The 143,216-nt window shown below is 46.0% G+C and overlaps 3 protein-coding genes and 2 long non-coding RNA genes across 17 annotated transcripts in view; 3 read left to right on the top strand and 2 right to left on the bottom strand.

Annotated features, from left to right (window-relative positions):
- The window catches only part of LOC119240625 (long-chain-fatty-acid--CoA ligase ACSBG2-like), a 15,224-nt gene extending 11,971 nt beyond the window's left edge, over positions 1-3,253 (bottom strand). For all 3 annotated transcript variants that reach the window (XM_037505192.2, XM_037505193.2, XM_037505194.2), the window contains exons 1-3: positions 3,053-3,253; positions 2,649-2,768; positions 1,679-1,905 (exon numbers count right to left, since the gene is read on the bottom strand). In XM_037505192.2, the coding sequence (XP_037361089.1) occupies positions 1,679-1,905; positions 2,649-2,661 (240 nt within the window). In that variant the 5' untranslated portion in view covers positions 2,662-2,768; positions 3,053-3,253. The remainder of the gene's footprint in view (positions 1-1,678; positions 1,906-2,648; positions 2,769-3,052) is intronic.
- Positions 3,254-7,418: 4,165 nt separating this feature from the next.
- Positions 7,419-35,756, bottom strand: LOC119240623 (long-chain-fatty-acid--CoA ligase ACSBG2-like). Of its 5 annotated transcripts, XM_037505188.2 has the most exons (16): positions 35,379-35,471; positions 33,458-33,527; positions 31,137-31,236; positions 30,148-30,377; positions 28,641-28,729; positions 27,369-27,489; positions 26,880-26,966; positions 23,521-23,670; positions 18,644-18,820; positions 16,913-17,094; positions 16,545-16,778; positions 13,295-13,512; positions 11,359-11,498; positions 10,975-11,218; positions 9,496-9,604; positions 7,419-7,551 (listed from the first exon to the last, which is right to left on the bottom strand). In XM_037505188.2, exons 3-15 carry the CDS (start codon positions 31,150-31,152, stop codon positions 9,531-9,533), a joined length of 1,962 nt encoding a protein of 653 aa, XP_037361085.1. In that variant the 5' UTR covers positions 31,153-31,236; positions 33,458-33,527; positions 35,379-35,471; the 3' UTR covers positions 7,419-7,551; positions 9,496-9,530. The 5 variants fall into 5 exon arrangements, with proteins under 5 accessions (XP_037361085.1, XP_037361083.1, XP_037361084.1 ...); XM_037505186.2 differs by lacking the exons at positions 33,458-33,527; positions 35,379-35,471 and adding an exon at positions 35,501-35,756; XM_037505187.2 differs by lacking the exons at positions 33,458-33,527; positions 35,379-35,471 and adding an exon at positions 35,638-35,756.
- A 16-nt stretch (positions 35,757-35,772) lies between these two features.
- Positions 35,773-39,237, top strand: LOC119240624 (uncharacterized). Its single transcript, XR_005124152.2, has 3 exons — positions 35,773-35,941; positions 36,766-36,862; positions 38,983-39,237. It is a non-coding gene; the product is annotated as an uncharacterized LOC119240624 (long non-coding RNA).
- A 9,317-nt stretch (positions 39,238-48,554) lies between these two features.
- LOC129145458 (uncharacterized) lies at positions 48,555-49,505 on the top strand. Its single transcript, XR_008551012.1, has 3 exons — positions 48,555-48,579; positions 48,778-48,833; positions 49,414-49,505. It is a non-coding gene; the product is annotated as an uncharacterized LOC129145458 (long non-coding RNA).
- A 4,852-nt stretch (positions 49,506-54,357) lies between these two features.
- On the top strand, positions 54,358-138,164 carry RFX2 (regulatory factor X2). Of its 7 annotated transcripts, XM_054693076.1 has the most exons (19): positions 54,445-54,529; positions 89,636-89,694; positions 101,427-101,539; positions 103,314-103,403; positions 105,008-105,087; positions 107,084-107,345; positions 116,790-116,864; positions 122,954-123,135; positions 124,811-124,930; positions 126,848-126,963; positions 127,938-128,056; positions 128,434-128,546; positions 129,042-129,196; positions 130,593-130,690; positions 131,516-131,665; positions 132,345-132,553; positions 134,573-134,726; positions 135,777-135,819; positions 136,351-138,164. In XM_054693076.1, exons 2-19 carry the CDS (start codon positions 89,649-89,651, stop codon positions 136,461-136,463), a joined length of 2,238 nt encoding a protein of 745 aa, XP_054549051.1. In that variant the 5' UTR covers positions 54,445-54,529; positions 89,636-89,648; the 3' UTR covers positions 136,464-138,164. The 7 variants fall into 7 exon arrangements, with proteins under 7 accessions (XP_037361078.1, XP_037361081.1, XP_054549051.1 ...); XM_037505181.2 differs by lacking the exon at positions 89,636-89,694 and having other exon boundaries at positions 54,358-54,529; XM_054693073.1 differs by lacking the exons at positions 54,445-54,529; positions 89,636-89,694 and adding an exon at positions 87,543-87,569.
- Positions 138,165-143,216: the final 5,052 nt, after the last annotated feature.

The raw sequence follows: 143,216 nt of genomic DNA, 5'->3' as shown, positions 1-143,216 counted from the left end.
AAAAAAAAAGAAAAAGAAAAAAGAAATTCACTTCTCTTCCCCTCCCCTGCTAGCACAAGGTTAATCATCTCAGCCTCAACTGTTGTTTCAACTCGGCTTGTTCTCACCAGCAGCAGCCAGAGGGCACCGGTGAGCACCTGAGGCAGGTGGGGCCACCTTACTCTTGGTAAAAGCTCAAGTCCTCCGCAGCCCCCAGGTCCCTGAATGACCTGCTCTTACCTCCTCTTTCTCTCCTCGTGGCTCATTCTGCTCCAGTCACACTGGCCTCCTCACTGTTCCTCTAACATAGCCGCTGTATTTCTGCCCCAGGGCCTTTGCACTGGCTGTTCCCGCTGCTTGGAACATCTTCCCCCCAGATAGAGGTCTCAGCCCATCCTCACTCCCAGTCTTTAGTTGAAATATCAGTCTTTACTGAGGCATGTGCACATATGGAGATGTGAAATTTAACCCCCAAAATTATAGTTATGTAAATGATTGATGAAGCAATACATTTTAAGAAGAAAAAAAAAAAAGAACACTTTCAGAGAGGCTTTCCCTGACATCATATGTTTAAAAAAAAAAAAAAAAAAAAAGCCCTGGTTCATTTTCCCTCTTCCCTTCTTCCATGCTTTAGTTGTCTCTGAAATACTGTTTCTACCTGTGGCATCATTTCCTTGTTTATTGCATTGACTGGGAGAGTTCTCTGAGGCCTCTGGTTGTCTTTCCTAATCTGAAAAATGCGCATTCATCCATTGAACACATAGAGAGGGGCTGGTGCTGTTCCAAATTCTGGGGCCTGCACTGAACAAGGCAGCGGGGTTCTCACCTTTATGAAACGGACCCAGTAAAAATACAACACAACCACGGAATCAGGTGGGCAAGAGAACTGGGCAGAAAAATTTAAAAGCAGCTGTGACAGAGCCGGGAGCCACGGTGGTCAGAGAGGACCTAGCTGAGGAAATGCCACCCAGTGGAGAAAAGACACAGTAAGTTAATAACCCTAGGAACATGAGCTACTGTCAGCGCTGCTTGAGGGTTAGCCGGAGCGATGGGATGCACGTGCGCGTGCTGCATCCTTGTGCAAACCAATGGGCTAGGCGCTATCCTATTTCATTATGTATTTAATTTTAATATAAAACGATACATTTTACAGCAAATTTAATTACTCAACGTGAAAATTATAAGCTCATGCAGAAATTATATATCTTAATAATGTATATTTTAATACACATATTTATATACAAAGCCCTCATCATACAGATGGGGCGATTAAGGCACAGGGGGGCTAAAAACTTTTTTTTTTTTAATCACACGTCTTTAATGTATCCTTCTTGATTAGCGAAACTAATTAATTTGAGCAAGAACAAGCGGCTAATGGCGGCTCTGGGATTCGAACCCACACTCAGGCATCCTCAAAGAAATAAAACACTAGACCACAGAGACCAGGCCGACCCGAACCGAGGGCAGGCGCAGGACGTGACCCGGTGGTGCCCAGATGCAGAAGGAAGACCTCGAGCAGGTGGACAGAGCGCACGGGCAGGAGAGGAGGGGCACGGACAGGAGTGGAGGAGCCGGGCAGGAGTGGAGGAGCACAGGCAGGAGTGGAGGAGCCGGGCAGGAGTGGAGGAGCACAGGCAGGAGTGGAGGAGCACAGGCAGGAGTGGAGGAGCGGGGCAGGAGGGGTGGGCTGCGCGCCTACCTTGAGGAAGGCCTTGGCCGCGCGCCGGCACTGCTCGTAGTACTCGATGTAGGTGAGTATGTGCCAGGTGTCCCCGTGCTTGGAGCCGAGCGCGGTGTAGTTGGCGTACTGTATGGCCGTGCTACTGAACATGTCGTGCACGGTGATGGGCATGTTGTTGGCGAAGGAGGTCGTCTCTTGGTGCAGACGCACCTCGCCGTCGCGCTGCGCGGTCCAGTACTTGTGGCCTGCAGGCCGGTGGGACAATTGAGGCAAGGGAGACGCCTGGTAGGCGGGCCAGGGAGGGCGGGATGACTGGAGGGAAGGGCTTGGCGGTGGGGAGGGGGAGACTCGGCGGATGTTGACCAGAGATGGGTCACACATCTCAGGGCACAGCACCAGCAATGGCACTAGTGGGGGCACAGGTGGGGCTACAGGGCGGCCTAGGCCACAGGTACGTGAGGTTGGGGGAGTAAGGAGAGGGAACCCCACGGCAGAGAGAGAGGGGCGAGGGCTGTGGAAGAGGTGGAACACAGCCAGGGCTTGGCACTAAGGGGGCCAGAAGTAAGTTGGGAGAAGACAGGAGAGCCGTGGAGACAGTCAGAAAGAGTCAGGCTTTAGAAGGGAGAAAGTACACAGGTGAACAGGGACGCAGGAAGGACAGAGGGACAGCTGGACAGACAGATGCGCGGCCCCCAGAGAGTACAATGGCAAACCAAGCAGGCAACTCAGCAACAGGACTGTGTCCCGCCCGTGGAACCCCAGGACCCGCCACGGCTCACCATCGGAGCCACCTGATCGCACTCACTCCCAGTTCAGCATCTGGCAGAGGGACAGCCCCCCCAAAGCCAACAGCAAACCAGTCTTGACTGGGCCTCAAGACTCCCAACCTGGTGCAGCCTCCCTTGGCAGTTCCGGAGGGCCCAGGCCCCCACCCTCAAACTGGCCTGAGGACCACCCCATCACACCCAGGACCCAAGGGTCCCCCAACCTCCAGCTTTCATTTCTGGTCAGTGGGTGCTCTCCTCCCGTGGACTCAGTATCTTCTCTGAAGACAGGGGTCCAGAGTTCCTTCGCCTCTGTTCTCACTGTCTGGGGTGAGTCTGGCCTCCTGGTAGTGGACAGATTTCATACAGTGACAGCTGAGTGGAGGACAGGTGGGCCCATCCATGGCAGGCACAACCAAGGGAGCATCCAGGAAGGTGTCTGAAGGAGTAGGAGCTGACCAAGCACAGGGAGGGGGAAGCATCTAAGAGGACATTGTGACTTGGCGAAGGCCTTTGGGGCTTGAGGATAAGGTAAAGTGGGGAATACAGAGGAATAGAACCAAACAGGTGGCGAGAGCCAGGTCCTGTGGGGTCTTGACTGTGTTGGTAAAGAAATATGTTCTGGTACCTCTGTGGCCATCCTGCACCCTGTGTGCAGACTGTTTTGTCCCTGGGAAGAGCTGAAATATCTGGCTCCCTGCCCCTTCCACCTCCTCTGTGGTCAGAAAGGTGGGGCCACACTTGCCTCCAGCTTCTTTTTATCAGCTTTGGTCACCCCTGCTCTAGCCACACAGAGGCAGTACTCTCCAGACTGGATGCCTGGAATGTTCTTGCTGTGGCCAATCCTTATGACATCACTGTAGATTCTGCAGCCTGGAGCCATGAGGACTGAGTGGAGGGGCAGGAATCTACCCAAGAAGACCTTTCTCCGGCCTCCCTAGCCGGTCATCACCAAGATGACAGTCCCTGGGGAGGAGGTGGCAGGAAAATCTTGGATTCAGGTTCTCAAGGGACTCCAGACTCACTGCTCAGCATTGTTGGCTCGTAATGCGACAGTTTACAAGGGACCCTAAAAAAGTAGTAATGGGATGGAAGAGGCAGGCACAGAAGGCTGACGACGATGGCACGGAGGCCAAGGAAGCAGCGTTTCAGAAAGCAAGGTTAGGTCCGCAGAACCTGGGCAGCCAGGACATCAGAAAGGCCTCTGAGTCACTGCGCCTGGGAGTTGGTTATTCCTTTGCTGTCCTCCATCATCTGTAGAGAAGATAGTCCCCGGGTGTGGTTACAGCTGCGTTTTCAAATACTGGATGCTGTTGAGATTATAAACTAATCATTAAAATCCTCTCCGATTCCTCAAATTAAAAATAGAATTACCACATGAGCCAGAAATTCTGTTTCCGGGTACACAGCCAAAATAGTTGAAATGCGGTCACAAACAGATACTCACACCAGTGTCCCTAGCAGCGTTGTTCCCAGCAGCCAAAAGGAAGCAACCCAAGTGTCCACCAGTGGATGAAAGGGTGAAAAAAAAATGCAGTCCATCTGCACCGTGGAATGCTCTTCAGCCTTTCAAAGGAAAGTCTGACATAAGTTACAACATGGAGGTGAAGCAGGACCCTTGAATTTTTTAAACCCGGCCCTGCTCAAGGGCATTGGTGCAGTTTGCTGCCGGCCCCTCTGAGCCTCTGGCTGTGGTTCTTGGAGCCCTCCAGCCCGCAGCCTGCCCTGACCTCAGCATGGGTCCAGGCCGGGCGGGGGCGGGATTTTTCCTTTCATATCAGGACCCAGGATATTGGAAATGGACTTGAAAATGGACCATCTTATGGACCATCTTATTGGAACGTGGCCAGCACCAATCAACAGCTGGGATTCAGTTCTGAAGTCCACCTGCCCTTCCTTTGGCACTTGTGCAAATTTATGATCATAGCCTCCCAACCTGATTGAACTCTCATGGGTGCCAAATGAAAGGACCAATCTGTGTGTGTGTGTGTGTGTGTGTGTGTGTGTGTGTGTGTGTCGCGTGGAAGGGGGCTTGAAGAGGTAGTTGGAGAGGCAGGCAGATTCATCTGGAAGACCTTTGTTGAGCTGTAACACGGACCCCTGTCCTCTAGCACCGCGTCTGTGCAGACCTGACCTCCAACGTTGCCTGCTGGTGACACCGTTGGCCTGTGCCTGGTGACCCGAAAGGTGCTGGTTGGTTTTGGCTTAATGACCAGCATCTCTGAAAGCGTCTCTGCCTCTGCCACGCCTGGCGCCACCCTGGTGCTGTTGCCTTTGGTGCCGTTGTTTTGTGTGGGGTGCTGCCCATTCCAGGTCTCGCATTACTGTTGCTGAGACTTTGGTGACCTTTAACCCTTGCTATGGCCTCTTTCCTCTCTCATGTCGTTGAACCTGGGCCTGAATTGTTCTGCAGTTGCGGTAGTAAGCGGGTGAGAACCCACCGGCTGTGACGTTTGGCTCCCCCACGCTTTGCATGGTGGCAGGTGAACCTTGAGGACATTGCACACAGTGAACTAAGACACAGAGAAATAGTGTAAGTTTCCATTTTTAATATAGTCAAGTCCATAGAAACAGACAACAGAACAGCAGTTGCCAGGCGCTCTTCCTGTGTCTGCTTTCAGTTGTGCAGTACACAGCAGTGTAACACCCTGGATACCACCAAGGTGTTTTTAAAGGATTAAATGGCACATTTTTGGTTTATCACAATTTAAAAAATTCAATAAACCTCCCTGAGGCCAGGGTGAGAATCACAGTAGAAAATACATCACTGAGTTGGAGCATTTTTGACCATCAGCTAGTTGTGTTTCCTTGGTGAGAAATATTGTGAAAAGGTGAAAAAAAATTTGCCAAAGCTACATTCACGTAGAAAACCTGCACATTTATGTATTTTCATATGTGAAAGTGAATTCTCACCACCCCACACGTGCACGTTGCCCGGTAGCGACATGTGTGTGCAGTGGTTCCTGTTATTTGTGGTAGTTACGCCGCTAGCGTTGCTGGATTAGCAAACCCTGGACCACTGTGCTTGGAAGAAATAAAGTTAGGTTTCTCCCAGCCTCTGCTCACACTCTTCCAGCCAGTCAGTTCATAACCTTGTATTACATGTGCTTTCTACTCAAGGACAGCTTCGTAACACATGTCCATTTGTTAACACTGAAGTCAGCTCTGTACTGCACACCGGACAGAAACATCTAACACAAACCCCACCCCCCCATAAGTCACATCACAGCCTTGCATTCAGGAACTCTAGAGAATACTCAGCTCTAGTCTTGGGGGCTGTTTTCACCAGCAGAATTACCAAAAAATGCCCAAACATGGCATGACCTCCAAAAGAATGTGCACTTGCAAGGTGAGGGCACCCCCTTCCAGCTCAGCTGGGAATGTGGCCATTAAAAATTTTCACTGTTCTGTGCATGGCCACAAATGGCCACAAAAGCACCAGATCTATTGATTTTGGGGGTACACGTTTCATTGAGCAGGCAAAGTTGCAAAGGTAGAATCTGCAAACACAGAGAATTGACTGTACTTACACATTTCAAAAATAAACCTATCAACTAGACGGAGAGTCATCCAATGACTGCCGCCTTCCTGCATTGCATTAAATCTTTTGCAAGGAGAATGTCTTTACACATTTCTATTTAAGCTCTTATGTTTTAAAAAGGGGGAAACTGTGGAGGTTCCTCAAAACATTAAGAATAGAAATGCCATATGACAACTATTCTACTTCTGGGTATTTAAGAATACTAAACAGTAATTTGAAAAAGCTGTGCACCCCATGTTCATTGTGGCATGATTCACGGTAGCCAAGCACGGGAAATACCCTGTGTGCCCACCGACGGACTAGTGAATAAAGAGGAGAGGGTAGATTCACATAATAAAGCACTACTCAGCTATAAAGAATGAAGTCCTACCATTTGAACAATATGGATGAATCTAGAGGCTATTAGGTTTGTGAAATAAATCAGAAAGAAAAATATTTTATTCACATGGAAGATAAAAATAAATGAACATACCAAAAAAACCCAAAACAAAACAGACTAAGAATTGTCAGTTGTGGGGCCTCCCCTGGTGGTGCAGCGGGTTGGGCGCTGCTCTGTGAAGCTGTCCGCAGCTTCTGCAGCACCGGTTCGATTCCCTGCCGGCCAGGGGGGTTCCCACATGGCGTGGCAGACCTCTCCTGTCGCACCCGCTGCTCCCCTCAGCAGTGTATTTTGTTCTGTCTGCCTGTTCTGCTCCCCACTCTGTCTCTGGTGAATCCTCTCACCCTCCAGTGCCGCTGGCCTGTACCCCAGCTCTTGTATATAAAAAAAATCTTTAAAAAAAAAAAAAGAATTGTCAATTGTATGGTGATGGATGGAAGCTGGACTTTTGGTGGCTGGTGTCCTGTAATGTAGATGGATGTTGATTTATAGGCTGTAACCCCTGAAACCTGTGTAGTGTCCAATTTTTTTCAAAGGCGGAAAGGAAAGGGGTCCAGGGCTGCACGTGGGTATTCAAGGGACACTGGGAGTTCTCGCTTCTCCAGTCCTGAGAGATTGTCCCTCTCTGAGTGGGGAGATACTCCCCCCGCTCCCCCCATCCCACGGATACCCTTTGAGGGCCTGGTGTGCTGGTCAGGAGACATCTGCTGTGGCCTCCCTACACCCGCCTGTGGATGAGAGAGTTGCTGGGCACCCCATGTTCATTGTAGCTGTTCACGAGAGAGCTGCTGTTAGTTCTAACTATGATAACAGCAAAACGCATCCCTAAAGTTGCAGTGAGATGACTAAGGTTGACAAGGTACTTGGATGACAACTGTCACTACCTACTGAGGCTTTGTCACCTCCCCCTTCTCAGCCACCCTGTGAGATGGTAGGGGGGTGTCTATTTTTTTTTATAGATAATCTCTCACACACACGACTCAAAGGTTGAACTCACACACAATAGCTCAGTTTGACCTAAAAACTGATTTCAGAGTCTGAGTTTCTCAACAAGGAAGAAACTGTATGTGTCTCGCCAAGAACCAGCACACAGGAGGCTGAAGGGCTTTATTATCAGAACTTATTGGAAGGATGTCCAAGTTGCTTCCTGGAAGGGGATCCAGTTCTTCAAACTTGCAAAGGCTTTTCTTATGTCCGAGTCAGTCCTCTGGGGAGGAAAAAATCCAGTTGGAACCAACAAGGTCAGGTCTTTCCTCTAAAATGGACAGTTCTTCATCGATCTCCCCATATGCTTCCCAGGATCATGCCTCAAAGGTTCATAGGAAACCAGAGGCTTAGGATGATCCTATCGCCTCCGAAGGCTATTGCAGGTCCAAATGGGGGCACTTTCTCAACAGGTGAATAATGAGGAGACCTACCCATAAGGATTAGGCTGCTTAAAAAGAGAAGAGAAAGAGCCTACCCAGAGCAGGTAAATTGTGTGTGTCACAATGGGGCCTTCCTGTTGGAGGCTGAGGGGCGGGGGAGGGATGGAGGGGGTGGGGTAACGGGGGGGGGGTGGAGAGAGAGAGAGATTGCTACGTTAAGGCATGGAGATCCTTGCAGTTTGTGTTCTTTCTCCAAGACCCCAGAGTTATCTGAAGATGGAAATATTCCCAAATGAATGGGATACTGATCCTTGGAATGGGAATGGAATAAATGATCCACAGATTTATTGATAAATAACAAAAAATGAATCTCTTCAATGAACTTTAGAGCAGCACAGTCCAAGAGAAATATCACATGAACCCTTAGATGTTTGAAAATTATGAGTAGCCATAAAAAAGGAACTGGAGCAATTGATTTAAATATTTTATGTAATCCAGTTTGCCAAAATATTAATCATATCTACAGGTATTCTCTATTTTAAAAATATTAATGATAGTTCAGGGTCTCCCTTTGATACCAGGCATTTGAAACCTAGAGTGTATTCTGCTCATTTCAGACAGGTCTCGTGGTGGCCAGTGGCTGCCATATTGGGCAGCACAGCCACCTCCCACGCGCTCATCAACGTCAAGTGGCCTCTTGACGTTGTAAACCCAATGTAAAGTGAAACTGGACATTTTTCAAATAAAGTGATGTCTTTAACTTCTGGGCCCATCCAGAAGACTGACAAGTGAAGGTGTGGAGGAGTAAATCAGTTAAAGATGGGGAAACAGAAAATGGATGCGGTGGTGTTAGGTGCCGAATTATGCCTCCCCTGCCCCTCCCCGTTCGTATGTTGAAATCCTGACCCTCTGCATCTCGGAATGTAACTTTATTTGTGGATGGGGACTTTATAGAGGTAATCAAATTAAAATGAGGTCATTAGAGTGGGCCCTATTCCATATGACGGGTGTCCTATTAAAACGGGAAATTTGGGCACAGAGACTTGGCGGGGGCGGGGGGCGGGGAACAGCATTTACAAGTCATGGGGAGCAGAAAAAACCCAGCCAGAAACCTTGATCTTAAAGTTCCAGCCTCCAGGGTCAGGAGAAAATCAGTCTCTGCTGTTTAAGTGCCCTGGTCTACAGAACTTTGTTATAACAGTCCTGGCAAACTCGGTGTGTGGTCTGGGGGCATCATAGGGTAACAATTTAACCATGAAAGGGTTAAACAGGAGGCCCTTGGGGTGCCGCAGATGCATTCTTCTCTACCTGCAACACGCAGCTAGCTGCCATCTCAAAAATCTATCAGTGACTCAATGTCATGGAAGCTTCCTGTGGACAAGACTTGGGAGGAAGGACAGGAAAAGGGCTAGACAGGAGCACATGTCTCCATCCCTTAACATCTGTGATGGGCCAACACGCCTCATTCTTGGGTTCCTGGCAAGTTTCTCCTGCACCAAACTTTCTGACCAAAGGCCTCCCCCAAATAAACTACAATGAAGCATGTGAGTTTAGTGAAAAACTCTGGTCCTGGCTGGGACAATTAATCTACTCCCTCTTTGGGACAGGTAGAAAAGTTCAGAAGGACAGCTAACAACGTTGCTGGCTGACTGGAAAGGAGTTTGCAGCCCTCAAGACCTTGCAGAGAGCATGAGCTCAGTGAGACACTACCCAGAAGCCACGCGGCCGCAGGGACCGTCTCTGCTGGACTCGTTCACAGGACAGACCCGCAAGGCCAATCTTACCATGGGGACAGGTGAGAGCAGCGCCAGCAAAGAGGTCACTGGTACATGGCGTCAATTTGCTTTTTGTATTTCTGGGTTATGAAATATCGCCTAAACTTTAATGTTGGACCTATCAAGAAAGGAGAAACCAGTTCAGTCGTGGGGATGAATTAAAAATCCATACGCCCCTTGCAGGACCAAGGCCACAGGTCTCCTGGTTGAGGCTGGGTTGCTGGTCAGCTCTGCCTTCAACATCCCGGGCAACCACCTTTGCCAGCGCGGTGGGCTTAACTCCCACTTGGTGCTGTGGTAGGAATCCCATCAGCTGGTAGGTGGGGCGCGCCCTGACAATGCACCCAATGAACAAGAAACACATTCAATTTACAGGTGAGGAAACAGGTTCAGACAGGGCCAGTCACCCTGAGGTCAATCAGCAAGTCCATGGCCAGGTAAAGACTTGAACTCCAGGATTATCTGATCCCAAGACCAAGATGGCCCTTGGCTCTAGACAACCAAGGGGTGGGGGCTTCCCTCAAGATGTCCTCACCAGCCCCATGAGGATTACACTTCCACCTGGCAGATGAAAAGACTGACTTCCTAATGTGGAGGTCACAGATTTGAACCCAGGCGGTTCAGGCTACATGCTTGAATAATCCCTGCATCCACGCCCAGATGACAGCGGTGTGCCAAGAGCAAGCCCTCCCCGGGGGACATCAGTAGAAAGCAGAACCCCACATCTGCAGTGAACCCTCCCCCTCACAGGGGAGATGGACAAAAATAATTTGTAGACTGACTGAGACTGTGATGTGGTTAGAGAGGCAAGAATACAGGATGATGCAGGGGGTGTGAGGTGACTCGAGTTGATATAAAGGGCAGTGGTGACCCACTTTCCCCAGAGGGCCAGGGAAATGCCCTTCACAACGAGGAGGAGCCATCTAGGCAAAGAACAGACGAGAAAGGCATTCTCGGCAGAAGAGCAGTAGGTGCGAAGGCCCTGAGGCAGGACCGTGCCTGAGGAGTTGGGGGACCTTCAGGAAGGCCAATGCAGTTGTCGTAGAATGAGTGATGAGAGGTCAGCAGGGGGATTATGTGGGGCTACAGAAAATTTAGATTTTTTATTTTCGGGGCGGGGTGTGTGTGTGGCTGCCCTGTAGAAAAGGGACCCTGCGTACAGGCATGTGTGAGTTTATGCACATGTGTGAGTGAATGTTGTGCAAGCGTGAGGATGAGTGGGTGGGAGTGACTGAGCGTGAGTGTGTGTGATTATGTTTGAGTGTGTGAGTGAATGTATGAGTAAGTGTGCGTGCGTGTGGTGTATGTGTATGGTTCGGGGAGCGGGGCACGAGTTGCTGGAAGAGCAGCATGCCTCTGCTGTGCCCGGCTGGTGACACAGCCCCTTGACTCCCGGAAAAGGGCACATCTCCGCGCCCACGTGGCCCTGGACACCAGCGAAGGACCAGCCTCCAAGCGCCATGGCTGCCGGCTCCCCGGGCTGCTCACCTAGCTCCCCGCCGAGGACGGAGAAGTCCTTTGCCAAGATGGCCCACCTCTGAATCTTGTGCGCATTGGAGATGGCTTCCTCGTTCACGGCATTTATGCCTTGTTGGATGGCCTTGTAGACCAGGGGGTCCCGCTTCTGCAGGATCTCCGTCACCGTGCAGGACGGGCTGCCCAGTTTCCGGCAGAACTTCATGACTTCCGAGGTCAGCCTGTCCAGCGGCTCTCCGCTCTCGTCTACTTCGCACTGCCCCGTGACACCCCGTCACCACACCCAGCACCCACACACATTCCCCCGCCAGCCCCCGGGACCAAGTAGCAGGTCCCAAATCTGCAGGGGTGCCCCCTCCCTGGGGTGGAGACCCCGGTGCGCGACACCCATGTTACCTTCAGTGTCAGCAAGACGCCCAGGAACTTCAGCTTGTCTCCGACTAACATGGCGTTGCTGACGATGGGGATCTTCTCCTTCACCTTGTTCTCGATGGGGACTGGGGGCACGTTCTCACCACTAGCAGTGATGAGGATTTCTGGAACGAAGGATGGCTTCTTGGAGGTTCAACCAAGACATCAGAACTCATGCTCCCTCGAAGACCAGAGGGGACGGGTATTGGCGTAGACAATCACTTACCTGGACAATCACAGAGGGAGAGGCCCCTGCTCGGGCTGGGACTCTCGCCAAGCCACGGACTCAAAGTCACTTGGCCTCTCCTGCCATATCTTTGAGTCCCCATCAAGCACCCAAGTCCTGTATGTTCCCCTCGGTCAGAGCCTTATTAACTCATTTCCTGTTTCTCCGTCCCCCACACCCTGTGTTCCAGGCCCCGCGATATGTCTTGCTTGGAAGACTGTGAACTGCTCCTGGCCATGTCCTCTCCAGCTCCTGCTTTACCCATCTCTTGGCAAGCCCCAGAGAACCAAAGTCCAGTCTCAACACAGGTGTGTGCGTGGCATCCCTCATTCTGGCAACCTTCAGAAAAATTGTGTCACTTGCTCCCCCAGTCTCGAAAATTCTTCAAGACCTCCTCCCCCTGCCCAGCTATTCTTCCCTTATCTTTCATCCTGGGGTGCTTGCTAGGTCCTGCCCCATCCACCCTAACTCCCTCCCCCACCCCAGGATTCTGCAGTCACCTCTACTGAGGTTGTCATGCAATGGTGATAATCACTACAGTCATGTAACAGGCATCCATGCTGTTGCCTACATGGTGGCTGTTCCTTTGGGCAAGCACATCCTGCTCTTTCTTTGAGGGACTATTCTCCATCCTACACACCTGAGTCCGCCTGGCGTGGACTGCAAGGCTGGGCATGTGCCCAGGTGGGATAAATCAACATATTCCACCCAATGATCCCTTCTGAGATGGAGCCAAGAGGAGTCAGTGAGAGTCAGGACTAAAACTTTCCCTGAAGTTATTGGGATACTTTCTTCTCACTTGGAGGCCAGGATGAACCTAGACTGTCGGCAGATACCTTGTCACCAAATGGGGAGACCTCTTCTAGAATGACCCCGAAACAGAGAGCATTTCGCTAACAGGAGGATCAAGGGACTCCTTGTGACAGCACTTTGGCACCTGGATTCAGCCATACCTGACAGACTTTTCTGGTTTTGAGTGAGCAGCTTCCCTGAAACCCATTTAAGAAGGGCTTTCTCTTACTTATCATTCAAGCAATGCTCATGCAGCCCGCTTGTTAGTTAACTGCCTTTGGGAGGCTTCGTGCCAAACGCCATCAGAATCAGACAAACCACAGCCCGTGAGCCAAATCCGGCCTTTTGCCTATCTTCGTATGGCTGTGCCCTAAAGATGGCTTTTACATTTTTAAATGGTTGGAAGGAAATGCAAAGAAGAATAATTGTGATACAGGAAAAGTGGGTGCCATTCGTATGGGCACGTGACCACGTCGCCCGTCCATGTGTTGCCTCTGTTGTTCTGTTAACGGCTGAGCTGAGCAGCTATGAAAGGAACCATATGCCCTGACATCCCCAGATATTTGTGATTGGCCCTTGATGGGCAAAGTTGGCTCATCCCTGTTCTACCTCATTTTGCTAAATCTTTATCAATCTGTCGTTATGCTCATGCTCAGATTACAGGGGAAGAAACAGGTTTCAGAGCTGGCATGGGCATCTCCTGCAGGTGCATCCTGCTGAGAGCCTGAGGCTGGGCACAAGGACAGCGCCAGGATGTGCAGACAGTGGTGTCCCTGTACATCTGTGTGGGAGCCCCCAGGGGAGATGGGTGCCTGGGAGCCTTCGTTTGCACTGGTACACCAAGCCCTCGATGTTCAGGGTGAGCCCACTTGCAGGGCACCCTGCAGAGCCAGACCTGTATACCTTTGATGCGACCAGTGATGTAGAGGAAACCCTCTTGGTCCAGTTTCCCCAAGTCCCCAGAGTGTAACCAGCCTTCCTCGTCGATGGCCTCCGTGGTCATTTCCTCCTTTCCTAGGTAGCCCATGAAGACATGCCGGCCCCAGAGGCAGATTTCCCCGGTGCCATCCTGCGTCTGCTGGTGCAGTATGCTCTTACACCCACTCAGGGTTTTGCCGCAGCTGAGAGGTAACGGGAGAGGAGAAACAGGCTCAGGCAGATGCGGTCACCCACCCCGGGTGGCTGGGGTCTGCAGCGCAGGCTCTCAGCACTGATCGGCTGACCTGGGCCAGGTGAGCAGGAGGAGGTGTTTGCCAAATGTAGGACAGAGGTGCTGTTCTATCAAGTGAGTCAAATTCCCAGTCTGTTTGGGAAATCCAGCAAAGTCATGGGTTGTTTCTATCTCCACATATATAGGAAAAAGACAAAATGCTTCTGGTTTAAGAATAGCAACCCAAACCTTCATCCCTCAGGAAGCAGATATGTCGACCTGTACGCAAGACCAGGGCAGCTGATTTTAAGAAAACCAACTAGAACGTCCTTAGAAGTTAAAGTGACTGCCACAAAACAGAACAGCACTTTCGGGAATCTGGATTCTTCTAAGACTCTTTTTTCTAGAGCGAACCCTTGGAAGGGTGGCTTTAGGATGCAGAAAAGGAAACTTTTTCTTATTCACTTGATGATTGGTTTCATTGGCAGTTAGAAGCATCAGAAGTTTTTAGGGTTATGTGTAGCTAGTAAGAGAGCTCAAAATTTGCAGAGCCCCCTTACGATTTCCCATGGAAGTACTTTCTAGAATGTAAAAAAAAAAAAAAAAAGGAATGAAAGATTGATAAATTCAAGCATGGAAATATAAAATATTGCTGCACAGCGGAAAAAAAAAAAAAACCACTTTAAAACCAAACTACCAAGGGCAAACCTAGGGGTAAAATATTTGGAACTCATATCAAAGCAAGAGGACTGATTTTCCTTATATGTAAAGAGTGCCAACAGATCAGTAATAAAGTGTTTGATAATTCATTTTAAAAATAGGCAGATAGGGCCTCACTGGTGGCACAGCAGTTGAGCACTGGGTTGCGAAGCTGCCTGCAGCCTCTGCAGTGCCGGTTTGATCCCTGGCCAAGAGCAAGGGTCCCACATGGCGCGCAGACCTCTCCTGCCGCCTGCTACTCCCCTCAGCAGTGTACTTCGTCAGTCTGCCTGCTCTGCTCCCTGCTCTGGCTCTGGTGAATTCTCTCACCCTCCCACGCTTCTGACTGTACCCAGTGCTTGTTATAAATAAATAAATCTTAAAAAAAAAGTTAAAAAAAAATAAAAATGGGCAGATAGTTCAGAGAAAAATAAAAACAAATGTATTTTAAATATATGAAAGAATTTTTTCAACTTTAGTCATAAAGAAAGGAATATAAATGGAAGTTGTATTGATATATCATTTTTTACCAATTGAACTGGTTTAGCAAAATATATGGTATATATACAAGGCATTCACATTAGCATCATGTTAGCACCTGTTAGCATCAGATGCACATGTTAGCCTCACTTCTGGTGACAACAGATGGGGGAAAATGTCCTAAATATCCACCAGTGAGGAGATTAATTAAATAATTATGGAACCTCTACCCAATGGAATACTATGCAGCTATTAAAAATGAGACAGCTGTTTGCACTGGTATGGAAAATTCTCTATAAGATAAGGATCCCTTACTAGCCAAACCCATTTGATTTCTGAGCTTGGATGGGATGAATCAAGATTAAGTGGAAGTTTGTATAACAAATCCAGATACTGTGGGGATACCATGTTATCTGAGCTGGTTTGGATCCTGAGCTCCAGATACGATGGAAAATGTTTCCATTTGGGATAAAAGTATAGATGCCAAAACATTGCTTTTGCCAGGTTAACTCAAGAGCATGGTGTGATTATTCTTCCTCTGGGAGAGTGTTGTGAGTTGAATTGTTCCCTCCTCCATTCACATATTGAACTCCTAACCCCGGGGACCTTAGAATATGAATTTGTTGAAGATTTCATTGAAGATACAATTAGTTCTATTAAGAAGTACTCTCCCTGGAGTAGGGTGGCTCCAGTATGACTGATATCCTTAAAAAAGGGGGAAGTCTGGACACAGATCGCACGCAGGGAAAACGCCCTGTGAAGAGGAAGGCAGAGAGTCAGCTGCTGCTCCTATGAGCCAAGGAATGCCAAAGATGGCCAGCAAACTCCCAGAAGTGGAGAGAGGGAGGCCTGAATAGACTCTTCCTCCCAGGTTCCAGAAAGAACAAGTCCTGCTGACACCTTGATCTCAAGCTTCTAGTCTTCATGCATGCGAGAAAACTAATTTCTGTATTTAAGTTTGTGGAACCTTGTTACAGCAGCCCTAACAAACCCACCCAGAATGAACCAGAGGTTGGGGTAGGACAGAGGGAGATTTTCACTCTATCGTTTTATACCTTCTGATTTTTTTTTTTGAAATGTGCATGTATTTCTTGTTAAAAAAAATAAGAGTAAAAACACAGACTGGACTTTGTACCCTTCCCCTCGATAGGAACAGTGTATCCCTTCTCTTTGGTTTTGGAAAAACACTACTGGGCATTTGGGGTTCTGCAGGAAACAGACCCGGATGCGATCATGTTGTGGAGACAGGGAGATAACTGAAGTACAGAACTCTCCTTGCAAGGTGAAGTCAAAGGCGGGGGATGGTTTGGCTAGAGCGGGAAGATGAAGCTGAGTCTTTGCTAAGTTTAAAGGCACTTGGAATCTGGCCAAGGCTGCGAGGGCAGCTGGACCTGCACTGTGGCGGGCGGGAAGGGGTCAGAGAGAGACACAGCAGACGGTTCTGTGAAGGAACCTGTCCTTTGTCTTCTTACTGCTTCAGTCACTGCAGCCTGCAGAGTCACTGCAGTGTCATGCAGCCTCAAGCTCAAGCTGAGCTTGAGGAAAAGCCAGAGGCTTGTGGATGTTGCATCATCGAGATGATGGATCCCAGGTCCCAGGAGGCAAACCTAGCACCTGGGATGTCTGGAGACAGAGCTCTCAAGTGACAATCGGGGGAGACCATGAAATACACTGAGCCCTTCCCCTGGAAGGCCAGAGAACAGGAGTCAATCTGGAGATGCCAAGTCTGGATGCATCTTCATCTGCAGACTTGCCCACCCTCCCATATTCACCCCTGCGAGCCCACATTGTTTAGGAACAGGGGACCACCCAGGGGGCTGGTACCTTAGAATCTTGTAGTTTTCTGGGGTGCCTATGGTGTGGGGTCCCGAGCTTTCTGTCATCCCGTACATCTCACGGACAGGTATGTCCAGGCTTAGAAAGAACTCGGCGGTCTCTTGGCTGAGGGGTGCTGCCCCACTGATGCAAGAGTGGCAGTGGTCGAGGCCGAGGACACTCCTGATTCTGCTAAACACAAGGGCCTTAGCCATGCGGTAGTTCATAGACATCTCTTGTCTCCTGTGAACGAGAATGCCAAGGAGGCAGGGGTCCATGACCAGGGGGCCAAAGGGGCTGAGGGGAACCAGCTGGTGAAGGCTGAGCAACCTTGCTCACTGTTTCCCCCACTCTGACCCCCTGGACCCTCCACATACCCCAACATCCTTTTTATGTTGGTCCTTAAGCCAATAGCTCTTGCCCATGAAAACACTTTCTTCTTCAATTTTGATGACTTGGCATTACTTTCCTTTACCTTCTCTTCCATCTTCTCCCAAACTCGTGGCACCCCCAGGAAGACAGTAGGCTTTACCTCCTGCAGAGTCCTGAGCAGCGTACCCTGGAGGGGACAGAGCCACACAGGCACCTTCCATGGACCCCAGGTAACCATCCCCTCCCCAGCTTCCTTGCTCCGTCCAGGAGAACCTCCTCTTGGTTCTGATTGGACCAGCCTGCGCCTATGACTGTGGGAACTAACCCGCTGGCTACTCAGAGGGCAGGCAGATTTTCACACATTGTTTAGGGCTTTGGTGGGGAGCACTTGCTGATAAAATATTCTTGGAAGACAATATCAAGATACTATGGACATTTTAAATGCCACTTGGCAACTTCATTTCTGTGGCTGAAGGAATTTAGCTGAATGAGACTTGGGTGGATAGAGAAGCACACACAAGGTGTCCTTTACAGCTAAGTTTCATGACAGAATGGAAACCAGCTACATGGTCAATGATAGGTGATCAGCTAAGAAATTGGCCCAAACATGCTGTGGAATATTACACACTTTTACCCCCTAAGTCACAAGATTCCTCCCTCCCAAATGATCTATAGATTCTCTTCAAGAATGACACCAACAGAGAGAGCATGTCAGTAACAGGAAGATAAAGAGGGTCCTTGTGACATCACTTTGGCACCTGGATTCAGCCATACCTGAAGGACTTTTCTGGTTTTGAGTGAGCAGTTTCCCTGAAACCCATTTTAAGAAGGGCTTTCTCTTACTTATCATCGAAGTAATGCAGAAACCTCACCAAATTGGAAAACAAAAGCAACTATTAATTTTGGATAAAAACAAAAAGTAATACCACACAGAAAATATATCGTAAACTGCTTAGCCCAGTTAACTAAGAATTATTTATATTGAAAAAAGTGGAAGCAGTGGAAATGGGGGTATAAGAGAGTTAAATTCTCATCCCCTACAATAGAAAGGTAATAGATAATATTTTTAAAGTGGATAAATTAAGAAAAATGGTATTGTGTATTCAAAAAAAATTGGAAATGCCAAAAGAAATCTCTGAAGATTTTGAGAAAATTTGCCTCTGAAGGGTAAGTCAGGACACAACTGTTCTTCAAAAAAGGTCCAAAATCCCTTATCTCAAGCTCTTGGAACAGATGTATTTTGGAATTTAGAATTCTCTAAATTTCCTCTGGAATTTTGAATTCAGAATGCTTATACAGTGCATATTTCATCAGCTACAGAGTGGTGCTTGGGTAAACATGCTGAAACCCATCACATCAATAGATGAATATTCCCGTAAATGGGATAAAATGAAGACTACAAATAGCTTCGTGTTCGTTAAGGTCCTATTTATTGCCAAAAAAATGTTGGGGTTTGGAAGCTTTTGGAATTGGAAATAATGGCTTTTGAAAAGACAATACCAGATACACATTCTGTTTTTAATACCATGCACATCTTCGGCCTTGGGTTGTTCAGTGTACAACCTACACAACCATACACGGATGCCCTGACTTGGATAGAGTTAAAAACTAAAAGAATGTGGTCAACTGTTTCTAACACCGCTAACTGGGTGCAAAACATGAGGACAGAGAAGGAAGCCCCTAAGATCTGGGTTTTAACAAAACTGTCCCTTCACGGGGACTGCCCTTGGTGTTACCTTGAGAGCATCTGGTTGAGCAAAGTAGATGAGAGCCCCAGTCTTCATGGGGATCCAAACATCCATCATCTGAGATGCAATGTGGCTCAGGGGAAGGTAGCTGACCACCAACTCCTGCCTTTCTGAGGCATAACTCATGCCACAGTCCTTAGCTGCCGCCCCAGCCATCCATGTGATCTAGAACAGAAGTCAGCATGATCCAGGGTGCCTGTCCTTTCTAGAGGGTCATTTAAGTGCAACTGTAGTCATACCTTGCTCAGTGGTGGAATGCGTTGTTAGAGAAATGCATCATCAGGTGATCTCATCAATGTGTGAACATCATAGAGTGTAATTATACAAACCTATATGGGCTAGCACACCCCCCACCCGGACTCTATATAGAAACCACCATATGAGTCCGCCATTGACCGGAATATTGATAGGCAGCTCATGAGTTTATTTAGCAAACATTAGGAAGGGAAGGGATGTGCTAGGCATTGCTCTGGTCGGTTGCAAACACGGAGTACTTTATTCCTCATCATAATACTCTGGGGGCCCATCACTCTGGTTCTCCTTATTCTGTAGATGGAGAAACACGGAGTAGTGAACTGACTTGCCCAAGGCGAGGGGGAGCTGTAAAACTCGGCAAACTGCAGAAAACAGACTCTAGCATTAGAATGTCTACGGTGAAGGATTCACTAAGTGGCCAGAATTAAATTCTGGTTCCATTATTTGATAACTGGGTGATTGCAAGGAAAATGGAGTAGCTCAGGCTTTTTCGCCTCCTGCCAACATCTACTGTCACCACCTGCAGCTTTGTTTGCCACCCAGGTTTCATTACCCACACGTGATGTGGTGTTACTGCAAAAAGCCTTGGGAGCTCAACACCGGGCACGCGCACCTATAAATACCAACACCTGGGCCAAGAAATGGGCTCTTGGGGCGCTCACAGGCCGGGAGGCTTGGCTGCTACCTGCCTGCCCTCCTGCCTGCTGCTCTGCCTGAATACCTGGTTCTCTGCTTCAGTATTAAAGGCCTGTCAGATCTATAAAAGGTTCCAGTATTCTTTTCCCATTTGCCCCAATCACCCATGAACCTGCCTGGCCTGGGATGGTTGCATGGCAGCGATGCTGGGAGGTATTTGCTTAAACTCCCTTGCAGCTTCCATTTATTCATCTGTAAAATGGGTACAGAGGCTTCGCTACTATGGAAGTAGAACTATGGAACCAATATTGTCCAACAAGGAAAGGTAAAATACATGAACACCCCCAAAATTAGCAAGTTCTTTTTCTTCCTCCAATGCATACCTTGATGTTTTAATGTATCTGGAATTTTGTGATCTATGTTTATAACTGGTATCACGAATCTTGGGTGAACAGTTACCTCCTTAATCCAGTCACACAGACTCCACACTGTTCCTCCAACACACCAACCATGGTCCTGCCGCAGGGCCTTTGCACTGACCCCTCTACCTGAAATGTTCACCTCCTCTTTTCCCCACAACGACTCCTCAAATGTTAAATTTCCATTTAAATGTCCCCTCCTATCATGCCACTTAAACTGAAGTTTCTTTTGTCTATTTCTCTAGTGATTTTATTTGTTAATTTCCTGGCTGCCCCCCATAAGCACTGCTATAGCCTGTAGTTCAAGGAGCCTGGTTCCTAGCACCCAAGGGGTGTGGCATGTGTAGACAGTGATGCACAGTGGTTTACACACTCCTGGGTTCAGATCCTGGCTCATGCCTCCCTTTGGTCTGTCACCTTGAGCAAATCAGTTCCCCTCCCCGAGCTTCAGTTTCCTAAGAGGTTAGTGTATGCATCACCGTGGACACACAGCACCCTACTCGGGAGAAACTCTGAGCTGTTGATGTATGTTGGGAAGTTTGGTCTAGTTTTAACTTCTTGCAGTGAAGATGATGACATGGATTTGAACTTCAGGGGTCCAGTTATAAGAGCATTTTGTTTTCTATCCTCAGCTTCCACATACATGGATTCAGCCAACCAGCGATGCTGAATTCAAGAATCAGGAGGGTTGACAGTAAGTTCTATGTGGATTTTCAATTGTGTGGGGTGGCAGGTGCCCGGAAGTTACCGTGTTAACTAGCGCAGGGCCAGTTGCGTGACAGGACACACAATACCAGGCATATAAATGTGGTGGTTCGAAGACAGTTGCTGATTCTCTGCCTGCTCTCCTATTTGGAGCTGGAGTTTCTTTCTCTTCAAAGGGCTGGTCCATTTTAACCAGCAAAATAGAGCAGAAGTTTCAGAGCAGCTGCCTGACTTTGAACCTTGGTAGACTGCAACTTCTGCTTTCATCTTCGAGAAGGCTTGCTCTGGGGCTAGCCAGGCACTGTTTAGAGGGTCAGCCTTGATGTTGTCATGCTGGGTGGAAGCCAAGACATGGAGACGGGAGTAAAATCCTTCTAGGACCTTCCAGGGTAACCCAAGCACTGACTGAACATGGCTGAGTGATCCCAGCTGACACCACATGGGCAGAAGAAACACCTGGCAGAGCCATGCCCAATTTGCAGACCCAGAAATTACACACTCTTGGTGTTTTAAATTACTATGTTCAAGAAAGGTTTGTCAGGAGCAACAGCTAATGGATACAGTATGTTGAATAATTTAACCTTTTACCTAAGAGGTAGAAACCACTCTTGTCTCCATTCTGCAGACGGGGGAACACCAGGGAATGGAAGAACTTGTTTCAGGAGACACAATTAGCAAGTAGGAGATCCAAAGTCAAACCCAGGCAGTCTCACTCCAGGGTTTATGTTTGTCACCCCTATTCTGGGAGAGTTAATATCTCACCACACATGAAGCCACTAGGAATATAATAAGCACCAGGGTCAGGTGGAGGTCTAATCAGATTACTTTCATTCATTCATTCCACAAAAGTGGATTGAACCATCCTATGCTAGAAGACACAACAGACAAGTTCTGCCCTCAAGGAGCCGATGTTTATTTAAACAAGTGACTATATATGTCAGTATAAGAAAAAAGCAGCCAAAGGGGGACTAAGGTGCAAATGGGTGGCTTACTTATGTTTGCTATTGTAAACAACAAAGTCAGGGAGGGCTTCATGGAAGAGGTGATATTTGAACAGGGATTGAAAGAAGACAAAGGATCAAGCCGCACAGCATTCTGGGAAAGAGAACCCCATGCAGAGGGAACAGCCAGTGCAAAGGCCAGGGTCTGCTGGCAAGGATTAAGCCAGGCTGTCAGGGAAAAACTCGTACAAGGTAGAAACGCATCACTTAAGAACTAGTGATCTTTCTATAGGGGAGGTACCCTTGTCAATTGGGTGTGTAACCTGCCAGATATTTTTCTCTAAAATGATAACATATGCCCATCACTCACTACCATTTTAAAATTTTTGCAAAAACCACAGTGTCCTTTGCATACTGTTCCACAACCAGCTTTAAATTTTTATATTGTATCTTTGGGCATCTGCACACCTTAGCCACATAGAGCTACAATGTAGCTAAAATGGAACTGTGGGGTCAGTATGTCCAGTCCAAGTCCTGCCCCTACCAGGTTGTTTGCTGTGTGATCTGGGCCAAGTGATCTAACCTCTCTGGCCTTGGATTTTCCCACCTGTGAAAATAACACCTGCCTTATAAAATCAAAAGAATCGCTGTGAGGATTTACTGCGTGTAAAACTTTTAGAACAGTGTGAAATGAGGTGTAAGGAGCCTGCAGCAAAAGTTAACTAACACTTCTTTCTCATTCCTTTTTAAAACAGTTTCATTGAGGTGTAATTGACATACAATACACCACACATATTTAAGGCCTGGTCATGCCCCCAGTTAACCATTCTGATCAGCTGTGAGCTACATACATGGCAGGGGTCCCAGTAGGCTATGCCATCGAGCCCAGGCGTGGAGTGGGCTGGGTTTGTACAATGACACTCTATGACATTTTTCACAAGTGTGTATCCCCATCATGAAGTGGTATGTGATGGTATATAATTTGTTAAATATCCATACGTGTCTGCATTCGTGAAGCCATCATCATCCTCGCATTTCTATCTCCCCTAGAAGTTTCCTTGTTTCCCTTGGCAAGCCATGCAATGTTAGCTAGTACAGCTGATCCTTGAACACAGGGGTTGGGGGCCCTGATCACCAAAACAGTCGAAAATCCACATATAACTTTTACTTGGCCCTGGGTTCCAAATCTGGGGATTCAATCAAGTGACATCGGTGATTAGCTGAGTCCATAAACACGGAACCGGCAGCTGGAAAGCTATCCATGCAAGTGGAGCTTCTTGCTGCTTCATAGGCAACCACCCATCTGCTTTCTGTCTCTGTTGCTAAGTCTGCATTTTTCTGGGGCTGGAATGGAATCTTTTAGCATCTGTTCCTCCTATATAAGAGTGACCTAAATTACCATTAGTGGGGGACTCCACCCAGACATACATACATTTTCCCCATGCACCCTGCTTTTCTTGAGTGACCAAAACATCAAGTTCTGCTTTACCTCCTGAACACAGAATGCATCTACTGCTCCTCAATGTATTTATTTTTATGATCAAATGCAGTTCTAAGTTCTCTGCAAATATTAACCCATCCAACCTCCAAGCCAGTCTTTGTGGCAGGGACTATTACATCACACCCATTTTACAGATGAAGAAACTGAGACTTGGGGATAACCTGGCCAAGATCACAGAGTTGGGACTTGGACCGAGGTTGGCTCCAAAGTCCTTGATCTCAAACCTGCACTATGCTTCCCCCTTTGAAGAGGTTGTGGGACTTAAGCCCACGTTAAGGACCTGGCTGTGGCTAGATCCCTAAATGCCACCCGGCCCCAGGGGGTCAAAACTAAAACAGCCTGAACATCAGTGTCCCAGAGTAAAGGGATCTGGTTACTACAAAGTTCACCACCAGAAACTGTGCTTACGTTGTCATGGCTAAGCATCACTCCCTTGGGGTAGTCCCCAGTGCCGGAGGTGTAGATGACCACAGCACACTGGTTGGCTTTCTGGCTCTCCATGATCTGGTCCAGCTGGATATCAGGAATGCTGTTGCCGAGTTCCATAAACTCTTCCCACTATGGAAAGAAAAGACAGAGGCTGGGGGCCCATCCTCTGCTTGGCAGGAGCTGCCTGGCTCCACCCAGGTCTGGTTCCATCGGCTACTCCTGAGGCCTGATCCCCAGCGCAAGGAGAGGTTTAGGCTGTGCCAGTCCCGGTGCCTCTTACGAACGCCCTGAGATGTCTGCTTCTGCCCCTCCGCTTCCTGGGCAGGCTACTGTGGCTGCTTGCACTTCCCTTTCTCGTTTGTTAGACAGGAATGATATCAGGACCCAGCTCCTTGGGTGGTTCTAAGCAGTAAATGAGTTTATATATTTAAGGTGCTTAGAACAGTGGAGTTGGGTATCGTTTGTTCTCTGCACTCCCAGATTCCTCTCCACACTCCAAATGTCTTAACAGATTGATGGGGCAGTCTCCAACCCCAGTTTCAGAGTCAACCCCGATGGGTTTAAGTCAGAGAAATCCATCTATTTGGGTCACAGGGATTGTATCATGTCTGGGTATGTGACCTAAGGTGTCCAAGCACCGTGGAGTTCAGGGCATCTGCTGGAAGTGCAGGGATAGGAATGGGTCATCTGGCCATGAATGAGTCAAGCTGTAGTCCCATGAAATGCTCGACCATTTCAGAACTTTGGGGGAAACAAGGCTGAAGTGGAATCACGAGAGCAAAATGGAGTCTGGGTCATATTAATTGAACCCCTGGTTCCAGCTATGCCTGAATGCCATGCCCTGGGTTGTGGTTACATGAATCAACAAATTATCTTTTTCTCTTAAGCCATTTGGGATCAGGCTTTTGTCACTTGCGACCAAAGACATCCTTACAGATAACAGGCACATGAGTCTCCCTATGACAGATGAAGGAACTGAGGCTGAGGTGCTAAAGTAACACAGCAAGTAAAGAGAAGAACCGAAGAAGGTGCCATTCCAGGACCTGTGCCCTTAACTACCATCGAAATTTGTTGCCTAAACGGCTGGGTTGTGGGAACTGAGTATGGCACTGGACCTGCAAAAATTCTACTACAGAGCCCTCAAAGTTCTGGATGAGGGTGATGCCCTGTGTTCAATTTGGAGGGCACCTGAAGTCCTCCAGAACTGGCCAGTGTGTTGCAACACCCAAACATTTTGGGGTCCCTGTCCTTTGTCTGAGAGATGCCCAAGCCCCCCGCCCCCCAAAGGTGTCCTCTAATGGCTTGTCCAGGACCCGGTCCTTGCAGGGTCACAGATTATTAGATTGGGAGACACTGGACCCAAGTTGGTCTCCTCCAGTCCTCTCTGTGGAACCCTGATGTTGGCCCCAAGTCCCATTCCAAGTATCACAATCTGCTCAGTTAATTGCCTGAGTCGGCCACACCCCACCTGTCCAGTTTCTCAGACTCTTGTTCTCTCAGATCTAACAATCGTATTCCTAAACGGAATCACAGGCGCTCCTCCCCGCTGCAGAGAAGTAGATACTATTTGATGTCACAAAACTGTCCCCTCTAAATCACCCTCCTCAACCAGGAGTGACTTTGCCCCCAGGAGACTTAGCAATGCCTGACGACATTTCTGGCTATTTCATCTGGGAGGCTGCTAGTGGCAGCCAGTGGGTGGAGACTGGGGACGGGGTCCACACCCGCCATGAGGTCGGGTCCCTGACGACAAAGAATTATCCGAGCCGAAGGTCCAGAAGGTCCGTAGCAACAAGGAGAGCAAGGCTGCCCGAAGCACTTTTCTCAGTTGCACACACTGCCATTAAGGCAAACGTGGAAATGCCACCTTTCCTCAACAGCAACCAGTATAACTTATCTGCAAAGTAATTCAGTAGAAAACAGGCCTGTTTCATTACTTTTTAAAAAAGAAAAAACTTTACATGAGTTTTAAATTCTACGTTAAATCATAAAAGATGCAAACCCGGCTTTGGCTGTGAGCCAGCCTGCCAGCCTTCAGGCAGGGAGCTCGCCCAGCGGCAGGGTCTGCTCCTGCATTTCAGGTCTGACAGCAGCGGTTTCCACCTGTCTCCACCAGGCACCATCCCCAAAGCCGCTGTCAAAAGGTCCCGGGAGATACGTGCTGTGAGGCCACTTTTAACTTTTTAAAAGCCTGTAGCTCTGCTCCATTGTCTTTCGCAGTGAGCCATCTTCCTGGTCTAGTGCAGTGGTTAGGCCAGAAGGCACCACCTACAACTCCCACTGGCACGGAGGGCAAACCAAATAAACTCCAGGACTTTGTAGGGTTTCTGATTTGATTCATGCGTTTGCGGGTCTAATTCCATGGCAATTAACATGAACTTGTCCTGGTCCCTCTCGAGCTGCCTGCCCTGGCTTCTGAGAAAAAAAATAATCCTAGACACAAACCCAAAAATTTCCTTTGGCCTAAGTGTGCCTCTGTTGCTTACATGCGAACATTCTCCGCCGCCCCCCCCCATTATAAAAGACCCCCAGGCAGAGTGTATTTTCAAAACACGACTGCAACATTTATGGCTTCTGGCTCTCCCCAGGAGTTCCTCCTTCAATAACAGGCGAAGCCTGCTCCCATCTACCCCTATTCTTTGTGTCTTAGGGCCACCCCCTTAGACAGGTTTCTCCATCACAGAGATGAGGAGGCCAGAGGAGCCCCAGCTGCAGGGTGGGGACCAGAATGAGGACTAGGGACTACACCTCTGTGCCAGATTGAAAGGCATGCAAAAACAAAGCAAATGCGATCAAGACGAAGAAAAAATCCATGATGAATGAAATATCACAATTTTAAATAAAGACTGGTTCCAATAGTCCTTCCAAGTCATAACAGAAATGTGCACCTTTATATATATCTATATTTATATATATTAAAATCATCAATAGTCTTAATCAAAAGTAAGATAATACATTTTGGTTTGGATATACATAAAATACTTCTAAAATGTGAGTTTTAATACGCCTAATTTTCAATGATGCAGTATTTTTTCCTGATTACTTTAATGTTCTGAAAAAATGGATAGATTATTGTTATAACATTGATTTTGGAGGTGATTTGTTACACAGCAATAAATAACCAGAACACATACATTTCCAGATCATCTAAAAAATGCCTTCCAAAAGCCCCAGCTCACTCTCCTTGCCAAGCTCCACCCACCCTTTCAAGGCCCCACCCACTTCCCTGTGAGGCCCCTCCCCCCTGCTCACCTGCCACTTTCTGTGGGAGTCCCCGCCTAGTTCCCTTTGGAGGCTGTGTCCCCACCCTTTGCTCACTGCCCCCCTCCCACGCTTACGTTGTACAAGTTCAGGATGTTTTCCGTCAACGGGTTCTTGTACTGGACGATTGCTTTGAGCGGGGTCTGCATCATGTGCCGCGCATTCTGAAACAAAGTGTTGCGTGGTCGACATAGCACCTCAGCCCTGGGAAATACGAAAGCTGGATGCACGTCCTGAACTCCCTCCTACAGCAACCGGCCTCTTTTCTCTTCCCTGCCCAGTGAAAAACCTTGCTAGTGACCTTGACTGATGTGAAACCACCGGATTTTAGGACTCCAGGGTTCTTTGCAGTGAGTCTCTGAGCCTCCACCAGCTAAGGCAGGTGAAGACAGCCACCACCTGGCCGGACTCTGCTCTGCTGGACAATTCTCAACCTGCGCCTGGGGCAAGCTCCATCACCCCAGCTTATCATTAGCATCTACCTGGGAGCAAAAAGACACCTTGTCAGAGCCCAGAAGTCGCCCTGGGTGGTTGGAGGGAAGCCCTGGGTCTGGGTCGGGATTTACCGAAAGGATTTTCTTTAGCTGTAGGTCGTTTTCAACCAGCAGGATGTCCACCTTGGCTTGAGCAATGACGTACTGACAAGCATCTGCAGAGTTGGTGGCATAAATGCCAACACTGATTCCCCTGGGAAAAGAAAACACACACCTTAAGGTTAGCGTGTTCTGGAAGGTGGGGGAGGGGAATGGGCTGCAGGCAAGCCTAGGTGACAACTGCCTCCCTTCACAGCTTAACACATACAACAGCAGGGAAAAAAAGAAACAAAAAAACCCCGATAGTGACAAGAAAAAGGTGTCCCAGCCACGATGTCACTGAGATGCTGAATTGTGGGGCCCTCACATGGCCCCACTTACAGGTGGCAGAAATGGGGCTCAGTGTAGGGAGCTCACTCATTCAGGTCCCAAAGCCAGTAAATGACAGCGGGGGTTTGGATCCCCCCCAAGCTCCTGTGCCCTCCATCCACAGCGTGTTGCCTTCTTTTAACCTTTCTATCTTGGCTGCATTTTGCATTTCCCGGATGCATAGTGACAAATAGCATCTTTTCAAGGGCTTATTGGCTGCTTCCTTGGCGACTGTTCTGTTTGAGCTTTTTACCCATTTAAACTCTGCCTGTCTTGTTATTACCAGGTTATAGAAGCACCTCACAGACACTAGTCCTTATGGCTTATACTGAAGTTGTTAGGGGGAAAGGCTGTCCTAAAGCTAATTCCACACAGGCTTTGTGGACTCCACCCCCACCCCAGGCCAAAGCCAAAGACACTGGGAACTCCACATCCCATCACCACCCAAGGGAAGGAGGCTGGGACCTGAGAGTGGGGTTAAGCAGCCAGGTTGGGTATAAAACTATAAAACAGACACCTGGGCTTTGGGGGGGAAATCCCTCATTTTGGCTCCCCGCCAGCTTGCAGCGTCCGGCCAGCTCGGAGAGTGCCTTTGGGTTTCCAGGTTGGTGGATCGGGTAGGACGCATTAAAGACTTTATTTCCCTATTTTTTTCCTTGAGTTGTACATTTCCTTAATTCCCTTTCCCTTGTAAATAAACCTTTTATTAACCTTTTGTGTATGCCTGTAGTGGAGTATTCATAAGTCCCTTTTAAGCTCCTGGGTGAGGACCCACAGCCAGGCAACCCATGTTTATATCAGGGATGCTCTGTAACAACGTTGCTAGTCCTTTGTTTGTGCTCTATGCAGCCTGCTAACCTGAGGCCTCTTCTGAAACCCCCCGTGGGAGCCAGCCCAAGTTGCCCACCTCCCCAGCAAACCCCAGCGTGGTCTTACCCTGCAAGGATGGCACCAAGATAGGCAATAAACCACTCCTTGGAGTTAAAGCCCAGGATGCCGACTCCGTGGAAGCGCCTCAAGCCCAGCTGGGAAGGCAAAAAACAAACAGATAAACTGAAAAGAAAAATAAGGAGATATTTTGTTTCCAGCTGAGGCCTGAACCTTGGGCTGTGTGAGAGCGGACACCAAAGCCCAATGAAGTCACATGGGAAAACGCCGGTATTGAGACCGACATCTGGGGCGTGATCTTTTTTGGATTATTGGGAGACTGGTTTGCTTTTCTCTATACAACACCCCTTTTGTTTATTGCTTATTGTGGTGAACTCTAGATAGTTCAGTTGTACCATTTTAACCAATTTTAAGTGTGCAGTTCAGTGTCGTTAAGTACAAACTTTCTAAGATTCCTAAACTGAAACTCTGTCCCATTAAACACTAACTCCCCTCTCCCAGCCCAGGGCACCCACCATCTAGTTCCTGTCTCTATGGATGTGACTCCTCTCAGGCCCTCCTGTAAGTGGAATCAACAGTATTTGTCCTTTTGTGTCTGACTTCATTCATGGAGCGTAAAGTCCCCCAGGTTCACCTATGGTGTAGTATGTATAAGAATTCCCTTCCTCTTTATGGCTGCATAATATTCCGTTGTCTCGGTGGACCACATTGTGTTTATCCACTAACCCATCAATAGGCACTTGGATTACTCCCACCTATTGGCATAAAGAAATGCTGCTGTGAACTTGGGTTTATGTACAAATAGCTGTTTGCGTTCTTGCTGTCAATTATTCTTAGCATATACACAGAAGTAGAATGGCAGGATCACATGATCCATGAGGTAATAAGTGTTGGTCATTTTGAATGACCACGTTGGAGCGTGGGATAAATATGATGCCACAGTAGCTAACTAATACATCACGATAGTATGCTAAGGGGAAAAGCCAGACGCCGAACTGTGAGTGTGGTATGTTAACGCACGTGTAAAAATAAGCACATGTAGGACCTCCCTGGTGGCGCAGTGGTTGAGCACTGGGTTGCGAAGCTGCCCGCAGCCTCTGCAGCACCGGTTCGGTCCCCAGCCATCAGTGAGGGTCCCACATAGCGCACAGACCTCTCCTGCCACCCGCTGCTCCCCTCAGCAGTGTGTTTTGTCAGACTGCCTGTTCTGTTCCCCGCTCTGGCTCTGGTGAATTCTCTCACCCTCCCGCACCTCTGACTGTACCCAGTGCTTGTATAAATAAATAAATAAATCTTTTTAAAAAAGAAAAAGAAAAAGAAGCACATGTAGAAATGATAGCCTATGCACACGTAATTATTTTCCAAATAGACACGACTTCCCCCATAAGAGAGGGATTAAAGATTGGAGGGAAAATGTTCACCAATTAACCTTTGTATCTCGTGGTGCCTTATATATGTTGTATCACATGCATGTATATGTTGCATCACATGCATGTATGTGTAGAATGAAAGAGGGAAGGAGAGGACAGAAGGGAGGGAGGGAAGAATCTTTTACCTTAATCAAAGCTCTTGCAGCCTTCCGACAAGCCTCATAGTATTGGCTGAAACTCAGAAGATCCCACTTTCCTTTCTTCTTTGATGCAAGGGCTGGATAAGCCCCAAATCGTTTCACTGACTGTTGGAAAAATTCAGGCACGGTCATCGGGACCTCGTGGCCTGGACCGTGTTTTGACAGCCTCAGAAGAACTTCCCTGTCTTGATGAACGGTCCACAGCCGGGGAGTAACTGCAAACAGTCAGCAAGGTTGGGTGGCAAATGTTTTTATTCGCTGCATTACTTGGGGGGGGGGGGTATCTTTTTGGACCTAAAGTGCTGAAAGTTGAGCGCCTCCCATTCTTGGGTGAAATCACATGATCCACACGCCTCTATTCCAGCTTCCTTTTCTTATTTTTCTCTCACCCCTTTCTCAACTATTTTATTATGAGAAAAAAATTTCAAGCGTACAAAACAGTTGAACAGACTGATTAGAAAATACCCTCTTACCACCTAGATTCCACACCTTCTAGCATTTCGCTGTATTTACTTTAGCACATCTCTGCCACCCTCCTCCATCCATCCATCACTCCATCTGATTTCTTGATGCATTTCAAAGTAAGCTGCTTCTGTCTGTCCCTTTCAACCTTGAAATTAGATCTGCACTGTGTTTATATGTGGTTCCGGGGCACGTAACCCACACATGTTTACCATCCTAGTGGAGAAGGGCTGATATCGATTCCTACGTGTTTCAAATAATACAAATGGATCTTTGAAGGAGCAAGTGGCTTGGCCAATGTCACGTAGCTAACAGATTTCAGTTCTCAGTTAGATAACCTGTCAACTGCTCACCTGTGACACCTCCATGCCTTAGCAGGTGTAGAAACACCCCCTCACCACCCACCCCCTCAGGTTCCAGCCCCTCAGCTAAGGAATGACCGAGTAATGACTCTTTAAGTCCAGATTATGAAAAACCTTGGCCAATTCAGTGTTCTCTTGCCCATAACCTACCATCTGTATCACTCATATCTACTTCAAGTTCCTCAGCCACCTCTTCTTGAGTTGTTGGGGATCAACCCTTCCAGGTCTGCAGAGATCATTCTTCACAGCACTGCAAGGCACAAAGCATGGACTTAGCAGGCCTGGCAAAAATGTCTCAGGACTGAGGTCAACTCCCACTCACTGGTCATGTCTGTCTACCATCTTGGGATCAATGAATCACTCTTGTCCTGGGCCTCAGAGTAGAGGAGAGTGATTCATAGGCCAGGCCATAAAGTCCAGTGGCCTTTCAGTCTGTGAGTTTCCAAGAGACTCTTAAATGGATAGAACGTAGGGACCAGGCCTTTATGTTCTCCTGTGGTTGAGAAAATATTTTGAAGTCTCCCAAGTAAAAGAAACTCTCAGAGGAGATTTCTCATCTGGCTTATTTGCCTTAAAGATACTAAGACAGGAAAATGCAAAAAAGAGAGTAAATCTTGCTATATTATTTCCCACATGGCAAAGCATACTAAAAACAGCAAAGCATACTAAAAACAAAACATCAATTACAAAGAAAATATGAGAAAACCCATCTAATAAAAATAGGGGAAACTCATCTGATAGATTGAGGTCTGATTTCCTTAATATGTAAAGAACTCTGATGAGTCAATAAAAAGACCAGTAACCCTGTGGGAAAATGGGCAAGGCATGAATAGACAGTTCTCTGAAAAGAAAAATTTTAATGACTTATAAAAGCAGGAAAACATGCCCCATCTCAGTCATGACAGAAATGCAATAGAAAATATTATGATGCAGTTTTTACTTATCAGATTAAGATAAGGGCGACTTTAAAATACATATGTCTGTGGGGAACCATTCTCATATCTTGTAATAAAAACAAATGCAGCCCCTTTGGAGGACATTTGTCAGTATGTACTCAGATGCAATATCACATTGTCATGAGCCCATCCACAGGGGCTTAACTTAGTTTGATTTCCAGTGTGTTAATTCTTAAGTAACATCCCTCTAAAAATTAACATAAATTAATAGTAATCATCATGGACTAAGTTGTTTCTCCCCCCCATTGATATGTTGAAGCCCTGACATACAATATGACAGTATTTGGAGTTGGGGTCCCTAGGAAGGTGATTAAGGTTAAATGAGGCATAAGGGTGAGGCCCTAAGTCAATAGGGCTAGTGAACTTATAGGAGGAGGAAAAGAAGCAGCGTCCTGCTTTCCCTCCGCCCTGTGAGGACACAGCAGGAAGGCAGACATCTGCAAACGAAAAAAGAGTCACCAGACTCCAACCCTGCTGATAACCTTGATCTTCGACTTCCAGTCTCTAGAACCAAGAGAAAATTAATTTCTATTAAGTCATCCTTTGTGTGATATTTTGCTATGGCAACCCTAAGCAGATTAATACAGTTATATAAATATTTAGAAGAATGTTGCTTAATAAGTTTTTAAATTTAAAAAATCCATCTTCCCAAACATTTAAACATTAGTCATTCACGTTTCCTTAATCAAATTCTCCTATCAAATTTGTGTAACTAAAAGCACAAATCCAAGTTCATTCCAATCAAAGATGTCGCCAGACATTTTCAGCTGTTCCTCTGGGGGCAAAATTGCTGTTTGACATTGATTAAAAGTGCTTCAGGGCCTCCCCTGGTGGCGCAGGCGGTTGAGAACTGTGCCGTTAAGCTGTCCACAGTCTCTGCAGCGCTGGATCGATCCTGGCCGACCCTCCAGGGTCTCACAAGGCGCAGCAGACCTCTCCTGTCTCACCCGCTGCTCCCCTCAACAGTGTATTTCGTCAGTCTCCCTGTTCTGTTCCCTGCTCTGTCTCTGGTGAATCCTCTCATCCTCCCGCACATCTGGCCTGTACCCCAGTTCTTGTATAAATAAATAAATAAATAAATCTTTAAAAAGAAAGAAAAAAAAGTGCTTCAGTGGTTTTCATAGAGGAAAATTGAATTTGTTCCTTCCAATGAACAATGTACATGATACAAGAAGTCAACGATTGCTCTAAATTCTAGATTTGCAGTAATGTTCTACAACACCAAATGTTTCTGTCAGAATCTGGCATGCAGCAGAGAAACCCTGATGATAATACTCTGGTGAATGAAACTCTACAATATTTACCCAGTTCTATACTAGCAGACGCTGGTTTTACATTTTAGTGAATACGGGTAGCTAGGATGGCACATTTGAAAATGAATTTGAATGAGTCTCAATGGAATTTATATATACAGAGTGTATCAGTCAGTAGAACAAAACAAGCCATCAAATACAACTTATCTAGATGAAGCTATAAACACAAAAGAAATATTCACCAATTATTTAAACTACATACAAAGGAAGGCCACCGCAGCTCTGTTTGAATAGCAGGAACTGGAGCAGATGTCAATATGCAGCAGTAGAGACTGGTAATTTAAGTTATGGAACGTCTATAGGGTGAAATATTCTAGAAAACACCAGAAATATTCTAGAAAAACACCAGAAATGTACACCCATGCTCAGCGCATCATTATTTACAATAGCAAAAAGGTGGAAACATCCAAACCTCCACCAGCGGATGAATGGTAAACACAATGTGTTCCATCCATACAATGGAATATTATTCGGCCATAAAAAGGGATGAAGCATCGATGTCTGCTACAACATGGATGAGTCTGGAACACATGATGCTGAGTGAAAGCAGCCAGACACGAAAGGTCACAGAGTGTATGATTCTGTTTATGTGAAATATCCAGAACAGGTGAATCCATGTAGCTCAAGAGCATGTTGAAGGTTTCCAGGGAGGGGGTAGTGGACAGTGACAATAATGAGAATAGGGTTTCCTTTTAAGCTGATAAAATGTTTTGTAGCTAAATAGAGGTGATGGTTGCACAAGATTGTAAATGTACTAAATGCTACCAAGTTGCTCACTTTAAAATGGTTAATTTTGGGCCTCCATGATGGTGCAGGGGTTAAAGTCTCAGCTACCAGGCCAGCAACAGCCACTGCAGCATGATTTCTTTCCCCGGTGAGGGTGCTGGCACATATGGCACAGCAGACCTCTCCTGTCTCCCCCACTGCTCCCCTCTCTCCAGTGTATTTCAGGGATTAGATCCACCTGTTCTGCTCCCTACTCTGTCTCTGTCTCTCACCCCCAACCCCCTGCACCTCTGGCCTACACCCCAGTTCTTCTATGCAAAAATAAATACATCTTTTTCAAAAATGGTTAATTTTATGTTTTATGAATCTTATCTCCATTAGGAAAAAGAATACCTGGAAGTTTACAGTTTCAAGGTAATGTATGCTCAAGGTTAGGGAATGTTCTCTAAGCCATAATGCTTAATTGAAAAAGCGAGGTGCAGGCTAACATATAAAAAAGGTGACCATTTGTGAGGGTGAATGGATATGTGGACAGATTTATGATTCAAAAAAAATTTCTGGTCTAAGCGCTTGTTTGAGGTCATTACCTCATTGGGAATAATAAAGCAAAATGCAAGCACTCTGGTCCCAAAGTTGACCACTGATGCCTGAGAATAGAAAGATGGATTGAGAGGTGAGATGTCTCAGATCATGATGTCCCCAGCACCTGTGGCCATTGGGAACCTGCCCTGGTCTCTTTCAAGCTGAACCGCCACCAGGAATCTTTCTTACATACTCATTGATGGGGGTAAGATTCATATAACACAAAATCAACCATTTTAAAGTGAGCAACTCAGTAGCATTTAGTACATTTACAATCTTGTGCAATCATCACTTCTATTTAGCTCCAAAACATTTCTACCACCTCAAAATGAAAGCCTGTTCTCAGTTTTGGGTCTCAGCCTTTCTCTTGGTGTTTCTTGAGCACCTGCTATAATTTCCTCTTTCAGTGAAAATCTTTAGCAAATAAGAAATGGAAGACATTTCCTTAACTCAGTCAAGTCTATCTACCACAAATATACAACAAATATCATAATAGCAGCAAACGCAGTGAACACTTCCCCATGAAGTCAGGAATAAGAGATATCAGCTCTCACTGCTGCTAGTCAGCATTGATCCAGAGGTTCTTAGCCAATGAAATAAGATAAGAAAAAAGAGAGCAAAAAGACTGGAAGAGACAACATTGTCATTTTGCAAATGACATGATTGATGACCCAAATTATCCAAATCAACTGAAAAGCTATTGGAAATAAAAATAGTTGCATAAAGTGACTAGATTAATGATTCATATTCAAAAAACCAATAACTTTCTTGTACCACAGCAGTCGCCAAATAGAAAATGCAACAGAAAAAGATACAGAGGGTCTAGTCCAAGTCCAAGATGTATGTCTGTGGTGAGTCCAACTCTTGGTGGAAGATGCTGCTGAATGAGAGAGGCTGAACCCTAAAGGACCCCACACCCCCTCCCCTATACTGGCACCTGCCTACTCTCCAGACGCTGTGGTTCTGCCCATCACAGCGAGGCTTTGGGAGCTGAGTCATCTGGTTGCTCAAGATGTTTTGTTCTTCCACAAAGATGACAAACAATTGACCCCTCCTGGAAAACTGAGCACTCACTGCTCCTTGTCACGGTCTGCCTGGATGGTGGGGGTGATGGAAGGCAGGAGGATGAGCTGTTTCCCTCCCGGACAGGCCTAATATCCCATTCGACCTTCCAGAACCTTCTGTCCCTGTCACCTCTTATGACATCACTAGCTCTCCCAGCCCCACCCCCCACCCCTGGAGTAAGCTGCTCCCAGGGCAGGAAAGTTACTTGTGTCTCTCCTTCTTTCATGGCGCATAAGCAGACATTCTCTCCTGCACGTGCTCCTGAAATTTATGTGTCGCCACAAACACTATGTTAGATGTCGGGGAAATAAAGGTGAGCAAAACCAGAGGAGGGGTCTGCTTAGGGAGACAGAGCAAAAGCTCCAATCATGCAAACAATTGGCAAATAATTATGCAGAAGGACCCCAGGTGTGTCGGGAGGGTTTGATCGCTGCGATCAGGAGGCTCCTTCATGTACATGGATGTGAAGGGCTCAGAAGAAACAAACAGAACAAATGAAAAATGGGCAGAGGAATTGAATATTTTCCCAAAAATGACATACAGATGGCCAGCGGGTCTGTGAAAGGCCCTCAATGTCACTGGCCTTCAGGGAAAGGCAAATCCAAACCACAGTGGCCACTGTCACTGGGTAAAGTCTCTAAAAACTGTCACTGGGTGAGAACTTCTCACAGGTTCTGGGTCTGGCCACCCAGGGCCTTTGGTGCAGCACAAAACAAGACAAAAACCAATTTATTCTAAGAACTAGCGGGATAGAGGTAGAGGTAGGGGTAGAGGGAGGAGGTCCACATAGCCAGAGATGGTGTTTAGGAGTTTCAGTCACAGAAGCTGGAAGGGGGTGGCAGAGGCCTGCTGCTGCTAAGGGCTTGCCCCTGGGGTGGCGTGGGTGGGACCGGGAGGGGAGGGGAGATGCGGGGAGGGCAGGAGTAGGAAGGAGTGGGGGGAAGGAATAGGGAGGGGTCGAGAGGGGATGTTGAGGTTAGGTGTGCTGGGGAAGGCGAGGGTGGGGCGGGTGGGGGAGGGGAGGAGAGGGTTGGGGAAGGGAAGGGTGTGAGGTCCTCCACCGGGGCCTGCGGGGCAGCCCTCCACAGCAGCTCTGATGAAAAAGAGCAAATCCACCTGCCTCTCTCCCTTTGAAAGGCTCTCTTCAAAAATGGCCCCTCAGCTCCACGCCCTTCCCAGCAGCCCCTCACTGAGGATGGCAGGGGCCGGGCTCAGACCTCAGCACTGCGCAGGGGTAAGTAAAATGGGTAAGTTGGTCAAAAGGTACAAACTTCCAGTTATAAAATAAGTCAGTCCTGGGAACATCATGCGAGAGGTGGTGACTATAGTTAATAACACTGTACCTCATAATTCTAAAAAAAATGAAGAAGGGTTTGAATCTCAGCTTTCGCACCAACCTGGGGCATTTGAAGCCACCCCTTCAAGTTCCTTTCCTGGGAATGGAATGATTCCACTCGAGGTTGTTAGAACAATCAGAAACCACACAAAAGCACTTGGGAGCTGATAGGCATTTGCGATTCGTAGTGCAGCCATGTGGGGCAGAGCTGTATCTTTCCAGGTGTCTACGAGAGATCTCAGAAGTTCTTATCACAAGAAAAAAATGTAACTACGTGTAGTGATAGCTATTAACTATATTTGATGTGGAGATGGTTGTGCAATGTATACAAAGATTGAATCACGCTGCACACCGGAAACTAATGTTATGGCCATTATAATCTCAATTATAATCTCATTGAAAAACATAACAAAGCAAGAAACAAATGCGCAAAGACAATACAGGCAGAAGGCTAGATTGGCTCACGGGGAGCTGATTTCGCGGTTCCCACTGCAGGCCAGTGAGGGGGTTTCCATTTTTTTGAATTTCTGCGAATCTATACCTTTTCTCGCAGCGCCCCCTGGTGGGACCTTCCCTCTCCCACAGGGGCCGTGAGCTCACGGCCAGCACCTTCTGGGGTCTCTGCACCTCCGGGCAGCAAAGATGGAGGCTATGACAGCAATGGGTTTTGTTTTTTTAGTTTATCCTTTTTTATTAAGGCAATATATACACATTGTTACTGGGTTGTTGCCTGAGTAGTAAAAAGATCAGAAAGGCTTGTAAGAACCTAACGATCTTCTGTCCCATGTCTACTAAGAATATCCTTCCCACAGAGCCAGCCATTACCAACACTACTTCCTCTGGTATAGCCTCAGTTTCACACATTATCTTTTGGCTTCCTGCTATGGCTTTGCTCTCTGATGGTTTCCTATGTGCGTTAATATTTTTCCCATTACGTTTGCCATAGTCCTACCAATACTTTTCCTCCACATCTGCTCAAACATAGAGGGCAAGGGATGGCAAACTACACCCGATCTGGCGCTCGCCAGGTGCTTTTATAAAGTGTCTTTGGCTTTCTCCACACTATATGGAATTTGCTTTGGGCTAACACATACTTTTCCTCCACATCTGCTCAAACATAGAGGGCAAGGGATGTCAAACTACACCCGATCTGGCCCTCCCCAGGTGCTTTTATAAAGTCTCACTGGCGCACACATACCCTCCTGTGCTGTTGCTCTGGCTGCTTATATGCTGTAACTGCTGCACTGCTTAGTCGGGACAGACAGCATATGAAACCATGGATCCAAATCTCTCTGCCCTACACCAGAAAGTTTGCCAACCTCTGACACAGAGAATCTTGATCTCTGAGCCTTCTGTCTTCCCAGTTCAAATCTTTCAACCTGGTTGTTCTTTATATCAGGACCGTAGCTGCATCCAAAGAGTCAGCATTCTCTCCTTGTCTGTTTCATTCTCCTAACATGTAGTGCTCCAGGGTTTGCAAAGATACTGTGCTAGGTTGAATAGCTTCCTCCCCAATAGTCACATCCACTTACAATCTCACAATATGACCTCATTTGGAAATAAAATCTGTGTAGTTGGAATTAGATAAGTTAAGATGAGGTCACACTGGCTATGGGTGGGCCCTAAATTGGGGAGAGACAAACTCACAGGGAACCAGTAGGGGGTTCCTGCTGGGGACAGCTGCAAAGATGCCCAAGTCCCCATCTTTATGTATCAGATTCTTCTGTCAATATGCAGCTGGTGTGCCCTTTTGGTGGAGACCGTGCCAACAGCTGAGTGACAACTCAAACAATACAAGCACATCCTGAAAATGAAGGCATCGTGATGATTTGAAATGCCTGGTAAAATGTTTAACTGGATATGAAATCCATTCACATTATTTTCAAGCTTATCTTTGTCAATGAACAAAAAGAAAGAGAGTGAAATGTAACTTCACTCAGATTGGGGAAGGGTCTATAAAAAGTGATTTTTAATTTCCTATCACCTGTCAAATACCATCTTGCCTGCTGTAATTTTAGGATGATGTGCAAAAATGCCTATCAGAATTTTGAGGAAATTGAAAACAAGCCAAATGCCCATCAACAAGAGAAGGGATAGATAGGCACAGTACTCAACAGCTAAAATAAAGAATGAAGAAATGCTGCACTCCGTGATATGAATCACCTCACAGAATAATATTATACAAAAGAAGTTAGACACAGAAGAGTACATTCTGTATAATTTCGTCAATGTGAAGTTCGAGAATAAGCAAAATAAATGTGGTGCTAGAAGTAAGAGTGATGGGTAGTGGTATTCTATATTAAAAATTAGATATTGGGCCTCCCCGGTGGTGCAGCAGCTGAGCGCTGGGTTGCGAAGCTGCCCGCAGCCTCTGCAGCGCCTGTTTGATCCCCGGCCAACAGGTGAGGGTCCCATATGGCGCGCAGACCTCTCCTGCCGCCCGCTGCTCCCCTCAGCAGTGTACTTCGGTCCTTCTGCCTGTTCTGCTCCCTGCTCTGGCTCTGGTGAATTCTCTCACCCTCCCGCGCTTCTGACTGTACCCAGTGCTTGTATAAATAAATAAATAAATCTTTAAAAAAAAAAAAAACTAGATATTTTTTGACCTAGGTGTAGATGGTGACAGTTCAGACATATGTAAAAGGTAATACATATGTATTTTTTTTACTTTGATGTATGTGATAGTTCAATAAAAGGGAAAAATATCATGGAAATATTTATAAGCATTTCATAACATTAAAAAGGCATTTGAAGAGACCATTAGCTAAAGTTCTCAATCAGAAGTTGTTTATGGTGCTATAAGCATACGTTAATTTAAAAAGTCATAATCATGCAAAAAAGTTCATGTTTTTATTAAAATTTTGAAAAATAATTTATGGGGAAATTTAATGAAATAAATGGATATTATTTTCTGCATGCACCTTGCAGAAGCCCTGGACCAGGGATTTTTCAAGGCTGAGTTTCATATTTTATTCCATACCTTTGTATTTGTTAATATATTTTTTAAAGATTTATTCATTTATGATTACAAGAACTGGGGTACAAGCCAGAGGTATGGGAGGTGAGAGGACTCACCAGAGACAGAGCAGGGAACAGAACAGGCAGATAGACCGAAGTACACTGCTGAGGGGAGCAGCAGGTGAATCAAGAGAGGTCTGCTGCACCATGTGGGTATCTCCCTGGCCGGGGATCAAACTCACACTGCAGACAACTTCACAGCACTGTTCCCAACCCCCTGCACCCCAGGGAGGCCCTGTATTTGTTAATATTTTTATTGCTTATCCTCTAATAGCATAAGAATTGAGAGAGCAGCTTCTTTCCCTTCTACTTGTCCATTTCATAAGCTGAAAGTTTCAAATAAACCAGAATCCACCATAGCCTTAACAATTTTAGGAAATTTCTTCTGTCTGTGTTTAAAGCCCAGGGCATATGTTCAAAGTCCCTTCAGTGGATCCATTAAATACTTGGTGGTGGACAGAAGGAACTCATGTTTTTCCACTTCACCTCTGCAGGGTGGACTGCCTTTAGAATGAAAAGTGAGTATTCTGGAACCACAGAGGTCTGGAAAAGCAATGACACAAACAGAGATGTGCATAAAAAAATGCTGAGTGAGAAATGCCAAATCCACACGGCCAACTCCTTCCGTAAATCCATTTGCATAGTTTATGATATTTCATATTCTTTCTCCTATTTGGGATTTTCTCTGATTAATGATGACAGTGGCAAAGTTCATCTGGTAACATGGATGTGTCCTTAATAAAGACGAGGCTGTTCTGGGGCTGGTGGCCCTGTGGAGTGGTGCTAGAGTGTGGGGCAGCACCCTAAAAAGTATCAAAGCCACTGAATGTCATGTGTGGGTCTTGACCAGGCAGTGCCCGTTCGCCGTTACAACCAGAGTGGCTGCACTGAGGCTAAGACTCAAGCATTCTGAGTTTCATTCTTTTTTTTTTTTAATAAATTTTATTTTTATATTCCCCATACAATTGCAACCCCCTTTTTTTGACCCCAATCCCTCCCCTCCCCGCCCCCTCCCCCCTATAGAGTGTCTCTGGTTCATAGTTGTTTGTTGATTTTGATTTTCACTTTCTTATAGTTATTCATTTTCCTGGTCCCTTATTTAGGTTTTCTAGATTCCTGCTATGAGTGAGACCATCCGGTATTTTTCTTTTTCTTTCTGGCTTATTTCGCTGAGCATGATCCCTTCCAGTGCCATCCATGTTGCTGCAAATGGCATGTGTTTATCTTTTTTGATTGCTGAGTAATATTCCATGGTGTATATGTACCACATCTTCTTGATCCAGTCATCTATTTTGGGCATTTGGGTTGTTTCCAAAGCTTAGCTATTGTAAATAGTGCTGCTATAAACATAGGGGTGCAGGTGCTCTTTGGAATGGATGTTCTGTGTCCTTTGGGTAAATACCTAGGAGTGGAATTGCTGGATCCTATGAAAGCTCTATGTTTAGTAGGTCCAGAAATCTCCACACAGCTCTCCATGGTGGTTGGACCAGTTACAATAACAAAAACAAAGAGAAACCCCACCGACTGGGAGAACATTTTTGCATACAACACTAATGATAAAGGACTGAGCTTCATTCTTGTAAAGCGACCAGCAAGATGGCTTGCCAGTTTCTGTGGCTGAATTCTTTCTCTTCCTGCTTTAACAAAAACAACAAAACCTTTCCTTCTCCTTCCTCTCTTTCATTTCGCTCTCATTCTCCTGTTTCTCTTTTCCCTCTTTCCTTTTCCTTTCATTTGCAGTCGATATAAAACATAGGCACAGCCATTCTAATCCCCCACTGCCTGGTTGCCTAGAAGTGGTTAATACATTTGGCTGAAAAAAATGGGATTAAAAAAAATGTGTTTGACGTGTATTCAGCCTGCCCCTTCCAAGGCTGTCCGAGGTCACAACAGTTTGCTATGGAAATGATTCGGTGTTGCCGAAAAATGTGGCAGTGGATGGCGAGAAAACCATGAGAAAAATAAAGATCTTGGGGGCACACAGGTGCTTTCCACACAAAATCCACTATTCAGCAGCCCCATCATCATGGAAATTGTCTTTTTATGCTACCCTCACACTCAGATCTGTGCCAGATAAGTGGTTCTTAAAATTGTCGACCAATGCATAAATGGCTTTACAGTTCTAATAGCACTGGTTAATTAACAGTTATTAGTTAAATAAAAACAGTCAATTAGGAAAGAGCCTGTCCAGGAGGAAGAAAAAAGTTTTAATACCCACTGGGGGTAAATCCTCTCAAGGAGATTTGGAAAGCTCCCAGAGGCATGTATTTTTGTACCATTCTTATACTCAAACTCTTTTTTCAGTGGTCCTGTGGTTTACTGCCTAATTCTTCCCTTGAAAACATATAGTTAAATTTTTTTTGTTCCATTTTATTTTATATTTAGTAGAATATACCTTTTCATTTTACTGTGCTTTGGGTGGTTGACAAAACATTGACTAGAAAAGTATGTTTGCTCTTGGAAAATATACACAAAACATACAGATATATGGATGGTCAGAAAAGAGTGACAGGATAGATAACGAGAAGCTAAGCCTGTTATACCACCTATGAATATTTTTAGTTTATACTTACGATTTTTTTCCATGAATATTCTCTGCATGGACAGGAATGGACAAAAGATCCCCGAGAAGATGTACTCCAGGATAGAGGCTAAGCACATGTGTGTCCGAGCAGACTTCCTGGGTTCAAATCCTAGCTCTGCAACTTACTAGCTAGGCAAGAGGCAGAACTCTTCTGTATCCCCAAGTGGGTACGCAGCCTCTAAGATGCCCCCCAATAAGATGATTCCTGATGATCCCTATTTCCTTGTATTCACACCCTTATATAATTTCACCCTCGAGTATGTACTGGACTTACTGTTTCTCTTCTAAAATGTTGTTAGATGTCAACATGGAATGTCAAAATCAATGAGTTGTCATCTCCACTGAGATTAGGTTATAAAAAGATGGTGGCTTCTGTATTGAGTGTGTGTGAGAAGCCATCTGCTTTGTCTTAAGGACACTCATGCAACTTGTTGAAAAGCCCATTTGTTGAGGAGGAGAAATCTGCTAACATCCAGTAGAACACGAGCATGCTGACAACCACATGAGTGAGTTTACAAATGACTCCTCTCCCATCGGGAGTTGCTGACCAGGGCCTGTGGAATTTTAGTTCAAGATCTACCACAAAACATTTTGTTGGTTGACACTACATTGTTTGCTTAAAACTTTGTTAAAAGAGTATCTGATGTTAAGTGTTCCCACCACAATTTTAGAAAGAAATTCAGGAAGGAAGGGAAGGAAGTAGGAAGAGGGGGAAAGAGAGAATGGAAGAGAGAGAGGACAAATATGTGAATATTTCCATGCCTGAGCTGACACTGTCTACCCCAGCTGACAGCTTGTATTGTGCATTTAAAATTTTGTATTTTTCTGCAAATCGAAACTACAATGAGATACCATCTCACACCAGTGAGAATGGCACATATTAAAAAACTAGCAACAACAAATGTTGGCGAGGGTGTGGAGAAAAAGGAACTCTCCTGCACTGCTGGTGGGAGTGCAAACTGGTCCAACCACTATGGAGAGCTGTGTGGAGATTTCTGGACCTACTAAACATAGAGCTTCCATAGGATCCAGCAATTCCACTCCTAGGTATTTACCCAAAGGACACAGAAACATCAATTCCAAAGAGCACCTGCACCCCTATGTTTACAGCAGCACTGTTTACAATAGCTAAGCTTTGGAAACAACCCAAATGCCCAAAAATAGATGACTGGATCAGGAAGATGTGGTACATATACTCCATGGAATATTACTCAGCAATCAAAAAAGATAAACACATGCCATTTGCAGCAACATGGATGGCGCTGGAAGGGATCATGCTCAGCGAAATAAGCCAGAAAGAAAAAGAAAAATACCGGATGGTCTCACTCATAGCAGGAATCTAGAAAACCTAAATAAGGGACCAGGAAAAACAATAACTATAGGAAAGAAAAAATCAAAATCAACAAACAACTGTGAACCAGAGACACACAATGGGGGGGGGCGGGGAAAGGAGAGATTGGGGTCAAAATAAGGGGATTGCAATTGTATGGGGAATATAAAAATAAAATTTTTTAAATAAAATAAAATAAAATTTTGTATTTTTCATGTTAAGTGTCCTTACTATAACAAAAAACGAAAAGGAAAAATAGGTAAATCTTTGCCCCATAGAGCCTTCAGATGAGACTGCATCCCAACTTGCCCACAACTGCATGAATGACAGACCTTGAGCTAGAAACACCCAGTTAGGTGGCACCAGATTCCTAAGTCACAGAAACTATCTCAGATAAAGAATAGTTGTTCTTTAAATTGCTCAATTTAGGGACAATTTGTTTCACAATACTAGATAACTACTCTACTCGGTCCCCTTATTTGTAAAATAAGGCTAATAATGCAAGTTATTGGGAAGATGAAATGAGTTAATGTTGAGAAATGATGGAAAAATTACCCAGCACATAGTAAGCACTTAATAAGTATTATTGTGTTTTTATTTTTTTAATTATTTAACTCTTATTTTTTTCTGTTTTGTTTTTTGTCATATATTTTTACATCATTGTAAATTTTTATTTTTACATCATTGTTCATTTTTAAACATTATTTGCTTCCCCCCACCCGTGTAGTCCCCATAGCATTTCCTTCACCAATACACCTGTGCACCATCACCTCAGTCCCCTGTGCTCCTCCCTCCCTCCCTTTGATTCCTCTCCCTCCCCTTCAGGATGTCTCTGATATAGAATTGTTTGTTTTGCTTTGTTGTGTTTTGTACTGTTATTATTTTTTTACACTGATGTCTTATTTGGTTCCCCTATATTCCTGCTATAAGTGAAACCATCCGATATTTTTTTTTTCCTTCTGGCTTATTTCACTGAGCATAATTCCTTCTAGCTCCATCCACATTGCTGTGAATGGCATGAGTTTATCTTTTTTTTTTTATTGCTGAATAACATTCCATTGTGTATATATACCACATCTTCTTGATACAGTCATCTATTTTGGGGTATTTGAGTAATGTGTTTTTAAATAAAGGGCAGTGTAGCTATATATCAGTTAATGATGGGGACATAGTCTGAGAATTTGTCTATTGGCTGATTTTGTCGTTGTGCAAAATGTCAGTGTAATTATACAAACCTGAATGGTACAGCCTACTACATACCTAAGTACAGCCCATTGGCACCACTGTCATGTATTCAGTCCATCGTTGACAAGAGTGTTGGTGATTTACACGTGACTGTATGTGTGTGCGTGTATAAGTTGATCCTCTTTTGACACATATCCTCCTCTAAAAATACAAATGGGAAAGCACTACAGACATTGTTCTGCACTTATCTTATTGCTGAATGCAAAGATCATAGCAATTTTTCTACATCTGCCCATGTAAATTCATCTCATTCTTTTTCATGGGTGTATAATATTCTATTGTTTAGTTGAATGCTACTTTATTTAATCAGTCATTTATGATGACTGACTTGTGATATTCCCATTTTTTTTTATTCATTTTGTCTTAATGCCCCATCTTAAATTGTCCTTATTCATGGACTGTTCAAGGTGGAAGGGAGCCATCTTTGGAATTTTTTGGTGCTGAGGTTTCAAACTGTGGTTCTGTCCAAGTTCTCTGTGGTGTTCCTGTCTTTAATCATAATTGTTCTCTTCATTAATCTGACCCCAAACTTGAGCCTACAGATACCTAATTCAGTGTCTGCTCCATACCTCACAAGCCTTCCAAGGGAACAGATCCTAAACTCTGTCATGGGATAATTTGAGGCAAAGAAATTCATATGACAGACAACTCTTTGGGAATACATCAGGGAATTATTAGGATAATTCCTAATAGTAAAATGCATTTCCCAAGGTAAAGGGTGTTAATAGGTGTTAAAAAGGGGAAATAGAACATGCTGCTAAATAGGTTTGGGAAAAGCAGTTAAACAGGATTAACTAGATTCATTTACTAATAATAGGAACGTCTCCTGGGTGCTTTCAGTATCCCAAGCACAGTACAGAGCTCATCCTAATTAATCCTCCTGACAATCCCATGAGTTGTTTATTAATTGAAAACCATGTTTGCAGAAGAGGAAATTATGATTATAGGGCCACATGACTTGCCCAAGAGCAGGAAGCTAGCTTGCAGCAGATCCTAATCAAGTTTGAACAATTTCAGAACCTGTGACCACAATTTTGACATGGTTGCAGAACTTCTCAGGGTCTTTAATAAGCTGTTGGGCCTCTTCATCACTTGGTTGCTGAGCCCCTTTTTAACCAACTGTCTGGTTTGCTCAGGGCTGAAGTGATTCCTGGAGATATGGAAATTTCCATTTTTTAAAAAACACTAAAATCATCCTGTATAATTCATACAACATCACCTTCATCATATCAAAGTGCGGAATTCGGTGTTTTTAGATAAACTGCTGTGCAACCATCCCCAAATTTAATTCCAGAACATTTTCATCATTCCAAAAAGAAACAGTGTCCCCACCAGTGTCACCCCACACCCCTCCCCAGCCCCTGGCACCACAAACCCACTCTCTGTCTCTGTGGCTGTGCCTGTTCTGGGAATTTCTCTTCAGTGGACACCCACGCAGTGTTACCTTTTGATCTGGCTTCTCTCCCTGGGCGTCAGGTGTTCAAAGCCCCTCCACTTGGTAGCAGCTGTCAGACCCTCCCTCCTCTTCATGACTGATTAATATTCCATGGTAAACACACCATATTTTGTTTATCTGTTCATCTGTCGGTGGGCATTTGGGTCATTTCCACTTTCAGTTGCTGGGTGTCATGCTCCTCCAAACATTCATTTGTGGGCAAGTTTTTGTGGGGAGAAATGTGTCTGACGCTTTGGGGTGTAAACCTAGTTACAGTGACGTGTGGCCTCATGACGGGAATACGTCCCAAGGAACATGTGGTCCGGGGCTTTCCTCCTCGTGTGAGCGCCCGGCCTGTCATCACACACACCTGGACGGTGCAGCCACCGCCCGGGGGTGGACGGCGCGGTCTTTTGGGACCCCAGCTGGGCTGCCGCTCATCGCCAAGCAACGCCTGATGGTAGAATCTTGCTGGGTCCTTGGTAACCCTGTTTAACTTTTTGAGGAGACCTGGTCTTTCGCTTTCAACAGGGAGAGAGTTCCAAGGAAACCGGTTGAGGCGTCCCCGTCCTGGGAAGGATGGCTCCTGACGTCGCTTGCTCTGTGGCCTTCATAAGAGGGTAAAGCAAAATCAAAGCCAGATTCTCCTCCTGTTCACCTCCTTCCCTCCACTGCAGCCCAGATTTTCTGGTTCTGTTACCTCCTTTTCTTCAAACTCTGGCTCTGTCATTTCCCTGCACACTGTGTCCTACACTCCACCTCCCCAAATTGGAGTGGCTTCTTCAACCAGGTGAAGCTTTCTCTCTGGGATGGATGGAATTGGAATCCATTAAAGGAACTTTTAGTGGGAACAGAAATTCATCAGACTCCTCCCCTTCTGCCCCTGGTGTTCTTTGTCAGCCGGGACCAGGACTTCTTTAATAAGGGGTTACCTGGGTCAGGATAGGGGGTGCAGTGACAGAACAGAGCAGGGGTCCTGAACTGAAATTTCTTGCAGAAATCCAGACCTGTTTCCGCCTACCCTAACGTCATTTAACATCATATAACCTTTTATAAAGTGAGAAATCTTGACATTACAATGAGGGGTAGGAGTGGGGGGCCGTCCAGGGCTCTGTGGAGCTGCAATCCTGCTCCCCACCCACTGGATACCAGCAGTAATCCTCAGCTGCGCTTACTGAAAATGTCCCCAACATCGCCAGGTGTCCCCTACAGGGCAAAGTCACTCATGGTTAAAAACCTCTGCTCTAGAGGACGGGGGTCTGTGGGAGTCGACAGGAAAGGTCCTCGCCTTATTGCAACATCCTTAGACTGGCAGTCCCCGGAGCAGCAACACCAGGAAAGCAAATGAAGCAAAATGCAAAACTGAAACTTCAACCAGGACACCAAGACAGGAAGGTTATGGGAGTCTTCTAGTGAGGCGCCAGCTGATGGGTAGGTGTTCAGAGGAAATCACCCAGAAACATTCCCAGTTCTAAAGTCTGCTCCTTGCTGTGAAGGTATGGAAGTGGGAGAGTGGACATAGACAGGAACTTCTTAAGAGAATGTCTCAGCAGAGAACTTCCCTGGGGCCAGAGGAGTCTGATTGTCCCTCCCACTAATCCAGTTGGGGGAGGAATTCAGCGTACACCCCATCTCTGCTGAGACCCCTGAGAAGCGGGGTGGATGAGATGCCACAGAGGCGCCCTGGGCAGCTATCTGCTTCCTGCCAGAAACATAGGGCCAGAGATGGGTTTCTTGTCTGTTTTGGCACTTGAGCAAATGCAAGTTGCTGCAAAATCAGGATAGGCTTGCAAATGCTTGACGTGTTTGCAAAGAGGCATGTGTTTCTCAGGGACTAGACTGGCTTGTGAATAGGCTTGCTGGCAGGGGGAAGCTGGGAGAGCTTAGATCTTATCCTTAAGCCTATGCTGGCTCTCCTCCTCAGAAGACAAGAGGTGGTTCCTGAATTCCTGAAGACTAGGCGAACAGGAAGTGATGGTCACTTGGTACTTCGTGTATTTGGCCAGGTAAAAGGAATTGCAGATGCTAGACCAAGGTGTTGGGGGGGGGGTGAGGAGGGAGCTTTGCCAGGTCTCCTGCTATTGGTCTAATGCTCTGTTGTCGCCATCTTGAAATTCTTAATTTTTAAACATAAAACCTTCTGCACCATGGTCTGATCGAGGCAGGGTGCAGTTCAGTATTCCATCTTTGCCTCCTTCTTCCAGGGGCTAAGCAAGAAGAGCTGAAATGTGCGGCAGTGTTAGACAGCCATGGAAAGCAGGTCTGTGTGTGGAGTGTTGTAAAGTTGTGGGTTCCTGCTAAACTTCCCAGGTGGTTCCCTTTCAACTTAACAGCTAAGGGTAATTGGATTTCCTTAGGAAAGTGACAGGCAGGCTCCCCACCCAGTCCTGCCTTCTCTATCAAGGAACTGTCACTCAACCAGCCTAAACTTTCTGCTTACTAACATCAAACTGAAATATCTTACTGTATAGAGTCATCTTGGTTATAATGCCATAGGTGCTTTCCTGAAAAACTAATGCCTTGGGCAAAATTATGCAAGAAACACAGGGCTTGTGGTAAAATGGAAATTAGGGTAACAATACTCAAACACTTCTTTAGTGGATTACACACTTAAAAAAAGGAACTTCATTAAGGTGGTAGCAGGGTTTTTAAAATAACAACTTTATTGAGATATGATACTCATACTGTGAAATTAGTCCTTTTAAAGTATATAATTTGGTGGTTTTTTGAGTATGCACAAAGTTGTGCAGTATGACCACAACCAATTTCAGAACATTTTTATCATCCCCCAAATGAAACCTCTTACACTTTAGCATCTACTTCCTGTTCTCCTGTTTCAGCTCCCGGCAGACGCCAGCCAACTTCCTGTCTCTGTGGATTTTCCTGTTCTGAACATTTTATGTAAATGGAATCATACAATAGGTGACTGTGTGTGACTGGCATCTTTCATTGGGCATCATGTTTTTCAAGGTCATTCATGTTGTGGCACGTATCAATCCTCTATCCCTTTTTATTGCTCAGTAATATTCCATTGTATAGATTCACCCTATTTTTTCACCCATTGATTCATGGGTATTTGAATTGTTTCTACTTTGGTTATGATGACTAATGCCACAATTAAAATGTGTGTGTTTTTTTTTTTTCATTTCTCTGGGGGTACTTAGGAGTAAAATTGCTGGGTCTTAAGATCATTCTACGGTTAACTTTTGGACAAATGCCAGACTGTTTACTGTAAATGATCGCACCATTTTATATTCCCACTAGCAGTGTAACAGGGTTCTTATTTCTCCAAATCCTTGCCAATTCTTGTTATTATCTGTCTTTTTTTTTAAATTATAGTCATCCTCAAGAATGACTCAAGTTTATAGTCATCCTCAAGAAATTATAGTCATCCTCAAGTTTATATATATATATAAACTCTTGCCTCTGGGGACAACATGGATGGAACCGGATGATCCTAAGAAAATTAAGTCAGGAGGAGAAAGACAAAGAGCAGATGATTTTACTCATATGTGGAATATAAAGAAACAAAACAAATGGACAGACAAAACCAAACCAAACCAATCCTTAGAAATCTGACTATAGAATCGAGGGCCCCAGAGGGGGAGGATATGGACTAGGAAAGGGGGGAGGGGCCCCCATAGACTATGTGAAAGACTGTGGTTGCCCTGGGTTGAAGGTGGTGTGGTAAAACACATCTGAGGAGGTGTGAACCTATACATGTGAGTCATACATAGTATTGTCAGACAATACGCAATTTAAAAAAATTACAAGTATAAATAAATAAAAGCCTAACAGTTTCTATTGTAAAAAATATAACTAATGAAGAATTTGATGTTAATTCTTAGTTAAGCATTTAGTAGAATTCATCAGTGCAACTCTCTAGTTCTGGGCTTTTTTCATGGGAAGTTTTTTGATTATTAATTCAATTTTACTTGTTATTGGTCCACTTATTTTCTTTTTCTTCCAGTTTGTGTCTCTGGGTTTGTAGTTTGTGTCTTTCCAGGAATTTGTCATTTTCACCTAGGAAATCTAATTTGTCAGCATAACCATCTTTCATACTATTGTTTTGCCATCATTTCTATCTCTGTAAAGCTGGTTGTAATGTCCCTTTTCATTCCTGACTTCAATAATTTGATCTTTTTAATCTTGCTTAATCTAGTTAAAGATTTGTCCATTTTATTGACATTTTCAATGAACTAACTTGTGGTTTTGATAATTCTATTGACCTTTCTATTCCTTATTTCATTTATTCTTACCCTAGTCTTTATTATTTTCTTCCTTCTGCTACCTTCAGGTTTACTTTACCCTTACTTTCCAGTTTCTGAGGGTGAAAGTTTAGATTATTGATTTTAATCTTTCTCTAACATGGATTAGAGCTATACATTTTCCTCTACTTTAGCTACATCCTATAAGTTTTGGGTGCTGTTTCATTTGCATTTTTCTCACAATATTTTCTAATTTGCCTCGTGATTTCTTCGAGATCTCAGTTTTACATTGTCAAACGGTTAAGAAATACACAGTTACTACTATAACTATAGCACCTAGTTGGGACAAATTCTGTTTTCAAAACAGGAGTTGTAGGACAATGGACTGTACAAAGTGGTTAAAAGACACCTCCCTTGGAACCCTAAAACTTGATCCCTCACTTTCCCACAACCAGCTCATGAGAATGTTCTCCAAAATGTTCACCAGGGGCCTCCCTGGTGGTGCAAGGGTTAAGACTCAATCTATGAAGTTGTCTGCAGCCACTGCAGCATGAGTTCGATTCCTGGCTAACCAGGGAGCTACCCACATGGCGCTGTAGACATCTCCTGAATCACCTGCTGCTCCCCTCAGCAGTATATTTCAGTCAGTCTGCCTGTTCTGTTCCCCGCTTTGTCTCTGCGCATCTGGCCTGTACCCCAGCTCTTGTATGCATAAATAAATAAATCTTTAAAAATAAAATGTACTTCCAATCCACCCACTCATCTCCAACTCTACTACCAGGTATCTAATCCAAGCCACCATACTACTAGTTCAGGATAACTGTAGCCAGTTCCCAAGATCTCGCTATGTCTTTCTGTCCCTTACAATCTATACTCCATGAAGTGAGTCACTTGAGCTTTTAAAAACACAAATTGGGTCACATCTCCCACCATCCCCCCACCCACCTTAAAACTCTTCAGTGTTTTCCCAACATGATAACGACCTTTTTCCATGGCCTCTGAAGCCTCAAATGAAATAACCCCCTCCATTCTGTGAGTCACCACCCCCCTTTAGCCCCTCCCTATTCATTGGGCTCCAGCCTCACCCAAGGATCTGTTTTCTGTTTCTTCAACACCGGTTTCCATCTTGGGGACTTTGAATTCCTGAATTTTTCTTCCTTTCTTCCTCATCATCCCAACCTTAGATGTTACCTCAGAGAGGCCTGTGGTGATCAACTCTTCCTACTTTGTACAGGAATTTCCCAGTTTTAGCACTGAAAGTTGCAGGGTCTGAAAAACCCATGGTTTCAGGACAACCAGGATTGTTGGTCACCCTTGAGAGACCATCCCTCGCTGTCATAGCTAAAATAAGACCCACCTCGAGCTATTACAACATCACTTTTCCTGTACATGTGGCAATTGTGTCCTTGGTACCTAGAATGGTTCCTGGCAAATAGTGGGCACATAATAAATATTTTGGACTAAATTAATAACTGATTCTTGCAGTCCTAAATTTAAGATTTTGTCACATGAAAATATCTGCAGGAAGCGACCCCTTTAGAAGGTGATAGAATCAGGTTAACAAGTCACCATCAATGTTTCAATGAAAATAAGAAAGAAAAAAAAAGAGAGGATTACCCAAGTATCATCATATCATCAACATTTTTTTTTCATTACTTATGTATTTGTGTGGACTGGACCTTGGAGTAAAATATATTTCCTACTCTGTGTTGTGGTAAAAAATATTTGAAAACCACCCCCTGAGTGGCTAGGCTAGGGGATTTGGGCCAGATTGCTAGGGTTTGAAGCCCTTACAAGTGTTTGAGGCAAATTCATTCATTCATTCCTGGCTTCAGTCCTCTGATCTATAAGATGGGGATAATGCATGGAACATTTCTCATGAGGTGCTTGTGAAATTTAACTAAGTTAACATGTATAAACTACTGCAATGACTTTTTGGGCACATAAGAACAATTTACTACGATTACTTGTTGAATTAATCAATAAGTGAATGGGAGTGAGGGCTAATCTTCCTTTGAATTGGTTCTGCCTGCGTTTCCCCAACCAAGCTTTTTCTTCTAGTGTTCTATAACAATGTTTACTTATTGATTCTGATTATTGCCAATGTCCCTCTCACAACATGCTAGCACATGACCAAGGGGCAACTTAGGGACACCAAACTGTTTAGGGGTGTATACTTTAATGTGCTCTAGCCATGCATGTACACAAAGGCAAAGAAAGCACACTCTTAGTGTGAAACACCTTTAATGAATTAGTATGTATAGAATAAGAAAGGATTTTCCTAATAGCTTCCCAATAAAACACCCCAAGTTACAGGTCAGCCTAAAACAGAACTGCTGAGGCCTGAAATGCCACAAATCCAAGGAATCCTCCAGCAGAGAACCACAGAAAGGGGTGGCTTGGATTGGAGATATACAAAAATATGAAAGAAGATAGCAGGTGCAATTGTTTTTGCCAAGGACAATCTCCCTACTTATCTCTCACTCATGTGCCTTTCTGAAGTGTCTCAGGGTATCTGTCCTCACGTGTCTCTTTTCAAGTCCCCCTAAGTCTCTGGGTGCAAGTCCAAGTCAGAGAAGCAAGAGTGCAAGAGTCCACTTGCCTTCTGTATTATGTAGTTTCACTATACATAGTGAAGCCACTCAGCTCTGACCCTAGTTCCCAGTAGCTCCCCCATTCAAGAAGCCAGGTTCATGGCATAACGGGACCTATAATCCAAGATGGCTGCATGTAAATAGGTGTGTGGAAAATGGCACCTCCCTTTCATGAAGGTGTATCTGTAATAAAGGCTCTATGCTGGTCCTGTTTTTGTCTTATTTATAGCTGAAGGTGAGGGGGGGTTACTGGGAAGGGAAATGGGAAGGAAAATGGCTGTAAACATTTTCTGTGAAGGGCTACATAGTAAATATTTTGTCAGTTCATTTTTTATGAAACAACTAAGTCCTTGTATCTAGGCAGTGTTCCAATAAAACTTTATTTACAAACACATGCAGGTAGGAATATGGCCCATAGGCCAGTTTGCCCATACTAAAAAAAGTTGAAGATAATGCATGCCATAAAAGAAAACAACGTTAAAATTTATTTATATTACAAATGAGTCTTCTCTTGCCTTTTTTAAAACCATTAAGATACTTTTAAAATTCTCAACTTGGCGGGCCATGAAAAAGAGGCAGCGGGCCGGAGTTGGCCCACAGGCCCTAGTTTGCTGCTCACGAACTCAGTCTGTGCCCGATGCCCGGTGATCATCTACGGACTGAACCAGCGCCCCTCCCGGGACGCCCCAAACTCGGCCTTGTCGCACCCAAGTCACCAGCCCGCGCCCCGCGCGCCTCGCGCTCGCCAACCCGCCGAGCAGCGCGCGCCAGCAGCAGAGCCCGCCCCTCTTTCGCTGTGATTGGCCAGGAACCGCCCCTCTCTGACAGGCATCTCTGGCAATCAATTGGACGCCGCTGGGCTGGGAGCCCCGCCCCCTTCGCGCCCGTTGGAGGCGGGCGTGGGCGGGCCGTTGGGGGGGCGGGGCGTGGAACCTGGTAACCGTTGCCGATAACAACGCCCCGCCCGTCGCTGCGGGCGGGCGGGCGGCGCGAGGCTGGCGGCGGGAGCCGGAGGAGGAGCGGCCGCCGCCGCCACCGCCGCCGCCATAGAGACTGTAGCCGTGGAGACTGTTACTTACCAACGGGGAGCAACACGCAGCAGCCGCCGCCGCCGCCGCGGGAGCCGCTGCCCGAACTCCCGGCCCGAACTCCAGGTGACCGATGCGACCGGCCCGGGCCCGGCCCGCCCGGGGATGAGGGGGGCGGCAGGGACCCGCGCCGGGGCCGGGGGCCGTCAGCGCAGCCCCCGCCGTTCCCCCCGCACGCCCGGGACGCTGCGCCCGCGGGACCCGCCTCCGTGTTCCCAGCCCCGCCGCCGCCCTGAGTTTGGGGGCGCCCGGGGCCCCCTTCCCTCCTCGCGACCCAATTCAGGGGGCGGTGGGGCCCAGCGACTCACTTTTTTACAAAACTTCCCGAGTTGCGGGTGCCAGGGGATCCCCCGCTCGCTTACCCCCAAATTCTCTGAAGTGGGGGCGCCCGAGCAGCCATCTGAAACTTCTGCCTTCTCGCTTCGTGGCTTGGGGACTTCTGGGCACCTCGCAACACGTCTGTGCCGCAGACGCGTGAGTTGGGGGCGCTCAGGACCCCGCTCTCAGTCTCCCCCAAGCTCCCCAACTTGGGAGAGCCCCGGGAACCCCTCATGAACTCTGAATTGGGGGCACCTGGGAACCCCCTCTTCTCCCTTTTGCTACCGAAGTCTCTGCAGTTGAAACACCCCGAGGACCCCGCTCCACCTCACACTCCAGAATTGGGAGGGCCCGGAAGGCTCTTCTCACCTTTCCCCCAAATTCCCGGTCTTGGGGTGTTCCGGGGACACTTTCCTTGACTCCCAAACGTACTGAATTTGAGGGCGCCCCTGCACCCCCTTTCTCTTTAAGCAAAAGTCGGTGCGCGTGTGCGGAGCACCCCCTCCTTCCCACGTTGTCACCGCGAACTCCACAGGACCCGGCTTCCCAGGACCCGTTTCTCACCTTTTCGCTCAAAATCCTCGCGTTCACGGCTCTGCGGACACCGCCCTCCTCCTTGTTAACCGCACGTTCCCGAGTTTGGGGGGTCCTGGGTCTGCCAGCCCCCCCCCACCCCCCACCCCTCAGGAAGCCCATTCTCACACCCTCACTCCCTATTTGGACCGAGCGCGAAGCGAGGAAAGTTTAACCAGAGGGTTTTTTTTTTTTAATTCATTAATTTATTATTTTGTTAAATGGCACAAACTGCAGGGTGGCGTTTTATCCTGAGGGTATGCGAGAGCGTGAGTGTATTTGTGAATTTAAACCCCACCCCTTGCCCTCCCTCTCCCCCCCCCCCCACCTTCCTCTTTATTTCTTTCATTTTCGCTCTAGGAGAAGCCCAGACTCTCCCTCCCCCGGCTCCGTCCTTATTGGTTTTTCTCTCTGCTGCGCTAGGAACGTTGGGTTTCCAGATCCCAGTAGCTATTTAAGGGGCCCCGGCCGAACTGCCCGGCCATTCCAGCGGCGGGGGTGGTTCATCGTCCTAATTTTAACCTCCTGATTGCCCCACAGGAATGAAGAAGGGCAGGCAGGATGCAGAGCCAGTCCAGGGCTGTCCTCTCCCTGCAGATCTCATTCCTGCATTTGGTATTTTATTATGACAGGCCCCCCACTCCCAGGCCCCCCACCACCACGCAGGCACTCTTATTTTCATGCTTGTGCAATAAACTGTCAGTGCAGACGTCTGTGAGTGTCTCCCTCCTAATCGACTTTATCTATGTAAATCCAAAATATCAAACTTAAACAAGACTCAGTTTCAGTGAAGACTTCCCCAACAAAATAACCTAAGTATATGAAATAGCAACAAAAAACTTTTTATTTGCCTGCACATATATTGTCAACATGTTCTCTTTTTGCTTCATGCTCTGAATCATTATTCTTTGCTTATAGAGAGACCCTTACCCTCTGTCCTGGGGAGTCCTGGGTTACCTGTTCTTTCTGGAACTCAAGTTTAAAGACTTGAACTTAGACTCTAAAATAACCTCAGAAATAACTACTCACCTGTTCTGCTCCTACCACAGTGTATGATAAGCACCCTAGGAAAGGAATTTAATTTCCTTAATCGCCAGCGCTCCTTCTGTAAAATGTTGGAAGGGACAAGAAATCCCATAATAATATGTGATGGAAAAGATAGTTGGAATAAGTTCAGAAAAATCAATACTGAATTATTTGGCCTTTTGGAGCCTTTCTTCTCTTGTCCCAATTAACCCCCCCCCCCCCAGGAACCTGGGAGCAAGGGACAGAGTTATTAATTACCCCAAGAAACAAAGTAAGTCCTTGGAAATTCATTTGGTATTTGCTTTCTGGCTACAGGGCACATATTACTTTAATATGAGTTCAGAGTGTTGATATTGGCCTTTGAACAACATTTTCACTGAAATGCCACTGGAATGGAGTGATGTTCCGAAACGCAGGTGCTGGGAAGACATCTGTCTGGCTCTAACTTCTTAGGTCTAATTTTTAGTTTCAGAGTTTACATTCTAATTAATTAATTTAACTTTAATTAATATAATGTAGTCACAATTTTGAGTGTACTTATGGGATTTTTATAGTACTTGAGATTATTTTGCTTATAAAATTCCAGGGCCACAAGGAACCAGATCTTATAACATATTTGGCTTTTTTTAATTAACTGCAGGTTGGACTTTTCTTTAAATAGCTTGGTCCCTCCTGTACACACCTACTTATTTGTAAAAGATCAAACTTTTTTAGAAGCAGGGGAATTTCTTGGAGAAAATATGGAACTTGTTGGGCCCCTTCGTGGACGAGGGAGCAAGGGGAACACTAGTCCTGGTCCAGGGTCTGGAACTTGCAGTCTGGGGCACACCCTATAAATAGATCGATATTTCTGACTGTACTGAGTGGGTATTCACACTAAGTGGGGGTACCTAAAGACTATAAGCAAGGGCTGGCCTTGTCTCTAAATGAGTCTGTGCCAAATTTATATATAAAAACATATTCAGTTTCAGATCTGTTTGGATTTGTTATGATGGATTGTGGGCTTATGTATAAAAAAAAAAGACACTTTGATTGCCTTCTAGAATTTGAGTGGCAGTTAGCTTGGACACAGGCTATGTTCTCTCAGACCTGTGCCAGGCACAGAGCATATACTTAATTTGTCAAACCAATGAGTAAATCTATGAGTGAAGTGTATGCTGGGAATTAGAAAGAAAACTGAAAACCACCTGCATGCTTCTAAGAAACCCAAGATCGGCAAAGGAATTCCCATAGAAAAAAAGGAGAACCAGAATCAGGGAGGTGTGTGGGATAAGGCAAGGGTAAGAAATGTGGGTGGAAGAGCCAGAAAGAACCCACGTGGGAATTTGTATCTGGAAGTTCCCACTAATAGGCTAAAATGAGGAGTGAGGAGACAAGGGCCTAAGATCTTCCTAGCAGAGGAGTCTGCCAGCTGCCTACTGGGCATATCCACATGCATCCTTAGCCACAGTGTCAGTGTTCAAGGAGGGGTAGTCAAGCTGGCCTAGCGATAATCCCCCAAACCTGCTTTCCTAGGCTCCACCCTCCCTTAGTAATATCTGCTGGTCTCTCCCTGGCTGCTCAAGCTAAAATATTGGAGTTGACCTGATTCTCCTCTTTCTTTCAAATTATCAGCAAATCCTGATGATCCTTCTTTGACAGAGACCTAGAATCTGACCATTCCTAGCCACCTCCACCACCAGTCCCTGGTCCAAGCCACAGGGTGCCTCTTGCCTTCTGATCTGGGGTGCCACATTTTGTCCAGTGGTGTATTCCTCAGCCCAGAACAGTCCCGTGGCTCCCATCTTACTTAGAGCAAAAACCAAAGTCTCCCCCCATTCCGAGCTCCCCAACCCAGTACCTCTTTGATACCTTATCACCACCATCATCCTGTGCCTTCACTCCAGCCCTTCTGGCCTCAAACCCCACTGTCTAGAAAGATCTTGGCCCAGGCACTTGGAGCACTGCTCACTGCCTTTAGGCCTTTTCTCATCCGTCACCCCCTCTTAGCCTCCTTCTCTGCTTTCTTTGTCTCCTCAGCATTTACCACAATCTAGCACAGCACATGCTATTTGTATTTGTATTATAATCTCTGTCCCCTCTTTGAATGTCAGCTCTGTAAGGGGAGAGAGCTCTGTGTCTTTTATTAACTTCTGTATCCCTGGAGCTGAGAATAATTCTGGCACTGAGTAGACACTCGATAAATATTTGTTAAAGGAATAAATAAATGGTTTCCCGCACAGCTATGCAATATGTAGAAATTAAGAGTTGTTCCATATCTACCACATGTTGCCATCTATGTGACTCGGAACAGCTCCAGCAGAATGAATGGGGGCAGGGGGAAGAGTCCAAGGAGAATTTCAGACCCTAGTGTTGGATGCTGCAAATATGGGCTTTGGCATTAAAGTGTGATATCTCTATTAGCTTAGTGACTCCAAGAAAGGGTTGGCATCTGTGAAATAGATAATAATATCTGGCATGGTTGGTGTATGAGAAATAATATCTATAAACTATTTAGCACAGGGCCTGGCAAATGATAGGTACTCCATAAAGAGTAGCTATTATTATCATTATCTTATCATTAAGAAGCAAGTAAGCAGAAGTGTCTTGGGACTTTTTATTTTGGTTTTCTGACTAGTCCCAAATGCTAGAGACTTTCAATAAATGTATCTTGCATGATTGAGTGGGTGGGCCCTACCCTATTTTTTTTTTTTAGGGTGTGAGATGCCCTTTAAATAGTGTAGACATTCACTGGTCCAAATATGTCACCCTGTAAACACAAGGGCTTGAAAAAAAGCAATAAAAGCAATTGAAAGTCCTACTTCTTGGTTGTGGTTTAGACCCCTCTGAAATTAGTCCCCCCAAATTACCCTTTCAGATGGGCTGTTTTGAGTGACCAGTTCTGCAGGAAGAATTTAGAGATGAGAACGTTTGAAAACCCGTTTCCCTCCCTTGTTATCACGGGCTCAGAGGTGCCAACACAGTCGAAGCACTTGGAGTTGAAAGCTGACCTGGTCTTCATGCCAGAACTTGAGAGAGGCCCTTACAGTCAACTGCCTGCCTGCTCCTGGCTGCACCTCACTTCTTTTTCCTGAAATGCATTCCTGTTTCATGATGTTTCGTATGTTTAAAAACCCAGTTTTGTGCCGTGGCAACTCTTTATTTTTAGCTTTTGCAAATTCTATGACTTTTCCAAAAAATCAAATTGACTGTGCAAACCTGTTGGTGAAATATACTGCATGTGCTATCAGAAGCTGTGAATCAGACCCTACCTGCCAGAATCCACGTTTGCAAATTAAAAAAAAAAAAAAACACCATAAAGCCATTAAAAATATGGTTGATCTTGAATAACTGCACAGGTCCATTTATACATGGATTTTTTTCAATCAATATATTGGAAAACATTTATGGAGGTTTGTGACAATTTGAAAAAATTCATAGTACATAGCCCTAGAAATAAAAATAAAAGGAAACATTAAATATGCTATGTAGATAATCTGTTTTTATCATCTACTATCATAAAATATGTACATATCTACTATAAAGAGTTAAAATTTATCAACACACACACACACACACACACTATAGACCCTACATGACACCATTCACAGTTGATAAGACTTCCAGTTAACAGCAGGCTATTAGTAGTTTAGTTTGGGGGGAGTCAAAAGCTATAACCAGATTTTTTTTTACTTCAAGGGGGGTTCAGTGCCCTTAACCCCAGAGTTGTTCAAGGGTCAACTATATGTAGACACTACATGTAATGGCTCTATATTGGTGATTATTTACCATTTACTAAATAATGAAGCCCAGATGTGCTAAATACAGTAAGCCCATTTCTACAAAGATCTCTGCAGTTCCTGTAGGCATGTATGTGTTTGTGTGTGGTGTGTGTGTTACATATGTGTCATCAGTAGATTTGTGTGTGGTGTGTGTGTTACATATGTGTCATCAGTAGATTTGTGTGTGGTGTGTGTGTTACATATGTGTCATCAGTAGATTTCACCTCTTTCTGTAGCTGTCAGATCCATGGTGTCCAGCCATTTGGTGGAAAATGCCCTTTCTGGACATCTGACATTTGTTCATTTATTCATTCAGTGCTCTCTTTGAGAGAGAGAGAGAGAGAGAGAGAGAGAGAGAGAGTTCTATCCTATGAGGTTACAAAGACCAAAATCCAACAAGGAGAGGGAGGTATTAACAAAAGGGACTGGTTCTGGATGTCTCTGTAGGGAACAGTAAGTCTATGGAGGAGGGAGTCATCTTTCCCCAGAAGGACCAGAAAAGGTGTCCAGTAGGTAGGATGACCTTGAACCAAATCTTAGGAGGAGTGTTCTTGGCAGTGAAGCGGAGAGAGTAGCTGTGTGTCTGTGTTTTCAGGAACCTACGAACAGCTACTGCCGGCAGAGCAGAGGGCACCAGGCAATCAGTAAAGAGCAGGTTTCCCTCAAATCCAGCCTGCAGCCTGTTTTTGTAAGTTTTGCTGGAACATTGCCACACCCGTTCCTTTGCACGCTGTCTCTGCTTTTTCAAGGCAACAGCAGGGTTGAATTTTTGCAGCAGAGATAGAATGTGGCCTCCACAGCCTAAAGTATTCACTGTGTGAGCCTTTACAAGCAAAGTTTGCGGGCTCTGGCTGGATGAGTACGGCTTGTGTCTCTGGCCCTGGGCAGAGAGGTTTGTGGGGAGGCAGCTTTGTGACTTTAGTAGATGCTTTGGGAGGCTTGGAGTTGGGGTTGACAGTGGAGAGATACTGTTGCCATTATGCATGTGAAGGGGCCAAAGACCTGCCCAAGTGTACCGCTGCGGGGCTGGGGAAGGAGGTGGAGCTTCAAGGGTCACATGGGCTCTAGGGAGCTGGTGAATTGCTGTGGGGAAGAGGCAGGGAGGAGCCGAGGGTGATTCCCAGCCATTGGACATTGGGGATCAGGTGAAACTTGTCGCTTCAGTGAGTTTGGGACCTCACCTTCGCAGGGAGGGGTCCTGAGACCTGGTGAGCTTGAGGTGTCTGTGGGCGTCCAAGTGGGGACAGTTTTCCAGTAGGCAGCTGGATTTTGGGGTCTGGAGCTGAAAAGGGCAGTCCAGGCTAGCGGTCAGGACCCAGGATCTATCAGGGTATGACTGGTGGAGCCAGCTGTGAAAATGATATCACCCAAGATGGTGGAGAGTGAGGAGAGAAAGCCAGGGGCTGCGCCATCAAGATTCAGGGAGCAGGAAACCTATGAAGGATTTACAGAGGAAAGTGGTTATTTTATATTGTGGGAAATTTGAGTTTTTTTAACATTCTGAGTTTTTTAAGCACACAACTCAGTGGCACTGAGTATATTCACATGGGTCTTCAATCATCTCTGCCACCCCTATTCAAAACTTTCTCATCTTCCCAAACTGAAATTCTGTCCCCATGAGACACTCCCGTTCCCTGTCCCCCAGCCCCTGGCACCCACCATTTACTTCCTGTCTCTGTGGATTTGACTCCCCAAGGACCTCATATAAGTGGAATCACACAAGGTTGTCCATATAAGTGGGCAAACACACAATCACAAGTGTTTGTCTTTTTCTTGTCTATTTTTTTCACTGAGCATCATGTCCTCAGTTTGTAATACATGTCAGAAGTTCCTTCCCTTTTATGGCTGAATAATATTCCACTGCTTAAGTGGATGATATTGTGTTTATCCATTCGTCCCTTGAATGAATGCTGAGGTTGCTTCCACCCTTTGGCCTCTGGGAATCATGCTCACCAGAAGAGGTTTGGAAGGGAGACTTAGGTGGAGAGAGAAGCTGGGGGAAGGCTCTGAAGATGAAGGAAGGAAGGCAAGGACTGAGCAAGGGAAGAATGAGGCCAGGTGGAGACCAAAGAGATTGAACTTGAACCAATCCCATGGAAAAAAAGGAGAAAGGAAGAGACCTCACAGTAAGACAGCAGGCTCAGCTCACGAGCGCCTGTCTGCGTGGAAAGTTGTGGAAATCATACTAATGATAGAGAAACCCATTCCTAAAGTCACAGCGGCACTTAATTATGCAAATGTTTTTAAATGCAAACTGTTTATCTTTTAAAAACATTGCCATGTTTCCAGGATACATTTCTGTCCAAAAGGTGATCTGTGGGGCAAAGCGTTGGAAGCTGTTTCTCCAGAATTACCAGCCCACAAAAATGTGTTCCTGCTCTGCCCTGGCCAGGGAGAACCCGCGCCACACACCACCACCACCCACCCCGCCAAAACACCACACAGCTTCCCCCTACCTCTCCCTTATTCTCAGAATACTTATGGAAAGATGTAGCCTGCTTTGTGAAAAAATATATTTGGAATTCATAAAGCAACTCAAATGATATGCTTCCAGTTTCTAAAAGAACTGTTTATTTTCTAGAAGTCACCTTCGAGTAAGGACTTATTTACATGTGTTGCTCTCTGCTCTCATCCATTTAAGCAAATATTTGTAGGCCCAAAATAGCAAACATCTGAGTAGCTTATAATTAGTTAAATACTTAAGTGTATTAATATATCACCACCAAGAGGGAGAAGGTGCTAGAACTATTTAAACCATTGGTCACTGACATTGAGACCCAAAGTTAAATCATGAACGGAATGTATTTCAGGAGCTTGTCAATTCTGTTAATCTTGGTCGGTGATACAGCCAGCTCTTAAAGTGACAAACTGGAGTGAATAGAAAGTAGTTCTAGAAGCCCTGTATGACTCAATTAATTGCCAGTCTTATTCGCAACAAAGCATGCACTTGTCAGCTCAACTGTGTTCATTGGGAGACTCGTGTAGAAGTAAAGATGTCTTAGTTGGTAGATACTAATTTGACAAACTGCAGGATGGTGAAGTTCAAGTGGCAGGTTTCCCCACTGAGATTTCACTTCCGCCCATGTGTGCAGTCTGCACAAGCCCGGCTCTTTCCTCATTGTAGTTCCAGTGACCACTGGAGTTCTTTGTCCTTCTACTTGCAGCTACAGGTAACCCCAACTGTCTCTGCTGTTCTAGAAGCAATATTTCTCCAGCCTGCAGCTCAGCACTAATGAGTGCAATCCATAATCACTCTTGTACCATCTCCTGTGTCTCCCTGCAAAGACCTTGTCATTCTTCTTCCTTATCTTTCTCTCTTCCCATTCACCTTGCCGCACCTCTTCTGGGCTATGTCAGGAGGAACAGGGGGGCACTTACTTTTTACTTTATTGGCCAGACTGCCCATCCCTTTCTTGTAACTACCCTAGTTCAAGGCTTGTCTCCGTCCCCACCGCCCTTTCATTGCATCATCTTTCACTGTCGTGATGTGTCGCTTACCTACCGGGATATGTTCTGAGAGGTCACTGTTAGATGATTTTGTTGTGTGGACATCATCAAGCATAATGACACAAACTTAGATAGGATAGCCTGCGACACACCTAGGCCATGTGGTAGAGTCTATTGGGACCTCATATATGGTCTCATATATGCAGACCCTCCTTGACCTCAGTGTCATCAAGCAAGGCATGAGTGCTCCAAGTGGACTTGCTGTAGCTTCAGCAGGTCATCTACTTCTGTCTCCCCTCCCTCTGAAATGCCATTGCTACTGACAAAACTCTTACTCTTTTCTCAAGACCTTTCTCCAAAGCTCTCACCTAGGGACCTTGGTGAGCTGAGTGAGAAAACTTGCAAGACAAGGTGGGATTTCCTTCTTGGAGGGAGCATGGGGAGGTGGTCCTGTGCCTTGTAGGATGTGAGAAACATCCTGGCCCCACCTGCTGGGACACCCTCCACCCCCAAGTGAGGACAACCACAGTGACTTTAGACATGATGACCTGTCCCCTGGGGTGCAGAATCACCCCCTAGTCAGGAATCACAGGACCAATTTGCCAGAAGTAACAAGGACTCCCAAATTGCCACAACACAGAGATTTAGCATCACAAGGCTACTTGGACATGAAGAAGTGATTGATGTGTTTATTTTCTGTTCTCAGTTGTAAACTCCCAGAAGACAGGGACAGCTGTCCCTGCCACACTTCCCACAGACTTCCTAGTAGATTCATGAGTAAATAAAGGCTTGAGCCCTCCCTGCTCTTCAGAGGGCAAGGCCTGCATCAAGTAATGGTCGTCTTTGGTTTTAACGAAAAGCAAAAATCAAGAAACCCTTGCCTGCTCTCTCCTTCTTTAAAAACTCCTTATTTTTTTATTCAGTCCAGATGAATATTCCAATTCTTTCAATACATACCAAACTCCAGAAGAAATTGTAATCAAAGGCCCCCTACTGTTAACTTACTTCCCTTTTTGCCCCACCAAAATTGCAAATCAAGTTCTTTTCCAGAAAGTTCAGGGGTCTTACAGGGAAATAGGAGTTTTATAACCAAACCGCTGCCAGGTCCCACTGCTGGGAGCATGTACAGAGTGGAGGATGTTAAATACCTAATTCTGTATTTAAGCCATTTGCAATGGCTTGATCCATCTCTTGCTTTGCTTTGGACTTTTCAAAGATTTCACTCAGCTGAAAAGTCTATTTGAAACAAATACAGCTATGTCCATTACATTAGGTTGATCAATAAAATGTGGCCCTCCAAATTGTTGAACAGATGAATGAATTCTCCTTTCTTGCAAATGCATGGGATAACTTGTTTATATTGGCAACCTTAGCTTTTGCTGTGACTGAGGCAATTTTTGGAAGGTTTGAAAGCCACTAATCTGTCCTGGAGGAACTAGTTACAGAGGAAAGACAGAGTGAGGTGAAATTTATGCACTGGTAGGTAGCGATTCTAACTCTGGTTCCAGTTGTGAAAGATCCCTTTCCCCAGTGCTGTTCCCTGCTCAGGAGCTACCCAGAAGCAGCTACTGGTTCAAGGTGACCCAGGCAGCTTTGGTGGATGAACGTGGGGTGAGCTTGGAGGGAAACTGCTATGTTGGGACTCACGTCCCCTCCTTTTCCCTTTACTCTTTAAGAACAGTATTAGCTAAGTGCCTAGCTGAGGTTTTGGTGTGCCCCCATCTCTGAAATATCAGCCATTGAGCCCCACATTCTAGTTAGACTGCCATGAGTCTTACTTGGATTAGAAGTAAGTGTTTTTCTTTATTGTATTTTTATTTCTATTCTGCCTATTTGACTCTTTTGTATAGATTCTAGCTCTCTACTGTAATAGATAATTCCAAAATCTAGGGCTACCTGGGATTTGTGTCTCTTGCCTATTTTTGTTTTGTTTCATGTTTTTAGATGTAATTGATAAAACATCCTGTTAGTTTCAGCATTCAACATAGTGATCCAGTATATGTATACATTGTGAAAAGATCACAAGAATAATCTAGTTAACCTCCAACGCTATATACATGGTAACAATTTACAGTAACATTTCTTTTTTCTGTACTGAGATTTTAAGAAAGGCCTCCTCCATTAGCAACTTTCAAACAAACAATACATATGTATTGGCTATAGTCACCATGTGGTAGATGACAGCCCCAGGATTTATTTATTTGAGCAGTCCACCCAGTGTTCCCACCCTTTACCACTGCCTCTGTGCTCCGTATCTATTAATTCATTATTTTTTTCAGATTCCACATATATAAAAGATCATATGGTATTTGTCATTCTCTGCTGGCTTATTTCACTTAGTATAACACCCTCAAGATCCATACATATTGTTGCGGATGGCAGGATTTTTATGACTGAATGTTCTATTGGATATATGTACCACATTTTCTTTATCCATTCCTCTGCCTTAGGTGTAAAACGGATACTGAGGTGGTTTCCACAGAGGTAATTATTAATGGAAGCCAATTAGAGGGATGAGATGACCTTCACAGGTGGCAAAGTTCCCTAAGACATGTACCATCACTGATGGAGCTGTGTAACTGCTCTGCGCGTGGAAGGCCTTCCAGCCCCGTAGGAATTCTTGTGCAAGGGAATTGGAGACATTTGGATGTGAAAACATAGTTCCGATCAGCCTTTATTATTATTATGCTCCTGCGAAAACTTTTTAACTGGATCTTAAGAGTTCATGGTCTACGTAGAAACTGCCTTCTACACCCCCGGTGAGAAGGGCCAACATTCCAGAAGTTCCAAGAAATGTGTGTCCCCCTTGTGCTTCAGACCCTGGAAAAGGTACAGATGCCTCATGAGATCCTTTGGGCTGGTTGCAGGGAAATCCCCCTGCTGCTTAACCCAGCCCGATTTGCTTTTCACCCTGGTGTTGTCTCAGTCTTGGCCCTTTGTAGTAAGGCTGTCAGGGAAGAAATGTAATGTGGGCATCCAGCCCGAGCCAGAAACTCAGGCTGCCGGGAGCTCAACTTCTTGCCTCTTCAGGGTCCCATCCTTGATTACCTTGGTGCCAGCTATCTCAGCTGCAGAATTGAAGGATGGGATTACCTCATCTTCTCCCCCCTCCACACCCCACTAACCAACTACCCCCTTTTCTAGTCAGAAGTTCCTATAGATCCCACTGCTCAAGTATCTCTTGTAAAATCTTGTTTATGCAGTTCTAGTTCCGCACTGTGCGCATAACCTCCGGACCTCTCCCCTGCGCGAAGGGTAGCCACAGATTCCAAATTCTGCCTTCTTCTGAATCTTTACTGCTCCGATGCCCTCAACAATTATTTTAAGCTGGTGCGGGGGGCGCAGGGGATGGGAGGCCGGTGATACATGATGTCTTCATGGAACCCATGGAATACAGGTGCATTTAATGAAATCACTCAAATCCGTGACACTTATTAATAAACATGATTAAATTATAAATTAGAAAATATGTTAGTGGTCTCCAGTGTGACTACATAATATGTCCTTGAAAACGTCTGCGTTCCATTCAGGCATGAGGGGCTGACCTAGTGTTTCCCAATAGCACATACTTGTGGAGAATTTGTTTTGTTCACTGGCAGATAAGAGGAAATCTACCAATGGTTTAGCAATATTTGTAGGGCAAATTGTTTTTAATTTGTGAAATGTATTCATTATATGTTTTTCCACAAATTGGCAAAAGTGCCCCTTTTTGGCATGAAGTCCACAGAACATTTAAGTAAGTATTCCCAGGAAGTGGAGGGTTGGCAAGCAACTCTATAAAGGGCCAGATCATACATATTTTATGCTGTGTAGGCCAGACAGTCTCTAATTGCAGCTACTCAACTCTGTTGTTGACAACACATGAGCAAGTAGGTGTGTTGATGTGTCAGTGAGAATTTGTGGGCACTGAAATCTGAATTTCATGTGTCACAAAATATTTTGACTTTCATTTTTTTTTTTTTTTTTTTTTTTACCGTTTAGAAATATAAAAACCATTCTTAGCTTATGGGCCATACAAAGCCAGGATATGTACTGAGTCTGGGGTGGACTTGACCTATGGGCTGTGGTTTCCTGACCTCTGCCCTGAAGGGTGGAGTCCAGTGCTCTGTCCAGCGCTCCTAGCCTTTCCCCACTGGCCCCCAGTCCATGCCCTCTGCTCCAACCAGCTCAGTCTCTGCCCTTCTCTGTCCCCTGCCATGCCAGCGTCTGCTCTTGCATGAGTCCATTCTCCTCGTTTCTGCCCCACCCCACCATAGTGATTAGGTCCTTCTGCCCCCGCCGGGTCCAGGGTGGGATCTCAGATTCCTCTCACCTTGGCTATGGTACCTTGGGTCTGCAGCTGCCACCCTTTGCCACCTAGGGAGTTGCTCCATTTGTGTCTCTGACACAATGTAAAACCCGAGGACAGAGACTCTGTCTCACTGTCTTTGTGGGACACTAAATAGAACCATTATTTGTTGAATTCACTTGAGTTCTCACCAGAACTTGGAAATCTTACCTAGCTCTAAATATCACTTTGCTTCCTTTCTAACAAAATAAGATCATGTGAGATATTTGTGAATTAAGAGCTTGATGGCTCTTAATTATTCTAGGAGTCTGCTGGGTCGTGATTGTGCATTTGAAACACCGTGCATGTGAGCCATGTGTTTAATTTTAAATATTCTAATAGTCACATTTTAAAAAGAAAAAACAGGCAGGTAAAATTAATTTGAATAATATATTTCATCTAATCCAATATATCCAAAATATTGCTGCTATGTGAAATCTATATGAAAAAAAATTATCAGCTATTTCATATTTTTTATAACATACTAAATCTCTGAAATGCAGCATGCATTTTGCTCCTACAGCATGTCTTAGTTTGGACTGGCTGATTTCAAATGCTCAGCAGCCCCATGTGACCAGCCACGATGCATTAGACAATGCAGACAAAAGTTAACAGTGAAGACAGGCACAACTTTTAGATCATCCCTATTCTTTTTAAAAGACATCTACAGCCACACCCATGGTGACATGCGACATTGAATGTGTGGTGGCGGTCCTGATGGGCCTAGGTGTGTGGTGGACTGTGCCCTTGCATGTTACCAATGGTCACACAACAAAATCACCAATGACACATTTCTCGGAATGCGTCCCACTGTTAAGTGACTGATGGCTGTGTCTGAGTGACTAACTGGTGTCTAGATACTCCACAGCTCTGCAGTTTCAGGTCACTCACAGGCGTGAGCCACATAAGTCAGCTGACTGGAATGTTTCCTATTTTCTAAGGCGATCATTGTTGGGCTTTGCAAACAGGCGTCCACTCCAGGCTCCTGAGTGGTTCGATCCCACATTTCCTAATGACCATTTCCGGATATAGGGATCCTAAGGGCATTCCCAGTAAATCTGCTTACTTCCTCTCTTGCATCATAAAAGGTGTATGTTTCCATTGTAAACATTTCAGATAGTATCAAAAAATATAGAGGAAAAAGGAACCTCTGACTTCTCCTCTTCCTCTCCACCTAATCCTCCCACCACTAATTTTTTCAAATGTTTTGTATGCAGATGAAACATACACATTTGTACTTTATAATTTTTAATTGAGATATAATTTACCCTTTAATGTGTACAATTTAATAGGTTTTAGTGTATCACAAGGCTGTGTGTCCTTCTATCTAGTTCCTGAACATAACATCACCCCCCAAAAGAAACCCCTTTCCCTTCAGCAGTCACTTCCCATTCCCCGTAACCACTTTCTGTCTGTGGATGTTTCTGGACATTTCTCATCAAGGAAGGGCACACACTGTGTGGCCTTTGTGTCTGACTTCTCTCCCTGAGCATCCTGTTTTCAGCCCCCCCCCCAACACACACACACACACACACACACACACACACACACTGTAGTGTATATCAGCGCTTACCTTATTTATGGCTGAACTAACAGATTTTCTTTTTGCCAAAAAAGGGATCATACTATGTCCACTTTTCTGCAACCTGCTTCTTTCATCTAAATATTTAGTCTGTATATTTCCTTATTGTAAGTTTTGTGTCTACTTCACTCTTAACATAACTGCATGAGATTGCACTGTAGGGTTGTGTCCTGCGGTATTAACTCCATACTGAGGGGTATTTTGCTTATACTTTTCCACTCTCCCAACGATGCTACAGAAAACATCCTATTTGTGCATGTGAGATGTTTGAAAATTCCCAGAAGAGGAATTGCTGGGTGGAAGGGACTTCCTTCCCTTTTAGATTTCTTTCACTTACACTCACACTCCATTCTGACAGTGAAGAATTTTACAATCTTGTCCTTGCCTGCAACTTCACCGCCCGCAGCACAACTGCTGAGCCCTCCTCCACTTCTGCCAGGGATGCCTATGGTTTACCTTAAGGTTCAGGTCCCATTCATAAAATAGCAGGTCCAAGATCTTTTGACAATCAGGTGAAATGGAGTAGCCTCCTCCCAGGAAAATGAACAGTGAACACACCCAGCATATTCGGCCTGTGACTTAGGAGGTTCTTGGACCCGTGCACCTTCTCACTAGACCAGCCTCAACTTCAGGAACATGTTCCCTGTCAGTTCTGTTCTATCCATTTCAAAACCCACGAGTGACTGACTCAGCCCAGTCTGTCACCAGGAGCTGCGCCCATGCCCTCATGTGCCTCCGGGAGAGGCCCAGCCGCTCTGCCAGTTTGTGTGCCACACAAGTCCATACTTGTTGCCTGGACTCTGAGCTGACTCTCACATAGCAACGGCATTTCCCCGCCCCTCAAATGCTCTGTAGATGTGTGGGTTCCAGTTCTCTGCACCTTGATACTACACCAAACATTCCTCCTGCTGCTTTCCTGACAGAAGACCCGTCCCAGGGGGCAGCTGGAACCACCTTCCACCCTCTGGGTCACCTCCTATCTGTAACTCATGACTGGGTCATTACCCTCCAAATACCAGATAAAGGACCTCTCTTCCTGGGGTTGGGTCTCCTGCTCAAGTAGGGAGATTCTGCCCTCGATCCAGACTCTAACTCTATGTAAACCATTTAAAATCAGAATTCCAATGACCTACTCCTAGAGTCATTCATTCTTTTTTTTTTCTAAGATTTATTTATTTATGCATACAAGAACTGGGGTACAGGCCAGAGGTGTGGGGGGCGAGAGGATTCACCAGAGATAGAGCGGGGAACAGAACAGGCAGACTGACTGAAATACACTGCTGAAGGGAGCAGCGGGCAAAACAGGAGAGGTCTGTTGCACCATGTAGGTAGCTCCCTGGCGGGCTAGGGATTGAACTTGTGCTGCAGAGGTTGTGGATAGCTTCACAGTGCTGTGCTTAACCCCTTGCACCACCAGGGAGGCCTGAGTCATTCATTCTTAATCTGAGCTTTTCTGCCACTTTAATTTCAATGCATCCTATTTTTCATTTTAACATCCTTTAAGACTTTTGAGAAACTAACCTAATCTGTTTTTCATGAATATAGTAGTATCTTCTAGAAACTACCTACTCCTTAATTCTCCAGTGGTGGTATTCACATGGACTAGAAAAACTATGATTTTTCTCAACTCCCAAACTGGAACATAGTCTCGTTTCAGATTCCTGCCTGTGAAATGCCTACTTCTAGCTGTCCACTCTTCATTCATTCCCTCCAATTAATTCTATTAGAAGGGACATTTCTAACTGAACTTTGTTGCTTTTCTAAAAGAGACTTCACACACACACAGACACACACACACACACACACACACACACACTGGTTTTCAAGCTGACAATCTCTTAGGGATAGTGTGTGCTGGGTGTTTTTGACCTTGTAAGTGCTCAGGCCCATCTTTCTTTTTTTTTCCCCCCCAAGATTTATTTATTTATTTATTTATTTATACGAGAACCGGGGTACAGGCCACATTCATGGGAGGGTGAGAGAATTCACCAGAGACAGAGAGGGGAGCAGAACAGGCAGACTGATGAAATACACTGCTGAGGGGAGCAGCGGGCACGACAGGAGAGGCCTGCTGTGCCATATGGGACCCTCGCCACCGGCCAGGATCGAACCTGTGCTGCAGAGGCTGTGGACAGCTTCACAGCATTGCACTCAACTGCCTGCGCCACCAGGGGAGGCCCCCATCTTTCTCATTTTTATGAGTAATATCACGTTTCACTTCTCCCAAGGTAAAGAATATAGAAACAATTTTAGTTTATATATTGCTGGTTTTTCTTTTTGTCTGGCATTGACCAACATTAACTGTGTCGTTTGTCTTTAGATTAAAACTCATAAAATAAAATTCACCAGTTTAAACTACAATGCATTAGGATATCCAAATATTACGTAACTATCACCATAGTAATTCCAGAACATTTCTATCGCTCCCAAAACAAGTCCTTGCACATTCGCCATCACTCACTTTTCCCTGCCCCACTCCCTAGCATCCACTCTTCATGAGTTTGCCTCTTCTGGACATGTAAGTGGAATCATCAAATAATCTATCTCTTGCACTGGCTTCTTCCACTGAGCACAATGTGGTTTATCCCTGTTGTAGTATGTGTCAGTGCTTCCTACCTTTTAATGGATGAAATATATTCCACTGAACAGATTGGACACATCGTGTCTATTCATCTATTGATGTCCATATGGGTTGTTCCTACTTTTGGGCTCTTATGAATAATGCCGCTATGAATTTTTGTGAACAAGTTTTTGTGTGAACAATATTTTCATTTTTCTTGGTTAGGTACTTAAGAATGGGATTGCTGAGTCATGTGGCAACCCCACGTTTAGCTTCTTGAACTGCCATGTTTTCCACAGGGGCTGCGCCATTTTCTATCCCCCTCAGCAGTGTAGGAGGGGAGGGCTCCAATTTCTCCACTCCTCACCAACCCATGTCATTTTCTCTTGTTTTTATTAGAGCCAATCCAGTAAGAGTGAAGTGGTATCTTGTGTTTTTAATTTCATTTTCCAAATGACTAAATGATGTTGACCATCTTTTCATGTGTTTCTTGGCTGTTCTATGCAGTCGTTTGTTGCTTAACGATTCAGACATATTCTGAGAAGTGTGTTAGGTGAGTTCTTCATTGTGGGAACATCACAGAGTGTAATGACACAAATCTAGATGTTACAGCCTGCTACACACTAGGCTCTAGTGTGGGTATATTAGAACCACAGTCACATATTCGGTCTATCACTGACTGGAACTTAGCTAAGTAATGCGTGACTCTATCTCCTTTAGAGAAATGCCTATTCCAAGGTGGCATCTTTTATACTTTTCTTGAAGTTCCCCAAAACCCTTAAGCATGAAGGGGTATGGGGCACATAAAAGCTACTTAGAGAGACTTGGGGGTTAAAATGAACAGGACAGGAGAACGTGCTCTCCCTTGTAGCAAGGCTGTAGCTCTGGCCTGTGGACGTACCCTTTTCAGAGACTTCTGGAAATCCTGCATCATCCTTTTCCAGGATGCCAGGATGTTGGTCCTCACACTCAGTGTCCTTGCACCTGCACACTGAGATTTCTAGAGAGCTATTTACCCAGAATTATTCTGGGATCTCTTATAGAGGCACTAGTCTAGAACTGGATCAGCAAACCATCCCATAGACTGAATGCAACCATCCACCTGTTTTTGTATGGCCGAGTGCTAGGAATGGTTTTTTTTTACATTTTTAAATTGTTAGGGGAAATTAGATGAAGGAATAATAATGTGGAAATGTGAAGCTATATGAAATTCACATTTCAGTGTCTGTAATTAAAGTTTTATTGGCACATGGCCACACCCATTTATGGACATAACGTCCTAGGTGACTTTTGCTCTATGGCAGGTATTGTTACATAGTCTGACAGAAATCATCTGACCCACAAAACCTAATACAGTTTGCCCTTAAACAACATAGAGTTCAGGGCTATCAATACCCCTCGCACTCAAAAATCTGAGTATACCTTTGAGTCCCCCAAAACTACTAATTATCTACTATTGGCATTGTCTATAATAGTCAGTTAAAATATATTTGTGTGTTAGTGTATTATTACAAAAATGTAAGCTAGGGAAAAGGTTATTATGAAAACCATGGAAGAGAAAATATATTAATAATACTGTGCTCTATAATAATACTGTCAATTTATGTCATCTGTTTACCAAAAAACTTCGCGTCACATCTAAGTAGACCATGTAGTTCAAACCAACATTGTTCAAGAGTCAGTTGTGTTTTGTTTGCAAGGAGAAGCAAAATTATTGCTCAGACGCGAAGGTTGTGTTTGCTAATATTTTATGTAGGACAGTTTTACTGTGGGATGTAACTAATGATAAATAGTCCCCATAACTAGCATACAGAATAATAACTCTTAACAAGCCAATAGAGAAATATTGTGCTCAGACTAATGTATCAATTACACTGTGATTCCAGATAAGGGAAGAATGAAAGAAACAAAGTTCAAATTTAGTTGAAATCTAAGTTTCTACCAGTTGGTTCTCTGGAGTGTCAGCTTACATTTTTAAATGGTTAGGGGAAATTAGATGAAGGAATAATATTGTGAAAATGTGAAGCTATATGAAATTGACATTTCAGGACCCCCGGTGAAAGTGGAAGTTCCTTGTTGAAAGAATTCAATGCTAGCAGAGCCAAGATGCTGGTCTTGGCAGCAAGATAAGCTCCTTCAGGGACCTCTGCATATTTTTTACCTTTGCAGGCAAAGATTAGCCTTTATCTCAGCAGCAGCTAATGCCCCAACATCTTCAGAGAGTTATTTAGATCAGCAGAGTCACCTGGCCCAGACCAAACACTCTCAGTAAGTACTCCCAAACTTAAGTATTGAAAGGTTGGAAGTCTGCTACATGGTGGCCCCTGCTGTGGTTACTGTGGTGTCTGTGCCCCTGATGTGTCTATCAATTAGCACGACATTTCTGGCATCCTATGTATGCTGCCACTGACTTTCAGCTTGCTGACATTATTCTGCCCAAGTTTCTACTGATAAAAAAGTCCTAATACCCAACTTTAAAGCAATCTCATTAAAACAATATTCAAAACAAGTGCAAACCATTCAAAACAAGGTTTTAAATTATGGACTCAGAGTCATAAGTCAGGGCACAACACCTAAAACTTTACTGTCAGACCCTTTCCAGAACATGTTCATGAACGCTGGCCTCCCACGAGGCACTGGCTGTGTTTGGCTGGCTCTCCCGATCACATCACATGGACCTGGACCCCATGCCAGTTTGGAGGTTTATGAAACCCCGTGGATTCTTCAGTGGTGTTTAACATTATTTTTCACTTCTTTTAAGGGAGTGAGGAATAATATTTACTTTATTATCTCCTGTTTGCTGTAATTAAAGGAGTCTTTGCTGGACCCTGTTCATCACTGTGCCTCTTTTGTGAGACCCCACGTTTTGTACAATTCTGTGGCATCCTGGTCTTTCTGCTTATGACCTTTGTTTGACTTTTAGGCCCCAGGAAACCAGGTTAGGTTGAGACCAACACTTGGGGCACTGGTGAGTGGGGGCGGTTTCCGCCCTTAGTCGGGAAGTGTGGGCTCACCAACACTCCCCTCTTGGTAGCTGTCTCTCCTGGAGAGAGACAGGTTGCACCGCTCTGTGACTGGTGTGAAAACCATGGTGCGCAGGCATGACTTCTGACATGAATTGCTGCTGTAGGTGCTGCTGCATGGACCTTGGCACCCGTGAGGGAAAACCACTGTGTTGGAACACACTGAAACAGTGAATCCTAAAAAGTCAGAATCTGTAATGACTAATCAACAAGGGAAAAAAATTCATGTTTAGACATCAAAAAAACTATTTCCATCATTTCAGCCCTTTTTATAGACTGTCAAAATCCCATTTAATGTCAATTCTGAATGACTTCAAAATTGTTTGTTGTAGCTGACTTTTTTTTAGAAGTAAGACATTGCTAGCAACCACTGCCAGATGCAGGGCAGAACCAGAAATGGTGTGGGACTTCGTTGGGATAAGTGTGTCAATAGGATTCACCTTAATCCCCTTGTCCCAGGGCTGATCAACATCAAAGATGTAAATTAGGTATATTTATGTGGTTCGGGTGGAGTGGAAACTGTTGAAACCATGACTTCTCCCTTCTCTTTATTCTGTACTGGCAGGTGTTTCTGTCTTAGATGTCCTTAAAATTGCAGCATTCCTATGCTTGGTGGTCACTCTACTGAATTATCACCAAGGGGTCTAATTATCAGTATGTCCTTGATTATGTAATGAGGTTCGTCTACACTGAAGTCCTCAAATTTGTGAGCTTAAAAAATTGAGTCCTTCTTGAACTGTTCCCATTCAGGAATCCAGATAACAGTCAGTCCTCACTTAATGTCGTTGATAGGTTCTTGGAAACTGCAACTTTATAAGTGACATAACATAACAAAACCTGGTCATCTTTTCATTTTGTTTTCTGTTGACTGGGATTCTTTTTACTCTCATCAGTGGTATAACAAAATGACTTTGAACAAAATGATGTCACATGAGGACCTGCTGTGTATGGTGGAAGGAAAGACCAGCCACCTTTGGACTGTGCTCTCCTGCTAGAGACAGGGCGGACTCTATGGTCCCAGCCCACATCTCTGCCTCCTGTGATGGTACCACCCACTCTTCTGCCTCTCCTCCACGAAGTGAATGAATTCCAGCACTGTCTTCTCAAGGCTACAGACCTGTCTGGGTTATAAATGAGTCTCATCTATACATCCTTGAATCTATGAACTTAAAAAAAAAAAGATATCATTATAGCCCAGTAGTTCTGCTAAAAGTTGAGAATTTCTCCCCAGAAAAACTGCCATAAACACAAGCACTCTCCCAAGTTCAAGTTCACAGGCTCCCCAAAGTATACCCTGTGAGTCCAAGGAAAAAATATTTACAAATCCTGTATCTGATATCTTATAATCATATATCCTGTATATCAACCTGCAAACTGAGCTCCTGCAACTCAACAACAAAAAACAACCTGATTAAGAAATAGACAAACACTGGGCCTCGGTAGTGGCACAGGGGTTGAAGTCTCAGCACTATCAAGCTGTCGCCAGCCACTGCAGCCTGAGATCCCCAGCCAGGGAGCTAACCCACACGGACCTCTCCTGTCTCTCTGCTGCTCCCCTTAGCAGTGTTTCAGCAGATCCACGTTTGCTCCACACTCTATCTCTGGTGAATCCTCTCACCCCCTGCACCTCTGGCCCACACCCCAGTTCTTGTGTGCATAAATAAATAAAAATAAATATAAATCTTAAAAAAAAAAAGAAATAGACAAATATTTCTTCTCTTCTTCACCAAAGAAGTTTTACAAAATGGCCAATAAACACATGAAATGATGTTCAATATCACCAATCATTATGTAACTACAAATCAAAACCACAATATATCACTTCACACCATTAAGTGCTATTATTTAAAAAAAAAGAAAGAAAATAACAAGTGTTGGTGAGGATGTAGAGAAATTGGAAGCTTGTGCACGCTAATGGGAATGTAAAATTACGCAGTTGCTCTGGAAACCAGTATGACTGTTTCTCAAACACTTAAGCATAGAATTACAATGTGATTTTGCAATTTCACTCTGGGTATATACCCAAAGACTTAAAGATATATGCACTTCCATGTTCATAGCAGCATTATTCACAATAACTAAAATGTGAAAACAACCCTGGTGTCCAATAGATGAATGGCTAAGCATAATATGGCTCATCATCCATACCATGGAATATTACCCAGCCTTAAAAAGAGAAAATTCTGACACATGCTACAATGTGGATGAATCTGGAGGATATTATGCTCAGCGAAATCAGGTAATCACAAAAAGATAGTGTACGATTTCACTCAGAGGCAGTCCCCAGAGTAGACAGATCCATAGAGAGAGAAAGAAAGGATGGTGGATGCCCCAGAAGTAACTATAACTGGACTATAGATTCCACAAGTTGCCCATTTCTTTTGCCTTCTGTAAAAAAAAATTATTAAAGTAACAATGATTTATAATATATAGGTTTGAAGTATATACAGCGTTACAGTTCAACATTAGTATTCAATAATTATGACTGATTTCAAAAGTTTCGTTTCCATCCTTCACCATACAATTGACCACTTTTATCCAGTTTACTAGCCACCATCCCCCCAAACCTTTTCCTTTCTGGTAGCCACCATTTTGTTTATAGTCTTTACAAGTTTGTTTTCTTCTTGTTTTGTTTGTTGTATTTCTTTCTCTCCCACAAATGAGTGAGATCATATGGTTTTGTATTTCTCTGTCTAACTTATTTCATTATGCACAATACCCTCAAGGTCTATCCATGTTGTTACCGGTGGCAGGATTTCAGCCTTGTCTAGAGCTGAGTAGTATTCCATTGTTGATATACACATTTACTTTATCCATTCATCCATCCATGGCCATTTACTTTTTGTTTCCTATTGTGAATAATGTATGATGAACATGGGGTACTTTTCAAATTAGTGTGTTCGCATTCTTGAATAAATACCCAGAAGTACCTTGTGAGTGGAGGCATACAAGTGTGACTTTTGAGACTGGCTTCTTGCCCTCAGCATATTGCATTTGAGATTTGTAATGCTGGTATGTTTCCTTTTTATTGCTGAGTCATGCTTCATTGCACAAATGTACCGCCATGGCTTACCCAGGGCATTTTCTTTTGATGTTCAGTGTTGAATTCATATTAAAGCCTCTGGTTATGAGAATGGCAGCATAGCTAGACCAAGGGAGATGAAAATTAGTGTGATTCCCTGCACAAACAGCTTTGTGTAGATACGACTTGAGAATTTGCAGAACGGATGTGTTTATAAATGTGTTGTCATTTTCAAAATGAGTTGTAAAGATAAGAGTCATGTTCCTATAAGGGACCTTCACCTACACAAGCTGATTAAGAATTCAAAGTTTCTCTTTCATTTTTCTCTCTCACCTCTCTTGAGATAAGCCCTTTCAATATCGTCTCGTGTCTCTTATAGACGTTTCCATCAGGATGGGCCACGTACACAGCGGGGATCCTGCGAGGCTCCCTGTCTAGCCTGGCAGTATCTTCGCTGTACCATCTAGCCTGTTTAATTGCACTTTTGTGATGTTCACACAGCAGCGAAATTGCCTAAAAGACATTTCTTGTCTTGTTGCAACATACAACTGTAATACAATTTGTGCCCTTCAAAATCATTTTAATGAGTTTACCCATTATATCGCATACATAAAGTTTTACATAGTTTTTTGACATAAAGTTATTCTATAAGTATTTGAGAGCCCACTATGTGCCAGGTACTATGTATGTTAGATATCCTTCTTGAAGAGTGTATCTCATTCTTTTTGATGGCATCGCATTACAGGAAGAATGCACTATAATTTTTTTTTAACAATTTCCCTATGGATAAACATTTGTTTCCAATTTTTTGTGACTGCAAAGAATGCCACCAGGGATATTTTGCCTGAGTATCTTTTCTATATATATAGTTTTATTGAGATATATTTCACATACCATAAAAATGACTCATTTAAAGTGTACATGCAGTTCACTGGTTTTTAATATATTTGCAAAGTTGTGCAGCGATCACCAGAATATTCTATTATACCAAAAAGAAACCCCACCCCCATTAGCTGTCACTCCCATCCCTCTTGCCCCTGGCACCCATGAACTCACTTTCTGTTCCTGTGGATTTGCTCTTCTGGACATGTAATGGAAATGGAACCATACAGCATGTGATCTTCTGCACCTTCTTTCACTGAGCGTCATGTTTTCAAGTTCAGCCATGTTGTAACATATGTATGCCGGGCATATAAATTTTATGAGTGAATAATATTCCATGGAACGGATGTACTCCATTTTATTTAGTCAGCAGATGGACATTTAGGTTGTTTCTACTTTGGGGCTACTGTGAACTGTGCTGTTATGAACATTGTTATGCAGGTATTTGAGTTGCTGTGTACCTTTTTGGACACTTATTTGTCTAGAGGAAAATACTGAGAAGGGGCGAAAAGGTATTGCTTCCACTAGCTCTTCATCTGCATTGTGGTTTTCTGAATCTTGAGGGATGCTCGAAGGTCACTTTCTGCCGAGGTGTACCTGCTCCGCGGGAGGAGTCATTCCCCACCTCTGCAGCAGCCTGTGCTGCCTGCCTCTGCCTGGAGAACTCTCGGATGCTATCACCTCCTTTGAATTAGCGCTGGAGAAGGGTTGGCAACGCTACCAGTTTAATGATGCAAACCCCAGAAACGTGTAGCAAAGCAGAGAAAGCAAATAAGATTTCCTTATGGGGAATTATACTCCCCAGTTCTTTCTCAGCGGGGAGGATGGCTCTGAAATACTCTGCATCGATCACCATTTGTCAAGTGATTTATGAGACACTCAGCCAAGGAAAATGCTCCGAGATCCCAGGGAAAGATGGGATTTCTGAGAAGGGGGAAGAGGACTGATAACCAAATGTTATTTCTCTAGCGGCAGTGCAGCACTGTTAATTTGGAAGGAGAGCCACTGCTTTTGGCACAATCCTGGGAGAGAAAGGGAATTAAGAACGTGGTCACAATGACACACCCCAGATATCCTCCAGGATGAACAGAGCGCCTAGCACCAGGTGCTCCCTGAAGAGCTTATCACAAATATTTGTTTCTGAAATCATAAATAGCAACGTTCACAACTGCTTTTAGAGTTTCAGATATTTAAATGGACAAAAATCAAGAGATGATCTTGGTTCCATTATAGCAGAGCAAATTTAACACTGACACTAATTAACATTTAAACACGTCCTATGTGCGGCACTGGCCATTCAGTCCCAGATTTTACAGGCTTCATTTTATTTAATACAACAACCCACAAAAGCAGGCAGAATTACTTTCTCCATTTACAGATAAAGAAATTGAAACTCCAAGAGTTAAGTCACTAGCTAAAGGTCACCCAACTAGAAAATGGAGGATCCGGGTTTGGATCCAGGCACCTGCTGTCAGCTGTCACATTGCATTCATGCAGAGTCATCAATTTGCTTATGTGTGTGTCAAGAGAAAGATACGGGGTCCTAGTATGCTCTCCTCTCTGGCCCACTTGAGGCTAAGAAGGCATTAGTTTGGGATGAGAGAAGGAGCAAGAAGAAATGGTGCAGAAAGGGCACCGGTCTCTCTCTACTTCCCTCAGTGTCCACCCCTGCCCTGGGTGCACCCTGTCTGGCCACCAGCTTCGCATGGGTCCTGGTGTGATCCGTGGTTGAGTCCCAGGTCCCCCTGTGTGTCAGCGAAGATTGACGGCTGCCCTTTATTGTATTGATCTTTGTCTTCCTGGATGTTGACCTTGACCAGGCACTCCCCAAAGTCCCTGCAGTGAGATTCATTTCAACAGAGACAGGCCTGTGAAGCAGTGGCTGGGGAGAGTGGTTGCCCTTGGTCATTCCAATGTAAGGACAAAACATACTTTTTATTTGCTGGAAAGAGAAGCTTTGGGTGAAAACTTTCTGCTGGTGTCCTGCCCCCTCACTAGTGTTCTTCTTGTCAGCAGCGCTGAAATAAGTAGCATGAGTAGACTTTTCCAGAGAGGAATGTTGAGCCCACATTATTGGGATGCACTTTTAATCTAATCATAAGCATGAAATTTGCATCATGAAAAAGAGGACTTGATTTAGTCTATAGTAAGCTATTGAGGGTTTTTTGTCAGTTCAACTTTATAGTTTTCCTTATGGAATAGTTTCAAATTCCACTTGGTTAGAAATCTTTCAAATTTGTATCATTTTAAAAGTTATGCTGAAGTAGTAGCCAATGTTTTTCAAATGTAATGATGTTAAAGATCACCGAACATGTAGAATATAGTGGCCCAGAAGCTTCTGGAAGCAAGGCGAACTGGAAGGCATATGGCACCCAGGAGGGTTTGGAAGGTGACAACTTGCTCAAGTTGATATTTTGAAAGAGAGAGAATAAGTAGTTTTGGGAGAAGGCCTGGAAACCTGCAGCGCCTCTACTCGAATGATGTGTCAGGCTATCCATTTCTGTTTCTCTTCCCACCTGTCAAGCAGCACTAGAACACTTCATTCCACTTTTTTCCAGAATTGTCTTTTGCTCTGCTTTGGTGGCTGACTTAATAGGGAGCTGGGAATGGAACATCAGAACCAGAACTAGACAAAGCTGGGCATTTGTCTGGGCCCCGTGCGCTGCCGGCTGGTTCCACACTCCAGAGTGCTACCCAACCCCTTGCCAGTAGGAAGTGTTTGTTGAGAAAAATGAAGACATCCCAAATCTTCATGTGATAGCAAAGTCATTTAAAGTATTTTCAAGGTTTTATGGTGACTTTTTTTTATATTTATTTTAAATTTATTTATGCATGCAAGAACTAGGGTACAGGCCAGAGGTGCAGAAAGTGAGAGGATTCACCAGAGACAGAGTGGGGAGCAGAAGAGGCGGATTTACTCAAATACACTGCTGAGGGGAGCAACGGGAGAGTCAGGAGAGGTCTGCTGTGCCATGTGGGTCACCTCCCTGGCCCAGGATTGAACTCATGCTGCAGTGGCCGGTGGTAGCTTGATAGTGCTGAGGCTTTAATCCCTGCGCCACCAGGGGGGCCCCTATGGTGACTTTTTAAATTAAAAAAAAAAACAATAAACAATAAACAATCCCCCCCCAGGTTTTTTATGAGAATGGCTTTCTAAAATGGAATCTGTTTTAGCATATATTCTTATAATTAATTAGGATTGATTAGTTTAAAACTTGACTATACCACCAGAGTTTCTCTCTTTGGGGTTAATTAAAATAAATGAGTTTAACAGCAACAACAGAAACTCAGTTTGCTCCATTTTGTTGAAGCACGCTGAAGTTTTTGCTTTGGGGGTGAAACTTGTCATATAGACAAAAATAGAATGTCCTTTTTTTCTTGTAGGATTGGATGGCAGGATTGGAGATGAGGAGGAGAGATGACAGATGGGATAAATATTTCTAATTTTGCCTTTGTTATTTAATTTTATTTCTTCAGAGATCACTCTGTGTGGCTGACAGGATCTTTGACTAAATGTTCAGTTCTAGGCCAATTGAGATATATCTGTACCCCAGAGTCTGATGACCACCTAGCAGCAATGGAAGTTTCTTCCCTCCCTTGGCCAGGCGAGGACTCCTCCAGTTGGCCTGCGTCCACCTACCATCCACAGCAGGCAAACTCTGCTTTTGAAATTCTCACAGCAAGATTCCTGGCCCATTTGTTTACCTTACATTCATTTTCTTGGTAATCTTGCATAGTTCAAGCATGACTTAGCAAAAAATACATTTTTGTTTGTTTTTCTGTGTACTCTAGAACTTTTCCTTATTTAAGATTGTATCTTTGTGTATTGACATGGCAAAAAAAAGAAAAAAAAACAGGTGTATTAAAACTAGTTTCTATATAATATGTGGATATGGAAAGATCAGACATGTTGATGAATTTGTTAAGAGGTGTATGGTAACCATTAAGAAAGTGCTAAAAAATAATAAAAAAAAAAAAAAGGGCCTCCCTCATGGCCTAGGGGTTAAGTCTCGTGCTATCACCACGAAGGCCTGATTTCAACCCCTGCCCAGGGAACTGACCCACAGGGCACAGCAGACCTCTCCTGTCTCATCCACTGCTTCCCTCAGCAGTGTATTTCAGTAGATCTGCCTGTTCTGCTCCCCCTCTATCTTTGGTGAATCTTCTCACCCCCGCACCTCTGGCCTGTACCCCAGTTCTTCTGCTTGAAAGGTTAAAAAAGGATAGAGAGAAGAAAGCAAGTAGATCGTGTGCGGGTTGTAAACATGAATGATGGGGCTTCTCTTCGATGTTATGGGGGAACTGCGGGGTAGGAGGTAGGGATGGAGGTGGGGGTGGTTCTCTTAGACCAATGTCTTAGCCACTCAGGCTGCTCTAACTTCATACCACAGACCGCTCACGGTTCTGGAGACTGGAAGTTTGTGGCCAGTGAGGGCCTGGATCACAGACTTCTCCCTGGGTCCTCACGTGGTAGAAGGAGTGAGGAAGGCGTGAGCTACCTCCTGGGCCTCTTCTGTAAGAGCACTAATCCACTCATGAAGTCCGAAGTCCTATGCGCGTGACCCCTCCTAACACCACCCCTTGGGCATTAGGTTTTCCACAGGTGAATTTTGAGGACACAGACATTCAGATACCAGAAGAGTCACATGCAGCCCTGCAGCCCAGGGTCCAGGGAGACTATGTGTGTGCCCATCCCAGCTGCAGCTCACCCTTCTAAGTCCAGGGTCTGCTGGAGACTCTGACATGAGGTCTGTGCACCCAGGTGTCCCTCAAAATGGCCAACTCCTGCCGTGGCTCCAAATCTTTCTCCTCACTGAGGCAGGGGGCCTACCGGCTCTGCGGGGCCCAGCACTCTTGACTGTCAGGGGCTGGAGTAGCCTTGGGAGAGCCCTCGAATCGTAACATAGGGTGGGTTTGGGGACCAGGTGCTCTCTGTAGGAACTTAGAGGTTTTGAGCAACCACCTATGACGCAGTAACACCCTTCCTCCCTGCACCAGGGCTGCCTTTTCTTCTGGCCAGTGGACAAGGGTCCATGCGCCTACCTCTGGCCAACCCCCATCACATCCTGCCCCAGCTAGCCCCTCTCTCCCCTGCCAGTTCCCTCCATTTGAGTCCTGCCCATCAAAACACATACCTGCTGTTACTTGCTACATTTTCTAAAACCTTCTCAACCAGATTTCCCTTCCACTTCTCTTTACCACAGTAATTCCTCAAAAGAATTATTCCTGGGATCTCCAGTGCTACAACTCTTAGTCTCTTTTGAACACATTCCAATTTCTGTGGCTTCTGCCCACATTATCCCCTGGAACCACTCTGCTTCACTCAATTCAATTGTCAGTTCTTAGCCACACAGTCACTCAGTGTTCAGAATACCACTTGCTTATACTTCTGTGACCTCCTATTTTTAGGCTCCTTTGCTGGATTCCCTCCTCCTTGGGATCTCTAAATGGTCGAGAGTTGAGGAGCCAAGACCTGGGCCTCTTCTCTGCTCTCCCTTGGTGAACCTAGCCAGTCTCATGATTTTAAATGAGCCATCTATACACTGATGGCTCCAGCCCATATGCTCTACACTGATGGCTCCAGCCCACAGCATCTATATACTGTTGGCTCCAACCCACATCATCTGTATACTGCCAGCTCCAGCCAGTCATCTGTATAACGGATGGTCGCAGTGTATATCTTCTATACATTGATGGCTCCAATCACAATCACATTCTCATATGGCTAATGAGAATGAGCTAATGGCTCTAGGCCATGTCATCTGCACAATGATGACATCAGTATTGCCCCTCAGCCTGCTTTCTCAACATCCCAACTTGAGTGTCAACAGCATCTCCCATCTCCCACTTTTATAACTACTCTTGAAGGCTCCCCAGGCCTATTTCTGTGGTTTTCCTCATCTTATCCTTTCAGTTATCAAAAACTTTTGATATACTCTCACTCCTTTTCTCATGTTCCACACCCAGCACTTTAGCAAATTCTGTCGTTTCCACTGCCAACATCTATCCAGAACCTGATGGCTCCGGCCCTCTCCACTGCTGTTGTCCAGGCCAGACCTGGATTATTACATTGGCCTCTTAATGGCACTCTCTGCTTCCACCCTTTTCTTTCTTTGTCTGTTCTCAACCCAGCAACCTAGTTAGAAGTCAAGTCCGGTCCTTTCTGGCTTAAACCCTATAATCACTTCCATTCACCCTGAGCAGAAGCCAGAGCCCGTGTGACTGCCTATGTGGGTCCTCTTCACCTCCTGGTTCACTCAACTGCAGTCACTAGGCAGGCATGGCCCCACCGCAGCGTCTTTGCTCTGGCTGTTCCCTCCACGGGAACGCTCTTCCCCAGGCATCTGAATGGCTCTGTTCCTCGTTTTTCTGATCCTTTCACTCTAGTGAATCTTCTCAGGGAGGCATTTGACAACCCTTTAAAAATGGCCACCCTGCCCCAGCACTCCCTCTCCCTGCTCCATTTTCCCCTTTCACCATCAGATATGCTGTTTTTCTTCTTTGTTTCCTTATTGCCCTGACCCCACTCCCCAGGAAAACCTACTAGAATGTAAATGATGAGCGGAAAAGGAATTTTACCTGTTATAACTGATCAATACCTGGCCCATGCTAGGCATGCAATAAATTATTTTGATTGAAATCCGTAAGTAATGTAACTAGGACCCCTGTGCCGAGTCTCTTTTTTGGAGGCAGGGTTTGGGGTCCTCATATGTGTGTTGGAACCTCCCTTCAGATGGAGAGTCCAGGGAGAGCGGCAGTGCCCTGGCAGTGCCCAAGCAGTGACTGTGCAGTTTTGCTGCTGGTTTCTCACCTCTAGGACCAGAGCGCACAGGGTGCTCTTCCACATTATCACTCAGCCACAGGGTAACACCCTAAGTCTGGCTTTAGATTCCTTATCCCTGGAGCCCAGGCTCTGATTCTAACAGCGCAGTATCGGCCAGCCCTTCTCAGGGATACATGTAGATTCTATCCTCTATTTATTTTAGGGGTGATTCCTGGGCAATATCTTAAGAAAACAAAGTTTCTGTGTGTGATCATGCCTATCTCAAAGGCCCTGTTTTGTCAGAGCTCAGCTGAGAGCTAATTCTATTAGTGTCTTGTGTTTTTATAATCTAAGACATTAACCCGTTGCAGTTGGAGCCACTTGCTTCCCATTCTATCAGAACGGGAAGACCATCTGCTTAGAACTGTACACTTCCCTTGCAAGATGGGGGTGCTGCCTCCTCCCTTTCCTAGTTCCAAAGCCACAGGGAGTCCATGCTCAGCCTGCACTGCTCCGGAAAGGTCATGCTGGCTGTGAGTTTAGCCCATTTTTTTCCCTGCGTAGATCAAGATTGACTAATGCTAGGACCTCCCTGCCACCTCTTTTTGGGGCTCTGTGTCCCTTTGCTTCCTGTCATGTGGGAGCCTCTGATGAGGCCTGGCTTCCGCTTCCAAGAGTTTTCCTCTAGCTCAGGGGTGGGGGGAGTGCAGGAAGAACAGGCATGGGACCAGATGCTCTGAGTTCCTTCCGGCAAAGTCCCAGGAGGCTTTTCTAATGCTGAGTCAACATTCGGTCTGCACCTACCTCAGATATCCATGACGTTTTCAAAAGTTTGTTGTTGTTTTTTTTAATTAGGTATCTGTTGCTCTGTTTGCAGATTTCTTTTTCAAATAGCTTAACCCCCGGTTCATTTTAGTTTGTATAATCACTGTCCAGAAAACCGATGTGCAGCTATGAAGCATCTCACATTGTTTGCTTGATGATAAATAAATTCTTTCCTCTTGGAGAAAAACACACTTTCTCCTCCCAGCACTAGGAAGGATTGAAGAAACCCCTCCTGTGATGCTTAGCCGCAGAGAGAGTTGATCCGTCTTGGGTTTTGTTATTTCAGAACAAATATGGTAAACTGTTTTCCCCTTGGTTACTATAGAGAAGAGATTATTTGCCTTTCTCTTAGGGCTTCTGAAAATAATAGATTACATATTTGGGAGGGTTTTTTTTTAGATCTGGTTAATGTGAGATAGAGGGGATTGCTCCGGGGATGACATTGTTTGGTTTGGGAAGTATTCTCGAGGTTGCCCAGCAACAGGCTCTTGGAGACAGGAGTGGACTGTGTCGCCCCTGGCAACCGTTGTTACTTAGCAAACAATGAGGGCCGGCAAACAGCTCGAAGATTGTGGACTCCAGGTTTTAATTGAACATCTGCATATATTTTTCTTCTATGAAATTAGATTTGCAGTTGGATTTGCCACAACAGGTAGACAGGGTCCACCTGGGATCTGCTTAGAAGAAAGTGACTTGTTACTTGCGATCTCATACCGGACAAGGGAAGAGAAGCTGTTGGAGAAAAAAACTTTTAGCCATTTGAATGTGTCCCAGACTGCTCTCAACTGGAGACCTATTTCAGTCTTAAGTGGAATTTTTTTCTGATCTAATTCCTCGTGTTTATAAAATCATTACCTGGCCAGCCGAATACCATCTGTCATTGATAACACACACCTTTTCCAACACTTCTCATCACAATGTTTTCATTCCTGCGGCTCCAGAATATCAGAAAAGGCGGGAGTTGAACCTGACAGCTCACCTGTAAAGACATTCACCTGTAAGGTTGGCTGGTGATGGAAACTGAACCCAGAACCTTCTGGTTCTTTAGTATTCCTAGATGTTCCTATTAAGAAGTTAGGTACTGAGGCGACCCTCAGGGGGGCCTGTATAGTATGCTTATGAGGGGAGCCAGTGTGTTCCCTCTAGCAGGAGTGGAAAACCCTCAGCCTGTGATGGGCACTTTGTAGCCACAGGATAGATTTTGATCAAAAATAGCATCACTCCCCCACCTCCTCCTTGGTGGAGCCAGAGATAGGGATTGTTTACCAGGGTCGGTTGCTTAGGTAAACACTGTGCCTGAACTTCATTCAAAGCTGGTGACACATTTCTTTCCCTCCGCTGTGTCCACCCCTGCCCCCACCCACCAACCAGGGCTATAAATTGAGAAATGTTAGTCAGTGTAGGTTTTTAGTAGGGACTTGCTTCTTCCTATTCATATGAATCTGTCTGATTCATGCAGCAACAACCACAAAAGCCGCCTGTATCAGAACACACCAGAACCGTGGTCAGTACAACAGCTCTCTTAGGGAGACTTACTTTAGTTGTGTGGATTTGTTTTTTAATGGTGATTACTTTGTACCTGAATGCCCCTTATGTCTTGGGAGGATTTAAAGTATCGGAACAAATTTCCCAACTTCCTCTTGCAGCCAAAATTTATAATGGGCTATCATTTGTGTTCTAGAGCAAATAAAAGCAAGTTTTTTAGCCCTAAGCACTATCAGATACAATAATCAAGATACAATTTAGTGACTGTTGCTGCATTCAGAATGATTGTTTTGACATACATGAAAATTCCCCAAGATTAATTGGAATACATGATTCTTCCTGCAACCTGTTGCAGCGGGATGGTCGTAGACAATTACAAAAAAAAGATGGAACCTTATGAGAGCAATACTACCTGCATTTCAGAAAATTATTTTATCCGGTGTCCCAGTTTAAGCAAGTTAATTTTTTAGGAACTGTAATCTCATTTAAAATATTTCTAAAAGGCTTCCCATGGAAATACCTTCTCCTGCTCTAGGCTTTGCAACTTGGGTAAACCACTTAACATCTTTTTGTAAGATCCTTCATCATAGATTGAAAGAGCTGGGCTGGCAGCTTTTTAAGACCCCTCTGGTGCTGTGGTTTCAGGCAGAAGTTCTTGGTTATTATTGAGGCCATTTCTCTGCTTTTTAAATTCTGGAGGAAAGTGATGATGGGCGGGAGTGGGGTAGTGGCCCATTGGAGAGACCCGTTGTTTGGTGTCAGTGGGATAAAGAAGCCAATCTCTTTTGCCTGAACCAGTTGAGACTGTACTGCCATCTCCCATGGTTACTGGCGTTCCTGGGACAGCTGTAGGGACAGGAAGTGACACTGAGGTGGGATGAGATTCCTGTCATCGAGCCACACTGTCCCAGGCAGGATTGACTCACCAGGCTCTGAACCCACAATACCCAGAGTGGACCCCACAACCAAGCCCAAATGTCCACAGTGCCGAGGCTGGGAAGCCCTGCACCAGAGGCAGCTTTCTCACTGCTGCTCACCACAGTGCAGAGGCCCTGGGGTGGCTGGTGTTCTCTAGGAAAGGAGCCTGACTCTGCCTGTCACTTGTCGTCTGCCTCAATTCTCCTCCACCTCTGGCTGTGGAGGGGACAAATTGAGTCAGCCTCCAGCACGACACTGGGCTGTCCAACTTTTCACTGGTCTCGCACATTCACCACCCTCAGCCCTCTGCTATAGAGAGTGCGGAAAAGGAGAGAAAGGATGGAAATCAGGGTGCAAGTGAGAGGGAAAGGCTGGTGAGAAATTGAGGCATGTCACCAAAGCATGATGCTGCGTGAAACCGCACCTAAAGGCCCAGAGCCAGCAAGAGAGAGGCTGGTGGGGCAGGCAGTGAAGTGGGCAGTGAAGTGAGCAGTGCGAGCAGCAGGACCCTTATCCGCCTGTTCACTTCCAAATACGTCTAGAGGGTTAGGCCGTGTCCTGGGGATGTGTCTTATAAGGAAGCAAATTGACATAATTAGACCAAGTCTTGGATAACATCCTTTCGGTCAGTGTTGGTAGATGTTTCTTTTTTCTCCTCAGTATTATTAATGAAATGACACTGAATGGAATGAAGTTATTCAAGGGCCTGCTGTATCATGGTGAGTAGCGATTAAAACCTGTAGGTACAAGGATTACGCCGCTCCACGCTGTGGACATTTGGGCGGGATCACCCTTGTGGGGTCTGCTCTGCGCACTGTGTGGTGTTGAGCAGCACCCCTGGCCCATGTAGTGCCAGGAAGAACTCCAGTGTGACAACATGCAAACATCACCAGCTGTCCCCTGGGGCGCAGAGTCAGGCGTAGGTAAGAGGCACTGATGGGCCTTTCCTGGAACGGCTCATGAATTATAACTTGCATTATAACAGTACCCAGGAGAAATTCAAGTTTGAGATGCACTGCTCTAACTCAGAGTTTTTTAACCTCAGTGCTCTAGATTGTGGGGACTGGCTCATGCTCTGAGGGGGCTTTCCCAGGCACTGTAGGGTGTTGAGCGGCAGCCCTTACCCCACACGCACACGATGCCAGGACCGTCTTTCCCCACGGTCATGACAACCACTTGCCACGCAGCCGCCCCCTAGCCTCGACCCTGCAGGTCCAGATACCACAGTGGCTGGTGTTCCACAGAGACACAAGCTCACAGGAGGCTGCACAGTGCAGTGGCCCGAGCTCAGGCCTGCAGGCCCACTAACCCGGGCTCCAGGTCTGGCACATAGTCATCCCATGTAAGCAATTTATCAGAAATCAGAGGAAGACGGGCTTTCTCCATAGAGCGACAGGGAAAGTGTATACACAGCAGAGGCCAGGATGGGGCGGGTGGGAGAGGGCGTGGCCTGCCCACGCAGCAGGGGAATGTGGGTGAGTGAGCTCGTGAGGTTAGAAGAGCACAGGGCGGGGCATGGAAACAGGATGGAAAACAGATGGCGTCGGTCTGGGGGTGGGAGTAAGAGTAGGCACTGCGTGTACATAGCTGGTCAGGGAGCAAGTTGGGGTGTTATAAATTCTGAAGTACCCACTGCTTTATGTACACAGGAAGCCGCTTGTGGGAATGGTGATGGTGTCGTTATTTACAAGTTCCTTCCAATTATGTAGAACGAATCAAGAGTTACTTCTTAACTTAAACCACATAGGAGGCAAAAGGGATTAGTCCAAGTCGGGTTCATGTAATTCATTCACAGGAATCATGTCAATCGATTCATAACTTCAAAAACAAGCTAAAATATAAAAACTTCTAAAGTGAAAAACCGAATTCGTGTGGTTATTTCAAGTTCTCTTTGGCATGGAGTGGGGAAGCAATTTATCTGGGAAGGAAACAGGTGACTAGACAGTGGGGGACCCGGGGTCTTCACAAACATGTGCCTGGGAGAAGACCCAGCTCAGATCTAGCCCTGCCTCTTCTCGCTTGATCTCTCTGAGCCTTAGTCTGTTGTCATTTCTAAAGTGGGGACGATAATGGAGTGCTTCCCTAGAAGCAGTATAACATGTACAACTTGCCTAGCGAGAAACAGGCAGTCTGGCCCACAATCACTGCTGAGTGGGGTAGCAGCTCTACCCTCTTCCTTTCTACTAGGTCACAATTTATTTATCGAGCACAGCGGGAACATCCATCCAGTACAGCCAAGGCCACTTAGCAACATTTCAGTCAACCGCTGAGCCATGTACAATGTTGATACCCAAAGTCTTACTGCCTACTGACATTGTAGCCGCTCTAACCACCTTGACTGCAGTAGCCTCCTGAAGCTCCTGTGTACCAAACCTCTTGATGCTCACATTTTCCCTTGTGCTTGATTTAATCTCTTGTGACTGTGTTCATCATGGTCCCCAAGCATAGAGAATTCCAGGTGCGTAGTAGACTATACCAGCTAGGTTCATGTAATTACACCTCAGTGAGGTTCGCACAACATAATCACTTAATTTCTCAGAACGTAGCCTCCTGAGTGACACAGGGCTGTACATCGTTCCACCTCCTCCCCCCACCCCTGAGGCCATGGTTATGGCCACAGCCAGTGACGGAGCTGAGATGTGAACTCGATCGTGTCTGAGTGCAAAGTGTGTGCTGCTCCCCTCTTCCCCAGCCTGCCTGGGCGCTCACCTCAGCGTTTGTCCAGAAGCTGCATGTTTCTTATTTATATCACGAAGACCGTCAAGTCTTTTTCCTAATGGAGTTAAGATCCAGTGGCAGTTTGGGAGGTGGGAAGGGCACAGGTGTCTGTTTCTGCTCTGCAGAGCAGGGCTCTCTGGGTAGCTGTGAGTACACGATCTTCAGGGCAGAAGGTGTGTGGATCTCCCAGACTGAGCCACACCTCTAGCTGTCTGGTCAAAGTGTCCCTGACCTCTATTTTGGCAGCTAGATTTTTAGCAGCCCTTGATGTGAGATCTGCATGCCTGTCGGGGGAAGACCGTAATGCCTAGGGACATGTTGTCACAGGGATGCACTGGGTCCCTGACAGGTGGCTCCTGGTAGGATGGCAGTTAGCTTGAGCCCTGCGGCTGAGGGAGCTGCCTGATTACTTAAAGAGACTGCTGGCTAAAGAAACACAGAAGAAGCAAAAATTTGAGGGGAAAAGTTCCTTTTTGGATTTGTGGAGGCATCTGAGGGGTTGGGATATGTGAGAAATGGCAATCTAGAGCCGGGTGACTGGGCAGTCTTAGAAATTATGGTGACATCACTGAGGGTGATGGGAAGGGGAGGCCCAAAGGTGGGGCATGGGACAAAGAGGGGCCAGGGTAAGAGCTGAGAAGGCAGCATCAGAGGAGGAAGAGACCAGAAACTAGGGGAACAGTATCTCATGGGCAACACCAAACACTATGGAGAGGTCAAGTTCAGACAACCCTGAAACTGTCCATGAAGATCTCAGGTAGAACCGTGGGTGACACGAGGGGTTGGGGTCAGGGGGAGTGTATAAGAAGCAGATGAAGGAGCACAGGCTCCCCTCAACCCCAGTACGCCAGACCAGCAAAGAAGCTAAGGACTGGGGCCATGGTGTCGATGGAGTGACTGGGCATGAGGCAGGGGCAGCGGCCAGTGGTTGTGTCTCTGGGAGATGGAGGCTCCAACACAGAGACCCGCACCTGCATCTGGCTGGCCGCCCGCTCTGCAAGGGGCTTGGAGTAAATACTTGGGCTTTGCCTGTCTTTCACCGGGGTAGGGGACTGCATCAGAAAGTGGGGGGCAGGGGCTGCAATTTCAGAGTAGAGTCCTGGCATGAGGAAATTATCTAAGGGGAAAAAGACATATTTTGAGATTTTCTCCCATATGCAAACATGTAAATGTGTTTCTCTTGCTTCCTTTTTTTTTTCCTATAAGAATCATTGCTGTTTCTCTGTTGGGAGGAGTCAACTTTCAGTTTAATAGTTTAAATACCTGGAGTAAGAAAATAACAAGAGTCTCATGGGTGATTTTAGCCACTTTTCTCCCATATGTCTGCATCACGTGTGTGTGTGTGCGTGTGCTTTGTGTACATGTGGGTATTTGTACATTGGTGTGTTTATAGATGTAAGTGTGTTTTATGGGTTTCCTTCATGTGTGGACACATGTGCAACATGTATGTGTTTGGGAATATAGGTTTGTGTGTTTCTGTGGCATGTGCTATGTGTGTGCGTGTGCTGTGTGTGTTGGTGTGCTGGTGTCGGTGTATATATATGTGTTTGCATGCACATGGGTGAGTGTCCAACACTTTCTCTCCCGCTCTCCCAGGATAGATAAGCAGCTGACGTCAGTCTCCCGCTTCACATCCCATGGATGTGATGCACTTCAGGGCACCCCCCAAACACGGGAGAATTTCCATTTCTTGGAAACCAAGTTTTGTGATGTTTAAGTTATTACTAATAAGCGATGAAATCGGGTTGCCTGCCAAAAGCGTATTTGCTGGGTGAAAATGTCAGTGAAGGCTGAACAGTTTTGTGACTTACATTTCCCCCTGAATTTACAGCAGTGGCAGTGGTAACTAAAATCAGACCCCGTCCTAGTCAAGGTTACCATACCTCAGTGTAGGCCATTCTTAAATTAGGAATCAACTATGTCTGTTTAAGGGGAAGAGGCTGTGTGTTCCCCCAGGCGAGAGGAGACCTATTGAGCATAGTCTGTCCCATGTCACTGAGGACATGGGCCTTTGACTTCAGGGGACAGCTGGGTGCTGGCAGCCTCCCACCCCTGTACCCTGCTTCGAGCCCTTTGGACGTCCAGTTTCTAGGACTCAAGCCTGCTCCTCTGCTGGAGAAAGAAGGAAGGTTTGGCTATTAAAAAGAAAACAGGAACAGAAGCCCAGTTCTTACCAAAAGAAAAGGAATTTGAATTCTGAAGATACTTTATTCCAGAGAAACTTGGAGCCAGCTCTGATGCTTCAAAGTCCATTGCTACAGAAGAAAAAGTTTAAAAGTGGACTGAGGAATGACAGAGTGCCCAGAAGTTTTAGGCAAAGCAGGAATAATGGGTTGCCCTTGAAATCTGATACTCTTGGAAATAGCGGGGCGCCTTTCAAGGGTCCTGTCATTTCTCCCTGCTAATTCCACACTCTTCTCTGGCTGGCAGGATTGCAACGATTTCATGCCCAGACCACTGGGGTGCCCCTGTTATTCTTCCTGTTCTGAAGCTGTCCTCAAATTTATTTTATTCAAGGGCTTCTTAGAACAGTGGCTTTCAATTGGGGACACTCAGCAGTGTCTCAGGAGTGCAGGAGAAGGGGTGCTCCTGGCATCAAGTGGGTGGGGACCAGTGATGCTGCTCTGTCCCCCATAGAGGATGCTCTGGTCTGAGGGGGAACCCCGCATTAGTGCCTCTAGAGTAACTGTCCTGGGAGGTATCCAAAAGCAAAGTAGGATGTGGCTTCTACCATGGTGGAGTGTTCAAGAATCCCACTTCCAGGAAAGAGGAGATGGACAATTAGTTTCTCCAAACTACCAGTTTCTTGTTGGTGCCAGGGGCCAAGCAGGGCCAAGTGGGGGCCACACACCAGCAAGTCGACACAGAATCCAACCCTCACAAGTCTTGTTCCTGTGCCCAGGCCTCAGACTGAAGGGGAGCCAAGATAAGGAAGTGGACTTGGTATTTCGGGTCACCATAATAATACTCGGAATGTCAAACATAACATCAGGGTTTGGAACAACTAGTTCTCTTGAGACTATCGTGGGCTTGCTGTTTCTTGTTCACAGGGAAGAAGTTAATTGCTTTCTTGGTGCCAGTGAACCTTGGTGCCATCTGGATGCCCCCAGGTATCAGGAGTGGATAACCTGATGGCCTGAGGAGAACATCTGTATCTCCCCAAAGTAAAAGGCCCTGTGACTTCCCAAAGTGGATGTTAATTAGCCAGTCAGAACACAGGTAACTAAAACCGCCTTGCTCACCCTTCCCTAGTGACCCCAGAGATGACAAAATGTCTTCTAACTATTGATCAGACCTATGTAAGGTAGATGATCCCTCTGCTTGGCATATGGGGGAACAGGAATAGAAAGGATTGCTTAAGGTCGGGGTGAGTCAGCGCCTGGCCAGGAACAGGGCCCAGAAATTGCTGTCAGCTTTTTCTGCATTTCCTTTCCTGTCATTACTGGTTACTAAGTAACCAGAGTATTTTCCTGTAAATAGAAGCCTCTTCCCTTTGTGCCTGGGCAAATTCATTCATCCAGGCTGGAATCCAGGGCTGCTTACAGTTGCTCTCAGTCCTTCACACACTCAAATACCTCAGCAGGTATTCCCACCGGCGAACTGGACTGGGTGGCAGAGTCTCCAGAAGATCAGAAGTGCCTTCTAAACGCTGGTCCCTGCTGGGGAGGGGAAATGGCAGCAGGGGGGCTGGGCCTTCCTCCCACTTGGTTTCTCCTTATCTTGGACCAGAAGGAAAATGAAGCAACTTAGAAACAATACACTAGGTTTCCCAGCCTCGGGGAACTTTGGGCCAACCTGGCCAGGTTGAGCCAGGCATGGGCAGTACTGTGTTTGTGTTCTACTTTTGATTGGCCATCCTGAGACCCCTGGAACCAGTCAAGAGGGATTCATACTGGTTTCACCTTTCATTAAGAAATTTCAAAATTGACACACGGTATAATGGACCCACCGACCTCTGCAGTTATCAGCATCCTGTCCTTGTGCCATTGACACCTACCCACTCCTCGCATCTTCTGCTGTTACTATATTTTCCCAGAGTTTTTAGGTTAAAATTTACATGCAGTCAAAGTGCAAATCTTAGCAGATTTTGACAAGTGGATATTACATGTATGCACATCCAATTATCATAGAGAATGTGTCCATCTAACACTTTGGAAAGTTCCTGACATGTTGTGATGTCATCCCATTGCTTCTGCTCATTATTCTTACTAAGCAGAAATCTCATCATCCATGCCATTGTTCCCTAAACAAGGTGGGTAGTTTCGTTCCGACTGCTTTCAACATAGTCTCTCTATTACTATTTTTTATTTTTGCTGTTTAGCCATGACACACCTAAATTGGTTTTCTTTGTTTTTCTCTTCCTTGGGGTTTGCGAGGTTCTTGGAAATTTAAGATGATGTCTTTCACCAAATTTAAAAGATATTTGGCTATTAGTGTGTGTGAGTGTGCATGCATGTGTGTGTGTGTGTGTGTGTGTGTGTGTGTGTAGACTCTCATTCTCTCCTTTTCTTCTGGAACTCCAGTTCCATATATATTAAACTACCTTTCTGTTCTTTTTTTCTTCATTTTTCCGTTTGTTCTTCAGATTGGGCAAATTCTGTTGATCTGTTTTCAAGTTTACCAACTCTTCCTTCTGCTATCTCTAATCAGCTGTTACACCCTGGTAAAATTTTCATTTCAGTCATTGTACTGCTCACCTCCAGAATTTCTGTTGGGTTCTTTTTTATAGTTTCTCTTCTTCAGTTGAAATTCCCATATGTTCATTCATAGTTCATATAACTTCCTTTAAACTTGAGCTTATTTTTAGCATCTGTTTTATCTTCATCAGCTAGATAATCTTGGTTTGATTACAATTAACTTTTTTTCTTGAGTGTGGACCACAATTTCCTACTTCTTATCATAGCTCATGGTCTTTATTGGGTCCTGAACATCATGAGTACTATGCTGTCAAGTCTTCAACGCTGCTGTGTGTCCCTGATGGCACTTTACTTGGCTGAATCAAGCTCCATTCCTCCTCCAGGACACAGCAGCTGAAATCTCCTCTATTTTTTTTTAAAGATTTATTTATTTATGCATACAAGAGCTGGGGTACAGGCCAGAGGCGCAGGGGGTGAGAGGATTCCCAGAGACAGAGTGGGGAACAGAACAGGCCAACTGACTGAAATACACTGCTGAGGGGAGCAGCGGGTGAGACAAGAGAGGTCTGCTGCACCATGTGGGTAGCTCCCTGGCTGGCCAGGAATCGAACTTGTGCTGTAGTGGCTGCAGATAGCCTCATAGGTTGCGTCTTAACCCTTGCACCACCAGGAAGGCCCTGAAATCTCCTCTATTTTTTCATCTTCAGGCTGCTATTTTTCCCCCAGTACCTGGTATTTCTCCTATATGAGTGTGGTTTAGTCAGTTGGTCAAGTATTTGGGAGGCAGATTTGGGGACTTAAACCCCTTTATGACTCTCTCCCCCCTAGGATTTCCCCCTAACATTCTAAAATCTCTCCTCTGATACTTCGACCCAACCAGATTTTGATTTTTGTCTCAGTCGCTGTGGATTGGGGCATGACCCCAGGCCAAAAGTCAGAGTCACCATCCTCCCCTGCTTGGTCATTTGGTATCTTTTTTTTTTTTAAGATGTATTTATTTATATAAGAACCGGGATACAGGCCAGATGTGCGGGAGGGTGAGAGTATTCACCAGAGACAGAGCAGGGAACAGAACAGGCAGACTGACTGAAATACACTGCTGAGGGGAGCAGTGGGTGAGACAGGAGAGGGCTACTGCGCTATGTGGGATTCTCGCCCTCCGGCCGGGATCAAACCTACACTGCAGAGGCTGCGGATAGCTTCACAGCACTGTGCTCAACCGCCTGCGCCACCAGGGAGGCCCACATTTGTTATCTTTAAGTAGTCGTGTTTTTAAAAAATATTTTGCCCACATTTTGTAATTGTTATCTGCAGAAGGGTCAGACCAACCAATCTGCTCCACCATTACCAAAAGCCAGTATTCTGCTGCATGCCCTTTGCAATTTTTTTTAAACCTAAACTTTGATGTGCTAAGAGCCTTGATGAATGGACTGAATAAAAAAAAAATTTCAGGAAACTAGATCAGTTATGTGCAACTGATAATCTTGGTGATCTAAGATGGGTAAGGCAGATTTCCACATATTCCGCAGATAGGCATGTTGTATAGTGATATATTGGAATAGCCAGGTTGACCCACAAAGTGTCCATCCATCTGGAAGTCTCTCTGTCTGATACTAGCATCAAAGGATGTGTTCAGGGAGTCAGGTTTCTGATCACTATTATCAAAAGGTCATTACATTTCCCAGGATAGTCTAAAATAACCAGCTAGATTTAAAATTTCCTGAAGGATTTATGGGCCTACTTATATTTTCCAGCTGTACTGCTTCTTGAAATACAAATTCCATCTATAATTCAGTATCAGATGTCATACTAAGAGGTTACTAAAGTATTCATTCATTTGGTAAATAACTACCAGCTGCCTGAGCTGGGCATGGCACTGAAGCACTGCACTGAAATTGTCTGCCAGATGCCCATGTCCTGTAGTGTTTCTCATCATATGTACCCTCTTGGAGTTTCTTGAGGCTGCCATTCAAAGTTTAATGCTTGTTTTAAGCCAGCTTAAGAAATACGTAAGTCTTTCCTCTCACAGTTCTGGAATCTAGAAAGTATCAATGGGACCTTGTTCTCTCTAGGGTACGATCCTTCCTGCCTCTTCTAGCTTCTAGTGGTTCCCAGCAATCCATGGTGTCCTTTGATTTGTAACTGCATCACTCCATTCTCTGCCACCATCTTTATATGGCCTTCTCTGTATGTCTTTTTCAGTCTCCTATAAGAATGCTGTCATTGGATTTAGGGCTTCAAGTATGATCTCATCTCCACCCTTACCTTGGTATGCATCTACCAAGACCTTATTTCCATATAAGGTCATGTTCTAAAATTCCAGGTGGGTGTGAATTTGGGGGCAGACACTATGCAGTCTACTACAACTCCCCAAAGGGATCTGTCCATTGTGCCCAACTTGCCATAATTAAGGGCTACACCTGGCTTCTGGGGTTGCAGTATTTGGTGAATCTTTTTTTTTGTGACATCATATGCTTCAGGTACACTCCCATTTTTTCAGACCATTACCTTTTCCATTTTATTCTGTTTGGTCATTTTGTCTTTAAATATTAGTAGCTCCATCTCTCTAACAGTTTGCATCACTCTCAAGAACCCCTCCAGTCATGTCATATGGGTGAGATGAGGCCACAAGAACTATACATTTAAAGGCCTGTGTCCTCAAGGTTTTGAATACAGAATAGTTTTTCTACCCACCTCTAAATCTCAATTTATCAAACCCAAATTTTATGGACCAAGTTGCAGCAACCCCAGATCAAATCTGGCCCTGCTTTTTGTTAATAAAGTTTTATCAGAACAAAACCAGGATCATTTGTCTTTGCCACAAAGTCTAGAGTTGCAATAGTGACCAAATGGGCTAAAAAGTGTCCGGTCCTTTACAGAGAGGATTTATTGAGCCTTGGTCTAACAGTGGAAACCAAACTGTCATAATTACAGACAGTGCATATAAGTAGTGCATTAAACGAAGGGAACACATTAACATGAAGACGCTGGATGATAATAATTACTTGCAGGGGGAAGATGCTTTTGGCCGTAGTAAGCCAAGCATGAGCTCACCACCTACCTCCGATTCTCACATGTTCTCCATGCTTAAATAAAACCGAAACTTCGGAGAAAAAATATTTGTGCCTGTGAAGCAGTACAGGTCTCAGGGAAGTCAAACTGTCACTTTTTCATTAGTGGGTTCTTTGCACAAAGCGTTCTAGTCCAATTATTTCCTCCTGGGATCACTCACGTTACCCACTTCATGGCTTCAGATGGGAACAAGGTGCTGTGTAGTATGTAAATAACTGATTTAAACGTTCAGAGAAAAATGTAAATAAGATACCTCAAACAAGCAACTTTCAACAGAATAATTCCAAAGGGTAGTTTGTTCTGGAAGGCAGGTAAAGTTGGAGACCCGGGAAATACACCCCTGGAAGTTCAGTCACCTCCTTTGAAAGAGGCACAGTAAGTCTCTCCCTGCATGTCTCTGGGGACATCTAGTGGTGAAACTGAGTCAAGGCACAGGAAACAAAATGCTTTGGGCATTGAAGTGGTCCTCTAGCTGCTGCCAGCGGGGCCAGAGGCATTTGGGAGTCAGGGCCTAGCCCCATCAGTAAAGATGGGATTAAACCAACACCCTCGATTTGAACATATGCTCCTTTATACTTTCCTTGAGCATTAAGAAATTAAATATTTTAATTAAATATTAAATATTTAATATTATCAGAGTTAATCTAATCTTTAAATTAAATATTTGAATAATTTACGATATTAAATAATTAAAATATCCGTTTTATTATAGTACAAAGATTTTTTAATTAAAATATTTTGTTACTGAAATAGCAGTATATAATATTATATAGGTTTCAGGTGTCTTTCATTACAAATTAGAGTCTATATTACTACGTTATATCAGTTTTTCCTTGAATTAAAAAAAGTCTTAATTTTCTTCCTGCTCTTTCTTGGATGTGGGAGCCCTTGGAGTTAGAAATAGATGCAAAAGTTCTGGCACTGTGTCCCGGCCACTGTGGTGATTGCCGAGCTGCTCAGACCTCCCCATGAGACAGGAGCCAGGAGACCCCACTCCTAGAGGTGACATGCTGAAACCGAGGATGGGGTCCCTGACCCCAAATCCACTGCTGCCTCTCCCTGCAGTTTTCATATTTCACTGCTTCTCGAAAGTGCTATAGGTGGCTGGTTGTTTAACAGTGAACACAGTTTATTTTCAGCATTTGCGTAGAATGAATTTTTATCATCTGCCACTTTGTTCTGATGTTTTTGTATAGAATTTTTAAACTACCCCTTTGAAAGATGTATGCTCTGCCTGGCCAAGAAATATACTTTTATACCTCCTTATAGGCAAAGATTTCTAGGAACAGAAAGCAAATTTCACTTGCTGCTAAAATTCCTGAGGAGTCCTATCCGGCCCCAGAGGAAACGTGCCATTTCTTCTGTTTATCAATTTTTTTTCTCTCTAGGCCGACAGTTCTGATCTGGGGGGTGATTTTGTCCCCAGTGGACTTGAACAATGTCTGAAGATATTTGTAGTTGTCAGGACTTGGGGAAGGGGTGCTTCTGGCTTGGAGTGGATGGGGCCAGGGATGCTGCTCCACACCCCCCAGTGCTCAGGATGGTCCCCCATAGAGAGAGTGACCCTGCCCCATTGTTAGCAGCATCAAGGGGATGGGGACCTGCCCTGGGAGAAAACAAGTAGTTTGCAGTATGGTGGCTCCTCAAATGGCAGGCGTGCATCAAGGGTCTTGGTTTGTTTGATAAATGAGTCAACAGTTGTATAAGCCCTTCAGAGTAGCTCAACCTGATTAGAAAAGGGAAAGCAATGGTCTGGCCTGTCTTTGGGAAATCCCTACACCATGTGATGACAACTGCAAGGGCTGCCTTTAAGGGAAAAACATCCCCTGCCTTCTTCCCCTCCCTTTCAGTGACAAAATTGGGCAACCTCTTACACCTGTACTTACCCAGTATGGCCCAGGCCCCTGTATTTGAACTTTGAAGCCTGCAGGTAATTACTGTCCCCCATCTGGTATGTGTCTGATGTCGCCTCTTTGGGCTTCATGATTGCACCCCTTCCCTACTCACTCTCCACCTTTCTTTAGAGCTGAGCATGCAGAATTCGGAGGGTGGATCGGACTCGCCAGCTTCTGTGGCTTTGTGTCCCTCGGCAGCAGCCCAGGCACCCGTGGCCCAGCCTGTGCCAGCCTCCCCACAGGTAACTGACCAGGTCTCCCTCGGTATCATACCACCCCCCTCAACACACGCGATGCAGACACCACCACCACCCTCCACCCTGAAGGTACAGGACAGATCAGCCTGCCCTGCTGCCCCCTCAGGTTTTGAAAACGTGAATCAGTAGAGAAAGCCTTATTTTCTTGATTTGACGTCTCAGCCCCAAGGCTGCTGCTGTTGACATGGCCACACCTTCATTCTGTCTCCCCTGTGTCACATTATTTTGCTTTTTTACTCTTTGTCAAAGAGGTCCCATCAAGGAGTCAATAATATAGACTTAGAAAGTAACCACTCCCTGACCCCAACTTAGTCTGTTTTTATCTTCAATGGAAGTTTCCATGAACCTTTATTTATTCTTCTTTATCCATGAAGAAGGACTTTATGGATAAGACAAAAAGTAAGTCAGGGTTCTTAGAGTTTGAATCAAGATTGAATCCAGCATTAGAGTAGAAATAATCTTTAATCTTTGTGTTAAAGCTTTCTCAAATTCTGGATTTACACCAGAGATTGAAATACACATTGAAATAGCCCACCTCAGGCTGGTGGGCCTGAGGATTTGAATCTTAACATTTATTTAAATAGAAATAAATGTAAATGGCCACATGGCTATTCAGCTAGTTACTACTGTATCAGACAGCTCAGCTTTAGAGTGTATGAATATAAATCCTTATTGTTCTTATTTGTTTAAAGTAAAATTCACGTAAAATAAAATTAACCATTTTAAAGTATACAATTCAGTGGCATTTCATACATTCACAGTGTTGTCCAACGCCCACCTCTATCTAGTTCCATAATACCCCACAACCCCAAAAGGAAGTCCTTGCCCATCAGCAGACCCTCTGCACCCGCCTCCCTGGCCCCTAGCACCTCAAATCCACTCTCTGTGTCTGTGCCTGTCCTGGACGTTTCTCATTAGTGGACTAACACTGTGTGTCCTTGTGTGTCTGGCTTCTCTCCCTGAGCACCATGTGTTCAAGGTACAACACAGCACAACATCCGTGTTGTACTGTGTGTCAGAATTTTCTTTTTATGGCCCAGTAACAGTCCACTGTGTGAACAGACCTCATTTTGTTTATCCATTCCTCCTGTTGATTTTTGTAGCATCTGTGTTCTTTTTGTCTTAGGTTGTCAGAGTATGGACTCCAGGCCCCTTTTGGAGTCTCTTTGCACAGTCGTGTTTTTAAGGCAAAACACTGCAGAATCACCAATACCACTATCATTTAGGGTCCTCATCAGAAAATCAGAATTGTAATCAATGATTTCTAAAACCCCCACCTTAAATAAACAAAAAAACATGACTGTTCCTCTCTTACCTCTAGGGTACTTCTTGAGCTTCACAGTCTCATAGCTTCATGTGTCCAGTCAGCACCCGGAGCAAAATGACAAAACCACACTGTGAAGACTCGAGCCCAGAGAACCAGGAGTCCAGGAGTGGGCCTAGGCTAGGAACCTGGACCCGAGTCTTGGTTCTAGAACTTTATATTCTGAGGCCCTGGGACATTACTTGATCACTCAGGGCTTCATTTCCCCTTGTGTGCTAAGTGGAGGCAAGCCCAGAACTCTTCCAGAGGGAGGTGGTGTGGGCCTCTCTGTGTGTGCCCGTGTGTGCACCCGCATGCCCTCCTGCCCTTTCCTGCCAATCCACTGTGTCTTCATTAAATGCCGTGGATTAGCCACTGAGTTGCTCTGGTTGGGATCGGTTCATTTTAAGTCCTAATCTCCAACAAGTCTAACTTCTTCCTCTCCTTTCCTTTTAGAGAGTGCTGGTCCAGGCAGCGGGGTCGGCTCCCAAAGGGGCCCAGATGCAGCCAATCTCCCTCCCCAGGGTCCAGCAGGTGCCACAGCAGGTAACAGCACAGGCGACGGGCCACAGTTAGCAATCTTGCACTTCTCTGAAGGTGCTCCTTTTCTGTCGTTGCTGTTCCTTTCTTGAGTGTTATCGTCCATTCCTTACTAGAAGGTTTTCTTGGAAGCTATATTTAAAAAAAAAACAAAAACTTACTGCAGATATTTGTGCAGTGCGCTAAGAAAACTGGTGATCTTTTCATTCATTCAGAAATTCAGCAAGCATTTGGGGTGCAAGCCAGCACTTCAGTTGAGTGTGGGATCCTAGGGTAGGAACACAGAAGTATCTGGGAGCAAACTTGAAAGCATGGGCTCACAAGCCAGACAATCGCACTGATCAAATAACAACACAATCTAGAACAGTGATTGGTAAATCTTTCCTGCAAAAAGCCAATTACAGTCATGTGCTGCTCAACAACATTTTCAGTCAGCGAGGGGCCACACACATGACAGATGTCTCAACAGGTGGCGCCATCGAGCCCAGGTGTGGAGTGGGCTGTACCATCTCAGAATTACACCCGATATCTGTAAATGATGAAATCGCCCAACTACACATTTCTCAGAACATGTCCCCATCATTAATGGTGTGCGACTAGAGGACTTTTTTAGCCTTTTCTGACCAGTCTCTGGCACATCCACTCAACTGTGCCCTCATCTTACTAAAACACCTGGGGGTGTATGTATACAACTTGTGCCAATAAAATTTTGTTCACAGAAACGGGTGGGTTGGATTTGAACCCCTGGCCAAAGTTGTCAACTTGTGCTCTGTGAGGCGCTTAGTTAAAATTAGTTCAGGCTCCTGCCTTAAAGGGATCATGAGTGAAATGCAGATGGCCGAGTTCTCATGGGACTCCTGCTCAGATTAGTAGTGTTTCGTGGTGTTGGGTGGCCATGTTGATGAGAACTGGAGAAGGCTTCTGGAGTCCTGAGGGAGAAGCAGTCTCCGGGCAGACCCAGCAGGGAGCCAGTGACTGACTTAGCACGTCAGGGAGGACACTACCAGGCCAACGTCATAATTCCAGAAGCTGCTTCTTCATGGAGCTGAGCCTGGCCATCTCTTTTCCTCCAGCAATCTCAGCTTTCAGGGTGGCTTCTGCACTTCACTCAGCATCCTGGGCTTGCTTCCTCCCCTGGAGACCCCACCCAGCATATCAACCACAGAGCTCCTCACGGCCCTCTTGTTATTCTAGGGGACTTTGTACCCCTGTGCACCATCTGGGTTGTCTTCAAGGTGGAATCAGCCCCCCTGGCTGCTCCACACAAAGTGCTAGAGAGAGACCATGAGACCTGGCCCTTGATTTTCTCAAAACCCAAAAGTGGGATTTTCATTCAAACCCCAAAAGCATCTATTAAGGTTCCCTCTGTGGTGAGTTTGAAGTTCTGCCCTAGAGCTCTGGGCTTTCCACCACCAGGGCAAGCGTCCCTCAGGTGTCATCATCTGAGGTTCCCAGTTTCTTTCTAGAAGGGTCAATTGTGGGTAGGAAAGGTGTGATGACATGAGGTATGTTCAGAACAGGAGATAGAAAATATTTCCATCTCGAATAACCCGAAAATCATGAACAAGAAAACAACTGTGTGTAACCCGGAATATCTGATGTTGTTTCAGGTCCAGCCCGTGCAGCACGTGTACCCCCCTCAAGTACAGTATGTGGAAGGGGGCGACGCCGTCTACACAAATGGAGCCTTGTACGTTGGTTTCCTCTCCCCTCAGAAAGAATCCTCACAGAGACCTATAGGCCACATCCAGAACCTTCTTTCACTTTCTCCCCCCTTTGTTCATTTGCGGTTGTGTTTGCACAAATTCTTCTCCCTTCTCCTTTGGGGGATATGTTGGAACTACTAAAATGGTGGTAGGACATCACACCCTTGTGGAGATTTCAGTAATCACAGACCATTTTTACTTCTAGAAAAGGTAGCCTTAAAAAAATCAAAAACCCTAATCCAACTTCTAAATTTGAAAATTCATCTCTGCTTTTTCACTCTGATCTTTGTTAATCTCTATTTTTTAGGATGTTGATAAAAGGGGATTTTCAGTTTGTCAAGGACTTCTAGAGTTCCTTCCTTTTCTATGATGCTTGGGCAAAAAGTGATACATTCCTCATGAAGTTCATGGTAGTTGAGATAGGAGTCCTGGTTTTTGTTTGGCTTCAATGACCGCCCCTTCAGAAGTTCAGGGATTGGGCATGTGGGTTTGGTTGTGGTTTTAAAAGTTGTGATTGCTGTAGTTGTGTGAGTTTCTATAACACAACATGGACAGTTATAGCATGCACACACTCATACACACACACACAAGGCAAGGTCGATATGCATCTGCTTCCTGGGTTTGATTATACTGCAGCTACACAGGCTGTCACCTCAGGGACAGGACAGGAGTGCTGCCTCCCAGACGCCTCAGGCCACCCAGAGGGCCCTTCCCTCAGGACATGTCACTAACCTTTAGTTACCACTAAGGAAAAACCAACTCTAACACAGCCTTTGATCCAGATGTTGAAGGAATACAGACATACTTTACTTTATTGTACTTTGCTTTCTTGCCATTTTCCCAACGGCCTGTGCTCACTTCCTTGCTCTGTATCACTTTTTTTTTTTTTTAAAGATTTATTTATTTATTTATTTATTTATTTATTTATTTATATAAGCACTGGGTACAGTCAGAAGCACAGGAGGGTGAGAGAATTCACCAGAGCCAGAACAGGCAGAAGGACCGAAGTACACTGCTGAGGGGAGCAGCGGGCGCAGCAGCAGAGGTCTGCGTGCCATGTGGGACCCTCGTCGGTGGCCAGGGATCAAACCCGTGCTGCAGAGGCTGCAGGCAGCTTCGCAGCCCAGCGCTCAACCGCTGCACCACCAGGGAGGCCCTCTGTATCACTTTTAATTAAGGCATGTAGGTTGGGTTATTGTTTTGTTCAGTTGTTTGTTTTTTTTTTTTTTTTTGAGATCTAGTGCTATTGTACACTTCACAGACTGCAATTGAGAGTCAACATAACTTTTATATGCCCTGGGAAACCCAAACATGGGTGTGACTTGCTGTATGGCCATATTCGCTTTATTGCAGTGGCCTAGAACTGAGCCCATATCTCCAAGGTATGCCTGTATTAAACAAATTTTTTGGTATCCCTTAGAAACTCTTTTTATTATTCACTTTTTAAAAACTTTTTGTTTTGAAAGAATCAGACTCACAAGGAGCTACAGGCTTAGCATCCAGAGTCCCGTGTGTCCCTCACTCAGGCTCTCTCAGTGGTGACATCTCCTGTGACTGTAGGACAATATCAAAACCAGGAAATTGACATCAGGACAGTATGTTAACTATCTACTGGCCTTATTCGTTTAGCCAGTCCTTACACATCTCTGTGACCATGTGTGCATGTATGCTGTGTGTGTGCAGTTTTATCCCATGTGTGGATTTCATGTAGCCACCATAAGATACGAAAGTGTTCCCTCTCCACAAAGGAGCTCCCCCAGGTGACCCCTTTATACACTTGGAAATTTTTAAAGATTAGTTCTCCATGAGTCAGCCTGCAGCCCTGAACATATCAGAGATGATCACCTGGACGTTGCATTGTCTGGGTGTTTCAAGGCTAACTTGCCCCAGATGCATAGTGTCTTGGGGCTGCAGCTTCTACATGAAGCTCTGCTGGATTCCTTGGAGACTCAGAGGAGGTACTTTCTTTCTTTCTGACAGACGGACGGCCTACACCTACAACCCCGAGCCTCAGATGTATGCCCCCAGCAGCGCAGCTTCTTACTTTGAGGCCCCGGGCAATGCCCAGGTGACTGTGGCAGGCTCCTCCCCACCCGCAGTCCCCTCCCACAGCATGGTGGGCATCACCATGGATGTTGGAGGGAGCCCCATCGTCTCCAGCGCTGGAGCCTATCTCATCCACGGGGGGATGGACAGCACCAGACACTCCCTGGCCCACACTTCCCGGTCATCACCAGCTACGGTATGTACGAGGCTCCTGGGGGCAGCAGGTTAGACCCACAGTAGACTCCACAGCAACAGGGATGGTGAGTAGAAGGCAGCCTGGAGCCCTGCCAGCTTCAGTGGGGTGGTGTGACCCAAGGCAAATCTCTTTGGACCTCAATTCCTCCAGTGGTAAAAAGAGAGGGCTCTTGGGAATAAAGCATCTCTATGCTGAGTGATGCTACAGCTGCAACTGGTGTTGTCCTTGGTACCACCATCATTTTTATCAGTCGCATAAAGGCATGCAGTCCATCCATATGAAAACTACAGTGAACTGTACAAGAGGATATTTCCCTTTAGAGAGGTATCAAATCATAACTGCCATGCTCCCAGCCAAGGCAGTTATAAGTCACACATTACCTCGTGACAAACACATCATCAGGTGATTTCATCATTGGACAAACTTCACATGGTGTAATCACACAAACCAGACTGGTACAGCCACTACACACAGAGGCTCCTTGGTGCTGCCTGTAGGGACTCCTGCCATATATGTAGCCTGTTGTTGACTGACATGTTGTTGGGCAGCGCATGGCTGTACTTACCTGCTTGAAAATATATCTCCTTTTAAAGCCCTATTTCCCATGTTTAATTTTTTAAATAAACACAAGTAAAGTTGAGTTTTTGTGGTAAACAGCCCAATGAGTTTCAACACACTTATAGATGTGTGTCACTATAGTCACATTCAGGATTCAGAGTGGGTACACCCCCCTGAAGACCCCTCTCATGAGAGTCCTTTGTAACCATGACCTTCCCCTACCCACAACCTCCGGCAACCACTGATCCATTCTCTGTCACTGTGGTTTTGACTTTTTGGGAATGTCATATAAGTGGAATCATTCAATAGGTAATCTTTGAGATCTGATTCTTTCAGTCAGTATGGTTTCTGTGAGATCCATTCAAGCTGATGCATGAGCCAGTAGTTCCTTCTTTACTACTGAGTAGTATTCCATTATACTACAGTTTGCTTATCCATTCACCAGATAAGGGCCATTGGGTGGTTTTCAGGTTTTGGTGACCATGAATGAAACTACTATAAGTACTCACATACAGGTTTTTGTATGTACTTGTATTTTCCTTTCTTTTGAATAAATACCTACAAGTGGGACTGCTGACTCCCATGGTAAGTGTGTTTAACTTTATCAGAAACCACCAGCCATCTCCCTCAGTGATGTATAAGAGTTCCTATTGCTCTACTTTGTTGTCAGCACTTAGTATTGTCAGCATTTTTTATTTTAGTCATTCTAATAGGTGTGTAGTGATATCTCATTTTTGTGATTTGCCTTTTCCTACTCACTGGTGATGGTAAACAGCTTTCCATGTGATTATATTCTTTTTATATCTGTTCTTCAGTCAAGCATCAGTTCATGTCATTTGCCTATTTTTTGACTGGGTTATGTGTTTTCTTCATATTGACTTGAGAATTCTGTACATATTCTAAATACAAGCCTCCTGTCAGACATGTGATTTGCAAATATTTTCTCCCAGTCTTATTTAGCATGTCTCTTCATTCTCTCATGAATATCTTTTGCAGAGGAAACAAAATATTTTTATAATTTTGATCAAATCCAGTTTATCAATTTTTCTTTTGTGGATGATGCTTTTGGTGTCGTGCCAAAGAACTCCAGATCATGAGATTTTCTCCTATGTTTTATTTGAAAAGTTTTATAGTTTTACACTTTACATTTAACTGTGCTTCACTTTTGTATAAGATATAATGGTTAGATCAAGGTCTATTTTTATGCATGTTTTTCCAACATCATTTGTTAAAAGTACTAACCTTTTTCTCCATTTGATTCCTTTTGCACTTTTGTAAAAAATTGACTGGACAAGTGTGTGTGGTACTATTTCAGTATACTCTGTTTTGTTCATTGATCTGTGTGCCTCTCCCTTTCTCTCTTCGCCAATTCCACACTGTCTTAATTCCCATAGCTTTAGAGTAAGTCACTGTATTCATCACTAATTTGTTGGCTATTTACATAAATTTAGAATTTTCTATATAAATATTAGGTCAGTTTACCTATATCTATAAAAAAAATTCCCAGTAGGATTTTTATTAAATAGCATTCAACTTGTACCTCAATTTGGGGATATGTGACATTTTCACTATGTTAGGTTTTCTATCCATAAACATGGTATGTTTTCTCCATTTACTTAGCTCCTCTTTGATTTCTTTCATCAACATTTGTAATTTTTAGTATGCAGAACTTGTACCTAATTTTGTTAGATTTATACCTCCCAGTATTTATCTTGTGTTTTTGGAGTTATTATAAAAGGTATTGATTTTAATTTCAGGTTCCAGTTGTTCATTGCTAGCATATGGAAATACAGATGACATTTAGCTGTTGATCTTACATCCTGCAACCTTTTCTGTTGCTTGCAAACAGAAATAATTTTATTTCTTCCTTTCTGGTCTGAATGGCTTTTATTTCTTTTTCCTTTTTGCACTGGCTAGTTCTTCCAGCTTGAAGTTGAATAGGAGTGGCAGTAGGAGAAGATACCTTGGCCTTGCTCTCAGTCTTAGGGGGAAAGCCTCCAGATTTTCATTGCTAAGTACGATGATAACGGGAGGTTTTCATAAAAGCCCTTTTTCAGGTTGAGGAAGTTCCTTCTATTCCTAGTTCTGAGAATCTTTGTCCTAAGTACATGTTGAGTCTTGTCAAATGCTCTTTCTTTCTTTCTGTAATCATGTGTTTTTCTTCTTTAGACTGTTAATAAGATGGATTACATTAATTGACTGTCAATTAGAAAATAACTTCTAATTTGGTGTGGGACTAGTCTGAAATAGAAAGTGATATTCTAGCCTCGTCCCTGTTCTCTGCATGTGTTTTGGGGTCACCTGACATCAGATAAGGGCCCCTTATTGCCCTTTCTCTATGCCCAGAGTGCTCTCTAGGATGGGCTCTGAGGGCAGGCTTAGAGAGAAGTCACTCGCTTTCTAGAGGCCATGACAGCATGGGACAGCACCTGCAGCTCTACCCCAGGTGCACCAGCTTGGACCTCACCTCTCTTAGTCCCATTAGTGCCATCTGTACACCAAGGCTGGGGCACCCAGGACATCAAAATGCTTCCTCTTCAGAGGATTTACTGGGGAACCTACATTTAGAGCAGTAATTGATCAGAAAATGTTCTCAACAGACTGATTAAATTTCATGAATATGTTAATAAGGTTCAATGTTAGCAGAGTGCATCCATTAATAATAGTAAAATATACTAGAATCAAAGGGGACAAATTTACTGAAAATGGCAGTGTTCTCCATGGTCCACCTCATCTCATTGTAAGTAAATGTGCAGCTCTGACCCCAGGCCATAGGTGCCTGTGGCCTGTCATCTGGGCTGCTTTGGAAGAATTGAGTTTTTTAATTGATTGGAAATCCACAAATAAGCTGTTTTTTTCACACCCCTCACCCCACTGATAGCTCCGAGGGAATTATCTCATAAGAATCTGATTGCTGACCTCCTACTGCTGTGTTTGCCTTGTTTTGGCATGGGGACATCTGACAAATATTCTACCAAGATCTGAGGGACTTCCCACGAGTCAGGAACGGAAATGGCCATGAGATTGCAACAGAAATAAAATATGGCTCCTGCATCTGATGTTTGACATCTGCCAGGTTTTTTATGTCAGAGTTTGGGGATTTTGTAATTAATCCTAAAAGAAGAGCATGAAGACCAGAGTTGAAGACCCACCTCACAAACTCAAGGAGTGATTTTGTACTTTTGGTGACACATTTTCCTGAGTATTTCTGGTTAAAATGTCATTAGCAAGTTTCCTTGCATAGGTGAGAGCAGTGTCTGTGTTTATTCAGCCCCTTGAAAGATGCACCTGAAATTTCAGTCTCTGTTCTGCCTTTAGTGACAGAATTAAAGAATGTCATATTGGAAAATAGTTTGGGCTTATTCTGAAAAGTCCCAATAACATTACCATGGAAGTCGTCCTTGTTCCTGTTCAGAGTGACAAACCTGTTTCATGTATCACTTGCAACTGTGGGCAAATGGGCTGTTGATCTAATAAACTCCCTTCTGCTATTCAGCTGCCCTTTGTTCCTGATACTTTCTTCGGAGACTATGCATGCAGAGCGAGCTCAGCATCATGTTGGGTTGGATCCTGGTCCAGAATAGGATGCCAGTGGGGTGATTTATCACGTTCTAATAAGGCCTTAATATCACATTCTAATAAGGCCTCTAATAAGGTTGGTTAATAGTGTTGTCAAGGGTTCATTTCCAGATCTGGATCCTGGCACTGAGGTCCCATGGGATGGTAGCATTTGGGGAGCCTGGTTCCAGGTGATACTGGTTTTCTTTGTGCTTCTTTTTTGTAATTTTTATGTAAGTCTGAAATTACTTCAAAATGAAAAGTTTTTCAAAAGTTAATTGATAAATTAAAAAAATTGAACTATATTATTTAAGCATTTAGGAACTACAAAAAGAACTAAACAACCCAGCTGTTAAAATGATTACCAAAGAAAAGATCACTTCCGTGAAATCAAAAAGACAAGAAAAGAGAAAGACTTGATTTTTTAATATACCTTTTTCTTCTATTTGAATATTTAAACCATGTGTATGGTTTACCTTATCATTTTTATTGTAAAATTTTATACAGCAAAATTCATCATTTTAAGTAAAACAGTGGCATTTAATACATACGTTCATGAATGAGGTGTTGCTTCTAGACCTATAAGATTCTAAAAATTAGTTTCACAATAAAGTCTGACACATCTGTACAGTGTAATTCTATGAGCAACTCACAGTTACTTAGAATTATAGGGCACAGGCAACAGGTAGCTTCCCTTCTGTCAAATCCAGCCAGCTGCATGTTTTTGTCCATGAGGTTTTATTGGCATGCAGCCATGCCCACTCATTCATACAGCATCTGTAGCTGCTCTCCAACATCAAGGGCATTTGTGACAGAGACCTTCTGGTCCATAAAGCCCCAAACATTTACTACCTGTCCCTTTAGGGAAAACATTTGCCAATTCCCAATCTGTAAGAACTGACTCCGAAAGATAGCCACAGTGGGCTGATGGAGGCATAGGGCCTTGCGCTGGAAGAATCACTGGACCAGGCATGTAAGGAAGCCCCAGAAATTCCAAGTTTGTGAGCGAGATGGCCTGCTGTGCCTTCGGTCCTGACTCCTGGCCTTGTCCTCTGCACCTGGCCTTCAGGAGCTGATAGTGTTTCCAACCTTTATCACCTTCAGATGTCTACCTGACATCTTGATTTTAAAACACAGTGAACATCTTGGGAGGTTCCACTATGTATTAAATTAATTTTCTGTATCAGTGGGCTTCTTCAGAACCCATGAGGTTTTCTGATCATCTTAAACAGCAAGTCTTAATTTGTATTCTTTTCCTATAATACTCAAATCAACGCAATTTTTATGAATCCATCCCACACACCTCAGGGTGTCCCTTTTCAGGTGCTCCACAAGGCTAAAACTATCTTCATAATGATATGGTAAGACCTCACTTAAAGTAGTCGATAGGCTTTTGGAAGCTGAAACTTTAAGGAAATGGTGAATAATGAAACCAGGTCCTCCACATTTTCTACCGTGATGGCCAGGATATTTTCTCTTCCTCATCAATGTTATAACAAAAGGACATGGGAGGAAATTACTTATTTGAGGACTCACTGTACTAAGCCATGGGTTGTCATTTTCTCTAGGCTGTCGTTTGCACTGATAGTGCAGCATCATGATGGTTGAAATAGCCAATGCTGATCAAGGTCACGGCATCAAATTCTCCTACAGTCACTGTCGTCGACACCATCATGCTCTCATGATGAAAAAGAAAAAGAGAAATACCAAATGTCAGTTTCACTCACAAATGTTCTTGATGAGGCAGCAAAAATGAATTGTACTAAATCTCAATCCTTGAGTACACATCTTTTTAATATTCTGCATGACAAAAACCTGCCATTTGTATCATGACTTGAAGAGAAGCTAGGGTGGAAAGTAGTTGTCAACAAAATTAGCCACTTTTCATGAAACACTGTTCTTGTTCAAAAGAATGACAGATAAATTATGATTATTCAGACTTGTAGATTTGGCAGATATTTTCTCAAAAATGAATGGTGTGAGCCTGATGTTTCCAGGACAACAACTGAGATTTTGTTGCCAGTACATTTTCAACCCCTAAAAGATTGAACTTTAACAACTCGTATTTTTCCAATGGGATTGCTAGTGATATAACAAATGTGATTTTCAGTATAATGAAATGCACCAACATTTGGAAGATACGCAAACTCGGTGAACCTGTATTTTTAAAGTGGCCAGTGCATGATGTTACAATACCATGCACAGAGGTGAAAGATTCATTCAAATTGAAAGAAAGATGGATAGATTTATAAATTAATTAAATGTCTTTATTGAAGTCAAATACATATAACATAAAATGCACTCTTTTAATCATTTAGTATTTAGTGCAATGTTTGTACAATGATTTTCACTATCTAGTTCCAGAATATTTTCATTTTCCCAAAAGGAAATCCTGTGCCACTTAGCAGTTACTCCCATTCCTTCCTCCTACGGCCTCTGGCAACAATTTGCTTTCCATCTCTAGGCTTTTGCCTATTCTGAACATTTCACATAAGTGGGATCAAACAATCTGTGGCCATTTGTGGCTGGCTTCTTTCACTTAGTTTAACATTTTCAAGGCTCGTCCATGTTGTAACTGTACTAGTAATTCATTCCTTTTTGTGGATGAATAATATTCTGTTGCATGGATGGACCACATTTTGTTTATCCATTCATCTGTGACTGACGTGGGTTTGTCTGTTTTTTGCCATTATGAATCATGCTGGTAGGAACATTTGTGCACAAGTGTTTGTGTGAGCTCCTGTTTTCGATTACCTTGGGGATCCACTTAAGAATGGAATTACCGTGTCATGTAGTTTAACTGGACTTATGTTTAACTTTTTGAGGACCTGACAAATTGTTTTCCACAATAGCCACACCATTTTCCATTCCCATAAGCAATGAGCAAAGCTTTCAATTTCTCCACATCCTCATCAACACTTGTTATTTTTCTTTTTTCCTTTTTTTTTATAGCCATACTAATGAATGTCAAGTACTATCTTGTGGTTGTGCGTTGTATTTCCCTAATAATTAATGATGAGCATCTTTTCAATGTGCTTGTTGTAAACAAGTCTATTCAAGTTCTTTGCCCATTTTTAATGGGGTCATTTGTCTTTTTGTTGTTGTGTTCTTATTTATGTAGTCTGAGTATTAGACTGTTATCAGATATATGATATATGACTTACAAGTATAGTGTGCATCACACACTTGGATGTACAGTTATTAATTTTGATGAAGACCAATTATTTTCTTAAATTTTTTTTATCTTTTGTTGTTTGTGCTTTTGGTGTCATATCTAATAATCCATCGCCAAATCCAAGATCATTAAAGGTAACTTTATTTTACATAATCACCTGATGTTTTATTCTAAGAGTTTTATAATTTTAGCTCTTACATTTAGTTCTTTGATCCATTTTGAGTTGATTTTTGCATATGGTGTGAAGGTCCAACTGCATTCTTTTGCATGTGACTATCCAGTTCTCCCACCCTGTTGAAAAGCTGATTCTTTCTTCATTGAATGATCTTAACAACTTGTCAGAAATCATAGATGTATGGGATTATTTCTGACTCCCAATTATGTTCCATTGGTCTATACATCTATATATGTCTGTCCTTATCTCAGTACTGCACTAGTTTGGTTCCTGTACCTTTTTACTGTTTTGAAATCTAGAAGTGTGAGTTTTCCAACTTCATCTTTACCTTTCACGATTGTTTTGACTATTCATACTGCAATGCAATATGACTTTTAGAATCAACTAGTCCATTTCTGAAAAAACAATTGAAAGTTTATAGAGAATTCTGATAGGGATTGCACTGAGTCTCTTGATTAATTTGGAGAGCAATTACCATCTCAACAGTATTAGATCTTCCAATCCATGCACATAGGATGTCTTTCTGTTCGCTTAGTTCTTCTTCAGTTTCTTTCAACAACGTTTTGTACTTTTCTGTGTACTGGTATTTTACTTCCTTGGTTAAAATACATTTCCCTAGGCATTTTATTCTCTTTCATGCTATTATAAATTGTTTTATTAATTTCATTTTCACTTTGTTCATTGTTTAGAAAATAATTCATTTTTGTATGTTGGCTTTGTTTTGTTTGGGGAATTCATTTATGAGTGCTAATGGTAATTTTGTGAGTCCTTTGGGATTTTCTACAGATAAGATCATGTTATCTGCAAATAGAGATAGCTTTACTTCTTCCTTTCAATTTGAAGGCTTTTTATTTCTTATTTTTGCCTAATTGCCCTGTCTATAACTTCCAATACAATGCTCCATAAGAGTAGTGAGAGTGGACACACACAACAGTAGTCAAAAGAAATGGTAGACAAAGCAGTAACCCCCTCACCCTAGAACTCAGCTCTGGGAAGCTTGTTTAGCTGCCCTTTCTAAAATACAAATTCAACCTGCTTTTTACAGAAGTGTCCCTGAAGTCTTTGCCTTCTCTGGGCGTTTGAGGAAAGACAGCATGTATTTTAGGTTCATTTCCTTCCATTGAAGCTCTCTGATGGCTTGTGGTGGGCTGTTGCAGCTTTTAAATTTCCATTTTTACATGTACGAGTCAAGGTCAACATCAACAAATATGGTGGCCACACACAACCGGGTGTCCCTTCCTTTGCAGAACCTGCCTCACCCTAGCTCCTCACCTCTGTGTGGTCCTTACATCCTGATTCTGAAGCCTCTTCCCCAGGAAGGCCTCCCTGACTTTCCCTGTGACTCCGTCCTCATTTCCATACCACTGTCTTTGCAAAGTTCACTTGGAAACACGCAGGAGTGTGTCTCTGTGACATGTTTAGGGGCCCCAGGGTCCTGTGTCTCCTGACGACAGGACCTGGATCTTTGGCTTGGGTGTTTTCCCGAAGCATCTAGGAGGGAGACCATGGGCTTTGTGATGGAACAAACTGGTCACAAAGTCACTACCACCAACTGTTCTTTAGGACCTGTCGATCTGATTCTCCCTAACAACAGGTGATGGGTGTGAGGGAGCAGTGAGCAGTTATGCTGGCCTTCCTCACATTTGCATGTATTCAGTGACCAAGTGTTTAAGTCATACATGTGCACATGCAAATGTTGTGTCAAAACTGAATAGCCACGTTGTACCACTTAACGTCATTCTGCTGCTTGTGTTAGACGGGTTCCTGGGCTCATCTGCATGTAATCAAGTAACACTCCTTGCCACAGCTTAACTCACCACTTAACCCATCTCCTCCCTGCCTGCATCAAGCCTCATTTTTATTTTGTAGGTGCTTGAATCATTATTTGGATATTAATAAAAACAAATCTTGGCTGATGCTAACCATCTTATTTCCTTTTTTTTTCTATTTTGTTTTGTTCTGCACACATTTTCTTTAGCTTGAAATGGCGATTGAAAACCTCCAAAAAAGCGAAGGGATCACATCACACAAAAGCGGTTTACTCAACAGCCATGTAAGTGCGTGTACGACTGGCAGTATCCCAGCTGCACTCATAACCTTCGTAGGCATTTTAAAAACAAATGAAGATGATGAATAACACGTTTAAAGTATGGAAAGGCAGGAAAACCAGCCTAGAAATCTACATCTAGCAAAAATACCCCTTCAGCAATGAAGGGGAAATTAAGATAAGTTCTTTATCCATAAAGGAAGATAATAATATAATAATAGCACCTGTCTCTTCCGGTGGTTATGGGGATTTGATTACTTAATTTGTGTACATATGCCCAACAATACCTCGCAAATAATAAACATTATGAGTAATCCCCAAATAAGAAAAAAAAAAACAAAACCCAGCATTGAGGATGCCATAAAGAGTCTTAGTTTGTTTTTTTTTTTTTTTTCAGTTCATTGAAAAAGAATGGTAATTTAAGAAAAGTGCGAAGCCACTAATTCCTACTAACTCTAGTGGCATAAAATTTTTCTCCTTCACATGCCTCATGGGGAAACCACGGTCGTTGGTCCCATGCTTGGAGGGTGAAAAGATCCTTGTCTCTGGGCAGCTGTGGGGCAGGACAGGACCAGCGAGGGGGCCAGATAAAAGTCTGTCTTTCCAGAGACTGGTCTCTTCGTACTTCCCCAACACACTTGACTTCTCCCCTTCATACCCTCAGTTTGGCTTTACATAGAACCAGCCATGTGTTTGGCATTTTGAAAGCCAGAATGTGCTTCTGAGCAGTTGCTTTGACTTTCTCTGGAGAATTAAAGCATCAAAGAAAAAGAAGTCCCTTGTATTCAAACACTAACCCAACTGACTCATCAAAACTTTCATATATGCAGGGGAGGGGCTACTCTCAAGACAGTGATCCGGGAGGCAGGGAGCAGAAGCCAGCTAGAAAGAGGTCCATAAACTTCTGGAATCCTGGGTCAGGCACAGGTGTGGTCCACTGCTCAAGGCACACGTGGGGAGGACCCTGCGCTTAGCAGCCTCACTCTGGTTGTCATGAAACAAGAGACTAAAGCACATCAGAACCTGCCGGGTGCCCTGCCCCCTCCTGGCTAGGTGGGTCTTGGCCCTATGCTCCATCACTGCTGGAAAATGACCCTGTGGGGGCCTGCGGGAAGGGGATAATCTCCAGTGTGTGTTTGGGAAGAAGTCTTAACCTCAAACACACAGGGTAGAAAAGCCTGCAGGGGACAGGGACCAGTCTTCCTTTAGCTCGAAAGACAACTTGTGGGGCCAGGCTCTGGGTCGGCAGGGGGGAGTGCAGTGAGAGGCAGGTACATCGCCCAAACCCCAGGCAGCAGTGTGACTGCAGAAAATTGAAAATGTCTATGGGAAAATGCATGAACTGCTTGTCTCTGGCTGCGGGGTCGCTTCTGGCTTTCTAACACCTTTCATTTGGAAGGCAGACTTTCTTTGGTTGCTTCCCTTCCAGTTTACACTCCTGAGTTTACTCACCCAGAGGGACGGATTTCCTTGTGTCTGTTTCCTCCCTTGTGACCTGTTACTGTATTGCTTCCATCTAGAGCTCTGAGAAGTAGGGTGTCGGGCTTGGTGACTTAGGGTCCCAGAGTAGAGTTCAAATCTTTCTAAAGATAGGGTCTTTTACACACACTGGAGTAAAATCCGCCTGGATCTAGTCTTGGCAGATGTGAAAGCCAGCAAGGGGAGCATTTAAAAGACCGACATGACGGATGGGGGGTGTGTTTGTAGGCATGCGCCCTGCACATCAAGGGTTGTCACGGGCGCTGCCCACAGCAGAGCTGGTCAAGTGCTGGGCACCATCACCACCACCCTGCCCCCTTTGTCAGCCCAGATGACCTGGTTGGGAGCTGCATCCTGCAGGCCTATTCCCTGGTGGGCTCCCAGATCCCCTTTCTAGAAATAGAAAGGCTCTGTTGCCACATCCGTGTTGCACCTAGAGAGCAAAAAGAGCAAGAACAAGACACTCCAGGGGTCTTGGAATTTGAGGGCAGAAACTCAGCAGGTGTGAGAAAATGAGCCAAGATCAAACCTAAATGCACAAGGAACCCAGTGGGCTGGCAGCTAGAACTAGTCATTGTGCACCGTGAAGTAAGTTTCCTTCTGCAGCGCTGCCTTAGGGTGGGCAGTCCAGAGCCCGGGCAAGCTGGCCGACATCTGGGTCACCCTAGAGCTTCTAAAGCTGTCCTCAAGAGACTCAGACCCAGGGGACTGTGGGTTTCTTCCAGCCTGGATTGGAAAGCCCCGCAGGAGGAGGAAGGCCTCAAGCAGTTTAAAATTGGGAAGAGTATGATTTGGTGACATGAAAACAGGAATGGTGGTTTCAGAGGAAGGAGGAAAGGAGGAAGAGGCTTGCACAGGGGATTGGAAACATCCTGGTTTGGGTACCAGGCAGGCTTGTGCCAAGGATTCCTGTGAAGGCCCCCAGCCTCCCTTGAGCTGAAACACACAAGCCTTCCTCCCTCCTTTGGTTTGTACTCACCACTCAGTGAGCCTGGGTTTTCCTCAGAGCACTTAACACCATCTCTCATTCTGGGCATTGCATTTATTGATTGTGATTCTCTCCCCCACAAGAATGGATACTTCCAGAGGGCCCGGAGTTGTCCATTTCATTCACTGTTGTAGACTCAACACCTGAAACAGGTGCTTTCAATAAACGTAGGATGGGTGGGGGGACATCAAAGTTCTGTTGTATCCACACATTGGCCTGAGAAGAGTTGCCAAGTTTCCACCCAGGAAGCTAACCTGCCACCAGTAACCAGGGGCCACTGCCAGACAGATCTGCCCCAAATTGTAGAACAGTACCCTAAAGGACAACCAGGGATAGGCCAGTGGGCATGGATTCAGACTCGTGACACACCCCCTTCCAATTTGTCGTCCCCTGAGGAACCCAGAACTACAGGTTTGTTTCATTTTCTTTAAAAGGGAGGATTTGATCTGTTTCATCAAGAAAAGTGCAATCCTGACAGATCACAAGTGCAGATAAAAACATACTTTTTACTGAAAGAGTTCTCTTGATTCATGTTTGAAGTTGACCTAGAAATAAAGCAAACAAAGCTTACTGCAGAGTAACCCAAAACTGAAAATCTTGTCCAGCTGTCCACCTTTCCTTGCAAGAAGATTCATGGATCCTGAGAGGTTAGATGATTTGCAGTGAACGAGGTAGGGAGAGACAGGAACCTTGAGTTTAGTTCAGTTTCACTAACGGTCGCTTATTCTGTATCAGGCATAACCCCAGCAGCAGACTCTGGCGTCACTCCCAGCCCACGGGGAGATTTAGAGCTTGATCTTCATCCAGCCCTAGTCAGTTTCCCTTCTGGATCGCTCAGTGCGTAGGAGACAGGCGGTGTAACCAGTGACTCTTCGGAGACTGCTAGTGGTGTCCGTTGTCTCCTCACTACTTCTACCGGGGAGGACAGTAACCACGCCTCCCTGGCATGGTGCTGCTGTTGTCAAGGTCAACATAATTGCCCCAATCCTGCTTTTCATTTAAATAACAGAGCTGGGGTGATAAACCCGCGCGAATCTTTCCAAACTTTTTCTTTCCATTAACAAGTGCACCAGTGGTGTCCGAAGTGTGAGCCACCGTAGCCTCCATTTCTCGGGACTCCTGACCCAGAGCCCCCGCCAGTCCACCACCCACAGAGTCTGGCCTCACCTCCATGCCTGAGAACGTGTGACCACTTGGCTCTCGTACCCTGACTTCTCCCTAGGACCCAGCACCCTGTGCTCTCCCAGTCCCAGGTAGCAAAGAGAGAAGAAAAGTCTGCAGCTCTTACACCCCATAGCTCTCAGCTCCCACATGCTGGCCCCTCCCCCTGCTCTTCAGGACCCTTTCTCTCAGTCAGTGTTTCTTGGGGCACCTTTAAGATCCCAGGGGTGCAAGCTTGGAGAGATATATCAAGGCCAAGGGAGAACCAAGAAGATAGCTTCTAAGGGGCCAAGCTTCTGTGGGCCAGAGCAGAACTTTGACAAGGGGATGGGGGGGGGGGCTCTGCCACCTTTGTCAGGAAAAAAAGAGAAAGTACATTTAAGAAAAGTTTGAAAAGTATAAAGTTCTGAATGGCTTGATGGAAAGTGAAAAATATGTTCTTTTCCTAAAGGGGCAATTGAAAAAGAGGGAGTCTCTTTCCAGAGTCATTTCTTATTTCCCTTGACCTTGTGCACATGACTGTCCTCCCCAGGCCCCTGTGCCCTTGACCTCTGCTCCTCTCCTCGCTGGCTGCATCCTGTCTTCCTGTTTTAATGGATGCAGGCAGGAGTCCTGCCCCAAAGTTATGGTTGATCATGTGACATCTGACACTGGACAGGTGCGCCCACATCACTTCTTGGTCACACTCCCTGCCATGAGTGCAGGGGCCACACGGGGGCACACTTGAGGACAGAGCCCACAACAGGACCTTAGCGTGGGACCCAGCTTTGTAGTAACAAGAGGGGTTGGTGGCCCCCATTCAACCAAACCTCTACTCAGGGATATGCAGGAGCTGCACCCAGTCCCCTCACCAAGGAAGGTGTATGGCTGAGGACTCCTCTGCGGGGCCAAAGTGGGAGGGGGAGCTGCTCCTGACATTCTCCCCGTGTCAGGCAGCACATAACATTGGGCCTCGGTTTTAGGCCACACACCCCTCTTCCTCCTCAACCGCTGCATGTGGGCATGCCCATGTATGAAAAATGTTCCCCAGGACCTCTCTACCCTCCCCTCCAAGCCCCTGTCCTTGGCTCTTCAGTGACAAATTATCCCATCAGATCCTAACCCCTGCCCTGAACATACACCCACCCAGTGCTTAACTCCGCCTTTCAAAGCAAAACCTGTTACCTTAGCTCTTCCTGATACCTGGTGTCTGTCTATGCCAGCCCTGCAGGTATCCCTTCTCCTGAATCAGACCTGCTCCCTCACCTATAATATCACACACTCGGCCATTGTCCATCCCCTGCCCCTGAAACTTGCATTTTTCCAGCATCTGCACCCTAACTGGCCCCACCACCTGCCTTGTAAGAACAAAGGTCCCCATTAAAGCAGGGAGACCCCAGGAATGAAATGAAGGTATATCAGGGCTTCCATTTAAGATGGCCCCAGATAGGCAAGAGGAATGGAGGGGGCTTCGATGAAATAAACTTAGGCCTGAGTTGATGGTGTTGAAGCAGGAGTCCTTTAACTTTCTCTATCTGTGCACGTTAGAACCTTTCCATAGTAAAACTGTTATTTAAAGGGAGATGCAGGCCAACATCCCAGCTCGTGTGGTAAGTCAGGATGGGGTAACATATGCAGACTGGGGGCCTGCAGGATGACAGGGGGTCGTAGCTCAGAAGGGCCCAATAATGGGGAGCCCTTCAAAAACAGGGATTGTGCCTTAGACCACCTGACTCCTCAGCTCTCCTCATGCAGGGCGGTCCTCTTAGGCCTCCTTCCCGTGCACATGGCACCCGCCTTTCTCCATGCTCCTCAGGGGCTCCTCTGCACTGTGCCCCATGTGGGGCTTGCCTGTTCATGTGAGCCGTCCCTAGCCTCTTGATGCTGACCTCTGGAGGACAGAGACTTCGCCTTTGGGTACTTGTAGCCTGCCTTTTGCCCTAGCACAAAACCCTGTGCACAGACTTCCACGCGCATTCAGTGTCCGTTCTTACGTCTCTCAGTTCAGGACCTCAGTTTTAGTCCATCTGCTCATCGTCACAGCTTAACTCAGGCAAGTGCCGGTGGGTGCCATCGAGATTTCTCTCGCCTTCCTGTTTCTCCATGTATCGGAATCAGCCTCCCTCTTACAGGTTTAGAAGACGTTCAGTGTTTCTACGACATGCGGGGTCTGTGGGTATGTAGGTGATGATGAAGACAGGACCTAAGAGGTCTCATTCACATGCAGGTTTTCCTAACTCATGTCAAGCAACCTTGACACACAGGCTGAAATTTGAAGGGATAAATGAGCAAGTGAAAAGAAGGTATTAATTCATGTGCTCAGACTCGCGAATTCAAATCTGTGACATAGAGATGAATTTCTGCACCGCGTTAGTGAAGGGCAAAGCATGTGGTTGCCCTGATGAGTGCACGTGCGGTTTTTGTTTTGTTTCAAGGCATGTTTGTCGAGGTGCAGTCGGTGTGACGACGCACGTGTCTCTCTCCCCAGCTCCAGTGGCTGTTAGATAATTACGAAACTGCTGAAGGCGTGAGTCTCCCCAGAAGCTCTCTTTACAACCATTACCTTCGGCACTGCCAGGAGCACAAGCTGGACCCCGTGAATGCCGCCTCCTTTGGGAAGCTGATCCGCTCCGTGTTCATGGGCCTGAGGACACGGCGCCTGGGCACCAGGTGGGCAGATGGGCATGCCACGACCCCTTTCGCCCACTGTCCTCCCTCTTCCTTTAGCCTGCCCGCCCTCATCCAAAGTTTCACTTGCAGCAGTTTCACTTACCTGCCATCAACCATGATCCAGAAATACTACATACATTAAGATATTTTGGGCGAGATAACTTTTACTACAGTATATTATAATTGTTCTATTTTGTATCATTAGTTAATGTTGTTAATCTCTTATTGTCGCTAATTTAAAATTTTCACCTTTATCATGAGTATGTACGTTTGGGAAGAAACAGCACAGCCATGCATGGGTAACAAGGGACGCATTCTAAGAAACGTTTCATCACGTTTCTAATCTGTGCAAACAGCATAGAGCGTGAAGACACCAGCCTGGCACTCTAGCCCACAGCACGCCCAGGCTCGGGGTGCAGGCTGTTGGCACACCCGTCGTATATGCGGACCATGTTGACCAAAATGTCTCTGTGCAGGGCATGACTGTATGCATGGGATTTGTCATAATTTGTGGTTTCAGGCTTCCTCTGGGGGTCTTGAAACATTTCCACTGAAAAGTGGATAGTCGGGGCACAGGGGCCGTTCTGACCATGGCAGGGGCGTGGGCGGCCAGTCTCAGCGCCGCTTCCGGCTGCACACAAGCAAGCGTCAGTGTTCACGCGGGCACGCTCAGGCGGCCGTGCTGGCTGACTAAATGCCATGGCAGTAGAGCCAAGAGAACCCCCAAGCCTTTGCTTATTCTCCATCACTGCTGGGCCTTCAGAGAGAACGTCTCACAGAATGAAGACACTAAAGGAGGGGGAGAAGGGGAGAAAGCAGGGGGGCCTCCTCTGAGGACACAGGCTCCGCTGCCTTTGGAGCCTCTGCAGAAGGCTCGTGCCTGGCTTCCACCTGTGGCATGTCCAGGATGCTGGCTTCAGGATTAGGGTCTCCCTCCCCCCTCTCCTTCCTCCTAGCTGCAGGCTGAGTGCATATGGAGTCTAGAAGGGCCCCAGCTCCTCCCACTTGCCCTGTTGTCAGCTCTGGAGCACTGGCTCTATGAGCCAGGATGTCTGGACGGCCGTGTCTGTCCTTCAGCGCGCTCCTTTCCTGGGGGCCGTCCCCAACGTGTTCGCTCTGCTGAACTGTTTAAAGCCTTTTGATCACATTTCTCCTATAGTCAGTTAAGGTCCCGTTTCCCGAACTGTGCTATTTCCAAAATGTGTTATGAGATTATTGGGAGAGGATCCCTACGGCCACTCACTGCTTATCCGTGGGGACTCATTCGAGACATGCCCCGTTGGGCAATTTCATCCTTGTGCAAACGTCACAGCGTGTCATTCCACAAGCCTGGCTGGCACGGCCTGCCACACACCAGGGCAACATGCTGGGGCTCGTTGGGACGACCAGCCTGTGAGTGACCACAGTGTCTCGATGTGGCACGGACTATAGCGCTGATGGTGATGATGACCACAGGGTCCTGCTGGGTTCAAGCACTGAGCTGGCTTCTCACTGCAGAGCTTCTGAGCACCTTTTCCAGATTCAGGAGGGTGTGTTGTAGGGTTTCCTTGACCTCTTTGACCACGAAACAGCCTGTGATCATTTCCCACTCAGTTTAAGGAGACCCCAAAACATAGGGCTAAGGCAAATCTCCTGTCCCATCACTCAGAGCTGATCCTGGGCTGTTTGGTTTCAGGGGCAACTCGAAGTATCATTACTATGGGATCCGTCTGAAGCCAGACTCCCCCCTGAACCGGCTGCAGGAGGACACGCAGTACATGGCCATGCGGCAGCAGCCCATGCACCAGAAGCCCAGGTTGGTGGCCTGGGCCTGAGTGCCGACTCCACTAAGGGCCCCAGCGCCCGGGTTTCCCTTGGGAGAATGTAGAGGCAATAAATATGGTGGCAGGTTTTTGACTAACATCATCATTTTATTCAACACCATTTTGTACAATGTTGAGTAAAAATAATCCCGGCCAACATTGACCGAAACATTATTTGAAGACCCAACTTCAAGTTGCAGTTTCCAAGAACCTATCGATGACATTAAGTGAGGACTAAAGTAAATACGTACAAGGGGCCGCCCCATCCTACAGTGGAGAAAAACTGTGTTTATTAACCCCAACCTCCTGCATGGAGGTTCTGGGGGACCCCCTTTACTTGGTGAGAAGTGAGACCATCAATAGATGGCAAGCTGGGAATACAACCTCCTCCAGCTAATAGAGATTCCAGAACTTTCTCTGAAAAAATACTTTATTTTTCAGAGCAGTTTTAGGTTCACAGCAAAATTGAGGGCTAGTATAGAGATTTCCCATATACTCTACTCCACCTGCACAGCCTCCTGCATTATCAACATGGCACCAGACTGGTGTCTTTGTTACCATGGATGCACTTGTCCTGACACGTCATTATCTCCCAGAGTCCAGGGTTGACATCAGGGATCACTCTCAGTGGTGTTCATGCTAAGGGTTTGGACAGATGTGTAATGACACGTACCCACCATTACCACATCATACAGAAGGGTTTCACTTGCCTAAAAGTCGTCTGTGTGCCCTCCTTCCCACCCATCCAACCCCTAGCAGCCACGGATCCTTTCGCTGTCTCCATAGTTTTGCATTTTCCAGAATGTCAGAGTTAGAATCACAGATCTTTAATTTTCAGGAAACATATGAACACCAAAAGTAACCCAAGGAGCCAGGAGAAAGAAACTGATAAACTTAAGTAGCTGCTGCTTCTCAATCTTTTGATCCCATAGCTGAAGGGCCTTGTCATTTTCTGGAATATTCTCCTCTATATCCCTCACAAAGCTACCCATATTTTAAGGCAGGAGTCAGCAAACTTTTTCTGTAAGGAGCCAGAGAGCAAATAGTCCAGGTTTTGCAGGCCAGATGCTCTCCACTGGGACTCCATCACCCCCCAGCTTCCCCTCCCCCCGGTTCTAAGGCAGGGACTACCTGGTTAACCTCCCACGTGGCACCTGCATGCCCCACGGGTCTTGTAGCTCAAAACCCCATTTTGGGCACTCTAAAATATTCCAGTGACTCCAACCAATGACTAATCTCGGGAGTTGGCAATCACAGCAGGCTTTCCAGAACATTCTCTGGGACCCCACAGTCCATCCTATCCAGACATGGACGCTATAGCTTCTCATCGTTGTTGATGGTTTTCAGCCTCTGCAAACATCTGTGGCCCTATACGCCAGGCACTGTGTTATTTCAGGAGCTGTTGCACATATTTTTCAGCCATAGGTTTAAATCATTTACGTTGAGAACCACACACATCTGAGCAGCATTTCTGCTCTCTGGAAGCCTGGCCCCCACCTTCCATAGGAAGGGTGCTCCCAACCCCACTTACCTCTCCAAATACCCTCACTGCCCTCTCACAGTATCCCTCGGGGGATAGGAAGTGGATGATGGTGGGTGCCAGGGATTGGAGTAAGGGGTCAGGTTTAGTGTTTAGCGGGGGGCAGAGTTCCACCTTGGGAACATGAGAAACTTCTAGAGGTGGATGGTGAGCATGGTTGTAGATATACTTAATGCCACTGAGCCATGGACAAAAAAAAAATGGTTAAGATGGTAAATTTGTGTTAGTTATATTTGACCATAACTTAAAAAAAAACTGTACACACACACACTTGTACACACACACACACACACACACCAAATCCTGCTCAGCCCTCTGCTTCTTGGGCCCCTTCTGGGGCCTCATGGCGGCACATGTGTCCCCTGCCCAGGTACCGGCCAGCCCAGAAGACGGACAGCCTTGGGGACAGTGGCTCTCACAGCAGCCCACACAGCACGCCTGAGCAGGCCATGGCCGCCCAGAGCCAGCACCACCAGCAATACATAGGTGAGCCCCCACCCCCACCCAGGGTGCAGGGCCAGCTGCAAAAGCTCAGAGGTCTTCTTGGCACTTCTGGGTGCTCATGGGTTTCAGCACCAAAAACGTCAAAAGGGATGCTTCAAATGCTATTCCTGTATTATACCTTTTCGACTACATAGAAAGTTCTAGAACTTTCTGGAAAATTTTGTGGCATCCTAGAGATTTTAGACTTATCAACACATAACCCCAAAATTAATGTATAAAGTGACCATCAGAAACATAAGTAAATAAAATGAAATGCTTGTTAGAAAGACTAGATGTTGTGTTTTAAAAACCTATTGGTTTAGGGCTGGCCACATAATTTTGCTGTCACCTCTTCCTTTCTTACCAGGAGCCTCAGATGCTCAAAACTCCCAAAACTGAGTCTTTCCCCTCCTGGGACCCTAACCTAGGGCTACCCAGTCCTCTTCCCTGGGAGCTACCCAGGAGAGAGAGTCCCTCCCCAACCACTGCCTGGGAGAGCATCTACCTCAGAGCCTGCTGCCACCCAGTACACACCCAGGGCCGCTGCCCCCCATGACCAGTGCTGCTCAAGGTCACACACTGAAGACCTCAGTGGCCTTCATGTGTTTCTAAGGTATTTTTTAGCCCAGACAGAACTGTCCAATGTTGGGCCTACTGGAACTACTCTGGCCTTACCTGGGAGGCCACCACCATGTCAGCCTTCTCCCCAAACACACTGCCCTGGGGGACCCCTCACTGGGGTGATGAGAGCCTCGCTCTGTCCCAAGCCCAGAGCTCAGTGCCTCCTTTGCATGTACCAGTATATTTAACATCAGGATTTGGTCCCCGAGAAAACCGAAGCTCACCAAGTAGCATGACCCCCCAGGCAATCAGGCTGTTTCTGGGGTGACAACACTGACACCTGTACCTGGGCATCCTAGCCCAGCTTCTGCATGTGGATCTTGTGCTGCTCTTTTAAGTACCCCCTTTCCCCCCAGATGTCTCCCACGTCTTCCCGGAGTTCCCGGCACCTGACCTGGGCGGCGTCTTGCTGCAGGAGACCATCACGCTGCACGACGTCAAGGCCCTGCAGCTGGTCTACCGGCGGCATTGCGAGGTGACCACCCCTCCCTCCAGGCGGCTTCCGGAAAGAGCCCAAGCCTGAGCCTTGGGGCTTCGGTGGGTGCCTGGGTGCAGAGTCAAGCATGGTCGAGCAGTCACTTTCACACGTTCATCGCCAGTCCACCAACATCCAAACTTCACCAGGCGTCCCTGGCCACGTGGAGGGGGCAGGAGCAGTCCCCTGCGCTCTCTAACCTGCGCTTTCTGGATGAGGGCTCCCCCTACCCCGTTCATTTCTGTCCCCTCGTGGGGGTCTCCCTCTGGATCTTAAAAGACCCACTGCAACCTTCATCGTGGCTGCTTGCTCGGCATGTTCCATTAACCCGGGACGCTCGCACGCCCATGTGTTTAACTGACCGTTTTTATTCCCAGGCAACTTTAGATGTCGTGATGAACCTCCAGTTTCACTACATTGAGAAGCTATGGCTTTCCTTCTGGAATTCCAAAGTCTCAGCCAGTGACCACCCTGCCTCTCTGTCTGCCAGGTAACTCGTCCCTCAGAGAGGGCCGCCCCACCCTACCTGCTGGGTTTAACCTGAAGAGCCACGCTGAACACAGAAAGGCATCAGCTTTGCAGGAATTGGCACTCGGACCACCCTTGTCTGTGTGTAGTTTCTGCACATGTGGCAGTTGCTTTGTCTCCCCATTGCCCGTGTTCTTTCAGCCTGAGAGGTTTTAGAGGTTTGATCCTGAATAGAAGTCACCTTGGCTTGTAACTGTGGTGGGTCTTCATCACCTCGCCACAGCAGGGAAGGCACGGCACGGTCCCCCGTGAGGCATGCCAGGCTGGCCAGGGCATGGAAATAGGGGAGCAAACCTCCCTTGTGGGTTTTCTAGCCCTTTTCATTGGGTATGGTCCTGCAGCTTTACTTTCTGGTGCCCCAGGCCCAGGCAGGCACCCTCCTGCCACCCGCAGGGCTGACAGGGCGCTCACGAAGACACCAGGCCCCAGTACACCTTGTCTCCCCTTTGCCCCACAGCGACGAAGAACCAGAAGGCACCATCCTCCCGAAGGACAAGCTGGTCTCTCTGTGCAAATGTGACCCCATTCTCAAGTGGATGAGGAACTGCGACCACATCCTGTACCAGGCCCTGGTCGAAATCCTCATCCCTGACGTGCTGCGTCCTGTGCCCAGTAAGCACCAGCTTTCCTTAACCTTCTCCCCCTGCACACTGTCTCGTGTGTCTCAGACCTGGGCCCCAGAATCCAGAGGGGAGCAGTAGCGCAGTCCCCAGGAAGATGCTACTCTTGCCTGAGTGCCTTCCTTGCTACTAACCCAGAAAGAGTCAGAGCATGGGCCAATGGACAATGCCCACCATCAAGTCTGGATGGGGCTAGGGTGGGGGGTGGGGTGCTGCTACCTGGAGCTGTGTGGTATCCACAGCATTCCCAAGGAGACCCGAGAGGGGACACCAGGCTCCCCGGGAAGATCTGAATGGAGTTTTACACCTACACTCACACATTTCCCTCCACACACACACCCGCTCTGGACCCAACACAGAGCTCAGCTGCCTTCTGACACTGTGACTGTCCAGCATCACGTGGTGGATGCTTCAGGAGATCTTCCAGATTCTTAATTGAGGAAAAGAGAAAAATTGAACCCTGTGACTTGATGGCTACCCTGCTTGGGGCGGACAAGTGCCTTCAGGACCTCCCCAGGGCCTCTGCACCCTCCCATGGCGAGGACAATGCACACCATCAGGGGGCACCCACCCTGCCAGCCACTCACAGTACTCCAGGGGGTAGGGCTTTTCCCAACGAAAGGCAAGGACACCCGACTGGAAGGCCTGTCTCATTGAAAGACTGCTGTGGCACCATGGTTTATGCCAGCCAGGCTATGTGTAAATATTGTGCCAGACTCACCATGCTTAAAGAACTGTAGCAAAACTATTATATTTTTCCTTTTGGCCTTGCCTGCCTGAAAACGTTTTAATGTAGTGTTCAATTAGCATCTCTATATTAAGATTTGAGTCTGGGGTTGTTTCCTTTTACATTTGGCATTTTGTTCTTTTTTTTAAAACAGACATATTTGTTTCTTATTGCAGACCATCTCAAAATAAATTTGGAAGTTGCTAGAATATATTTACATGCTGTGTGTATCAGGGTCTCACCTCCTAGGCACTGCTGACATTGAGGCCAGATCACTCTCTGTGGGGGACCATCCTGGGCACTGTGGAGGACTGAGCCCAGCCCCCCTACCCATGCAATGCCAGGAGCACTTCTAATGTGACCATCACAGATGTCCCCAGGAAATGGTCCGGTGTCCCCTGGGGGCAGAGTCCCCCCAGGTGAGACCTACTAGCTAGACAGATAAATGAGCAGAGATAACCATCTCTGGTGGACCCCAATTCTTACTCAGCACCTCCTTCAGTAAGTGTCTTAAATTCTCACTGCCACTCTTGTATCCTTCTTGCTCTGTGGCCTCGCTCAGGGGTGGTGGTTCTCATCACATCTGCATCTCTTACACTTACCGCTGACTGACGGGGGAGGCCGCCTTTCTCGTTGCTAATATCATGGTTTGTATTTCCAGGTACCTTGACACAGGCCATCCGTAATTTTGCCAAGAGTTTGGAAGGCTGGCTGACAAATGCCATGAGCGACTTCCCACAACAGGTCATCCAGACCAAGGTAACGACTGGTGGGGATCTGGTGGAGGGAGCAGAGGCCACGGGGCCTTGCTGTGCGGTGAAGGGAGAGGCCACCAGGAGCAGCTCGGGAGAGAACGGTGCTCCAGAGAAGACTCAGACTATGCTCTTCCTGAGCACCCCATCCCCCGGGATCACCAAGAGTGCTGTGATGGGGGACAGCAGGAAGGTCTGCCGCAGCAGTGGTCATTTTTCTGTCATGCGTTCGGGTCAATTCAGAACAGAACAAATGTTTCTAACTCATCATAGGAGGGAATTTAATCTCCTTGCTATCACCTATTACAGCAGTTTTGGCCACAAATCAGAATTAGAAATGTACAGATTTGGCCCTCTTGTGAAAAAGTGACCACTTGTCCACAGTTCCGTGGAGCATCCTTACAGAGCCGCTTGGTACAGCTGAGGCCAGATTCTGGGCACCTGATCAGCCTGCCTACAGCCAGGAATTGCTCTGTGAGGCCGGTGGCCCTCAGACTTCAGGGCCTATTAGAATTGCCTAAGGAGCTGTGAAAAATGCAGACCCGCAAACCATACACCCACAGAGTTTCATCCAATGGCACCCGGGAATCTGCATTTTACTGGCCACTACAGAGTCAAAGGGAATCTAGAAGCAGGGAGGGGGCATAAGCAAACTGAATGCTAAGCCCCTCTGCTGTGGTCTTCTTGAACGATCAGGACGTGGGTCCTCTTCCCTGCCAGCAGCACTCTTTCCTTCTCCCAACCCCCTACCACGTCCTTGACCCGGTGTGCACCAAAGGGAAGAGAGAATCGGCACTCCCCGTGCAGCTCACCCTCCTGTCCTCGCTCACAGGTCGGTGTGGTCAGTGCCTTTGCCCAGACACTACGGAGATACACGTCCCTTAACCACCTGGCCCAGGCAGCCCGGGCCGTGCTCCAGAACACGTCCCAGATCAACCAGATGCTCAGCGACCTCAACCGCGTGGATTTCGCCAACGTGCAGGTGACCACCACCATCGCAGCTCGCCACAGGCTGGGTCAGGGCTCAGGGACCCCAACTGCTGTCCTAGACTTCCCCCCTCTAGAAAAATGTCCAAACCCCCAAAATTCAGCACACAGAAAAACCTCACACCTCACATTGCTATTGCACAAACCAAGGTCTAGGTCAAAGCCCCTGCAGCCCACCCAGGGGTCTGAGGTCTTCATTCCTTCACCTGCCAAGTCCCCCTGGCATCCAGGTGCTGAGACCAACACCTTGGTTCATTGTCTTTAAAATCTGCCTGCCTGTTATTTTCATGGCTGCCCCTGGGCTTATGTGGGGCACCGGCAATATTTTCATCCACTTCCTTCCCGAGTTTATCCACTCAGTAAACACACATGCACTATATCTAGCGACCTCTGAAAAATGAAACGTAATGCATTCTGAGTTTTGGATGCAGGAAGCCTGGATTTCATCCTAAGCAGCTAGGGCCAGGCCCTCTCTGCATGCGGGCTGTATCTGCCCCTGCGGAGTGTGCAAGCACCAGGCTCAGCCTGAATTGGAAAAGGCCAAGGTTGAGAAGGTGGACTCATCAGCGGGATGTCTGGCCCAGAGCTGTGATCTGGAGATGGCCTGGCTGGGCCCTGTGTTTCCAGCCACCTGGTAGGACAGAGACTGGTAGTTGTCCCTCTGTGCTCCACAGGAACAAGCCTCATGGGTGTGCCAGTGCGAGGAGAGTGTGGTGCAGCGACTAGAGCAGGACTTCAAGCTGACCCTGCAGCAGCAGAGCTCCCTGGACCAGTGGGCCAGTTGGCTGGACAATGTGGTCACCCAGGTCCTGAAGCAGCACGCAGGCAGCCCCAGCTTCCCCAAGGCTGCCCGGCAGTTCCTGCTGAAATGGTCTTTTTACAGGTAAGTCCCTGATTGATGTCTTCTGCGAGGATGGAAAGGGGAGGTGCTTTCCTCTGCTTAGCAGGGCTGGAGCAGTAACTGAATCCCATAAACAAGGGCCTGACCCGTGGTGTCATTCTTGGAGGGTAGACACTGGGGCAGGCCCGGAGGCATCTGTGGCCCAAGACCAGGTTGCGGCTGCTGTAGACAGAAATCATCAGCCTCGGGCCTTCTGGACACAGGCAGCAGCTCAAGCGCACATGCTCCCCAGAGTTAGGACATTACTTTTGCTCACTGCTCTAGCCCCAGCACCCAAATATTCATTGAGTGAATGAACGAGAAAAAAAACGTAAACCTCAATACTGTGTGGCTCAGCCATGAACCTCATACCCTGGCGCCACAAAATGAAAATGACAGTTTAGCCAAAAACGAGGATAAAGCAGAACCAGGATGCTGGAGAAAACCTGGAGGCAAAGCCAGGGTGTGATCTGACTGGCTACAGCTTACACGGCTGCTTACTTGGAAACTGACTGGATGTGGTTGGTTGTTCCTAAATTTTACTTTCTCGAATCAAACACATTGGCTTCAGCCTGGGTTTTGGTTTGCTTACAAGGCACCAGGCGTCAGAGTAACGGCCCCTTGACAATACCGAGTGCAGGCCACATTATAGTGCCTCATCCCCCTGGTCTGGGTCCCTTCTTGTTTTATTGGCGTGATTGTGCTGAGGCATAACTGAAAGCAGTTCAGAGAAGGGGCATTGGGTGCTTGGGGCTGCTTGACAGTGTGTTTGTAGGTGAGTTTCTACTTGGGTGCCATGTTCTATAATTTCTTTAAATCAGGGGTCACTCTTTCTGTAAAGAATCAGATCGTAGGCATTTTTAAGTAATAAAATTTTATTGACACACAGCACACAAATGAACAGGGCTTATAGCAATAAACTTTTATTTATGGACTTAGAAATATGAAATGCAGGTATGAAATAAAAGTCTTCTGTGCCTCCCTGGTAGCCTAGGGGTTAAGTCTCAGCACTGTCACCACTAGGGCCTGAGTTCGATCCTGGCCAGGGAGCTGACCCACATGGCACCCCAGACCTCTTCTGTCTTGACTGCTGCTCCCCTCAGCAGTGTATTTCAGTAGATTTGCCTGTTCTGCTCCCCACTCTGTCTCTGGTGAATCCTCTCACTGCCCCCCAACACTTCTGGCCTACACCCCAGTTTGTCTACAAAAATTTTTTTTTTTTTTTTTTTTTTATTTTTTATAGAGGCATGCTTTATTTATTTGTTTGCTGGTTTGTTTGTTTTTGTTTTGTTTATACATGCACTGGGCACAGTCAGAAGCGCGGGAGGGCGAGAGAATTCACCAGAGCCAGAGCGGGGAGCAGAGCAGGCAGAAGGACCGAAGTACACTGCTGAGGGGAGCAGCGGGCGGCAGGAGAGGTCTGCGCGCCATGTGGGACCCTCCTCTGGTGGCCGGGGAGCAGCCGGGGATCGAACCGGCGCCGCAGAGGCCGCGCGCAGCTTCGCAACCCAGCGCTCAACCGCTGCGCCACCGGGGAGGCCCTGTCTACAAAAATTTTTAAAAGAAAAGTCTTCTTTTGACCTTTTCCCCCAACCATTCACAAATACAGACACCATTCTTAGCTCACAGGCTGAGCGAGGTCTGCACTGAGTGTAGTTTGCCGACACCTACCAGAGTTGGATGAGGCATCACCTGTTTAGGTGCTTTAACCGCTGACCACAGGTGTCAGGAGGAGGGGGAGGCCAGGCCAGGCTGCCTGCTGTGGGGGCCTCCCTGATGGCACTGGGAAGACTTACCAAAGGCTTGTGGTCAAGGCCATCACATCACCAAAACGTAAATCCTGTGTTTTCAGCCGCCTCTTGCTTAGAGCTGACTGCTTCCACCCTCCCTGGTGGTCTTGGGAACTGGCGGGTCTACAGGGTTCTCAGGCAGTGTCGGAGCGGAAGAAGGAAGCCTGGCTTGACCGCCAGGCGTCTGTGCTCGCCCCGGCGAGGTTCCCAGCTCTGTCTGCCCACCCCCCAGCTCCATGGTGATCCGGGACCTCACCCTGCGCAGCGCCGCCAGCTTCGGCTCCTTTCACTTGATCCGCCTGCTGTACGACGAGTACATGTTCTACCTGGTGGAGCATCGCGTCGCCGAGGCAACCGGAGAGACGCCAATCGCTGTGATGGGAGAGGTGAGGACCCTTCCGGTGGCGGGACTGCAGGAGGGTGCGGGCGGGACCGTCCTGGTGGGGGGCCTCGGGATGGAAGCCCAGCGGGTGGAAAGGAGCTGGCCGGCCAGAGCCCCGCAGCCCAGGTTCAGCCCCTGACTCCTCTGCCCCCGCTCCCTGTGACCCTGGGCAGGATTTCCTGCCTCTGAGACTAGGCCTGGAACACCCTACCATGGGGGCGCATCTCTGGCTAAAATACATAACATAAAATTTACAATTTTGACCATTTTAAAGTGAGCAAGTGGCAATTCGCAGTGCTGCGCTTCACCATCTCGTCTAGTTCCAGGTTTTTTCACTCCCCATAAAGAAGTCCAGTCCCATCAGCTGTTACCAACCCGCCCCCACCCTCCCCAGCCCCTGCCACCAGAACCTAATCTCTGGCTGTGGCTGTGCCTGTCCTGGGCAGTTCACATCAGCCGACTCACACACCCTGGCCTGTGTCTGGCTTCTCCCTGAGCACCACGTCTTCCAGGCCCCTCCGAGGGGGAGCCTCTGTGAGCGCCACTCCTTATGGCCGACCTTGGTCCATCTCGTGTTAACACACCATTTTTTGTTTGTCCTTTCATCCATCTGTGGGTGGGCTTTCAGATCATCATCCACTCTTTGGCTACTGTAAATAATGCTGCCGTGAACTTTCTACACAAATACAGGTTTGCGCGCTGGTTTCAGTTCTCTGGGGTCTCTTTCTAGGAATGGAATTGCTAGATCACGTGGGGTTGTTTTGAGGTAGGTCATGCACATAGGCGCCTGTGACACAGGCAGCCACGTCTTCACTGTCGCTTCACAGAGGCCACTGCTACGTCCCCTTGCTGATCTGACCAGTCAGCACCCCGCCACCCTCAGTAGCTCCCAGGGGAGACCTGGCAAGTCTCAGGAGGGTCCCAGCCAGCGTCACAGCAACTTCTTAGGTCAGAACCCCAGGCTTCCAAGAGCCTGTTGTAGCCGCGTGTGAAGACTCTGTTGACATTCAGGGGACCCCGCAATGGACGCCCCTGACTGGCTTCTCTCTTTCAGTTCAACGATCTGGCCTCGCTGTCACTGACGCTTCTTGACAAAGGTGAGTGTGTCTGTGGCTTTCCCGCCCAAGCACTCCCGGGAGCCACCCTTCCCCCCACCAGCCTGGTGGAATCAGGGGCCCCTGGATTAAGGATCCCCAGGGCCTGGCATCCAGAGGGGCGGGCAATGCCTGGGCAGTGGGCACTCGGCCGCAGGACTGAACCGGGTCCCCGCTCAGAGGAGCAGCCCTGCCCCTCACGCCCGAGAACAGCATTTAATCCTGCTCAGGGCCCACCTCTGTGCAGGCCAGGACCGGGGCGGCCATGGGTCCCCGACACCCACCTCTGGAGGGTCCGTTCCCTGCACCGTGGATGTGGGAGAACCAGCCACCGAGGGGGAGCCCGCCAGGGAGATGAGGCAGGCAAAGTGGTGGTGGGCAAAGGGCAGTGACAGTGAAGCCCGCCCCCCGCCCAGGCTGGGGAGGAACCCCAGGAAGGACCTGGTTAACCCAGCCCTGAGCCCCGGCCAACAGGCCTCTCTGAAGATGCTTCTCTCTCCCTGGCACCCCCCACCCCCAACGCTGACCCCACAGACGACATCAGCGAAGACCGAACCAGCGAGGCCGACTCTGATGCCCGAAGCCTGGGTGAACCTCTGGTGAAGCGGGAGCGCAGCGAGCCTAACCACTCCCTGCAGGGCATCTAGCACGCCTGGAGCCCCATGCGGGGGTGCCTGTTGGACGATGTGGCCTTCACCCTGACTCACAGGGGCCCCGGGCAGTGCCCTTCAAGGACACTATAACTCTCAAGAAGAAACACAGTTGTCAAACACACAAAGGTGCCGTTGGGCCCCCCGAGCGCCTGGGTGCCCAGATCTCTTCCCTTCTGAATTTTCTCATTCTCTCCTCTGCTGGAATTGTGAACTGTACTTGAGGGGACCCTTCCAAGGGGCTGAGCAAATCATTACCTCCACTTTTGGCTTCTCCTCCATTTAGCTGATCCCAGTTTTCACCATGATTTCTAAAGGGTCAGTCAGATCCCAGGAAGGAAGGGATGCCCCCTGCTGTTGGCAGACCAAGCTGACTGGCATCCAAGGAGCTTTGGAAACGCAAAGCAGAACCTAGGCCTGATGCCTCTGTGGAGTGAAGCCCCCACCCCACCATGTCCCGGCTCTGCGTCCCCCAGCTCGTGGGCCTGGAAGGCCACCTGCCCTGCGGGAGTCCCGGCTCTAAACGCCAAAGTCCTCCAGAAGCAGCTGCCAAACACATCCCTGGATGACTCCCGGCCCGCGTGACTCAAAGAACCAGCGCAGAAACAGGCCCACTAGTGCCAAGATGTGGTGGTGTCTTTAACAATAAAAACCAGATGTTTTATCAACAACAGAAAGGATCGGGGTCCTGTCCAAGTTCACAGTCAATATCAAGCCAAACTAAACCACTGGGTTTGGAATGAGTCTGCTCCCAGGGGGCCATGCTGCCAGTGTCTTGGTGGCACCTCCAGAGGGTGCCAAGTCTGCACAAGCAGCTGCCCGCGTCCTGCTCCACAGAACCTACCGGAACACCTCCCGGAGCGCTGTGGCCACGGGCAAGTCCCATCTTGAACTGCTCAAAGTCAAAATTCTCTTCTAGAGACAAAGGAATCCCAAGGACTTTTGCAGCCCTGAGCTTTAAACACCCAGGACTGTATCCATCTTAACACGTTGCTCTTGGTTATCTACGTGCAAGAGGTCCGTCCTCACACCAGCTGCAGAGAAGAAAGACAAACCTCTGGTCTAGGAAGCGCCTTCTTAGGAAATGCAATAGTTTCTCTTTTTGAAAATAAGTTTATACCAATAGTTTTGTGCTCTAATTGTTATTAGAACGTTTCTTATGAATGTGTATTTTTGGTCCCAGATATTTTGTTCTCATTCATGCAGAAGGTACTAATGTAAACTCACATGGCCTTTCAAGCCCTTACTTCCCTTCAAACAGGAGCGCTGCGCATCCCTCAGCCCCAACCAGGTGTCCAGGGAGCGGCGGAGGGGAGGAGAGAGCGCGCTCGTTTTAGAAACCAAAAGTTCTAATAGTCACGGTGTTTGTCTGGTCTTAGAGTTCAAGCCTTAGATGAAATCAGACAAAAGAATGTCTTAAAAATACATCTCTCCTCTCCCGAGAGACATTGAAGCTCACAGTGTGTGGATTGTCCTGGTCTGTCTTTTCTTCCACACGTGGCCCCCAATACAGACTGGGTTCTGCCCTCTGCTGTCTCGTCCTTTGTGGGATTCCTTGCAGAGGGAGGAAGGACAGTAACGACCCGAGCCTTTCAAGCTCATTCTTGTTTTGTATGGAAATAAACACGTTGAGTGCACCCATTTGGGGTCACAATGCACACTCCATTCCCTGCCCCCCTCCCTGCTCAGCTGCTTCCAGAACGTTGCTCAGGCTCTCTGGAGAGTGTTCCAGATGGCTGAAGATGGCAAGAAAACCGTTCTTAGCCTAGGTGGGCTGCTGTCTCGTGTTTACAGAGGTGAACACACTGGACTCATTCAGATGTAGTAAAATAAGTTGTTCTCAGTCCAGGCTTTCAGAGTCCCCCAAGAACCGGTGCGTGAGCTTGTTCCAGAATTGTCAGTGCCTGGGTCCTGCCCATAGACCATCTGGCTGGAGGGATGGGACTGGAGCGGAGGACCCCTGTGGCCGTAGCCACCCTCTCGAGGGACTTGGGCACAGGGAAAACACAGGGATTAGAGGAACCAGGAAGGGCCCGCAGGTGGGAAGTTGTTCCAGAAACTTGGGTGCACTTCCCAGGCAGCTATCCCTACAAGCTGTTTCTTAGGTACCAGAGTGGTACCCTACGTGTGCCCAGATGCTGGTCTCAGGCCCCTCTGTCCCAGGAAGACAGCTTGGGGCCCTTCAGCGACACTGAAATAGTCCATTATCCCTGGACTGGGAATAATCTGGATCTGTGCTTGGCTTAATGCTCCCCTGTCACCATCTTGGAATTCTTTATTTTTGAACAGAGGGGATGTGTTTTCATTTTGCACTGGTGCCACAAATTTTGTGGTCAGTTCCAGGGAACTCCTGGACATCACTAACTGTGCTGCTTCCTCTCCAGCCCAACGCCAGGGCCCTGCCCAATTCTGAGAACCCATGGGTCCCCGACTTGCCCCTCATCCCACAGTTCACCATTGCAGCCTCTGCTGCCCCCAGCCTTCCCCCTTGGGAAGGCCAGGCCTGGTGCAGGGACAACAGGGCCCCTCGGGGAGGAGACCCAAGTCTTATCCTTGAGGACTGAGTGGCTGGTGAGGGAGTGAGGCACTTGAGGAGGGGCAATGTCCCATGACGACTGCCCCAGGAGCTGAGGAGGAGAGCCTGCGGAAGACCTCTAGGTCGTGAAGTCCGTGAGGGCCCTCTGGGAGGGCCTAGAAGCACAGGTGCTGCACAAGGAAAACCCAATCCTGCCACGAGCCTCTGCGAGGTTCTAATCACAGCAGCTCCGCACTAGAGGTGTCCGTCCAACCCCCTTTTCTACACTCTTCAAGGTAGGTGCCAGCCCCCTTGTACACAGGGTAAAATCAAGGCTGCTATCCGGAATGCAGATGTGATGGTTGGAGCACCAATTTCCACGTTGGACCTTGAGGTAGACATCGAGGTCCAAGATGGCAAAGCAATGAGACAGAATAGCCTGGGCACCTGGTGATCATGGAGCTGCTCTTATTGAACTGACAGCCCCAACCAGAGTTCAGTTAAGCCAGAGACTCAAAGATGCCTTGACTTCCGGAATTCTGGCAGCAAGAACTCTGAGGGAGGTGTTCACACACATAGGCACCAACTACGGGCATGCCAGGGGGGAGGATTCTCCCTGGCTGGGAGTGTCCTCCCAGGCCCGGTTTCCTCCTGCCTCTCTGGGTCCTGCCCCAGGCCCTCCCTTTCCACACCCTCCACCACCCCCTGCACAGCCACCGTGGGAACAGTCCTCCAGGTGCTGCCCATCCACTGCTGCTCCGAGCCTCATGGGAGCCTCATCCTCTGGCCAGGCCGTCCCACATCTCCATTATAGCACCCCCCCCCCCATCCCCACCCATCCAACTGTTAAGGCCAGAAACCCAGGAATGCCACATTTCCCCCACCCCTCTGGCCTCCTCAAAATGCCCTCTCTCCTACCTCCCTGCCACCCCCCAACCTTTTCTGGCCGGGAGAAGCAGTGTGGGGGAGAGCTGGGACACGAGCTGTGGCCTCAGATCAATCACTTAGACCCATTTCCCCATCTGAAAAAAAGATAATAAAGATACCAAATCCAAAGCATTGAGATTTGAATAATTTGGTCCATAGAAACAAGTCGGGTAAGCCTTCAATTGTTTCTTCATCTTAACACTAGTAGCATTTGGGACCAGATCTTTAGGGCGGGCAGTCCTGAGCTCTGCGGGGTGTTGAGCAGCATCCATTCAATCCCCAAAAGCAACCCCCTCAGATGTGACAATCAAAAATGTCTCCAGATGTCACCCAGTGACACCCGGAGCAGAATTGACCCCAGCTAAGAACCACTGGGTTAAATCATTTTCATGACCAGTTTCCTGCATTTTTCAACCCTGACGTCCATGTCATTTGTCATTCACCCTTCATCCTGTGCCTCGCACAAACGCTTACCCACGCGATGCTCTGACTTCTTGTTCCTGGAACTCACTTTATTTCATGCTCTTCCATCTTCACTACTCTTGCCACCCAAGTCCCACATCTTCACACATATAACTCTTTCTTTAGCAGGCACCTCCTCCAGGAAGCCTTCCTGGAAGTTTCTTATACACTCTATCCCCTTTACCAAATTTATTGTAATCATTCACGCGTCAGTCTTCCTCATAATCTTTCTCTGTGGGTGAGTAGCTCAGTCTTGCTGAAAGCTGAGTGCTGTATGGGATTCCCCACATCTGTACAGTGTGTGCTCAGCAAACAGTGAGTGAGTGAGTGAGTGCGTGAGTGAATGAGGAGGGTTTCTGGGAGAAGGTACTACTCATGGTGATCCTGGAGAGGAGGGGAAAGAGAGACAACATAGAAGAATGACAAGGAATGATCAAGGTGAAGAAAATGAAAGTCATTCTGGAAGCCACCACCAGAATTTCTGCCATAACCAACGCTCAGCTTTAGAAAAATTTATCTGGCAGAGAGGATGCATATGAAGGCACCGGAAGCAAAGAATTCAAATAGGTACTTGTTAAGATCATACAAGTGTGGGGAGTAGGAGTCAATTTGGAGTTTCAGGGGTGAAGGTGGAGGATGATGAGAAGTGAGTGTCCCCTAGAACCACAAGCTCCGCAGCAGGCTGAATGGGCTATGGAAGCAAGTTACGGGTCACGACAATTTAATCTTATTTTTTTTAATTTAATCTTATTTTTAATGGACAAGAAAAAAGAAAAAGCACCAGGAATGTCAGTGTAATAAATGTGACTAAATTTTTTATTTCAGCATACATTTCAGTCCTGTATAGCTTTAAGAGGGGTACGCGTTCTCAAAAATGGGCGCGTAATGGGCGCGTTCATCATTGTCGGCATGGCACAGAGTGTAAGCGCACAAGCCCAGATGCACAGCCCCCTGTGACCCAGGCTACGTGTGCAGTTGTGTGACCACCATCGCATGCATGGTCCATCGGCGACCAAAACAGCACTAATGAAAGCATGGCCACGAGTGTGCATGCGTGGTGTGGTGCTGGCTGCAGCATAAAATATGTGTGTGTGTGTATACATACACACGCATATATATCTCAAAAGCCATGACACCAGAGAGTTCTCAACCTACTTTGAGGTCACAGATCCCTTCTAGAATCATCCATGATAAAACTTTGTGGGGTTTTGCTACCCAGCACCCATCCTACCTGCTTTTGAAGAGCACCCTGATTTCCTTTTTGAGGAATGACCTTTCTGCCATGGGTTTGAAACCTCATCTCTGCGTAGGCGGGGGAGACGCAAGTTCGCAAGGAGAACTTCTGAGTGGAGGAAATGAGCTTGGTGTGTGGGAGGACCAGTAAAGTATCTGGAAGGAGACCAGGGCTGGAGGGGAAATGGGGGAAGCAATAGAGGGAATCCTAGATCCTAGGGAGGACTTAGGGTTTCTTTCAGGAGTGACTGTCCAGAGAAATCAACACTCAGTGGCATCTCAGACCAGTCACTGGGCACCTCGAGGCTCTTGCACAATAAACATGTGCTGGAGGTATGAAGTGGGTAGAGCGTGCGGGGCACCCGTGCTGAGCCCTTCCAGTATGGTACGTTGGCATCCGAACTGTGGGCTGAATGACTAAGACTGAGAGCAATTGAAGTTCCGGCTTTCTCAGGGAGGTACCCACTTCTGCTAAGTGGTTTCCACTTCCAAATCCCACTGGAGCTTCGGTTTCTTCTCTTCTCTTTGGTCATACCAGCATCCTCATAACTTTCCAGGAAATTCCTGATGTGTTTACATTTGCCAGAGGTGGTTTTTTGAAGGTTTACACCCAGTGTCCAAACCGATACGACTTTAGTTCTTGTGAATTTTGCAGTTGGCTTCAGAAGGGATTCCCAGACTTCCTGGCATCCCCCCAGCTTGGAGAACCTATCTTAGAGGCAATGTATCCATAGTGCTGGGAGCATGATCCTGAAAGCAGCAAGCACACTGCAGCCAAGACATTCTCCACCTGTAAGATGTAGCTAGCGCCTGCCTGACCTGGTTCCCCTCCACAAGCCAGACCTCAAGGGATGTATTTGAGTGCTTGTAAATTTAGCTTTTTTTCCCCCCTGGAGTGGGGCTTCGAATTGCTCCCAGTCCTCTTCTGCCCCCCAGTGGTCACTGTTGATACAACCGCTTCCTTTTCACGCTGCTCTTTTCAAGCCCAGATTTTGCCAAATCAGGCCGGTTCACTTACTAAAGTGCAGCAAAGCATGATAGGAAAGACCACAGGCACCACTGTGAATGAGCTACTTCCCTCTTTCCCTCTCCCACTCCCCTTCTCTTCCTCAAATATCACTATTCTTTTATATAGAATCAAAGTGTCTTCCCACAAGGTAATAATTACAAAAGGCAAAGTAGCCTCCTGGAAGACACCATCTAAACTGAGGGATCTCAGTTGTCATCAGTAACAGTAGAGATGAGGTCATGTGCCTCCTGCGTCATGTGCACACCGAGGACCTGGATTTAATCAAGAGGAAACATCAAACAAAACCAAATGGTCATGTGGTCATGGACAAAAAAAAAAAAAAAGACTGAGAAACTGATCCAGGCTAAAAGAGATTAAGGAGAAATGACATCCAACACAGGATCCTATTCTGGATCCTGGAATGAGGGGGGCAGGAGCTTTAGAGATGAACAGATGACATTTGAACAAGGTTTATAGTTAATGAATTGCATTGTATCAATGTGAACTTCCTGGTTTTGATCATTGCACTGTGGTTATATGATATGCTAATATCTGGGGAAGTAGATGAAAGCTATATGGAATTCTTAGTACTGTTTTTGCAACT

This window comes from Talpa occidentalis, unplaced genomic scaffold (genome assembly GCF_014898055.3).
Source record: "Talpa occidentalis isolate TD23 unplaced genomic scaffold, MPIMG_talOcc4v2.1 talOcc4.12, whole genome shotgun sequence".
Classification (NCBI taxonomy): domain Eukaryota; kingdom Metazoa; phylum Chordata; class Mammalia; order Eulipotyphla; family Talpidae; genus Talpa; species Talpa occidentalis.
This window is presented reverse-complemented; position numbering and strand designations above follow the sequence as displayed.

Coding starts and splice junctions, on each gene's coding strand:
- LOC119240623 (XM_037505186.2), bottom strand. Junction 27,490..28,640: donor CTTGGTGCCATCCTTGCAGG/GTAAGACCACGC, acceptor TTCTTTTCCCAG/GGGAATCAGTGTTGGCATTT. Junction 16,779..16,912: donor AACATAAAAAGGATGTTGGG/GTATGTGGAGGG, acceptor TCTCGTTCACAG/GAGACAAGAGATGTCTATGA.
- RFX2 (XM_054693076.1), top strand. CDS start 89,649: ATGACACTGAATGGAATGAAGTTATTCAAGGGCCTGCTGTATCATG. Junction 124,931..126,847: donor CCCATGCACCAGAAGCCCAG/GTTGGTGGCCTG, acceptor TCCCCTGCCCAG/GTACCGGCCAGCCCAGAAGA. Junction 134,727..135,776: donor CAATCGCTGTGATGGGAGAG/GTGAGGACCCTT, acceptor TCTCTCTTTCAG/TTCAACGATCTGGCCTCGCT.